Source organism: Haliotis asinina, chromosome 9 (assembly GCF_037392515.1).
Source record: "Haliotis asinina isolate JCU_RB_2024 chromosome 9, JCU_Hal_asi_v2, whole genome shotgun sequence".
Classification (NCBI taxonomy): domain Eukaryota; kingdom Metazoa; phylum Mollusca; class Gastropoda; order Lepetellida; family Haliotidae; genus Haliotis; species Haliotis asinina.
This window is the reverse complement of record NC_090288.1, coordinates 57,779,182-57,903,292: the sequence shown is the minus strand read 5'-3', so window position 1 is coordinate 57,903,292 and position 124,111 is coordinate 57,779,182. Positions and strand designations below refer to the sequence as shown.

General features: G+C 38.6%; 6 protein-coding genes across 16 annotated transcripts; 2 read left to right on the top strand and 4 right to left on the bottom strand.

The window, feature by feature from the left end:
* Nucleotides 1-3,128: 3,128 nt before the first annotated feature.
* On the bottom strand, nt 3,129-22,661 carry LOC137296033 (histone-lysine N-methyltransferase EHMT1-like). 2 transcript variants are annotated; one of them, XR_010957619.1, is made up of 10 exons: nt 22,537-22,638; nt 20,738-20,892; nt 15,481-15,558; nt 15,018-15,105; nt 12,744-12,863; nt 10,912-11,025; nt 10,677-10,836; nt 9,991-10,140; nt 7,208-7,288; nt 3,129-5,309 (listed from the first exon to the last, which is right to left on the bottom strand). XR_010957619.1 is itself a non-coding variant. In XM_067827674.1 (10 exons), exons 2-10 carry the CDS (start codon nt 20,879-20,881, stop codon nt 5,170-5,172), a joined length of 1,053 nt encoding a protein of 350 aa, XP_067683775.1. In that variant the 5' UTR covers nt 20,882-20,892; nt 22,537-22,661; the 3' UTR covers nt 3,129-5,169. The 2 variants fall into 2 exon arrangements, 1 of the variants encoding a protein (XP_067683775.1); XM_067827674.1 differs by having other exon boundaries at nt 10,677-10,814; nt 22,537-22,661.
* A 17,998-nt stretch (nt 22,662-40,659) lies between these two features.
* On the top strand, nt 40,660-45,371 carry LOC137296342 (uncharacterized). The gene is made up of 4 exons (XM_067828117.1): nt 40,660-40,795; nt 42,063-42,162; nt 42,725-42,888; nt 44,208-45,371. The coding sequence occupies exons 1-4, from the start codon at nt 40,711-40,713 to the stop codon at nt 44,216-44,218; spliced, it is 360 nt and encodes a 119-aa protein (XP_067684218.1). The 5' UTR covers nt 40,660-40,710; the 3' UTR covers nt 44,219-45,371.
* Nucleotides 45,372-45,644: 273 nt separating this feature from the next.
* On the bottom strand, nt 45,645-54,384 carry LOC137296094 (mesoderm-specific transcript homolog protein-like). 8 transcript variants are annotated; one of them, XM_067827768.1, is made up of 12 exons: nt 54,322-54,384; nt 53,718-53,886; nt 52,751-52,824; nt 51,867-51,944; nt 51,129-51,259; nt 50,466-50,527; nt 49,508-49,548; nt 48,985-49,052; nt 48,300-48,398; nt 47,920-47,999; nt 47,663-47,726; nt 45,645-46,983 (listed from the first exon to the last, which is right to left on the bottom strand). In XM_067827768.1, exons 2-12 carry the CDS (start codon nt 53,869-53,871, stop codon nt 46,866-46,868), a joined length of 969 nt encoding a protein of 322 aa, XP_067683869.1. In that variant the 5' UTR covers nt 53,872-53,886; nt 54,322-54,384; the 3' UTR covers nt 45,645-46,865. The 8 variants fall into 8 exon arrangements, with proteins under 8 accessions (XP_067683869.1, XP_067683871.1, XP_067683870.1 ...); XM_067827770.1 differs by having other exon boundaries at nt 53,718-53,883; nt 54,322-54,370; XM_067827769.1 differs by having other exon boundaries at nt 53,718-53,883; nt 54,285-54,359.
* A 2,516-nt stretch (nt 54,385-56,900) lies between these two features.
* On the bottom strand, nt 56,901-70,470 carry LOC137296093 (mesoderm-specific transcript homolog protein-like). 2 transcript variants are annotated; one of them, XM_067827761.1, is made up of 13 exons: nt 70,247-70,451; nt 67,807-68,000; nt 67,421-67,589; nt 67,054-67,127; nt 65,492-65,569; nt 65,068-65,198; nt 63,859-63,920; nt 61,895-61,935; nt 60,967-61,037; nt 60,098-60,193; nt 59,194-59,273; nt 58,797-58,860; nt 56,901-58,347 (listed from the first exon to the last, which is right to left on the bottom strand). In XM_067827761.1, the coding sequence occupies exons 3-13, from the start codon at nt 67,572-67,574 to the stop codon at nt 58,209-58,211; spliced, it is 990 nt and encodes a 329-aa protein (XP_067683862.1). In that variant the 5' UTR covers nt 67,575-67,589; nt 67,807-68,000; nt 70,247-70,451; the 3' UTR covers nt 56,901-58,208. The 2 variants fall into 2 exon arrangements, with proteins under 2 accessions (XP_067683862.1, XP_067683861.1); XM_067827760.1 differs by lacking the exon at nt 67,807-68,000 and having other exon boundaries at nt 70,247-70,470.
* A 9,278-nt stretch (nt 70,471-79,748) lies between these two features.
* Nucleotides 79,749-101,838, top strand: LOC137295890 (centrosomal protein of 41 kDa-like). The gene is made up of 12 exons (XM_067827455.1): nt 79,749-79,838; nt 79,955-80,018; nt 83,232-83,279; nt 91,331-91,392; nt 92,057-92,105; nt 92,358-92,487; nt 92,898-93,037; nt 94,124-94,191; nt 95,008-95,122; nt 96,141-96,311; nt 98,121-98,234; nt 98,842-101,838. Exons 1-11 carry the CDS (start codon nt 79,758-79,760, stop codon nt 98,228-98,230), a joined length of 1,038 nt encoding a protein of 345 aa, XP_067683556.1. The 5' UTR covers nt 79,749-79,757; the 3' UTR covers nt 98,231-98,234; nt 98,842-101,838.
* Nucleotides 101,839-106,555: 4,717 nt separating this feature from the next.
* Nucleotides 106,556-122,305, bottom strand: LOC137296509 (LHFPL tetraspan subfamily member 3 protein-like). Of its 2 annotated transcripts, none has more exons than XM_067828312.1 (4): nt 121,352-122,305; nt 115,123-115,356; nt 114,289-114,310; nt 106,556-108,620 (listed from the first exon to the last, which is right to left on the bottom strand). In XM_067828312.1, the coding sequence occupies exons 1-3, from the start codon at nt 121,764-121,766 to the stop codon at nt 114,300-114,302; spliced, it is 660 nt and encodes a 219-aa protein (XP_067684413.1). In that variant the 5' UTR covers nt 121,767-122,305; the 3' UTR covers nt 106,556-108,620; nt 114,289-114,299. The 2 variants fall into 2 exon arrangements, with proteins under 2 accessions (XP_067684413.1, XP_067684412.1); XM_067828311.1 differs by having other exon boundaries at nt 114,293-114,310.
* Between the last annotated feature and the right edge of the window lie 1,806 nt (nt 122,306-124,111).

Here is a 124,111-nt window from a genome sequence, read left to right as displayed (position 1 = left end):
ATCGGGTGGTCAGACTCGCTGACTTGGTTAACACATGACATCGGTTCCCAATTATGCAGATCGATGCTCATGCTGTTAGTCACTGGATTGTCTGGTACAGACTCGATTATTTACAGACCACCGCCATATAGCTGGAATATTGCTGAGTGCGGCGCAAAACTAAACTCACTAACTTTGTCAGGCGCTTGCTGACATTAGCAATATTCCCGAGGGCAAGAAAGCAGGTTTTGGTAAGATTGTTGACATGAGAGTCAAGTGGAAGTTCCGAGTCAAGAGTGACCCTAAGATTCTTGACCACTGGCCTAGTGGAGGGACCCAGAAACTACTGTGAGGAGCCATGCAAGAAGCCAAGACAATGACGGAAGATGTTTCACGATTCATTTGAAAGTGAATTAAATAATTCCCTAATTCTTGCTAAATATATGTTATTTGAACTGAAAGTTGACATGATATTCTTCATTATAATATTGTTTTGCCCACCATATTTTGAATCTGATTCATCTCTGTAACAGTCATAGATCAAGTGCTAAACCCTTGGTTATCCACAAGGTTGGGTCTTCATTCCATCGGTTAGTAATGCCCTTGTCAAACTCTACACCTTCAGTTTCAACATTTTGTGCCAATGTCATGGCCTGTTCCCAAGCAATCTGGTGCTGTCCTACCTAGAGAGTTGGAGGAAAATACTGTACAGATACATGGGGCGTAACATAGTTGTGGGTCTGTATATTTCAAGAGATATCATTTACAACAGCTTACTTTCAATGCACAACTAGAACAGTGAAGTCAAAGGAAGTTAAACTGTCTCATATTGCTACTGCAAATCTGCCAAGCAATGTGAGTGAATTTACTTGTATAGCCGCACCCAGTAATATTTCAGTTATATAGCAGCGGTCTGTAAATGATCTAATCTGGACCCAACCGCCCAGTGATCATCATGATGATCATCGATCTACTATTGGGATACGATGAATAATACCTAGCAACCAAGTCAGTGAGTCTCACCATCCAATATCAAGCCATGAAAATTAACTGCAAATAAACAATGCGTATGCTCTATAATATTTTGAAAAACCTTTTTTTTAATGGATGCCCTGGTTAGATCAATAGGTCATTGGTTTTTTTAAACATGTTTTACAGCAGAAGATGATGACAATCATTTTAAGAGAGTAACAATATATTCTCTACATCTGAAACTGTTACCTCAGACAATGATTTATTTATGAGATATACGATTTGTTTTTTGACAGTTACATCTATAAGAATAAATTATTTCACATTCTCGCACATAGTGGAGTTTTCTGTTGACCATGTGTAGATTCCATGCAGACGACTTCCTATGTTGTACCACTTCTTTCTGGGATCTGAGTTGGTGTGTGTGTGTGTGTGTGGGGGGGGGGGGGGGGGGGGGGAGGAGGAGGAAAGGAGAGAGAGAAGTGAGAAAAGTTAGCCTAATGGTTAAAGCATCTGCTCATCCCTTGAGTGCTATATGTGGAGCCCATTTCTGGTGTAACCAGCCATGATATGAATGGAATATTGCTGAAAATTATGTAAAATATCTCACACACCCAGTGTATGGGTAAAGAATCGCAGATGTCTCACTCACTATCCTTGTATATGAAGGGCCACAGGAGGCCAGGTTGTTTAAATTGCTGTAATCCACTTTAAAGGGTTGCTTCCCTTGGCTACTCTAGATCAGTTGAATGGTAGTGGGTTTCCTGGCTTGCTCTGATCTTGTTTTTAAGTTTGTCAGCATTTGTGCTCTTTGCTTTCATGAAAAGGCTTGACATCAAAATTGGCATCACTGAGCTTTCTCCAATGTGCTGATGCTGTGACCTAATGCTGTTCCTACCAACATTATACACAACCTTACACAATATGAGAGGAAGTGACATATGTAGTTTAATATGGCTCTCAAGGTTAATGCAGTGAATCCATGTGTGCTTGCTTGTACACTAACTCACGAGTGAAGTGAAGTGAAATGTGTTCAATGTTGCTTTCAAGATTACTGCAGTGAGACTGGTGAAGGTCCCCGGGTAGAACAGGCCTTCAGCAAACCATGCTTGCTATAAAGGGCGACTATGCTTGTCGTAAGAGGCAACTAACAGGATCAGGTGGTCAGACTCGCTGACTTGGTTGACACATGTCATCGGTTCCCAATTACGCAGATCCACGCTCATGTTGTTGATCACTGGATTGTCTGGTCCAGACTCGATTATTTGCAGAAAGGCACCATACAGCTGGAATATTGCTGAGTGTGGCATAAAACTAAACTCACTCACTCACTCACTCACTCACTCACTGCAGTGAATGAGTATGTGCTTGCTTGTACTGATGCTGGATTTAACACTTAATGCTTGGCACCAGTCAGGGAAACACTAAAACCTTTGAATGTCATGTGGTATGGTGCAGCCAGGGATCAAAGTTCATCAAACACCCAATTTTCTGCTCCATTGGCAAATACTGCATCCACTGGGCCATGTAGACAGTCCATCAAGACTAATACTTTGTCTCTGAAAACATATATTTTTGTTTAAACAAATAAATTTGCTTAAACTGAAATGGAACCCCATGTCAGATGGAAACTAAACCCGAGATAAAATCTGGACTTGCTTCATATAGAGCTCTTGCATTATAGATGGGGTAGAAGTGAAAATGACATTGTAAAGAGCCTGTGAGACTAGTATATCATTTTGCAAAATGTCAGAAAAACTGTTCTTGTTTTCTTCCACAGATAGCAATATGCCAGCACCATGGTGCCTGTGTTTGAATAATTAAATCTGAATCAAACAAACCAGTGCTTGACATTCAGATATTACTAAACCCTTGGGTACAAAGACACACAATCACTTAAATCATTGAGCCAACCTAGTTGATCCATTCAGAAACAGAAAATCTACCCTAATGGCTATGTTAGTATATATCCAATGTTGTTTTATTCTGCACATGGTCCTGGCTATGCCCATATCTAGATCTTCTTCCTCTTGTAGTTGTGCTATGCCATCATTACCTCATCTATAGGGGGATGATGATATACTGCTCAACGTTTACTATGGATCATAAGTAATCCTCATTCAATAAATCCCTTACCAAATGTTGAGTGTTTATATTGAATACACAAAGAGGAAAACTAGAAATTTGTACATTTTTAATTTTGTTGTAACAACAACATATCATTATCTAAGTAAATATTGGAAAATAATCAGATCAGCAATACATATTTCCATCTATCACACATCAATGAGATTCAGACAAGAAGAAATGAAAGCTGTTCATAAAAAATCACTGTAATCCTACTTTACAAACATCTTCCAGTTCTTTGTAATAAAACAATCTCAAATGATAAAAATGAAAAAGATACATATTCAGAAACCTAAAATACAGAACTGAAACAGATAACTATATTGTATATCTAATAATCACACCTTAAATAACTGTCAGTAATTTCAAACTCCACTTTCATCCTGAGATAGAACACAAGGCAGTGAGTGAGTGAGGCAATTGGGTTTCGTGCTGCAGTTTTGCAGTAACAAATCATCACAAAGAGCACCAAGAATATTTACACAGATCTTTTGTCTGGCTGTATACAATGTTATACTGAGACATATTACGAATCAAGGCCAGACCAGTTTTATTTCTTGTTTTAAAGATCCACCAGATCCATCCATATTTTTTAAATAAGAACAAAAAATTAATGAATTTTCACTGCTCGAAGAATAGAATCCTGATGTTTATAATTTCCAAGAAAGTAAATGTACAAAAACCAATTTTTGGATTGATTTTTAGCAAAAATTCATTTTTTAGCATGTGAAAGGAATACTAGTTTGACTGGTGATTCCCTCCCTTCCCCCATTCGAAGTTTTCAGGACAAGATGAAAAAACATTGGGATGAAATAGGCGAACAACTATGAGGGTCACTATATGCTGAACAATCAAATAAGGCATGAAATACGAGTATCAATATCATTTTTCCCTTCAACAAAATTTATTTTACATGGTTTATATTACATGCAGATTTTGCACACAAAACCAACAACCAAGTGTAGCTTCACAAAGGACGGATCAAACTAACTGAACAAACTTCACCCTGAGATTCACTGTCATACAAAGTCTCATTTGCACAGGCACATTAACGGTAATTCAAATCAGGGAAACATATTTGTTACTTTTAACATGCCGACTTCACAGTTTGTGGTGGGTCCACTCTGGACAATAAGTCACTGTATTAATGTAAAAAATGTTGTAGTTCCCATGGCTAAATCCTCATCATTATTGTTTCGACGTTCATGTTAACATAGCCATCTGAGTGAGTGAGTGAGTTTATTTTTATGCCACACTCAGCAATATTCCAGCTAAATGGTGGTGGTCTGTAAATAATCGCGTCCGGACCAGACAATCCAGTGACCAATAACATGAGCATCGATCTGCGCAATTGGGAACCGATGACATGTGTCAACCAAGTCAGCAAGTCTGACCACCCGATCCCGATAGTCGCCTCTTACGACAAGCATAGTCACCTTTTATGGCAAGCATGGGTCGGTGAAGGCCGATTTTACCCCGGGATCTTCACGGGTCATATAGCCATCTGATATGAACACCATACCATCCTTTCTTTAGTGAGTGACCCCTGAAGATCAGGGTTGGGATTGATTTTCAGTAACCCATGCTTGTCGTGAGAGGATCGGGTGGTCAGGCTTGCCAACACATGCCATTGTAGTCCAGTTGTAGAAATCCATGCTCATATGCATGCTGCTGATCAAAGGATTGTCTGGTCCAGACTTGAATATTTACAGACCACCATCATATAACTAGAATAGTGCTGAGTGGAACATAAAACTAAACTCACTCCTTGGTGAGTGAATGTGTTTGGGTTTTTTTATGTTCTTTTCTCTACATCAGGGTTTTTAAGGAGGAGTACACAAGAAATCTCTCTCCCTACACAATTACATGTTTCAACAAACATACATTCTTTTGATATGGGTGAACATGCACAAAATGCCCAGAAAGGGTTAAGCAAGTAAGTCTTGTTTGATCCAAAATGTTCATGTGAATAACATTTCAGCTCTGTTTGAGATCAAATTTGTATTTCTAAATTTAAAAAAAAAAAAAAAAATTCAACTAATAATATAACAGAAACCATAACACATATATTGTCATGTTCAGATAAGCAGATCACCATTCCTGGAAAGGTGCACATTTACTGTGGTAAACTTTGACCTTGAGTTCGGGATCATTGACAAGCTCTGCCCAAAAGAAAGCCTTCAGTCCCATGAATCCATCACTTTTGATTTTCCGTGCCATGTAACGAAATGCTGGAAAACACATAGGTACTCATATAAGGGAGCATTGACTATAAACAAGAATAACCAACTTGAAATCTGTGACCTTGAAGATAATACGTATAGTATTCCCAGAAATTATTGAGAATCATGTTGCGTCATGTAACTCATTACGTTTATTAACTTCTGGCGTTTTACTTACATAAACATGTTAAAACATCATCCTTTTACAGTCTCAGTCTTGTTTTAGTCCTTCGTTAGACCTCCTCGCTCAGCAATGCATGCCTGAATACGCCTAGGCACACTACCCATCAAAGTTTGTACGTAATCGTGTGACAGGGTATCCCAATATTGGACCACCTCGGCCTTCATACCTTCAATATTTCTCAGTCCCTTTTGGTTTATTCTGTCCTTCATGACTCCCCACACATTCTCAATTGGGTTTAGGTCTGGGCTGTAACTGGGCCAGTCTAAAACTTGAACATTTTCGCCCGACAACCACTGTTTTGTGTAGCGCGCAGTGTGTTTTGGGTCATTATCATGCCGGAAAATCCAATCATCTTCATACAATGTTTGTGCTGTCGGAAGAAGGTGACCATTTAGAATGTCAACGTATCTTTCTTTTGTCAAGCTTCCCGTGAAAACACACAATGGCGTCACTCCGCGAGCCGATATGCCACCCCACATGTGAAACTTTGGGCTATGTTTTGGTCACTGGTAGATAGGTCCAAATTTTCACACAATTAGGGAAAAGCCAAACAGAACTTTCATCCGAAAAGAAAACATTATCCCAATCTTGATTTTCATGAGCCCGACACCAGTTTAAACGTTTTTCCTTTTGTGCATCTTTCATCAACGGCGAGGGAATTCCACGTTTCTTCACCCAATTAAGTCTCTGTAATTCCTGCCTAACTGTTTCATTGCATACCTGAGGACTTCCTCTGCTAATCATTTCATTTCTGATGTTCTCAACACTTTTCAATTTGCCCCTACTCACAATCTGCCCAAGTCTTCGGCGATCCACAACACTAAATTTCCTAGGCCGACCTGCCCCTGCTCTGTGCTCTATCCCGGTTCCTGTTTGAATATTCTTCAAAGTTCTATATACTGTAGACAGAGGAATACCATGTCTACAAGCTAACACTTTAGCATCAGCCTCACCCCTTTCAAAATCATCTAGAATGAGCTTTCTTTTCTCTCTTGCTGTAAATTCTGCCATGTCAACACAGGAAGCCGTCTGCTCAGACAAGGGGGATAACTCTTGACATAATGAGCTGCCTTCTAAGCCTTCAAGAGTTGTCTCCCTTATTTAGTATGCTTAGTGCATAGTGAAAGCCCTTTTTCCAATCTTAGCATCATTAGAAAAAAAACAAAGATTTTCTCAATAATTTCTGGGAACACTGTACAAACAGTCAGCTTTAGAAACTAAAAAGTGAGTTGGAATGTGGATTAAATGCGCTCTCAGCAATATTCCAGTCACATGGCACCGGTCTTAAATATTTGGGTCTGGGTCAGACAATCCAGATCAACAGCATGAGCATTGATCTATGCGACTGGGATATGACGACATGTGTCAACCAAATTAGCAAGTCTGACCATCTAATCCCATTAATAGCCTCTTACAACAAGCATGGGTTACTGAAGACTTATTTATCCTGGGTCTTCATGGATCCAAACTTTATAGCTAAAAAACCCAAAATTTCAAGACACCTTTCATGAATGAGAAATGCACAAACGTAATGAGCAAAAACAGCCTTTTTACTCTTGTTACCATGGAGACTGAAATAAGATCAGAAATCTCATGGTTTCTCAGATGTTCAAAGTAAAGAAAAAACCAAACAGATGTCCAGAAAATGAGCCCTCACATAAGCACAGTTGACTCATTCACCTGATGTAATGTGAACAGTTTGTTGTGACAATTGGAGGCTTACCTTTCTGTTGATGATCAGGGCTGATGAGGAGTGTGAGGGAGCGATCTTTGTTGTAAACCATCATATCCTCATTGTTATAGCCTACAACACATCAACATCATATCATCATTGTCATAGCCTACAACACATCAAGTCATATCCTCATTATCATAGCCAAAAACATGTCAACATCATATTGTAATTGTCATCGGCTACAACACATCAAGTCATATCCTCATTGTCACAGCCTACAACACATCAAGTCATATCCTCATTGTCATAGGCTACAACATATCAAGTCATATCCTCATTGTCATAGTCTACAACATATCAAGTCATATCCTCATTGTCATAGTCTACAACATATCAAGTCATATCCTCATTGTCATAGTCTACAACATATCAAGTCATATCATCATTGTCATAGGCTACAACACATCAAGTCATATCATCATTGTCATAGTCTACAACATATCAAGTCATATCATCATTGTCATAGCCTACAACATATCAAGTCATATCATCATTGCCACAGCCTACAACATATCAAGTCATATCATCATTGTCATAGTCTACAACACATCAAGTCATATCCTCATTGCTATAGCCTACAACATATCAAGTCATATCGTCATTGTCATAGCCTACAACACAACAAGTCATGTCCTCATTGTCATAGTCTACAACACATCAATTCATATCATCATTGTCATAGCAAAAAACATGTCAACATCATATCCTCATTGTCACAGCCTACAACACATCAAGTCATATCCTCATTGTCATAGTCTACAACATATCAAGTCATATCATCATTATCATAGTGTACAACATATCAAGTCATATCCTCATTGTCATAGTCTACAACATATCAAGGCATATCCTCATTGTCATAGCCTACAACACATCAAGTCATGTCCTCATTGTCATAGCCTACAACATATCAAGTCATATCCTCATTGTCATAGGCTACAACATATCAAGTCATATCATCATTGTCATAGCCTACAACATATCAAGTCATATCATTCTCATAGCCTACAACACATCAAGTCATATCATCATTGTCATAGCCTACAACATATCAAGTCACATCATCATTGCCATAGCCTACAACACATCAAGTCATATCATCACTGTCATAGTCTACAACACATCAATTCATATCCTCATTGTTATAGCCTACAACATATCACGTCATATCGTCATTGTCATAGCCTACAACACAACAAGTCATATCCTCATTGTCACAGCCTACAATATATCAAATCATATCATCATTGTCATAGCCAAAAACATGTCAACATCATATCCTCATTGTCATAGCCTACAACACGTCAAGTCATATCCTCACTGTCATAGTCTACAACACATCAAGTCATATCCTCATGGTCATAGTCTGCAACACATCAAGTCACATCGGCATTGTCACAGCCTACAATATATCAAGTCATATTCTCATTGTCATAGCCAAAAAACATGTCAACATCATATTGTCATAGGCTACAACACATCAAGTCATATCGTCATTGTCATAGCCTACAACACATCAAGTCATATCGTCATTGTCATAGCCTACAACACATCAAGTCATATCGTCATTGTCATAGCCTACAACACATCAAGTCATATCGTCATTGTCATAGCCTACAACACATCAAGTCATATCGTCACTGTCAAAGCCTACAACATATCAACATCACAGCTTCATTGTCATTTGAAATTCTTGAGAGGCATTTAGAAGTTAGTGAATATATAACATGAGTACACGGATGACAATTTCTTCTTTATTGCATAAAATGACATTGCTGGGTTACTGCTTGCCCCTTTTCCAGGTGACTGACCCGACCTGAAAATGACTTGAAGAGTTGGGTGAGGTGAGATGAGGTGAAGTAAGGTGAAATAGTTTTTAATTTGTTTTTAATTTCTAGCACATTTATAACGTGTGTGCATGTACATGTACTTGTACTAAAATAACTGCCATGAACACCGACAAGGACGGCGTTTATTAATAACTATAACTTCTAGAATTCAAACTAAAAACATCTCACAGTATTACTGCAGCTACATGATGCCAGTCTGTAGAGAAGTCAGTCCAACAACTGATATCTGGGGCATCAATTAAGGCATTTGGAATACAACAAGCATTGTCACTAAGGCGACATCATCCACCACCAGACTATTTATCAAATCTTAAAATCTTGATATCTTGCTCTGTAGTTGTTCAGACACACAAACATTAAAGAGAAGTCTTGAAAGTCTATGATGAAAACCCAGTGAACCATTCTTGAGATAACTGGCTGACAATCTTAACGTGCAGGGTAGTATACTGAAATCTTTAATGTGTGGACATGACCCTACATGCAGCACGGTGTCAAATATGAAGAAAATCCAGTGAACAGTTCTTGAGATATCTTGCTGACAAGGGTAAAATGATACAGTCCCCTTGTGACCTTTAGATGAAGGTCAAGGTCACAAAGCCTAACTGGGTTCGTCACAGTATGCAAAATGTCCCAGGTAGGTTTTATGACCTTAACCTTCATCTAAAGGTCACAAGGGGACTTTAATGTTTTGAAAAGAATCTAATAAAAAAGTTCTTAAGGTCTTCTAAGACGGAGACTAATACTTTATAACATGCGGCTGGTGATAACAAGTATCAGCTTAGTCAGAGAGCCAGAGCATCAGATTCTGTTATCTACCTCTTACGATATGCATGAATTGCCAGAGACCCATTCTAACCGCTGCTTTCACTGGGGCTTATAAATAAATACTTATATATGTTACATCAGCACGACCCGACATACCCAGAGGGAGCTGAACCTTGACAATGAAGCGTTCCTTGGTGATGTTCTTCTTGGAGAGCTTCATGTGTGATGCTGAAGTTGTAGATACTGATAAGCTGTGAAGGGAGATGGTGGATACCCATCCTGGTTTGGGCAGTGCCCACACAAACCCTGAAACAAGGAGCACATAGGATTCAGAAATGGGTGGGTGGGTGAGTGAGTGAGTGGATGGCAAAGTGACAAAGTGAGGGGATGGTAAAGGGATGGTAAAGTGACATAGTGAGTGAATGGTAAAGTGTCATAGTGAGTGGATGGTAAAGTGACAAAGTGAGGGGATGGTAAAGGGATGGTAAAGTGACAAAGTGAGGGAATGGTAAAGTGACAAAGTGAGGGGATGGTAAAGGGATGGTAAAGTGACAAAGTGAGGGGATGGTAAAGTGACAAAGTGAGTGGATGGTAAAGTGACAAAGTGAGGGGATGGTAAAGGGATGGTAAAGTGACAAAGTGAGGGGATGGTAAAGTGACAAAGTGAGGGGATGGTAAAGTGACAAAGTGAGTGGATGGTGTGCCTTTGAACACAATTAGGTCATATCTGTGTCCATGATCATAAGTATCTGGCGACACTGAATGAACACATCTTGGCTTCAAAGAGTTGTGTATTTGACAAAAACGAGTGGATTTATTCAAGAATATTCCCTTGTACCCACCCCGACACTCCTTCTTGTGGCCACCTTCCTTCCAGTGTTTCCGCTGACATTCCTTGCTGCAGTAAAGTGGCCCCTGGCACTGCCCACATGTCTTTAGGCCTGTGATTGGTTGATCCCCACACTCCACACACCGAGTGGCTGCAACAAGCAGCTTGATTGGCTTCAAAACAATCACAAGCAATGTCATGGCATTTAATTTGACAGCAAGAGAATGAAAGAGTGACAGGAAACTTACTCTTGAGAGCAGCTATGGTGTCCATGTCATCTCCAGACAGATCTAGTGGAGAGGCGCCATCCTTGGACTTGGCAGTGGTACAGGCGCCATGTCGTATCAACAGGCGCACACAATCTGGATGTCATGAAAATATGAATGTTGTTTTATGGATCAGCAGTGTTGCAGCTCTATATCACTGCTGCATAAAATCAAATCTGAATTAGAAAAAACATGTTTGACATAATAGAGCCGGTCAATCTGACACGTCATACCTTGAAAGAACCAAATTCTCATATGAATATACCCTTACAATTTTAGGGACCCATGCTTATTCCAAGAGGCAACTATCAGGAGTGAGAGAGAGTGAGTGAGTGAGTGAGTGAGTTTAGTTTTACGCCGCACTCAACAATATTCCAGCCATATGGCGGCGGTCTGTAAATATTCTGGCCTGGACCAGACAATCCAGTGATCTACAGCATGAGCATAGATCTGCACAATTGGGAACCAATGACACATGTCAACCAAGTCAGAGAGTCTGACCACCCAATCCTGTTAGTCGCCTTTTATGGACAAGCACAGTCGCCTTTCATGGCAAGAATGGGTTGCTGAAGGCCTGTTCTACCCCAAACCTTCAAGGCTTGCGACTATCAGCATCAGCTGGTCTGGCTTGCTGACTTGGCTGACACATGTCACAAACTGCCAATGTTGCTGAAGTGTGGTCAGTCCAGTCATATCTTCCCATCACATCTGAGAACAAGAATGTGATAAGCAGCTGCATAACTCTTAGTGAAGATCACATCCTACAGATAAGGGAATCAACTTTGTAAAGCGTGCCCTAGACACACAGCCTGTCTCAGTCAAGCAGAACCACAACCATCAGAAGCAGGAGTAACCACAGAATTATATCCATAGTGGCACCAGTCTAGCACATAATGGAAACCTTAACATTTGTTCAACCCAGTTTAGTTCTAGCTGCTCAAAGAGCAACTATTCAATACCATTCCATCCTTGTAGTCATGTAATATCAGTACTCCCTGGACACCCACAACTTACTGCATAAGGCAAAACTTTACTTAGAGTGTATTTTGAGCATTTTGTTGAACATAATATTGTAAAACTAAGTAATTTTAAACTGTTATCAGTAACTGAAAATTTATAGTAAACCCTATATGTTTAATCAACAAGAAGACACAGTCATCAACCTCATTACCTCCAATTTCAGTGTAAGTCAAACTTGTTGCCATGGAAACGCCAAAAATATTTTATTCAGAATTCCAAAACAAATGAAAGGCACCAGTACACCACTGGACCAATCTATGTGTCAAGTTTGGTGAAGAAATAGTCAATGGTTTTAGAGTTCTGCTCCTCAAAAGATAAATATGCATGGGCGGGGTGCATTTTAATACCCCCCACAAAATGTGTTGCGGGGGATAATAACTAGCCCTATCTAACAGCTGCATACGCAGCTAGAGCTGTAGCACTGATAGGAGATGGTAGTGGTAACAGCAGGGTGTGTTTCTAGAAGGTGTTTCCAAACTGGCATCATTTTACAGATACCTACCATGTGTCCACTCATGACTGAGAGAGAAGGGAAGAGATAGTGTAATGTTAGACAATATAATTCACCACTCCAAAGCCATAACATTTGCCATATCAATCACAGTTTAAAATGAAAGATTTGACTCAAACCTCCAAATCTGCATCATAAGGATGATTATCTAAATGCAGGTCCATATAAATACCTGGACTCAAAATCTGACTAAGAAATTATGTAGTATTAGTGGAATGAGCAAAATGAAGATGAGGTCAGTTATCTGAGCATTATCAACAATCCTATTGCTTGGATATCGTACCTGGATTCTGTGCATGGGCAGCACCGTGTAGAGGTGTTGCACCATTGTAGTTGACGCAGTTAACAGCGATGCCAGATTTCTGGAGTAGAGTTAGTGCCACATCATAGTCAGCATAACGACCTGCATTAAAGACACAAATCTTGTCATATTTATTTTGCAGTCATGTAGCCTTGTGGGCAAAGCATTTGCTTGCCATATTGAAGAGCTAAGTCTGGTCCCACAAGGTTACTATGTATGAAGGTTATTTCTGATTTTCCCAAGATGACATTGATGGAATATTGCTCAAGTTGCATTATCTCCCACAGGCTGAAATATGTAATTTTTTTAGTAAAATTGATATTTCATCCTTATTCTGACTCAAGATTATTTTGCTTCTCTCCTTCCTCAATGCAAAGATAGTGGAACACTTGAAATCCCTTGAAGATCGCTTCTAACTGAAGTGGACATACAAACCCATAGGTAGCCTCCCTTTCCCGCCAATACGGTCATACGACCAGCCATGCTTGCCACCCTCTCCAGATCTCAAAAGACAGACACGGGAGTTACAGTAAATTCAGCATGCCTGTCAGTGTTAGTTGGGAGGGCTTGATGTCATAAGTCTGGACAAGTATAAAATATCAATTGTTTTAAAAAATTGCATATTTTTCCTTATCCTGACACATATGCTGATTATGCTTACACAATCTGACGGAAATGTGGTGGGTCAGGCCACGCTGGATTCTGATGACTGCCATATAAGTATGTCCAGTACTTCCCCACTTTTGGGAAGAGTAACTTTGATAGTTCGGTTCTGTTCTTCCAGTATTCATCTGTGAGATAGTGGGGATCACATTCAGTCGACTGGCTGATGCATCAGCTAGCGTCCTGCTAATGTCTAATGCAGATTTCCTAATCAAGACCAGTCACACACTTCTTCATGTACGAGCACAGGGTCAAAGTCACTCATGCTAGCCTGTTCAAGATGTGGGCATGGACTCTCAAGTACTATACTCGATACAGCGTCTTGGTCTCGACAAGTCACACAAGTGGTTGTGTCTAGCTGAACCAGTGGCTTATCATCCACTTTGTAGAATCTATTGCGAGTCTCATTGATGAGTTTATATGATTTGTCTAGTCTGGGTGCTTTCATAAAGTGCTGAAGGCCAGCATGTGTTGTTGCTGATACAATGTCCCTGCCTGAAAGGCTGTTGACAAAGTTTCTGGGACGGTGGATATCAGCACAATGGGCGGAAACATCAGAGTATCGATGTCTTCACTACTCATCATATAGGTGTGACCCTCACTGGAGTCCCTTGATGGTGAGAGCAAGTCCAAACCATTCGTGTTCCACGATGTAATCTAAGAGTCTGAACAGAAGGCTTCTTCCGGTGTTGGAGATCGACAATGTCCAAAACACAAGAAAATTTATAAATTTTACACAGAGATGATACTAATTACAATACAAAATCTGAACACAAGATAATATAGATTATAGGACCGATTAAAGCAAAATTTTATCAATATATTATCAATATATTATATTTATCGCTTCGTTGGGTGATGAAGGAGAGGTCATGTGACCGTATTGGCGGGAAAGAGAGGATCCCTATGCGTGTGTGTATAGCACGTCCGTTTCGAAAAATTTGCATTTTGGAATGTTTACAAAGTCGTTGAAATAGAAAGCATGTATTATGCTTGCTAATGGCACCTGCTGACATCAAGAAAGAGATTGGCTTCAGCTGAAGTCAGCAGAGGGCAAGACGAACACATTGCATGCTCCTCCATTGACACAACACAGAGAGCAGAGTTGTGTTCTGGTGTGGTGTTACAACAGGTTGGAAAATTTGTTTCAGGTCATTTCTGCTCCATGGTTCAAAGGACAAAAGAAAGTGCTTAGCATGAGGCAAGATAAGTTTTAATTTGTGCACTGTCCTGGCAAAAGACTATTATTCCTAACATGTAGTTGCCTGCACACAGTCTACTTAAAATCTCTATCTAATACATACAAACATACTTAATGAATACACTCTTCAACACACAATATGTATTGCTTTGAGGTAGCCTCAAAACCTGGGTTTGAATCAACACATGGGTACAATGTGTGAGCCAAATTTCTGGTGCTCCTTACCGAGATATTTATGGAATATTGCTAAAAGTGTTGCAAAAATATAGTCATTCAAAATACATGTCCTTTCATGAGGATAACTATCAAAGTTGGTGAGCACTTCATATGCTGTGACATAACTGAAACACAGTTCAAACCGATGTTAAATTCAACAGCTGTAAGTGCTTCACCTGTTGCCAGGAAGAGAGGAGTGAAGCCATGATCATCTGCTGCATTGACATCTGCTCCATGGTCGAGCAGCAGGTTGATCGCCTCCACCTGAGTGACAAGGAGTCAATCAGTTAGTGAAGAAAGGTGGGTTGAATTCCTCATGTCATGTCATGACAAAATGTGACTACACGGGTCTCTCATTTGCATAACTGTACATATTGTATATGACTAGTATAGCTTGACCTTGGCAATGTGTACAAGTGCACTGTGTCCAGATCGAAAGACAGCATCATTGGCAGAAGAGATACAATGAGTGATTATCATGTTGTTCTTAAAATGCAGTACACACTGCACTTTACAACAATGAAAGTTACCAAATGTGGGGTATTCAAATATTGCTAAATTCAATGGCACACTGCTCCATTACCTTGTCCGGCATCACATGACTGTCTTGTCTGATATTATTTCAAACTAATCAGTCACCTTCTTATGTGCAACAGCAAAATGCAGAGCCGTCATCCCCGCTGTATCTTGAAGGTTAATGTCACTCTTCGATATACCCTGAAACATAAATCAGTTATTGATTACAGGATATTTCCATAACAAAGTTGCCTTATTCAATCACATCAAGTTTGACTGAGGTTGTGTCTATCTAAGGAAAGATCTCAAAGATCTGTCATTCCTTCAATTAATGTACATATGATGATGAGAAGGAGATCACGCTGTGCTGGATACCATCTCACGTTGGTATACCTGGCAATGAGAGAGCTGACAAACTAGCCAGACATTAAATGTGTCACTGGAACATATCATATCATATCTCATATCATGCTGGACTACCAACGATTTGACACAATCCGGCAGACACTCAAAGAAGAAACCAAGCTAGATACATGGACAGCAAAGCAGTTGCTGGCTCCCACAGAGCACCACACAATGTATAAGCTGCTAGCCAACTTTCCTCTGGACAGTGAACTATGTCGGTATATATAAAGAAATTATATCAATCAACCAGTCCTCTGGTTTGTTACACACACACAGAGAATATTACGCCCAAGCTCCCCACCACAAGCTCTCTCAAGCCCAGCCACACCAAGGTTGGAAATCTCCCCTACCCACATTCTGGGACCATTGCACGTGTGCAACATAACCAACTCCAACTGCCGGTAGTAAACTTACACAAGGTAAGCATAAGTAGCAGCAAATGGAAAGGCCGTGTCCACTCCAGCAGCGAGTATGGGAGAGTAGTCGTGTCTACTGCCCCATGGAGAAAGAGGGGAGTGGCTGTGTCCACTCTCAGGGTGAAGTTTGGGGAGAGGCCGTGTCTACTCTCCTATAGAAAGCGAAGGGAGTGGCCGTGTCCTCTCCCTGGGTGAAGTTTGGGGAGAGACCATGCCTGCTCCTATAGAGAGCGAAGGTGTGTACCCAACGCCCCCATGAGTCCCAAGGAGGGACACGTCACTAGCGGCCAAAGCGGCCCAAGGGACACAGCCAGCCCTCGGCAGCCACCATGCGTGCCAAGGAGGGATAGGTCTGCCTACATGCCTGCCGGCGAAAGCGATCTTAAAAGCACCTAACCGAACGAACGAACATTCCTTAAACATCATGAATGATGTACAACACTAAGTTATTGAGATGCACTTTGGTTAGAAAGTCAAGACTGTGAACTGCTACCTTTGTTTTGCATCAGTTAAGATGAACTTAAGCTTGTAAGGGTTGAAGATTCAATGCAGATAGTGCTTCAAAACCAAAGATACCATATTACAAACCTGAAGCACATGTGATTCTGAATTTTTTCACTGAAAAAAAATGAAATGGGAGTTAGCATAAATGTTAATGAAACAGAACAAATCTGGACAAATCATGAAGCATAGCATTCCTTCAGTATGCGCTTTGCAGAAGTTATCAGACAACCAAACCACACTCATTAAGGTTTAATTCTACCATTTAACAGTAAAATATAAACAAATCATGTATAGAAAACTGCTTTTAATTCACTATATTCATTATCATGACAAGAAACAAACAAAATCTCACAAAATATTAGTGTAAACATGTAATGAAGAAACAATCATCTAATTAGTTACAATCATGCAAATTACAGCAATGCAGATCACGGTCATGCAGATCACAGTCATGATTTATGACTGGTTGATGATCTGTGTTGAACTCCAGGCAGAAGCTGCAACTGTCTGTAAGTGATAAGACTGTTCATGTACTGGTGTGTAACTGATGCTGAACAATCACTCCGAACGTACCAAAGATTTTCAAGTCTAAATATAAATAGTCTTATCACTTCATAATACAGCAATGATGGGAATGATACCTCAGCTGCCATGATCTCCAGGTCACCCTCTCATAATCACTGCAGAGTTCATACATATACAGGTTTGAATCACCGTCATACTGAATATTGTACCATGATGAGTGGCCAGGTACACATGTGAGCACAGTTCCAGCATATACTCCATCATCAAACATATGACGGACTTTCTTTCCAAATAGCAGTGGAGACCCATGTTATGTCTGTTATTTTGGTTGGCTCACTAAATGAGGCATAAACAATGTTTCATGACCTTTTTCTTCAGGTCTGCCACAGTTGGATTCTTCTTCCCTTCTTTAAAAACAAAAACTTTCTTGTCATGATGTGTCTGTCCTTGAACATTCTTTCTTAACAATAACTGAGGCTTCAGAGCTTCCCTTTTTTCTGTGAGAGATCAGATTTCAGACAGTTTGGTCTCAACTTGTATGTTTGACTGCCATACAGCATAGTAGAGGATTTTTGTTGTCAGCTTCTCTTTGTATTGACATTTCCAGTCATGTCACTTTTGCCAGCAAGTCTTTTTTGTTACAGAGCAATTTTCTTTTTTAAAGCCATGTCAGAAAGGCATTTGTGGAGTTTCTCCACAGCACAGGGCCTCTTCGCTTGCAGTCAGTGACAAGAGAGTCTCTCTCCTTTGTAAAGGAATCAAGCCATTCTCTTGTTTAGGGGAAGGAATACAGTACTGTGGCTTCAGTTGCCAGTGTTGTAGCTGCTGGTCTGTACTTCATTAGTTGGTCCAGAACATCAAACACAAACTCTGTGAGTTTGTTTATGAGCTGGGATGGATCCACTTTGTGAACAGATTTCTTCATTTGGCTGCCAGAATCTTCCCCCTTCTAGATGATCACCTACCATTCTAGCCAACAATGTTTTGATTGCCCTGCATAGATATTGGCAATTTGTATTGCCAATTTGTATTGACATCTTTGAGTAGAGAGTCCTATATCCTATCTCAATCAACAAGTTTATTATCAAATGGACTTCTGCCATTCAACTCCTCCACACCATCATGCATACCATCCTGTTTTGTCCTTTCAACTGAACGCCAGAATGGTGATGTGAGTACTTTGGACAAACTACGCATAACCCTATATCCAGTAGTGTAAACTTTGTTACTTAGTAGCCGCCATAGAGCTCGGAGATGTCCATTGGTAATACCATGCACATTATCAAAGAAGTCAAGCATTTTCCTTGTGATACCAGACATACTGGCAAACAACAAATATCATGTTGAATCTGTTACCATGTAATCATGGAAACAGGACCTTTTCTTCTTTCTCATGACTGTATGCCTCCCAATCTGAATGGCAGCCATTCTCTCATCCATTCCTCTGGAGAGAGAGGTGCAGCATTGTCTTGCTAATTCACATGTACCACTTTCTCCAACCTCTCTGAAATTTATTTCTCTGACATTAAAGGATGGAGGTGAAGTTCCAGGTACAGGCTCTGCATCATCATCCATGACTTGGGTTGTCAGCTGGATCTCCCCAGCAGATGAGTCGTCTTCCTCCTCTCTGAAAGTCAAGTCTTTAAAGTTGCAAAGAGATGCATTACACACATCTGCCATACCAACAAGTTGATGAAGGGAGCAGGAAAAATTGTGCATTTTGCTGCACTGTTCCTATTCACTGGCTGACAAATCTTGCTAGGAGCTGAGAATTGTTGGCAGCATGTCTGCTCTATTCTGTTCCAGAAGTTGATTGAAGGCTTTTTTGTGCGGATGCTCTGCCTGACATGGTAACTCTTATACTGACAAGTATGTGATAACCAACATTTGATTGCACAATGCCCCTTCATTCATACACTGCACAGGTTTCAGATATGTCAGACAGGATGTCTCTAAATGTATCCCACGTTGTCTCTGCACTTTTGTCAAACATATCTTTAAGTCCTACACAGTATGTGCTTTCTTCATCTCCAATAATGTATGTGCAGTATTTGACCCCATACTTTGAGCTTTCATCTGACATAAGTGTTGTTGCTTTGGCTGACCTCAAAACTCAACCAACAAGTGACTGTGTTAAGGCCAGCCTGCCCTCTGCACACTTACTGGCCATGCTTTTTGATGGCAATCTGTTAACCTGTTTTCCAACCAGAAACAAAATTTCTTTTATCACAAGTCCCATCTTTTTCACTGGCACTCTCAGATCAGTTAGGTTATTAATACAGTGAACTGTCTCAGCTGTGTGGTATTCTTGCACACTGTCATAAAGAAATACTTCAGACAGATGAAGTATTTGGTTTTCTAAGAATGAACACACAGTCTGACCAATTCCTTGAGTCTCTGGGTTTTCTTTCGGTCTCCTCAGCTTCCTCTTCAGCATTTGTTGTCAATTCATTCATACAAGTTTACATTTGCTTACATGCTTTTAATGAAAATAAGACACAAATGAATTTCACAAGGTATTTGGATCACAAATATTGCTTTCCTACCTGTTTCATTAATTCTCAAAGTAAACACACTTGGAACACATTAAAATATTGAACATGTTAAATAAAGTTACTCGATGAATGAGTCAATGACACAATAATGACACAATCTCGTTGATCATTGTCTGCTGGAGTCACACATGGAGTTATCTGCCCTTGGCAACACACACCACCTTCACTATCTGAAAATTGCATCCATGGTTGTATTAAGTTAAAATTTATTTTATTATGGAGATGATTGATGTGTTCATAGAATAAAATTAATCTGAAGCGTGCCATTGAATGATAAAACAAATTTCAAAGTTCGGCAATATTTTAAAGGGATGGAAAACTACGAAAGAACAGAGCAAACCAACCATTTTTTGGAAACTCACTCGGGGTGGAATTGCTACTTAAGGCGAGACAATATGCATACTTCTTAAATGTTGGGTGGAACAAAAGTCTTGGAAACTCTCAATATCAGTACTATTTTTCATTGTTAGCTTTCTGAATGGTTAGTGTCAGTAGTTCATACAATGTGAAAACATAGGTAACATTTGGTCTACAGCAAGTCATGTTTGTCATATTAGGGGCAAATGATGCCATTGGGTGGCCAGATCTGCTGAGTTAAATGAGGCATGTCACTGCAGTCTGATGCTCATGATGTCTGTCACCAGATTGCCTGGTCCTGACTTGATAATTTTCAGACAGCTGGATACTTTCTGGGGTGCAACACAAAACAACAAACAATAAGGCACAGCACGGCACGGCACGGCACACTGGTTCATGTAATTGTTGAACTGGCAATGAAATGGTAGATAAACGAAATAACACACATAGCAATTACACACCATCAGCAATAGGTAAAACGCCTATGGGTGGGGGTGGGGGTGGGGGGTGTTCTTGTTCCATTCACATTGTACATTTCTCCAAAAGTGTCATATCACACACCCTTGGCCAAAATTTATGAAGAGTCCCTACCTGCAAACATAACTTATTGAACCTCACCTGGAGTCTTGCCTTTAGGACGTCATAGCGGTCGGTGAGACAGGACATTGTTACAATTTCACTCAGGTCAGTTCCCGGTTTGTGAACAGAATTTCCACATTTGTTCCTCCGCAAATAATTCTGGTTACTGTCCATTGTCTCCATTCTGGCATAAGCTGGAATATTATCATTCAATCATATCATTCCACAAATAAGCAAGAACAAGCTAGTAGATCAAAGAAATTATCAGATTGCTTAAATTGTACAATCTGCACATGCAACCTTTTTAAACATTACAAAGGATTTACAGGTGAACTAATTTTTTTTAAGAATAGTTACAGTTTAACTGAACATCCCAACAAAGTAATGATTGTTTGTTTGTTTGTTTGTTTAAAATCTGCACTCAGCAATATCCCAGCTATAGGAAGTTAAAGGAAACTATATTGTCTCATATTGCTGTTCCGTCAAGTCATGTGAGTGTACGCATGAATTTAGTTTCATGCCGTAAAATGGTGGCGGTCTGTAAATAATCGAGGCTGCACCAGACAATCCAGTGATCTGCATAACGAACATTCAATCTATGCAGTTGGGATTCAATGACAAGTATCAGCGAAGTCTGTGAGCCAGACCACCTGATCTATTAGCTCTAATGATAAGCATAGGTTGCTGAAGGCCAGTTCTTACCCCCAATTTTAACTTGTTGCAACTTCTGTGCAACATGAATAAAGCATTAGTCTGTCTCATTAAAACTGACTTCAGAACTGACTCTCTTCATGAAACAACCCCTCTGGTTCAGAGTTGTAAATTTCTGTACCTCTACACTGAACAATAGGCCAGTTCCACATGTACAGATAACAGGCACTAGTGGTGTTCTGATATAACTGAAATAATTGAAGACTGGTCACAATGACAAAACAACCAAGCAATCAGTCATGTTTTCTCATAATTGAACACTTGTTAGCAATAACAGTATTTTTCAAAAGTTTACTTTGCAGTTTGTGCAATTTGCAAAAAAAAACCCAAAAGAACAAGTTTCTTCTTTATTTATTCTGCATTAACAAACATAACCATGAAAATTTGATAAATGACCCTAACCAATAATTATTATTTACGATGACCAATCCCAACACTATCAGGCACTGCATGACATTGTTATGGATATTCAATACATCTAGTCTTTTAGAGAGGAATGCCAGTTTTGGGTACCATCAAGAATTATTGCATTTTGGGTGTGATTACTTTGTCAGTGGAACTTATTTGACTCAAGATGTAAAAGAAATTACTTTAAAGATACCCGTGCTCAGCATTCCTTGAGATTACCAAAATATTGTTTGTTCCTCCAAATCCTGAGATCTGTGTCATTTTGTCACCTCCTCCAAAATGTAGTTGGTACAGTCAGCATTATGTCCAAAGTGGCATTAAAATTTGATTTGACTGCTGCACTTTCGCAAATATCACGACGTAAAAATCAGAATATCAGTTTGGTACATTTGTTTTCTTTAAAAAAAACACGACATTCATCCCAATTTTGAAACGATTATGGAGTTAATAAGGGCAGTATAGTACCAAGCCGTCATTCGATTTGAGTAGCGCGATTTTATTTTATTGTATTTATTTATTTATTTTTTCTGCATGTAAAGATCTAAATAAACTGGGAAGCTTTGCCATATCAACATTCCTTGTGGCGTCTGTTGTAGATCTACGAGATTCAATATCAAACTACTCTTATCGTTAAGAAAGTTAGCACTTTCGCGATGCCCACTCAATCTGAAAAATGTACACTCGAGTTCACTCGTGTTTAGCTGTTATCAGTGACTAACTTTTATCTGTGAGTCAAACCCGTTGCGTAAACACTTCGAGTGCAGGAAAACCAGCGTCACGTGCTGTGTATCAGACGATCCCACGATGTTTACGCAAGCAACAAAGCTCCTTGCAGAGAACTGGGGCGATGATTAAGTATTGTTCTACATGTATTGTTGAATGTGGAGTTTAAATCGTGGGATAACAACTGATAAATTTTCAAAATCTAATATGCTATAACGAAGTCAGTCTCATAAAATACTGGTATATTTTTTGTCACACTTGCTTTGATAAAATGTAGTTATTCATAACAATATAACGGATACCTCATGATGATAGGGAACTGACAATATTTATCGTCTATAGATCTATTTTGGTGTAATGTAAAATGTTAACGATGTTTTTAACTGAAATTGGACGGAATCTCGGTGTAAAACATTTCCACGTCAAAAACAAATTTATAGAAACAAACACACACTTTCAAAAGTAACTGTGCATAATATGAAATAGGAGAAACCATATAATATAATTATATGGTCTCTGGAAATAGCATGACATAAAAGTCATCTGAAAACGTGTAAAATAACCCTTAATAAACATCGAGCAAAGCTCTTTGCATGAAATTTTAACTAATTTAATGCCAAATATCGCCCACTACGCGTGCACTCTATGCACAATGAACTTACTCTTTGCATGAGTTTTCATACCTGAAGTTCATTCGCCTGTTTTTGAATCTTAAAAGCTGTTGATTGTTCTCTTGCCGCTGAATATTGAGGAAACACATTAATGTTAACCTTGACACGTACGCGTACATACGTCATGCCACTGCATACAGAAAATCAACGACTCCGTGACTGTTCTGGAGACTGGAAAGGCCCAAAGGTTTTTCATGAAGTGGCCAGATATTTTTGATGTCCATCGAAACTCGACCTAGAGGTTTCTGTATGGAGACGTTCTCAATGGAGACGTTCTCAACATAATGGGAACAAAAGAGATGTGCCTCGAACGGGTCCACGCGTGAGTCAAGTCAACCACATTCGGATAACCCATCAAAGGATAAAATCAATTCCAGACTGCCAGTTTGGTATCTTCCCATTATGACTACTCCCAGTTTGACTACTCCTGACCATAGACATAAAATGGAGCACCCCTACATTTAGTTATGTACTGTACCTGTACAGATGATTACTCGATCCCAGTTTGTCTACTCTTGGAACATATCAGAGAAGAAGGTTAGACATTTCATGGTCTAAGGCTCAGCGATGTCTTTCTAATCAAGCAGAAAAAAAGCTTGTGTGTCATTGTATAATTATGAAATATACATTTGGAGCAATTTCGTGTCTAGGTATATCTGAATTTTTTTATGCAGTTGCTTGTTCTCTCTTTTCTTATGGGATAGACATTTGGGGCACTTCATACTGTAGGCAGATAGAAAGTTTGCAAACACTTCTGTAAAATGTTGTTTGAAGTTAGTAAATATACTAGCAATGTTACGACTAGGTGAATGTGGCAGAGTTCCATTGCAATATTAGTTTATATCTAGATGTGCCAAATATTGATATATAAATAATTGTAGATTACTACAATTAAATACTCATCTCAATGTTATCAAATGTCTATGCTATTGGATGAAGTTGGAAGAAATACTTGGGTTACATCTATCATAGTTGAAACACATTTTGTATCAGTTTGGTTTTGGCATTGTATAGTTATCCCGAGATATAGGTCGTGTAAATTCATTTACAATAACTTTCAAACAAAGATTGCATGATAGTTTATGTCAAGACTGACATTCCATACTTCCATACTCTAATTCATCAAAATACAATATTGGGTTGGATAGCCTTAAAATGCTGATAAGATTGGTTCTTATTGTTGGTTTACATTTGGTCGATGGTGATTTCCATGTTCTACAAATATATTCTGAGGGAAAGAAATAAGGGATCACTGGAAAGGACACATGGTCCTTTATTTTCTTTCCAGGTTTCTTCACGAGCCCTGTATCGTCTGTATCGCAAGGCTTGTGAAGAAAACTGAAAAAATAAGCAAACACTTGTGCTTTCATGTCATCCCTTATTTTCTCCTTCTGTACATAAAAGATTTAGAGATATCATACAAGAATACCTCCATTCTAGTGCACTTGTTAAGTGCAATTTTGATAACATTTTAGGCTAATAATGCATTAAATATGCAACAACGTAAACACATTAATTTGTCTTGGGTGTTTTCTCTCTCACATAAAGAAAGTAAGAAGCAAATCTGATATTACAGTGTTCTATTCATTATATTTACAGAAGTAATTCCTATGCATGTACAATATGATGTATACCAGTGTGACTGCACATAATTGCTAAAGTGTTGGTGGAACAGTCTACCTGATGGAGGGGAGAGAGCTAGTAATTAAAACACCCGACTGAAACAAGTTTGTACTGGACGGGTAGTCAAACTGGGAGTAGTGATAATGGGAATGAACCGCCATTTTGACTGCTTAAACCATTCTTGGCTTACGTAAGATCTTTGTGCTTTTAAGGGTACAACATGTACTGCTCCAATCAGTTCCAGGGCCTAGATTTTCGAAACTCTTTTAGCGCTAAGATAGTCGTAAGTGCCATACATTAACATTAACTCACGACTATTTTAGCGCTAAATTAGGTTTCGAAAATCTAGGCTCCGGACTGTACGGTGCCGACTGGTAACATAACGACGGCATGCACCTCCAGTTTTGCACCAATGTCACCAACAGGCACGTCTTGCATGGTGCAGACAACATCGTTCACCGATAGTCAATATTTCATTTGGACAGCTCAGATGGCAGGGCAAGGGTGTGCAGACGGCAAAGTGAAAGGTATTATGCTCACACATGCGTTGTGGTACAGTGTGGTAGTGCTTGCGTTATGTTATGGGAAGACATCACATCTCAGCGTCGGACACAACTTGTCTTTGTCAGTGGCAATCTAACAGGTCTGCGATACATGGATGGGGTCATCGGGCCTCATCTGCAGTCGTTGATTCAAGGACACAAACGTTTAAGCAAGATAACGCCCCTCCACGTGTCGCTTGTGTTGTGACAGATTTCTTGACACGGTACTCCCCAGACCAGTTGTTTCTCCTGCGCCCCGAATATTGCTAAAATCGCTGCAAAACCATACTCGCTACTCTTTGTCCCGACCTGTCATCTATAACGTTAATAACATTGTATGTCTTTACTTTTTTGCGAGATGTGGGCAGTATGACCTAACTAAGACGTCACAGACGGCCCCTGTTTGATGAGGTCGTAAAATGATTCACAATGCATCTGGCTCGCTGGTTACACCTGTTATGTGTCTTTTTGCGCTTATTCAGTTTAGTTCTGTAATGCACAATGAGATGAGATTCTGTAGCAGACCGACAAATGTATCTAGCGGCAGAGCCTCTTTTTTATATTTCCACGATTTCCAGGATTCCGTTTGTCAGACTTCGCTGTACGACGTGTTTCCAAGGATTAGAAGTCCTGAGCTTACTCTTGCAATATAAAAGTGCTTAGATGAATCAAGTTATACTGATTAATATTTGTGCATCCAGTTATATGAATTGGACTAAAAAGTCTGCAATGGCTATTGCACAAAGTTGCGTAACAGGACGGAACCCAGTCAACAGGAAACGGTACTTTTGTTAAACGAATGTTTTGACTTGGTCATGGTTAAGCTTGCATCAACGCCAATGGAGGCTTGCCTGGAGATAAAGTGTGGTTCCTCGGTTAATACCTAGTCTCTGAATATTTATAACTTTGAAAGAAACGACAAACCCATATTAACTGAAAAGGAGCCTAGGGGAGAACAGAGATTTACAACTTGTGGAAATTTAGACTTGCTTCGTTTAAGATCTTATAACTTCAGAGAGGGCTATGCAGTAGGAAAAATATTGTGGTTCAGGGACTGTGAGGCCGACTGTGTGGCGCCAGGAAAATGTGGAAAATGTGCGTAGGAAAATGTGGAAAGCTAGGGCAGATTTTCCATGTACCTTTCTTCATATCTGATTAATTGCCTCACTTTACATACAAGGTACGTCGCTGTGATAATCATAGATTGCGTAAGGTGCCTGTCCACGCAAGCCGACAGAACTGATTTGTCAACCCTTCATCCCTTTCCCTCGTACTGACACTTCCCTCACTCAGTCTCAACTCGATGTACGAGGGTTGGCTGAAAGGTTCTAAGCCTCACTGTGAAAAAAAGTTACAAAGTCCACGTTTGTAATTTATTTTTCTACATAGTCCCCTTCCAAGTTCACACACTTTTGCCAGCGATGCTGCAAGGCCCGAATCCCGGTCAGGAAGAAATCTTCTTCAGCTACCCTAAAAAAATCAGTCACAGCGGAAATGACGTCATCATTACTTGCAAAGGCGACCGGCGAGTTCCTTTTTCATTTTGGGGAACAGGTGGAAGTCAGAAGGAGCCACATCAGGTGAATAAGGACGATGGTCAATGAGTTCAAAGCCACAATCGCGGATTGTTGACATGCCCACCACCGATTTGTGAACAGGTGCATTGTCTTGGTGGAAGAGGACACCTTTAGCGATCATCCCTCGTCATTTGGCTTTGATTGCTTCTCGCAACTGGTTCAGTAGATCAGCATAGTATCTGCCGTTGATAGTTTGACCTTTTTCAAGATAATCAGTGAGCAATACCCCTGGAATCCCAAAAGACTGATGCCATCACCTTTCCAGCTGAAGAAACAGACTTGGCTTTCTTCGGAGCTGGTGAATCAGGATGCTTCCACTGTTTGTAGTTTTGTTTCTGGTTGAAAGTGATGTATCCAGGTCTCATCCATGGTTACAAATCGTGCCACAAAATCATCGGGATCTGCTTCAAAACGACGCAAATTGTCAAGGGACGTCTGGAACCTGACACGTTTCTGTTCTGCTGTCAAGAGCTTTGGCACCCATCTTGCAGAAACTTTCGTCATTCCTAATTCGTTGGTGATAATATGCTCAACCCTCTCATGAGAGATGCCCACTACACTAGCAATATGTCGAGTAGTCAATCGTCGATCATCCATCAACATATCGAGCACTCGCGTGATGTTTTCTGGAGTGGTTGCTGTTGAAGGCCTTCCTGAGCGTGGGTCATCATCAAGGCTTTGTCTGCCACGCTTAAATTCTGCAGCCCACTTCTTTACTGTGGAAAATGAAGGAGCATCATCCCCTAGAGTGGAGACCATGTCAGCATGTATCTGTGTTGGGGACATCCCTTTCTTTTGCAAGTACTTGATGACTGCCCTGTATTCAGTTTTGTCCATTTCTGATGATTTAAGAGGGTAGGTTTACCAGAAGAGTTGTAGTTGAGATAAAACTATTAGTACGTTTGTAGTTCTTGTGTCCTTGATTCACTAAATGATTGTCCTCATTGGTGGCAAACACCTGTCTCTACCTGGTGGGGGAAAACCACTCAGGTTGAGAACTTTTCAGCCAACCCTCGTATCTGCATGATTTGGACACAGGCGATTTGGAAAAGGTCTCCTACACGGGAACCTGAATCCAGTTCCTCATTATACAGCTTACTGATTTACATATTATTTCAGAGCGTATTAAAAAGTCACAACATGTTTCCAATAATTTAATTCTCTCCCAGCTTCCGCTTTGGGTGTTGCCTTTACAAACCCTAAGGTATTGCCGCTGGTTTATCTCTCTTTTTCTTGATTGTAGTTCTTTACTTATGGCTTTGACGATTAGTTTTCGTGTTAATTTTGCTTTCCAAAGGTTCCCAAAGAAACCGTTTGACGGTTTGGTGACCTTTTCAAACTACAGTAATTAAATACTGGTGTCCCCAATTGTTTCATATTAGACTGCTAATTATAATAGACTGCCAAATTCCTTAAAAGATGCTGGCCGTAATACATGGGAACTTGTGTCAGAGACGTTTTATGTAAGTATTGTTTGGGCCATGCATGGATCAGTCAGGATGTTGGCAATGTTGATTATTTCAAATCTCTGTTTAAGCAGGCACGTTCAGATAATCTTAAGTAATGTTGTTTCACTCCACTTCAAAATTCTAATAAATGTTTTATTCAGTATTTTGATATTTATATTCTGATGTTCCTTTACATTTCAGATATGCACCGTCGAAATTTAGATGTGATCATTCCTTTAGCACTTCAAACTCGAAGATACAATAAAGTTAATTACAATGTGAGCTTTAGTTTATTTTGTAAACTGAAAGACCAAAGTTATTGAAGATGAATCTCGTGTATTCCCAAGGTGTGAACGTTTTTCTGATTTAAGGTTAAGGTATATTCAGAAATCTTTCACTAACTCTGATCCAAATTCCAATTTTATTAACGTTATGAAAACAAGCAATGGCTGTATTATAAAAAGATTTTAAAAGGTTTTCTGTATTGTGTACTTCAGCGCACTAGAAATGTCCCTTTTTAACAGCATGTGCACTAAACTAACAATACCCATATGCGGCCTTTAACTGAATAAACTTGTCAGTCTCTGTCTGTCAAATTTCACCACCTCCCAGTTATCCGTCACCATCCAATACGTCCTTGATTAAATCAACTATTTCAGTGGGTGTGTTTTTCATCGTCTTCACGGTATTTCTGTTTATCTTGCATTTTCGGAAAACATTTAAAGGTAAAGCGACCAGTGACGTCACTGGTTCTCCATTTGACTAATCCTTGTTCTTGTCATGAAACTGTTCTTTCGCTATTTCAACTTTGCCCCTGAGACTTTATCAACTATCGAAATCCTCTCACTAATTTTCGCATTCAACGGAATTCCTTTCTTACTGCTTACTGTTTGACTCGGGCAGTTTGCACATTCATACACCGACACAATCCATGTATGTATATTGCTGACAAGATTGATATTAGAGATTTAAAAGCTTTTCAATTGTACAGCCATATCTTTCCATCACGACGGACGTACTTCTCGCCCTGCAGCTTTCTCCCCACCTGGGACACCTATGTTCCCCCTACTACTTAACGTTTGGTCGGAGATTAATAATGTTCTGACGTTTTGAACATGCATATAAAGTCGCCACGTCTCCTCATGCTGCCACACGCTTGCAGACTTCCTGGTCACTCGGTGAGATACTTTTCTGAGATATATTTCTGAGGTTCATTTGCCACTTCGTATGAAATATTCTGCGACACTCTGTACTTTCTGTGAGTTCAGATCCTGTACCCAAATCTACCGTATCTTAATAATCTTCCTCTTTTGCTTCACTGTATTTTTAATATCTTTATGTCTTTAATTTTATAGATTACTAATATTTACAGATAGTAATAATCTTATAGAGTAATTCATCATTGATAAATGATGACATTCATGCTTGACAACGGTATAACAATCCATACTGAAACGTCATATTGTTATAAAGAAGTTGTCATCAATAGAACTGTACTTAATTATTGCTCACCAACTTCTATAATGTCAGTCAAACAGATCTGAAATAGCTAAGTAATCAGGTAAATTTTTAACCTGAATGAATGCGTACTTGATTGATTTATATGTAAACCAAACGAATTAATTCGATATACATAAAAAAGAGTGGCTCTTAATCTTCGTCGTTTTGCTAGGAACGACAAGTGAAATTAAGACAAAATGTGAAATATTTCTCACAGAATTCGTTTATGAGATCCATTTTTGAAATTCATTTTGGAAATTCATTTCCTACTTCTGACTCATCTTTTAAAACAAAATAACGTTTGCAATATTTTGTGAGTTTGATTCCTGTATACTGTATTTCAGTGACCGTCCTATCCTACTTTTTCGGGTTGTTTACCCTTCCTTAAACGGTCGTTACTATGACGGTACTTCAAAATCAAACTTACTTTTGGTGGATCAGTGATATGGACTTATTAGTCCTAAACGGGGAAATCTTAGCTGCATTACGTCGGCAGTAACAGGTTGCGCACACCTATCATAAACTGTCCATCTCATTATAGAGCGCTGCCGATTTGGCTCGTTGTCATAGTTTTGGAGGGACTGTTGCCGGTGTTGTCTCACCTGGACCAAATGGACACTGTCACTTTAGAACAGTTGACAGTCCTTGCGGAGTATCTCCGTGAGCCCTACTTGTTTGTGGCATGTGCACGGACCGTGTTTTCAAAACAGGATCCGTTTTCGATTATGCATTCAGGGGTCATACGGGCCGCGGTTACCTTGTATTCAAATCGCCCGCGTCATTACTGTCTATTTTGGATTTTCTGAAGCGGGAATTTGCTTTCCCGACATGCCATTTCCGCTGAATAACATTTTCATCGGCCATTTGGTTAATCAGACTTGCCGTCGGTATTAACCATGGTTCCGTCAGCACTTCTTCCTATTTTGTAAAAGGTCTGTCTCTTTCCAGACAGGACTGAACTCTATGATTCTACCGCTACCCTGTTGTCATGCATTTGCTGATGGGTTTAGGTCGTTATCTCAGTGCAAGGGGTAATCCCAGCGATTTATTGTCCCGACTGTGATACCCCGTACCTTCATGGGCGCGCGGTCTTTACATATATAATACCACAGTACCTTCACCTTCCCCCCTTCAACGTAATACTATCAATCCATCGAGGTCCCTATGTAATCCCGAGGCTGTCTTGGATGGTGGGCGGATATCTAGTGATTCGGACATGCTCTTCCTAGAACCCATTGCCCCCGCATCTCCAGACTCATCACCATTCTCATCATCGTCATTAGAAACATTTTTGACTCCCCACGTGTTTCCAGGGCATACTAAATCATCTTACTGCGTGGTTTATATTTTCAATACACTGTACAACATGATAGGTAGTAACGCTAACGCCCCCGTTTATACGGCACTTTGAGGTGTTGATTTGCGAACGCCTCAACGTCAATAATATGACAAAGGTCTATGCCAATTTAACGTTAGATATATTGTGCTTCTATATTCTACTTATTGAAACACGTGAAAATGGGTTGATTTATCGTATTATCGATGATTATGTTACGAATACACTTCTTATTACATCAAACTTGTATGATTGTTGTGTAGATATCACAATTGTATTGTCTTCACAACTTGTAACCGTATAGTCTGCAGAGATGCTACAAATGTACCTTTCCTGTGTTAAGCTTTAATGGTGCTAAGCACTGATAGTGTTCATTCGTCAGCACAGACTAAACTCGACTTTCCTCAATGTTTCACTGTTTCTATATTCCCTCAAACATTTGTATATGTTGAACGTTGTCGTCTCATCTGCCACAAAGCATCTACTGAATGTTGTACCTTAATTGTGTATAGTCATATCCACACTAACAGACCATGTATGACTTAGATCTTGCATCTCTTTAATATGTCAATTCCACATTATGAATAAGACAAGTATGAATTTTATAATGAGACGCCCTACAATTCGCACTGATAGGTCAATATGGTACTTCGTCTTAATAAGCTTATAGTCTTTTGATATTTATACCTAGAGGGCCAGGGGTTCACAACCTCTCGTTAACCTTATGATGATACATATGTCCACGTTTACAATATTATGTCCATTCACTTCTTGTCACAACTATGATTTGCTGTGGCTTAACACTTTTTCTGAAGAGTTGCAGCGCTTTCGCCGGCCACACTTTTGTTGTGACGGAAGTCACGTACGTGCTTCCTGCACTGTCGTCGGATCCCCGCCCACATCACTCACCTGGCTCCACACGTTATTTGGTGACACCCACCCTAGTCGTGACACGGTCGTTCCTCATGTCACACGCCACACGTCACACACCATGTACATCGCTGAGGCAGCTGCTTTGTCACCACCTTCTGACAACATCGTTCGACAACATATTGTTCGACATGGTCTGTTGATTATCCAAACAAACTATGTGTTTGCCCATGCCAATCTACTTATGAGTGGACAATCTTCACCTAACTACGAGACTCCATCACTAGATCATCCTGTTGGGCCTTGTCAGACTGTGTGTTACATCTGATATTTCGTTGTGGAGCTCGGCACCAATACCGGACAGCTCCTGTTGTGACCAATATTGTGACAGTGAATTCATTGGGGACCGATGACAAGTGAACTTTGGTGAATGAACACATCATGTATGGTCATACACAGTGCTTTTAATTGTCGTTATTACTTTTAAGAACTTAAAAGTAAACCCGGACTCGGGTTGTGGTGTGTACATGCTTTGTGGTCTTACGAAGTAACATAGGAGCCATGTATTTGCTCTTTTGGAACGTACCTTAATATACCTCTGGCATGTTGGCCGGTTTCGCGTTTTGTATTGAATTCTGTCGAAATGATTCACATATCCAATTCGAGTTACGTGCTCCTGTATTGCTTCTGGTGTACATTTTGTAGCGTTTCTCAGCATCGCCTCCATGTTCTCATGTTTCAGGTGAAAATTGCATCCGTTATACAAGAAACATATTACAAATATATTATTGAGATTCACCGTTATTTTGTCATAGAATCAGTGATATTACTGCTGTGAAACAAACTAAGGAGTAAACTATAAAGAACAGAATAAAGGCATGTAACATACAAGATTCTTAAAGTAGTAATTAAATGTATTTCCGATCACGAGCCACGACATGCGACCATGGAATGATGTGACCTTTAAAGATTCGGATGGATTTTATAGGGCCATGTGACGAGGGTGGAGCAGACTCGAACTACTGAAAAAGATACTGTCAGCACTAGAAAGTGGTGAAGGTTAGCAGAACGTTCGCATCGCGATCGATTAGTTAGTTCCACATATGGTTGCGAGCTTGCCCCTTCCTGTCCAGGTCACGTCAGCATGTAAATAGGCAAAGGAATCGAGTAAACCTATATGTGACTATAGAACCTTGTGTTGGGTTATTCATTGAATGCCATACTGCCAATACATGAATGCAATGTGGAGTCCCGGTCGTCAGACCCTCACACCTAGACGCAGCCGCCAGCGGACCAAGCGAGTGTAACTTGAGCTTACAATGCGGAACAGCCATCGTAATTGGTAACTGGTAAGACGGTTTACTAATACCTAAACCCCAGTTACGACAGTCCTGCAAAACAAGTGCCTACTCTGTGACACTTCCGATTCCGATGGTTTTACAACACGTACGCACGTACGCACGCACGCTCCCACGAAACGCACGCACGCACGAACACACGCACGCACACGCACACGCACACGCACACGCACACGCACACGCACACCATTCTTGCGCCACCATTCATACGGTGTGCTTGCGAACGTTTTTTCCAGTGCCCGGGGTTATTCTGGTAATATACTGTCCGCACACCGGTACCTTTGATCTGGTTGGGCGTGTAGTCATTCACTACCCCGTCACAACTCTGCGGGCTCGAATTTCAGCCAACATCATGCAGTTGAGCCCTCGTCCGTCTAGGGCACCTCATTTGACCAACCCTTCTTCGCTGTGTTCTTCCACCCAACCCGAACACACACACACACACACACACACACACACACACACACACACACACACACACACACACACACACACACACACACACACACACACACACACGAATGTTGCATTTTACGTCTTGATACTGTCAGACTGAATTATTTCAAGAAGTTTCTTTACAACTTCATTTATTCAAACGATCCATTTGTTTCAATATATGTCCAAAGATCACTGTAATTCTGTCCCCTTTGTCTATGTAATGTAATCAGGAAACGTTCGGTGTATCCCCTCCTGTCATAAACCCCCTCCGGACAGGACCCTTAATTCTCAATCGCTATTAATTACATGTCAATTAACACCTCCCTATGTCGGCGAATCTTACGTATGTACATGTGCATGGGCCATTATCTTACCTCACACATAAATGTCGCTGTCGATGTGCGCTCTGTCACGTGATCACCTCTCTGTCACGTGATCACCACTGTATGCACCATTTCGACCATTATACCTCAGCCATTACTAACATATCGTGAAATCATGAACATGAAAACTGCTTTGTGCATGAGTTATCTCCCTTTTGTGGAATGACGTAGGTAAATCTGAAATTACACCAACCTTTGGAAGAAATAAATAAATTTAGCTCCTGTTTTGACAGGACTAGGTCACACTGCATGAAATATGTTAATAAATTATGTTATTTGGTGAAAACAAAATGTACACGGTACATTTTAACATAATCGTTCTACCGTCTATTTTGTTAAAATAGATTTACTTGTAAGAGACCTATTGCCTTAAGACTTAGGTTTTATTGAATATCAGTCATTAGAAAACAATTTTCTTGGTTATATCAATGCAGATTCAGCTTATTGCATTCGGCTGTAGTTAGAAAAATGGTTTTGTCAGTCGGAAAATATGCACCTTGAATGTTTTGGTCACTAGTAATTGCCGTCTTTTTTATAGAAAGCGTCAAGGTCTGAAAACCGGTGTTACCACAACCTGTAGCCCATCACGAATCCCTACACACATTGTAATTTGTGTACATAAATGCGTGTACTGTGTTTTCCAGTCGAATTTTGTGTTTGTTCTGTCGTGGGTAAATAAGCAAATAGCTGCAATATGTTTAATGGACTATTTACGTAAATATATCAACAAGTATTTTTAGGACTATTTAAACGGTTTCAGATAGAGTTACCTTGAGCCAAAACGCTATGTCATCTACAGTACACCTAGTAGGAAGCGCAAGTACTCTCTCAACAGGAAGCTTTTGTTTTATACTTTTCAGGAATTTCCCCCTGCTGTACAGTGATTGTGTTGATAGATGTTGGTAATGTAAAGTATGTACATTTTTGTCAGGATCTTTTAGTCATCCTGGTGATTAATGAAAGGAAACGAAACAAAATGTTCACTTTGTATTCACATAATTAAGAAACTAAATGCATGGTTGTATTCAAAACAAAGCCTGCCATCTAACTGATAATAAAGAAAACATTCGTCACTTGATGATCATGTCACTGACATGTGAAATGATATTCTGATAGGATGAATTCATTCATCATGAAACTACCACTCTTTGTTAAAATGGTCCAATTATCTATCATTTATGATAGGACAGAGGTGTTCCAACTTTCCCGATGATCCGATAGAAACCTTCAGTAAAACACAAACTTCCACTTTTCAACTACAAATAAAATAATTGTTATAGTCGGTACATTGGTCATACCCTTTCAAACAAAGCACACACCACATAACACCTTATGTGACTACTAAAGTAAGGAAACGAGACTCCTGAAGTCTTCGTACTTGAATGACTAGAGGTTTAGGTGAAAAGATTTAACCAAAAATAAAACCAATCAACAGTTTCTTATACGTCTCTTGGTTTAAACGGTATATTGTTCTCGGTCTACATATATTGTTTCAGTTATTGAATAACATCAGTTCAGGCTAGTTCAGATATCATTCTGTAGAACATTTGTTTTTTCTGTGTCCTTTTGTGTGACAATGTCCACACGTTACGACCTTTTCCTTAGGACGTTTGTATTTCTCAAGCAGCGTGATGCGATTCTGTTTCTGAAGCACTTGTTTCAGGGCATTCCTCCCATGATTACTAGCTCTGAAATACTGCTTGGTGAGGATGTCATTTTGCTTTTCTAATCCTTGCTGCGTAAACTTCACAACATTCTCATGAATTTGAATGAGCTCAGGAACATGGTGACAGAGGATGTGGATGTATGGCGTTATGTCACAACTCTGGTACGCACCAACGTATATTGAATGCCACGATTTAACCTTATCTGTTAAATCTTTTACATCAGGTGATGCACTTTGCAACATGTCATTAAGTGACGAGAATCCATCCCATATGGACTGAACAGTTGATGCTCTTTCCTGACTGTTGAATAACTCAGCAGCGTTAAAGTGTTTGAAAAACCTTAGTTTTTCAGGTCCTTGTAAGTCTCGATATTCGAGTTTGTTTGTCTCACTGCTGACGTTTAGCTCGAATTTTATTCCAACATCTTCCAGCTGTTTTTCGAGTTTAGCTATGTGGCTTACCATGTCTGTAGGTAGATGGCCTCTAGACCTTGTCTGATCACAAATGTTGTCCAGCAGCCGAAGTTCACCCACCAGTAAGTTGAACAGTTTATCACTAATCCTCAAGAAGAGGTGTAAGATGTCTATCACGACATTTCGAAGGGGAATACTTGGAAATAAAGGCTCATTTGAAATTGAAAAGGCCTTTGATTTTCCTTTCTTTGCTGGCGTTTCATACATTTGTCTTGCTCCATGTGCTTGATCTGTCATCGACCACGCTCTGTTTACCTGATGCCTTTCTGTTCTGGAATATTTACAGTAAATGCAACTGTGCTGTACTCGCACTGAACTTATTCCTACAGCAAGCAATAAAAACTTATAGTCACCTCCCAAATATAGTTCAATGTCAAATTCAGTTCCTGCAAATATCATCTTTGCTCCCTGCAGATGTTCTGTTTCTTCCCTCAGTGTCTGCAGTGCTATGCTGAGTTCATTATATTTCTCTTTAGTGTAAATGATTGCAAGGGTGTAGTTCCCCTGTGCTGAGCCACACCTCTTTTCATTCAAAATGGTAAAGGTTACATTTACAACCTGTATTCGCTTACCAATACGGGTTCCATCTGCAGCAATCTTCACTTGAAGGGTTCTTGTATCTTCAAATTCCTCGGGTTTCGCATTTATTAAAGCAGGAACAACCTGGTTAAGTCTCTCACGGAGGGACTCTTGGACGCCTAGCCCACCAGGAATGTCCATTATATGGAAATCCTCATTCAGTCTGGAATAAACTCGTCTAACAGAGTATGAACGAGGAAGGGATTTATACAGCATTGTCAGTTCGTGATATGCTTCATGGCTAATGTTAAAAATATCAAGTATATACATAAGCTTTAGTAAATTGTCATTCTCTGTTTCATTATCGCCATGAAACTTTATCACTTCTCTTTTGCCTTCCCTTTCCGTTATGACAGAAATTAGTTTTGTGTTATCTTCTTCAAAAAACGACAAAGCGGCTTCACATCGTTCTTGTACATCTCTCCTTCGTTTACATTTTCCAGTGTTAGAACAATCAGCAAATGGTTTCCTTTTACGGGTATTGCCTTTCGGACATGGTGTCTTTTCATGTGTATGGTTCGCGGAATAGTTTTCCATGCTTTTGGAATCGGTCAATAATCTCAGCCTTTCTTCGAGGTCCTTATTCTTCTGTTTCACTTCGGTTAATTGACATTTAAGGCGCTGACTGTGTTGTTCACACATGTCTTTGTGAACACAAAGATCCCAAGTAAACAAAGATGCTGCAAGTCCGTCCTTAAATGCCTTGAATTGCCTCCCACCCTTTGCCTTACATTTAGATCCTCTCCTTCTAAGTCTGAAAAGCTCCGATCTGAGCCTTTCCTCGTCGCTACTGCAGGTGTCGAAGGATATACCTAAAGCATTCTCCAAACTAGTTATGTAGTCTTTAACTGTGTTTGTACTTAATGCTTTGTCCCAATACTGTTCATGCAGTATGCAAAACAACGTTTGTTTAGAAATTAGGACCATAGCGACTGCTAACAATATAAATGTCACGATCTTCATGATAATGTTATAACCATGATGCATTAAGGAGACTATCTGTGAGAGAGGCGTTTCCTGGGGCTCTGACGAACGAAAACGAAACCTGGTGGCCTCGATCTAGATAGCTTTCTCCAATGTGATCAGGAAACAAGGTGAAGTCTAGAAGAGGTCTTCTCTTACTTAGCCAGTACTTAACAGTCTGTGTCTTCACATAGAAACAGTCGCCTGATTCATTGAGAATTCTATAGTCCCATCCAACTCCTAGTAGATTTTCAAGGTTCTGCCTTGACTGTATTGCGTATATAGTCCGATCCTTCCTTATCTTGTAAACTTCGCCAGCAGATTTTATCTGCTCAAAATCTTGCTCTGTCATGGGGACATGAAGTGTCACTCGACTGTCTGAATTAGTATTGACCAAATGCTCCTTTATTTGGATCTGGAGTTGACGCAGGGGTAATCTAGCTGGTGGGGTCGTTTCTACAATGTCCTCTAACTTCAATAACTGGTCATAGGTGCTACTCCAACCTGAAATACAATATCTCGAATATACTCAAACGGTGTCTGACTTGCTGACAAACTGAGTATTGAATTCGTTTTAAAGGTTATGAACACCATGTACCTGAAGTTACAAAGGCAATTTTATATGCAGTTGCAGTATAGGCACACCTGATTAAAGTGGCATTACTTGTATACTTGACACACACATAATATGATTAAAGGCAACATAAATCTAGGAACACGAGACACCTAGATAGGTTGGATTCTTATGAAAAACACATGTAATATGAAATTGGTTCAACCTATTTTAAAATTGAATGACTCTATCATTTGCCTATTTCATGTATGAACTGGACACACTGCAAATCTGAACAGTGGATGTGGCGGCTTATTGTTGACAAAGTCCATGTATGGGAAATAATGTTGATTTGAGGGGTTGTGGAAAGGATCGTGTTAGTGTCGGAGATATTGGTGGTGGCTGGGTACTCTGAACTAGAAAGTGATATGACCAGTTCTTTTGTTTCACTGAAAATTGCAGTGTCCCTCTAAGACATAGATTTCAATTGTACAATCAAAATTACGAAATAATGTCTTTGGCATATTAGTGTAGGTTGTACTCACATAATGTAATGTGTTCATATAAATCATGTTTACCTTTATTATTGATAATCTATACTATATGGTACAGTACAATAAGTACATTATATATGTCTCTCCATATGTTCCTAAAATCTTAGCAGCCGGAAATTGGTAACCCTGACATATTATTACTTATTTTGAAAACACGATTTTCACAACCCACATGGTATATATTACGTAAGTACCGATGTAATGCACGCGGCAATACCCGTCTCTGGTCCTGTTTATTATATTTATCGGATAAAGTCCAGGAGTCCAAGTGTTTTGATTTGAGGTTGGTCTGGTTCGGGGAAGCCGGACGTCAGCCAAATCTCTGAAACATAAAAATGCAGTCGTTTGCTGTCCATATATAACATGTGTAGGCCATTCCCCTTTGTATGTTTCCTGTGTTTGGATATTGTGTTAATGAACGATGTGAACAATATTTCATATGGAACATACTCCCTTAACACCGTTTTATACTGTAACTTCAAATCTGTACCTTCGAATTTTAACTTGTGGGAACCTTTGAGTCCCGAGAGCGCTATCGTATACACGAACAGTTTATTGTGTTGAAAGTGATGTGAATTACCCTACTTACGCGTAAGAAGTGGCTGGGCTGCCATCTATGTGCGATATTTGCCGCCTCTGACGTAGCCGCCATCTTATAGCCTGTTGCGCCATGCTTTGGGAAAGGTCATATACGGGAGATAACTCTATTCGACTAATTCTACAACTTAACTTATTTCACGATATGACATGGCTGCTGATGTCTTCAGCTCAACCACTGACTCTTGTATTCCCTTCATGTCAGTACCACAGTGGGAATATGGTTTCAGTTGTACATGAACCTTCGTTGTAGCCGACTCAGATATCCTAGTATCTGCTTGAAAATTGCTGAATACGTTCACTTAGAACTGAACAGTACACTAGTGAAAACGTCTGTTATTATCTACCCTCTTTGTACAGCCTAATTGTGAGTTGTTACATTTCAAGTATAAATCATCAGTCGATTTGTTAACAAACAGTCGTGTGGAAATATTGCTGATCGGGATTTCTATCAATGAACACCCAGGGCATTTCGGAATTTACGAACTGTTCGGTATTAATCAGTGTGCTCTTATTCCACAACCAATGTGTACGAACTGTTTAACTCCACTCCCGTGATGTATATGCGGGCGAATCGCCACAAGGACGATCCTGTCTGAACTGGTCTATCAGCGGCACACAAACAAGACTAATAATAACGAAACAGTTATCAGTGGTATGTTTAACATTGTTTCCGAAACCCATGACATTTATGAAATACCCTCTACAGAAAAAAGAGGCAAACGGGGAAACTAACTCTTCGGATCCTGACGCAGTTAAGGGAGGTAGCTATGCACTGCGACTGCGCACATGGCTAATTAGCGTCTGAAGCCTTTATTTACGTCTTAATGACAACACTTTTTCGCAACACAACAACATGAACACAATCTGATTCAGCCCAGCACATAAGAACAACATGGACAAGCGTACAAGCGTCGCTTAGCTTCTGAGAGCTGCCTCTGTACGGGTTCAATGCGTAATATACGCATTGAAGCGGCGCGCGTCATAAGGTGCTGATCAATCCATATCCAGAAATATCAACTACAGATCAACGATTGTATGGACCAGCTGCGACGACCAGCCATGGCTGTGAAACTGTGCACGTCGGTACTGCTCCTCATGTTCATCTTTGAACCAATGTCAAGTAAGTTCGCTTTCCTTATCCCCTTGTTCACATGCAATATGATAAAGTATATTGCATCATTAACAAGTCATTGAATCGTTGACGGTTATAGAATATCAAGTCTAGATTCAGGTCAATATCCCCATTGATCGTGCACGTATTCATCGTCCGACACATATTCCACACTATTTAATTTTATTTATGCCAGAGTGATTAGTATCCTACGTTCATTAGGTTACACTGGGTAGTTTATTATGTCAAGACTGGAACAGTTTAACTGCCTGAGCTGCATCGTCCTTGGCTCTACATGTCACACTGTCAAATTTAAATCACTCGGTTACCATGGTTTTCAGTTCATGTTTGACCAATGTATGATGCAGAAGTTGCATTGGAATTGTGTGTGTAGTATGCATTACAATGTAACAGTCGATAGTTGGGCAGCCGGAAGGGCATGGCTGCCACCACAGCAAGCATGAACAAGAACAACCTGCTGTACAGTGGCATTGTCAACATTGAAAGCAACCCAATGCGAGTCAGACTGTTGCTATTCATGTGTAATGAGGTAGGACGTTTCAAAAGACTCTGAAATGAAACGCTCGGAGTGATCTTATGTTTGCATATGAAAAGCAAAGTTATGAGGCATGACGTACAATGTGTGTGCACACACTCATATATATATGTGCTGTTCCTCTCTCTCTCTCTCTCTCTCTCTCTCTCTCTCTCTGTGTGTGTGTGTGTGTGTGTGTGTGTGTGTGTGTGTGTGTGTGTAGTAACCCTGTATCAAAAATATCAAACGTAAATGACGCAAACTCTTATTTCCTGGGCGGTGGGATGGCCAGCTCGTCACGCTAAAGGTCCGGGTTCGATTTCCGACTCTAGTGTCCAAGTTATGTTTCAGTGGCTGCTACAGAGACGTGTGGAGATGAGAAGGTGCTGTGTAACCATGGATACTGTATGTTTCAGTGGCTGCTACAGAGACGTGTGGAGATGAGAAGGTGCTGTGTAACCATGGATACTGTATGTTTCAGTGGCTGCTACAGAGACGTGTGGAGATGAGAAGGTGCAGTGTAACCATGGATACTGTATGTTTCAGTGGCTGCTACAGAGACGTGTGGAGATGAGAAGGTGCAGTGTAACCATGGATACTGTATGTTTCAGTGGCTGCTACAGAGACGTGTGGAGATGAGAAGGTGCAGTGTAACCATGGATACTGTATGTTTCAGTGGCTGCTACAGAGACGTGTGGAGATGAGAAGGTGCAGTGTAACCATGGATACTGTATGTTTCAGTGGCTGGCGCACAGACGTGTGGGGATGAGAAGGACCAGTGTAACCATGGATGTTGTATGTTTAACACCAGGTGTTGTACACAGCTTGAATGGAAGTTATGGTAAGAAGGCATCTTTTATATCCAAAAGGGAAGCGTCTTATAAAATCACATTTTAACACCTTTCGACAACTAATCAATATTTGGGCACTGCCACCTTCAGGCTTCTGACATTATGACTGACAAATTATTTTCTTTTGTACATTTAAACTGCATGTAAGCGCTACCATTGCAGAATATTAGGAACCAAGTCTGGTGTTTCAAGCGTTCGTTCGTCACGCTGAAGACCCTGACGTGATATTCCTGAAATATTGCTAAAAGCAGCATAAACCTAAAACTCACTCACTCACACTCTTCTTCAAGGGTGAAAGCTCAAAGTGTTGCAGGAAATACGAACACTTGAGCGCAAGTGTGAGTCAATAAACATTACCTGTGATTTGCGCGCACGGCATAGGCTACTGACAGGTCCAAGGGAGGCAACTCTGCATACAGGTAACGCAACTCTATAGATGATCAGTTTCTTTATTTGAACAGTTTCGACATTTCGGTATTGGTACTGATACCATTTTCAAGCATATGGGGAATGATGGTTTACGAGGCATAATGCTGGTTCTGTATGATTCAGGGTACACGGTATAGTTCCGCTTGTCATACTGGGTGTGGTCCTTCTCATTACCGCTGCTTGTATAGTCATAGCATTCCTGACGCCAGCTCCCCATGGACGTGTGACCGGGTTTTCCAGGTTCGTCACTCAGGGCCCTCCAGCACGGAAATCAGTGGGCACAACAGGTTTGTACACTTCCATTGAAATGTGTAGCAGTTTGGAATCCATGCAGTTCAATCCTTCTTTAAAAATTCATGTTTTGAGATTATAAATACCATAATACAATAATTCAATAATACAATATGTTATAGCATTTGGTTAATTTATGTAAATGAGCACGTTTGAACGCGCTTTCGTGATCGTGTGTGTGGCTGTATGTGCATGTTTTCTTAGGTGATTAATTGTATTAACAGGGCATATCTTTTGCTAAGAAATGGTGTTATAATCGCATGTTTAGGTGTTTTCCCTTATCTACTTCTGTATGAAGTGAATCTCTATGCTTCGGATAGTTTCATTGTCGTGCAAAATACGGTTCGATCCAAGAAACTGAAAGACGATGTCTGCTGATGGTTGGGTCACACCAGTCAGTGGCAGACTGCCGAGTCACTATGCAGATAAAATGTTGTCACTGGATGTCTACGAGGGGTCTCGGAAAAATCTTATCAGTTCAGTTACATTGGCACAAGTGCAACCACATTTTGACTAGTAGAAGATATCTACTATATATATTTATTACTCACTCGTTGAAGATATCACTGTTTTATAATTTTACAAAGTTATTACACATTGTGTAATACCATGGCGAAATGCCGTATGTATGACATCAAAGTTATGACGTCACAATGCTAATAAATCTGTCACAATAGTATTATACGTTGCTTGACTCCACACTCGTTGAATTCTTATTAGGAAAGAAGTACTTTGCTCGAAATGATTGTGCTAATGTTGGGTGAGTAATAAATAAAATCCTAAACTGTCCCGTGTAATACCATATTTATGGAACGAGTGAATGGTTTGGTATTATTAACGAGCAAAAGCGAGTTAAATACCGATACCATTCACGAGTGTAGTTTAGTATTCTCTATATATCTGATGTCTACTGGACAGTGAAACAGTACTTTAGACCAGATCAAAATCAATTATATTGAGTGAGTGATCGATCGACTGATTGATTGATTGGTTATTGTTACTTACGAGAAACATGGTTTGCAGAAAGCGAAACCGAACCCGGATGGTTTACTCACAGGTTTACTCATGGGTTTACTCACGGGTTTACTCAATGAAATACACGCTTCATACAGACCTGAAGTAACCATAGCTTACGAAGATGCTTTATCGGAGAGATTTAATTTCTGATTCAGACTAAATCTAAAGATGTGCCGTTGTCTTAAGTCTATCACATTGTTTAGGATTCACACTCATACGAAATAACAGACATGCCACCCTTTCAGAGAACATATGCTTGTATTGTCTGTATAGTAGTTTACTGTTTGTCATGTTTCAGATTACTGGTAGGGACAATCGTCATGACATCAGGCAGCCTATATACTATATATATATACTATATATCTATATACGTGCCATATACTGAGGAGGAAAATAGGGAATCACATGAAAGGACAAGGGTTCCTTTATTTTTTCCAAGGTTTCCTCAGAAGCTATTTATCGCGTATCTTTTGAAGAAACCTGGAAAGAAATAAGAGAACACTTGTGCTTTCATGTGATCCCATATTTTCCCACAGTTCGTGTTCATCATCATGGACCCCACGTGGTTTTCTTTCAAGCATCACCGACTGATGAAGGACAGATGAAGTATTTCATTACATCACAGCACTGAGCATGATGAACAGATATTAGAAATAACTCATTTATGAACACAACTGCTTCCTGAGTTACATGTTGAACATGTAAGGTGCTCGTGGTACATGTAAGGTGCTCGTGGTATATGTAAGTGCCCATATGGTCGGAAGCTGTTTTTAGTTTTATTCCGTTTTTTATCAGCATTCAAATTTTCTGGCAGCAGGTTGGTAGAGTTTGGACCAGATAAGTCTGTGATTAGTAGTACGTGCATACACCAGAGGAATGGGATGGCGGGACTAAACACCCAGTACATTATGTCGCATTTTACAACGAGCAAGTTACTTGGGAACGTGATTAGTAGCATATGCAGCAACCAAGGGGAGAGGATGATGCGCGTTCATCCCATCCACAAATCCAATCCATTCAGTCACGCACAATGAACACAGGTTGCTAGGGTCAATACTAACACGGAATCCTGGGTGGTGTGGGGTGAGCGGCAGTAGTGACAGTGTTGAACGTCATCTCCGGCACAGCGACTGGATTACCCTGTAACGCCGGGAGGGTCTTCCTTTCTCTGTCGACGCTGTTGACAGTGTTGAACGTCATCTCCGGGACAGCGGCTGGATTACCCTGTAACGCCGGGAGGGTCTTCCTTTCTGTGTCGACGTTGTTAACGCCATCGCTGCATATATTTTGTATTTTGAATTTTTTTAAAGTTTTTGTCACTCACACAGTAGATTGCATCATCAGCTTATTGTACAAGTTTGCGTCAATTATGTTGAGAAACAATACAAACTTGGGCCTTTACGCCTTTCTAGAGGAATTGTGTATTATTTGTGAATTATATTTTATATAAATTTGTTATATATATCTTCGTTCATGTTATTTATCAGTTAAATTTCTGAAAATATTTGTACAAAATGTGAAGCCTCCTGGGAGGAAAGTTCAGTGATGTCGATCTTGGTGTCAGCGGTTTTGGTGAAAGTCGCGAGCAAAGGTCTGGTGCACCATCAGGACAACCCGCAACCAAAGGATCATCTGCAATTCTTTGGCCACACACTGGCTCACGATCATGAACAGAACCCTTGCAACAATATGGAATCTGCTTATGATCAACAGAAAACAAAACATAACCCCAGTATGGCAAATATATGAAATAATTTATTCTTGTATATGTGATTGTCAAAAGCTTTTTACTGTAAATCTCATAAATGAATAATTGAGCAGTTTAAAATCATTCATAAATATATCACACATGTGCATCACTCCCAAACAAATGACCCTGTAACTCATTACAGATAACTAACTGAAAACTGGAAGATATCTTCTAATACAGTTTACAAACCTCATTATCTGAGGTAACAAAGATTCAGATGTAGACCATTTATTGTTACTTTCTTGTAAGGATTGTGAAGCATTTCAAGACAACAACTGTCCACTGACTTAACTAGGGCATCCATGAATATTAAACTATTCAAAACATTACAGAGCACACAAATTATTTATTTGACTATACTTAATTTCACACCGTTTAATCAATTTACAATACTAATATCAGAGAATTTCTCTCCTTAAACTTCATCATCATCAAGGTATGTATTGGAAGTAAGCCACTATAAATTATACAGTATAGAACCTGGATCCTATTACGTCCTATTTACCTGTACAATTGTTTCTCTAACTCCCTGGGTCGGAAAACACAGGAATGTTCAAGAACAGGCCAGGACATTTGCACAGTCTTGAAACCAAAGGTGTGGATTTGTCCAGTGTATTACTAACGATGGAATGAAGACCCAACCTCGTGGATAACGAAAGGTTTAGCACTTGCTCTATGACTGCTAGGGACCATTTATACCATGTAGCTAGAACGGTGATGATGATTTTATGGAGAAGCACGTACATTGTGAATGATCCCCTCCCTAAAACATGTACAAAGTAAGTGATTCCCCTGCACATCATGTACAAAACCAAAAAGATCAATCCTTTTGTTCACACACTCTCTACATAAATGCAGTTTCACAACATAAAATATCTTTACAAACGTGTCATCCGGTGAAAATAATGCTAATAGGAACATCACTGCCTGATACTGCAAACACCTGATAATGGTTTGGAAGATATATCAAACAGAATGGTGACTCCTGTAATCAACGTTAAGGGTTCACAGAGATCCTCTGTATTTGTTCTTTTCAAAATATGATCTTGTACTCCATTTCAACACATCTCAGATCTTGACTTAGGGTAATTTTAAAATATCTGAATTCACTTGTAGTGTTATAACTTTAACACAAATTGAGGGATCATTTAATTCACTGTCAGTTGAAGCTTTAGTCATCTTCCCTCAATGTTTCGCAATCTTGGACTATAGCCCTGTTATAAAGTCAATATAGCTTCTTCCAGTCTTCTCTGGGTCCTCCCACTGTGGGTAATGGCCAATACTTTTGTCCAGGACAACCAGCTTGTGTTGAGGAGCGACTTTCCTGGAACAAATACATGAACGGAGGAAATTAGTAGGTGGTCATCAAAAGATTGCTTTTCAGGTGACAACTTCTTGGACATAACACTCAACACAAGATAAAGAAAACCATACTATATTTAATCCACTACAACCACAACCACGATAGATATGCATGTCATATACTCATTCTTGATCATATTGTGAATAGTATATATAAGACGTACATGTGTACAGTGAAAACTGTTTGTTATCACTTGTATGGCACAAGGGTCAGTATTATAGCTACTTCATGTCAGCCTCTAAACAGTTCATCTTGGGCCAGACATGAATTATGAAAAGTTGTCATAGAAAGGAATGTTACAGTTTTGTGTGTTGTCAAATGCAGCACTGCAATACAGCAGCTATGTCATGGCAGTCAATAAATAATCAAGTCTGGAACAGCCAATCCAGTGATCAATACCATGAGCAACAACCTAAACAATTGTGATATGAAGGCATGAGCCACATCAGCAAGACTGACCACCTGATCCCGTCAGACACTTCTTGCAAGCATGGTTTCCTGAAGATGAATTTGAACCCGAATTTATTGGATCATTTCCAATGGGAACAAAGCATTCCATTATGCTTGAGCATGTTCGACTTTACTTTTGTGAACAGAATATAACTTTGACAAATGAGAGTGATATATTTCTTTGTCTGACCTGAAATGATCTGGAAATACCGGGGAAGGATTAACAGGGTCAGCGGGTCCATACACCATCAGCACTGAAACATCATCAAGTCTTTATAGTGTGACGCCAAACAAAAATGAACAAACTTCAGAGATTAAATTTATCATGAAGTGAGTCTATTTAATAGAGGCAATGTTCTCACTGTGCAAAATGTTTTGTCATTCAAGTGAGTTTGATACACCTTAATTTTCACAGAATCATTTTACACAATTTTTTTCTCATAATACCTGGAATGGGTGATGTTTTCAGTGTGCCGTTCACCCATCTGTCTTCATTGTCAGATCTCTCCTTTATATAGTTCAGAAGCCTGAAACACCAATATTTAGTTATCTCCCTTGGCTCTGTCAGTTGTCTGTTTAACATCTACGCTCCATCTTACAATGTTCCTGTACTGAAGCAAAACTGTCGGGAGGAGCAGACTTGGAATATGAAATACTACCCAAACAGAACATTCCTATACCTCACTGGAATATTTTCAAAGGTACACACAAAATTGATGAACATGTTTTGTGGATGTTTGAATAGATTGGCATCTTTCATTATCCCTTTAATAATTTGTGTAGTTTATCATGATTGGCATCACTGGGTTTCCATGGATACTACATACCCTGGCAGAACAGTGTTACCATCTCTGTATCTGATGGCGGCATAGAAATCCTCAAAATCACCATACGAAGGCTTGCTGGTACCAAAAACTTCTCCAAACCTAGATATCAAAATATACCTTGTGGTAATCAATACTTAAATAATCTGTTTTTATTTCACTTTGGGGAAAAGAAGTACAAATTCCCCAAAGTGTGAATCAAACAGTCTCACTGTACATTCCAACTCTTTATACCTAAATCCTAAAATGATTGAATCATGATTATATCTCTGTAGTTTAATGGCACATTCATCTATTTGGTCACATTCAACCATGTCACCAAAACATGCCCCTTATCCTCAAAACATTGTTTGTAGCCCTACAAACGTCCTAAGCCCATTCTTCACACACCGGTTACGATCACGGTTAAGAATTCTTAGGGCTTTGAATGTTTCAAGCATTGAGGCCTGACCTGACCTGCTGATGTACATGACCAACAGGCTGCATAGTTTGATGCAGACCCATTGCTATGCAGATTTCCCATGGAATAACCATAGCAAGTTTCATGTATAAAGAGCACCTACATGATGATAAGTTCATCACACAGTTTTTCATGTTTTAGGGATAACTAGCTGTTGCTGTTGCTGTGACATTGCTGTAATGTTGCTGACAAGAGCAGAACAAACAAAACATACACTGAATAACTTACCTTGTTCGGAACAGTTGGAAAAATATCAATCTTGATGCAATCTTGCCAAGGACTGGCATCAGCATAATCTACAAATAAAATAAGTCATTCACTACAGCTACTAACAACAGGAACATCATCATCAACAACAACATCTTCATCAACAACAACATCTTCATCAACAACATATGACATTTATGTTACTTGATTTTTCCATACCCTGTCTCTCTCTCTCTCTCTCTCTCACATTTCTTGGGTTGTCAAATTTCCCAAGTTGGAAATGTCAGGTAAGGTGAAATTGGGTTGTACCAGAGACCAAAACTGTATACCAGAGACCAGAACTGTATAGGGTCTCTGGCCGTACCAAAATCCAGGAATGTTTGTACCATTGCATTATAATGTCTATACGGTGACAGGTACGGTATCATGATCGTGTTAGTGAGATACGTACTATATCATGCCATCCTTGCACAGTATTTCAACCTCATCACCGAGATGTGCATTATTTTAGATTTTAGAGCTAAGTCAGCTGCCACATACAAACCTTTTGCAGCAATCTTGGATAATATTTCCCTGGGAAGAGTCCTAAAGCATAACATGTTGATATTCAGATGAACTGTCAACAACATGTTCACATGTCACTGTTGTCAGTGTGACAGACAGGGATCAACAGCACAAATACAATACACATAGATGATAAACAACTGAGACACTACAGGTGCTCGCGAACAAAAATAACAACAATATGAGTTGCATTCACATGTCAGTGTGACAGACAGGGATCAACAGCACAAATACAATACACATAGATGATAAACAACTGAGACACTACAGGTGCTCGCAAACAAAAATAACAACAATATGAGTTACATTCACATGTCAGTGTGACAGACAGGGATCAACAGCACAAATACAATACACATAGATGATAAGCAACTGAGACACTACAGGTGCTCGCAAACAAAAATAACAACAATATGAGTTACATTCACATGTCAGTGTGACAGACAGGGATCAACAGCACAAATACAATACACATAGATGATAAACAACTGAGACACTACAGGTGCTCGCAAACAAAAATAACAACAATATGAGTTACATTCACATGTCAGTGTGACAGACAGGGATCAACAGCACAAATACAATACACATAGATGATAAGCAACTGAGACTCTACAGGAGCTCACAAACAAAAATACAACAGTATGAGATAACTATGAGGTGAAATCATATTTCCGAAATTTCTGTCACAAGCAAATGCATGTTACCTAAGCGTAACCCGCCCAGCCCTTTTAACAATATTCCAGTAACACCACAGCAGAGGCTCTAGAAACAGGCTTCACACATTGCTCTGGTTCATGAGACCAACCAACCAAACAACAAGCTATAAGAATGATGAATATTTACTTGTCACTTCAGTTTCTAAATTGGTTGAAGGATGTTACTCAACACTGACACTTAAGAACCCAACATTGTTGACCCTGCCACATCCCTCTTACCACCATTGAGCAGACACAGAGATGTCAGGACCAGACCTGTGTTCTTTGACCTCTCCTTGAATCTGAAGAAACAGGAAAACACACTGACACATGTAAGACAAATTCATCAATGCCTAATATCTCAAACACTTTGGAGAAAATTGTTCTACATATAAATGAAAACAGAAAAATTGTTTCAGATAACCTAGCTGTCCCTCAATAACACCATCAATGCACAAGTTTTCATCTTAAAAGTCGTTAAGCTGAGATAATATTTCTGAGCTGTGGTCAGGGCACTGGATTATTTTTTATGAACCCCAAACCTTCTGAATTTCCACAGTGAGCTTAGTTTTACGCCACACTCGGCAACATTCCAACCATATGGCAGCTTTCTGTAAATAATTGAGTCCGGACCAGACAATCCAGGACACAGTGGTGGTGATGATGTAATATTTACCTGGCAACAATCTCCAGTGCTAGTGTGTCTCCCATGTCATGTGTCAGGATGTGTGTGGAGGGTATTGACAGAGAGTCTGCCAGGACACAGTGATGGTGATGATGTAATATGTACTTGGCAACAAGCTAAAGTGCTACTGTGTCTCCCATGTCATGAGCTAGGAGATGGGTGGAGGATATTGACAGAGAGTCTGCCATGACACATGGTGGTGATGATATAATATTTACCTGGCAACAAGCTCCAGTGCTACTGTGTCTCCCATGTCATGAGCTAGGAGATGGGTGGAGGATATTGACAGGGACTCTGCCAGGTTTTCTATCATGTCTGCTTGGTCAAATACAGAATAATTGTAGTCTTCCTGTGAAAAGACACATGGGCCAGTCATATCACCCATTAGGGTAACTGAGGGTTATCATCATGACTTGAAATTTGCATCTGCGATAAGCAGATGTTCATTTAGTAATAGTAACATCAGTACTTGACTACACAAGTTTCACTGCGCTATTAGCAACATTATATTGCGAGTCTCGTTAGGCCATTTTTCAGTTGGTTCGTACATGTGTGAGTTTTAGTTTTATGCTGCTTTTAACAATATTCCAGTCATACCACAGCAGAGGCTCTAGAAACAGGCTTCACACATTGCTCTGGTTCATGAGACCACCCAACCAAACAACAAGCTATAAGAATGATGAATATTTACTTGTCACTTCTGTTTTTAAATTGGTTGAAGTGAATAAGCACTTAAAAACTTATCATCACTGTCCATAAAATGAGAAATAATACAAATACAAATCTCTAGATCAAATCAAAAGAAATTATGTTCCATGATGGTTTGGCCCAAAAGAACTTTTTCCATTCACTACCACCTTATCTGGAAGCAGAAACCTTTCTAACGTATTTTCAGAGGCCACTTCTATACAATTTCTGGCCAAACATTTTGTCAACACCAAACTGCCTTGACTCACAGGTTTGTCACTGAAGCCCATACCGACGAAGTCCACCAGCACAATACGGGCAAACTGATTCTTCAAGTAGGGCATAATCTGAAAGCAGATTTACAGAAGTGGGAGTAGTTCATATATTGTATGCTAATCCTGATACAAAAGTGTGCAGCACAAGAAATGGGCTTTACACATTGTAGCCATGTGAGGAATCAAACCCTGGTGTTCAGCAAGACAAGCCAATGCTTTAACCACAAGACTACCCCACCACCCCTTGAAGAGAAGGAAGAGTAAGCGAGTGAGTGAGTGAGTACTCAGCAATGTTCCAGCTATATGGCAGTCTGTACATAATCGAGTCTGGACAAGACAATCAAGTGATCAACAGCATGAGTATTGATCTGCACAATTGAGAACCAATGACAAATCTCCAGTGTCAGCAAGTCTAATCATCCAATCTTGTTAGTCACCACTTACAACAAGCCTAGTCACCTGTTACGGCAAGCATGGGTTGCTGAAGACCTACATGTATTTTACCCAAGACCTTCTCAGGTCAGGAGAATGAAGAAGGTTGTGTCTGTACGAACAGCAAGAGAGAAAACCCACTACTACCAGACAGTAAACTACGCTGATTTGAACTGATTGTCATATCAGATTTATTTCAGCACACAGGAGACATGTATCATGAATGTTTAGGATGATGTGAAGACTATAAACACACTATAGTAATTTCACCATCATTTCACAACAAACATGCTGATCTCATTTCACCAGTACTACTTACTACTTTCCAACAAGACCAACTTACAACAGTGTCTCCCCAAATGTGTTTTTGACATTTCTTAAACTCCCAACCTACGATCAAAAAGCAGATTTTTCACTACACTTGTTTCTTGAGTATATTCGTTTACCTTGATCCAGTCGTAGCTGGAAGTTGGGAAACCATGGAGACAGACCACAGTCCCTGTTCCACTACCTGCCTCATCTGGGGAGGAAAACAGAATGTCTACATTCTACACACTTGGACTAAAACAGGAGGACTGCTAACTTCATCATGGGAGTTACAGGAGTAAAAGAATATTATAACTTTACAAACCAAAGAGAGTGATATATTTACAAAATGGCCTCATGAAAATTCACTTGCCAGTCAGGCCAGTGACCGAGGAGATTTACTGGCCCGGCTGGATTTTTATTAGCTTTGGGCTAGCAGGCTGGCAGGCCAATGGCTGTTTCACACACTGCTGTAGATACCTTGGGACATACATGAGGCTGCCCGTGAGGGGTCTAGTTAGAGTGTTTCCAGGACAAAGTGTCGTAGATACCTTGGGACATACATGAGGCTGCCCGTGAGGGGTCTAGTTAGAGTGTTTCCAGGACAAAGTGTCGTAGATACCTTGGGACATACATGAGGCTGCCCGTGAGGGGTCTAGTTAGAGTGTTTCCAGGACAAATTGTGGTAGATACCTCGGGACATACATGAGGCTGCCAGTGAAGGGTCTAGTTAGAGTGTTTCCACAACAAAGTGTGGTAGAGATAACACCAATATATCAGTAATATATCATCACCATGATGAGCACATGCACAAACCACCTGGCTACACAAGTATCTCATCTAAATGGTAACATACTGTACATATGTAGCCGGGCGTGAAGTCATCCCAAAGATGTCATCCTTACCTTGTCAGCTTGCTGACGGGGTCTTTGGTCATGTGGACAAGGCGTCCAACTTCAGATCAGAAGGTCTATCGTTCGAATCCCAGTATGGGACTCGGAAATTTTGTGGCCGCTACACATAGATACCCTGTATCTAATGGCAGAGATAACAAGATTCCAGGATAGTTTTATTGTATCGTTAATTGTAATATCATAACATCATTACCAACATAGAATACCTCCACGTCATTATATGGGTAAACTTTGCCTCTCTGTTTCCATGACAACAACCTTTGAGACAAGGGAGGGGGAGGGTAGAGGAGAAACCCAGCAATGGCCACACCCAGCACCACCACAGCAACTTGAGACACCGACACCATCGTTCACAGCTCCTGCTGCAACAGACACAGTGAATTATGGAAAGTTAACTGCTAAAGTACCTGGCGCCTCAGAAGGTCCTGGTCAGTAATACGTAGCTGAGACACATAGCAGCGTTCACTAACATGAACACGTATCTTAGCTAGTACCATGGACACTATCAAATATTGTCTGTAAGTGACACAACTGACAGTTTACAGAGACGTAGTAGTAAGATGCGTCCCTGTCCTGAGATAAATCTTCAACACGTGACATGCCGGTTAGTTCTACTACCAAATGGAAACTGTGAAGTTGTCGTAGGTTGCACTGACCGAGCAGACTCGAACAGTGTTTACGATAATATCGATTGTTGATAACAGAACAGGTTGGTGGTATCTAATTGTGTGTTTCGTTGATCACAAATGAAATGACACACAAGCAATATCCCCTCTCATCCAGTCGTGTTTATAGACCTTTGAACCCATCTCGCCGAGTGATCTTTGCCCCACTTCCGGCTCCATTAGCTGGGTGTATGCAAATTGAATGATAAAACGGAATCTGAGAATATTAATATAAAATGAATCAACATTACTTGTTAGTGTAAAGTGGTATTTTGAGACACGATGTATTACTATAAGCACAACAGCAACTAAAAGAAATGTATGATTCTCATTCATAGAGTGTTTTGCGTCAAAATGATATCAACTGTTGCTTAAAAACAGAGACCATGTAATAAAATATCAACCGTATTTCTTTTGACTCCGAGGAAGGTATATACCCTCTTGCATAGGTCAGAAGCGGGAAATATGTGTGTTTATTACGAGGGCGAAAACATTTTTCGAATTTTTCATACGAAGCCCTAGGGCAATATATATCTTTTTGTCATCTATTCTCTGTATAACTGTGTGATATATAGTTTATCTGATAATATAGACTATAAGCTCCAGAAGTCTAGTTTGAACTACGTCATAAAGAATGGATTAAGTCCTCTTTAATTATGACTCAGGACATCATGTTAATATTGTAACAAAATTGCTACAAACCGGATTTTGCGTTTGTGTTTGGTGTTATAACATTACACTTCATTGCAACCAAAATTCCCGCGTAGTTCAATTTATTGCAAATATTACTTGAGCACTTAAAGAAGTTGTGTAATACCACCCGATCCTCAAAACGCATTAGACTATTTGACCTCTGTAATGGCGGTTTGAAAAGATACAAGGTTGGCTTCTATATGAATTCATCCTTGTTACATCACATCCGGTGCTTAACATTCAGTCCAAAGGAGACAAGTGGTTGTCCCAAATACCTGTCCCATGGTTTGTCTCTCCCCTCTGTACAACAGGATTTCAGCAAGTTTAATCACGTTGTCTGGATCTGCCAGTCTGTCAGTACTCTTCCCGTTGTCTGTCGGCTCACTCTTTGCTTGCCCATCTTGCCCGTGACACATCTCTGCTAAGTGTCGGATATTTTCGTGGATATAATTTCTTTAGCTGGTCACACATTTGACCAGTTTCACATATCCCTGACCAGATCGCATTGAGGTGTATATTAACATCACATTATTGCAATAAACACTGTTCTTGTAGTCTACTACCTTTGACTTTGAACTGCCAGTGTTAAACCCATATATTTGGTTGTAAAAATTGTTGTTTCTAAAATATATCCTCTTGATAACCATGACCCACTGAACAGGCTTGTGTGACGTGTAGTGTGATGTCCTTTGTCATGGTATTGCTGGAATATTGCTAAAAACACCTCACTCACTCTTCCAACAGAGATACAGGTCATTCACTGAACGATTTTCATTTTTCATTAATATCACATAATAGAAATACAGCTTTTATAATAAAAGTATTTTGTGACTAACATGTGTCTGTATGGGAACACAGAAGGGTTGTAAAGGCTTTGATGAGTTGCCAAATGATCTGCAGCCTTTCCACACTAATAGATAAAAGCCTCAAAGAAGGTTATCAGAATGACAAATGTTTTCTCAATATGACTGATGGTAGACAGTATAAGCAATGCCAAACGGGGAGAAAGCCTTTTAATGAACTTATCGAGGCTGGGAGTCGAGTCAAAGTGCTCACCAAGATTTCTCGCATCTGAACTGGGAATGGTGATGCTGTCGCCGGCAAGTCTATATGCAGTTCAGGTTATATGCAGCTGATGGTGGGTACATAATCAAGAGTTCTGGTTTGTCGTCTGATAACTTTAAATACAGTTTTCGCCCATCCCCGTTCGAATGTTGCTGATGCAGCTGAACAACACTAAGAGTGCACAGTTGTGTGAGGTATTTAGGGGGAGCTGGAAGATCATGTATAACTGCCATTAAAAAGGAAGGCAAGTTCGTGTTATCTCTCGATGTAAACATGGGAGGATTGTAGATCCTAAAGAGCAATGGCCCTAGAACCGATCCCTGGGTACACCGTACTTGAGCTCGACTTTCCGTTGTGACCATCAATAGAGGCTTGTTGATATCTTTCTGGTAGCTGTGATGCGATCCACTTCAGAACATTGCCAGTGAGTTCAGTGTTCAAGAATTGAAAGATGCGTTTCTTGATGGGTATACTTTGCCCTTTTCCTTGAAGGGAAGTTGGTTAGAGATTTGGAGGACTTCCTTCTGTCCTGCAGCATTTATACCTTCTTTGAACTGCTGTGTAAATATCCATGGTGCTTATAGTATGGTGGTTAACTTTCAGCTGTTGGCAATATATAGCCTGCTTTTATATTGTGTTGTCCTCTATAGTTAACATGTTTCAGGTTTGATTACTGGTTTTGCGTTTCTATCTTTGATAATCTAGTTATTTTACTCTAGTGGTAATTTAATTCCATTTATTACCAATTTATAACATAACTCTTTAAGTCACGATATTTCTGAAGTATTGCCGATGTGACTATAAATCCTAACTCACTCACTCACCCACTCACTGACTCAGTGCAGTGCTTTTGCTTGTTTATAAACCCAAAACGTTTATATCTGGTCTAATGTATTTTCTGTATTGAATCAGCACAGTAAGAACACACACCAAAAACAAGAACAAATAATATGTTCAATCTTTGAACAATCTATTCGTGAATATGTCAACAACAAAATATGATCATTGTATATATCCTATGATAAAATAAAGGAGCAAACATTAATATATCACACTTGTAGGGGATCACACCCAAATGAATCAACTCGTTACAAATAACAAACTGGATAGCATGAAATTCATTAAACACAATTTAAAAATGTAATTATCTGAGATAACAAAGTTCAGGGCAACACACTCTTATCTCCAGTCAACGATTGTCATCATTCGTAACCATAACAAATGGATGATCACAAAGTGGTACTGAAGATACCAGTAAATATGTATGAATCAACAGGAAAACGAAAGCAGAGCCCTTCCCCTGAGCAAATAAAACACTCATCACTCAGCAACTACGCATCTATACAATGATTCAGCACCATTTCACAATATATCTCCATTTTCAAACAAGACGTAATCCATTCGTTCACTAATTTGCATACTTGTGAAACTCAAAACGATTGTCTAATGACTTTCAGTAACAGAGGCAACAGCTGTCTGACCAATACTCAAACGTTTCATTCTGCTGCTCTGATGAAACAACCAACGCTTATAAAAATGCTAGTGATAAGTCACGGACTAATTTAAACATCAAAGCACAATAATAAATTACAACATCAGTGACGTCATTCAGCGAAATAATGAAAGCTGGAGTGAGTGAGGTTTCTTAGTTAATGGAAGTTCAGTCAGTCTCACACCACAGAATCACTTACAATATATTCCTGTACAGGAAAATGTACGGCTATGGCAGTGAGGTTGAAAACCATCGTGGAACAGTAACCAGTCCATGATTTCAATTATTAAAACGATTTTACAGGGAGTCAACACTCAGGGTGAAAGAAGATGTGTTTGGATTTATACATATTTTAAATGTGTTTTGTATGTTTTAAATATGAAATATCTTTCACATGAATTGTTAGTCATATCTGAAAATAATACCTAATAATGCCGACCAAATAAGAGCTACCAGTGGCTTAAGGAACAGGGTGAATTATATGAGATCATAAGAGCTGTATGTTTATCTCTGTAAAATAAGACCTTCCATTCCACATGTTGACACAGAGAGATATCAATAATGAATCATTTTAAAAGATCCACATTGACATATGTTGCAAGAATTTGGAAATCGTTTCAATATCTGTCAAATAAATCATGAACTACATGTATTATGAAAGAGGAAAGATATACTCCGAAACATTGTGGTCATCTTAATAAAGACGTTGACATCAATAAAACTCTCTTCCTTATGTACATCACTTCAAAATGCCACACGAACTGACCCTTCACTGTTTAGACTTGCCGGACCTAAGCCCCTTAATAAACTCTACATAACTTTGCCCGGTAGTTTCTGGGTCTTCCCATTGTGGAAAATGACCAATGTTTTTGTCCAAAACAACCAGCTTGTGTTGAGGGGCGATTTTCCTGGAACAAATAAAACCATTACCATGTAGCAGTGTTGGTATCTCTTTATAAAATGTTCCATGTGTAATCCATTGTACCTGATCAAATAGCGTTGAATGATTCCAAATCAGCTCTAAACCTCAACATAACACTGAATTACCAAGTCACAAAAAATAGTTTACCCATTCCTGCACAAAGAGCACAAGGTAAAGGACACAATTTTGTTTCTATATTAATCTTTATGGTAGCATCTAAAACGTTAGCTTGGGCCAAGCATACAAGTTGTTGATAGATACAATGGTCAACGTAAGTCTGCGTTATTCAAAAAGGAATGTATGTGTTTTCTTCTGTGGTAGCAAAGATTTCTAATAAACAGGATTATGACTATATAGAGTTCAGTGATCTATCAAAATTAATCTCTATCTACTCTGACACATTTCGTGAGAAAATGTAAAGATTTCGTATCTGACCTGAATTGATTTGGAAACGTTGGGGAAGGATTGACGGGATCAGCAGGCCCATACACCATCAGCACTAAAACATCATCGAATCTTTATGTGCAATATACATTTTTGTCTTGTCATCAAGTCTGTTTCAAATAATTTCGGTCATGAAATATTTTATTAGTGGGTCCGAATAGAAGTAACCATTTCACTTTGCAATTAAAATCCATGCTTTTCCAATCAACTAAACCCTATTTTCTTGAGATCACTTTTAAAAGATGGTCTTTTTATAGATTCCGAAATAAGTGTTTCAAAAAAGGATTACAGAATATATTTTGATAAACCTCATTTTGAAAGAATCCAGCTTTACATTTTGTATCTGACAGTACCTGGTGACATCTATATCAATACGGAATATCTATACCTGGAATGGGTGATGTTTTCAGGCTGCCATGAACCCATCGGTCTTCATTATCATGTCTCTCCTTGATGAAGCGAAGAACACTGAAAAATAACAGTATTCTCCCTGCATCTTTCTCTTTTAACTCAAATAAAGCTATTGAGATGCAAGATTGTAACGCGCAATACAGACTCTCCCTGGAATGAAAACACTTGAAAGTAGTACCCCGATTTTTCACGCAAAATTATTGTATTTTAACATAGTTTATAGATCCATTGTGAAAACAGTCTCTGTTATGTCAGCTTCCGCCGTTGTGCATATTCCCCCAGCAAGTCCATGAACTCACCTGCTCCTTTTTCTATCTTTTTGGTAATAACAATTTGGTAAGATTTGGACAGTATCATTTTAACATTGAGGATGTTTTTAAGACACAATTCAAAGATTACGCTTACGTATTCTGGGAAGTGTTTCGCTTGATAATATGATACTGAAACAGTTTCATTATTGGCAATCACATGTTCCTCGCATCACACAGAAATGTCATTTTCTAACGGGCAAGGCGCTCTTCTGTAATTGTCAATGTACCACGCCTACAAGAGAGTATTTTTTGCGTGTGATTGGCTGATAGAAATGTAACCTGATATTAACAATTGTGAATACAGACCTTATTTCATATGGAACTCCACCAACACGACACAGAGAAAGAAATCAAAGAATTCATGTCATTGCGTAACTGTGCTTCAGAATTTGATTATCAATATGTTAATTACAATAAAAATCATAATATACAACTCAGATTATGATAGTTTCAGCAGTATGTGAGTATGTAAAATGTTCTGTGGGTGATTGAACAGAATCCATTATCCCTGTAATAATTTGTGTAGTATATCACTTTTTGCATCAATAACTTTCGATGGATGCTACATACCCTGGCAGAGCAATATTACCATCATTGTATCTGATGGCGGCATAGAAATCCTCAAACTCTTCATACGTCGGCTTTTTCCCAAATACTTCTCCAAATCTGGAAATTATAATGTATCAATGAATTCTGTATTTATGTAAGTTTGGGCATCATACCTAAAACGTGTCACAACGAATCTCAGTATACATTCGAGTTGTTTAAACCCCAACCCAAATCTGAAATGGTTATTTATCGTTATAACAAGCAATATTCCAACTATATGACATCAGGCCTTCAAAAGTCAAAACAAGACATTTCAATGATCAGCTTTACAGACAAAGATGTATTTTACGCACAATGTTATCAGCGAACGTAAGAGTCTGACCTGGTCTATCTGGTTGCCTTTAATGACCGACACCAGTAAATGAGGACCTATTTCACCTTGGAATTTCCATGGCACGAGCAGCACACGTTGATGGGGAAATGTTAACTACAAATTCCCATGGTACTACAAGCACACGTTGATAGGGAAATATTCTAAACCTGGAATCCCATGGTACAACCAGCACACGCTGATGGGGAAATATTCTAAACCTGGAATCCCATGGTACTACAAGCACACGTTGATAAGGAAATATTCTAAACCTGGAATCCAATGGTACTGCTTTTGTCGATGGGAAACATTCGAGGCCTGAAATTCCATGGCACTACCATGGTTGATGGGGAGATATTCTAAACATGGAATTCTCCTGGCACGACCAGGACAGGTTGATGAAAAACTATTCTAAACCTGGGATTCCATTTCCACATTTTCTTATTATCAGAAAGGCGTTCATGTTTTAGATAGACCCAGTTATCAGGTTGCTGTAATGTTGTGACACTCAATGACTTACCCTCCTCTTCTGAAACCCTCAAAAAACGAAAGTCTTGCAGCGATTTTCCCTAGAACCGGAATCAGTAAAACCTGCAAACACCATACACCAAGTCATGCATTTCGTAAACATACATTTCTCAAACTGGATGAGAAAATGTGTCCCTCGTTACAAACGTACTAATGTTTCAGGAATACATTCAAACAGTTGATGCGCATCACTGGTTAATGAACACGTATACATATGGGGCATTGACGATGTGATCACAGGTAGTTAATAGTTTTCAATGATGAGGTTTCAAAAAGTAGGTTTTTACAACAATGTGGCAGACAGCACGAGGGCTGAATGTGAAAGAGAAGTGAAACATGGTTCATGGGTTTGAGATATGTTTCGTTTTCATATCATAACTTGCTATCGAGATACTGTCAACATATGGAATATGTTGCAACCTTACTGTCAACATATGGGATATGTTGCAACCTTACTGTCAACATATGGGATATGTTGCAACCTTACTGTCGACATATGGGATATGTTGCAACCTTACTGTCAACATATGGGATATGTTGCAACCTTACTGTCAACATATGGGATATGTTGCAACCTTACTGTCAACATATGGAATATGTTGCAACCTTACTGTCAACATATGGGATATGTTGCAACCTTACTGTCAACATATAGAACATATTGCAGCCTTCCTACTTAGACATGCAGTTTATTGCAATCGTGATAACGAGAAGTTTGTCATAATGCAACCTTAATAGACATGTACCATGTTGCAGTATTTCTATTGGGTCTTGTATTATACTGCAACCTAGCTATTAAGACATGAATTCTCTTACTGTTCAGATATGTAAAGTATGCACCATAATGAGCACTACTAAAGAGATTATAATTTACAAGCATGTGGCATGCAAAACTACTGGCGGAATCGGAACATACAGACCCTTTGTACTAATCGTGGGAAAAATTTGCCTGGGAAGAGTCCTGAAACAAGAAGCATTAACATTCAGGTTAACAGCAGGCTAACATGCCAGACATTATTGTAGCTTTGATATAACTTTGTTATATTTAACGTTCATGAACACATCGATGTCACCGAATACTTAAGTCAAAATAACACACATTCTGGGTTTGGTTCCCCACATGGGCAGATTGTGTGACTTGTCATATTTTAACCTGTGACATAGAATATTTGAACAATGGGTTCGGTAGGGATAGTCTAGGTGTTAAAGTGTTCGCTTGAAATACCGAAGACCTGGATTCGATTCCGCGAAGTCCATTTCTGGTGTCCCCTCCGCCGTGATATTGCTGGCAAACGCGATCATCTCACTTGCTCACTCTTTCAGTTCATGACGATAAGCACACTCACCACCAATCATTCAACCTTAGACATTCAGAACTAATACAGGTGACCGGGTAAAGGAACAGTGAAAACATAGGAGTATTTCAGTTGCTGGATATATTATAAACAAGACCATAAGATTATTGAACAACATAAACATGAAGGGTTCTTCTCACTATGTATACCGAGAACAAACAGTTAAGCGCCAACCTACTTCAAAACTGAGATGTGAAGCTGTGGAAATGCTAGGCCGAACTAACTTAAAGATCAATCCATATTTAGAGAAGGTTCATCTGGAAACTGTTTTAGGGGTGTCATTATCATCTGTATGTTCAATTAAAGGAAACGTTGTTACATATATTATGACACTGCCTTTCAAACCAAAATAACAATTCCTGTAAGCTATACAAGACTGTCAAACTTAGGTTTCAGTTTTTAAGTGACCATCATGTAACCATGTAACAGTCATTTCTGATTTTCACTTTTCAAAAGTAGGATAACCGTTTTGAGGAAAACAAAATGCATGTTTTCCAAAAGCCCATGCATTCTGTTGAAAGTAAAAGATAATTTCCATTATGAGTTTGTTTTTAAACTAAAAGTAAAATTATGACAGCTCGTTTTTTCTGAAAGATTTCCTAAGGGCCAACCTATATTTTTTGCAAAATATACTGGGTGGGGCTTAACTTATAACTTATTCCCAGTATATTAGACATGACTTCTTTTCCCGGAATTACCACACCTGAGGTCTTTGTTTGCTCCCAGGTTTTACTTTTTATAAGTGAGACCTATGTCCCAGTTTTACTTTTTATAAGCGAGACTTTTTGCCGGTTTTACTTGTCATATGTGAGACCTATTTCCCGGTTATACTTTTTATAAGTGAGACCTACTTCCCGGTTTTACTTTTTATAAGAGAGACATATTTTCAAGGTTTTACTTTTTATAAGTGAGACCTATTTCCCAGTTTTACTTTTTATAAGCGAGACCTTTTTGCCGGTTTTACTTGTTATATGTGAGACCTATTTCCAGGTTTTACTTTTTATAAGTGAGACCTACTTCCCGGTTTTACTTTTTATAAGAGAGACATATTTTCAAGGTTTTACTTTTTATAAGTGAGACCTATTTCCCAGTTTTACGTTTTATAAGTGAGACCTATTTCCAAGGTGTAATTGTCCTTTAACTCTATATCAGCATCAACATTCAAATTCAGATCTGTAAGTGTTTGAAATCACCTGAGAAATATCATCAAAGATCAAGTTTAAAGAACACATGTTTTCCCTAGCCGGAATAGAATCGCATTTCCCAGGATCATAAATGGACGCTCTACCTCGGGTGGAGCGAAGTAAGACGAAGAGAGAAGCTACGCGATCTCGGTTTTACTTCTTTTGACCCTCCGGTCTCCGATCTTACTTTCCCAACCATAACCTCAGAGTCGTGCTTTATTCTACACTTAATTGCAAACTCACAAAATGTATCGTCAACCCTTCTCCTAAAGTTGTGTGCTTGTTTGAACCCTGACTCAAGCTAGAAGTTATCAGAATCATGATGTGGACATGAACCCTTCTTACCGGCATTGAGCAAACACATGGACTGCAGGACCAACCCTTTCTTCCCGGATCTCCCCTTGAATCTGACCGCCAACAAACACACATTGAAACGTGCTAGGCACATTAGTCAAGACCGTGATAGTTAGAGAGTCAGTGGAGAAAAATGTTCTACAGATGATGATGTGATGAGGTGATGTTGTCTCATTAGTGTGCTCTGCCGCTTCCTCAACTCACAATATGTTTTACATCTTTATTATCTTTCTTCAGGAGTGAATGAGTGAATTTAGTTTTACGTCGCACTCAGCAATATTCCAGCTCTATGGCGGCGGTCTGAAAATAACGGACTCTGGACCAGACAATGCAGTGATCAACAACATGAGCATCAATCTGCGTAGCTGGGAACCGATGACATGTGTCAACCAAGTCAGCGAGTCAGACCACCCGATCCCGTTAGTGGCCTCTTACGACAAGCATAGTCGCCTCTATAGCATTCTTCAGGAACGCATGTTTGTCGAAAGAGGCAATCAACGGGATCGACGTATTGATGCCTGTATAATGAGATGAGAACATGTGCGCGCGTGTCTGAGTGAGAGAGTGTATGTGTGTGTATATATATATATGTGTGTGTGTCAGTGTGTTTGTGTGTGTGTGTGTACCTGTGTGTTAATGTCTGCATTAGGAGATGAGAACTTGTGCGTGTGTCTGCGTGAGTGCGCGCCCGCGCGCGTGTGTTGATGTCTTGTATCATGAGATGAGAACATGTGTGCGTGTCTGAGTGAGTGTGTGTGTGTGTGTGCGCGCGCGCGCACGCGCGCGTTGATGTCTTGTATCATAAGATAAGAATGAGTGTGCGTGTGTCTGAGTCAGTGTGTGTATGTGAATGTGCACGCATATATGTGTATTGATGGCTGTATTAGCTCAGTCCTGCCAAATCGCAGTGCTGTTTACCATCGCATCTTAACAGGATACCTCCGGGATGCCTTGAATGACTCTCACAGGGCCTTTGATTTACTCTCCCAAGAGAACATAAACAAATATTATTGGGCAGAATATGGTTAGTGATTGAACCAAAAACCCTCTACTACCTGGGTCAGAACAGTGATGATGTAATATTTACCTGGCAACAAGCTCCAATGCTACTGTGTCTCCCATGTCATGTGCCAGGATGTGTGTGGAGGGTATTGACAGAGACTCTGTCAGGACATATGGTGATGATGATGTAATATTTACCTGGCAACAAGCTCCAGTGCTACTGTGTCGCCCATGTCATGTGCCAGGATGTGTGTGGAGGATATAGACAAGGACTCTGCCAGGTTTTCTACGACGTCCGCATTATCAAATACAGAATACATGTAGCCTTCCTGTAGGTATACAAATAATCAACTCAAGTGCTCCACAAGGTTATATGATCATGGCATGTCTAGTTCTGACTTTCATTGCTTAAATAACTTTAATAAATAAATGATTTAGCAAGAAAACATTCCAGAATTAACACCAGCAAGTAAAAAAGGTTAACAGTGTTAATCACTGGACGGTCTGTCCCAGACTCTAGATATAGCTAGGTGCGGCGTAAACTGACTCACTCATAGTGAAAGCACAACAGTAGATTTCTATGATGAGTCATAACAAGCAGCTGGACAGGGTGTCAACTCACAGGTTTCCCGCTGAAGCCGTATCCTGGGAAATCGACCAACACAATACGGGCAAACAACGTCTTCAGGTACGGCATAACCTGGAAAGCACATTACCAAGCAGCACGTATCGTATACTAATCTTCACATGACAGAATAGAGCACGATCACTACAATTTTCGATAGTCAAAACTCAAAGTGGAAACTCCATGCATGAAGAAAAACTGAACCACGGTCACTCCATTCCATTGTCTTTGTGTCTGTATACAATTCCCACCTTTAATGTTCATGAGGGGACTAAAGTTACATCATTTGTTCGTCACCCGAGAGATCTCCTTGATTTTGACATTGGTACAATGTTTGACTGCTGGGACAACTAAAAGTCAAGTGAAACCATACACTGAGTATTCATAACACAGACAGAGTTACGAAGCTTTAATTAACCTCTGGCTTCTAAAGAACAAGTAAGGAGACACATGATGTCTGTGGACTAATTCAGAATTCAAAATAACATAAAACGCTTCTGTTTTATGATTTGAGACATTCCTTTCCTATTGCATTGGAAGGGATACCTGGCCACCAGTCCATCCACCGCTAAACTTGAGGAATTAAGACTTTTTTCACATACACTGGTCCATTAGAAATGAAAAGAAGAGAGCAGGGCATGTATGTCAATTATTGCAGTCTGAGGCTGGATAGGGATCTATTCTGAACCTGTATAGGGAACAAATGTGCATGAACATCTTCAAAATGATTGACCTTAACCAGCGACCTGCTCAAACAAGTTTGAGGTTACACTGATCAGGTTTCCAAGCAATGCCGAATTGCCAAAACCTGGGGACCTAGTTAAAGTAGACGCTCTACTCAAAGACCTCATGGACATACGTTTGGCGCGTGATCCTGTGCATACAGCTCAGGTCACAACTGAAGTAAAGCAGCATTGAGCGATGACAGTCGTTGTATGGGTGAGCAGTTGAACCTGTTGGTTCCTGGATGGGAGGTACTGCATCAGACCAAGGTATGTGTGTCTGTATTAACCTGCTGCAGCTGCACTGAGTAGCATACATTGTCTGGATTGGTACAATCCTTGCAGCTGATGCAAGGCTTGTGAGGAAAACTGAACTTTGAGGCAGGTGTGCAAGGCAATTAACCCTGATCTGTTTATCCCTATTCTAGATTGAATATGTACAAAGTTCTTTTTTCAAACATGAGAATATAACAGCGTCATAAAGTAATTGTCGAACAGCTGCCAAATAGATCGTAAAGAAATTTCTTGAGTACAAATTTAAGCACTGTCACTCTTTCAAATCAGAATCTGAATAATCAAAGTTTACGAGAAAATAAAAAGAATCATTGATCAGACTTAAGCAAGTCTTCTTTTCTCATTATATTCACTCCAAAGAAGTACAGCTTTAACACAGCCATGGTGGCGTCAAGACATTCCGTTCGAACTTGAATATCCTTTTCAAGTGATCATACACAGCTGAAATTTCAGAATACTAATGTAAGACTCTTAAAGAATCATAAAGCACCCATTAATTGTAGCCTTTCCTCACTGTTCCCTCACCCATGTTTGTTGTCTTACCTTGATCCAGTCGTAGCTGAAAGTTGGGAAACCATGGAGACAGAACACAGTCCCTGTTCCACTACCTGCCTCATCTGGGGAGCAAAACAGAATGTCTGTATTATACACACTGGGCAGATGGACTGACTGATTGTTTTACCTGGGGAGGGAAACAGAATGGCATATTGTATACACGGAGATCTATTCATGAGAGCAGAACGTTTATATCGTCGCAAATACCATATAATAAATATTATATGGTCTCTGATCGTCAACATAACTGACAACCAATGAAGCATCAGATCTTATTAAATTACAAGTACAACGGCATCATTACATTAGTAATATAAGGTGGTTTAAGTCACTTATAGCATAATACTATAATTACCAATATAAAAAACCTCCAGGCCATTGTGTTTGTACACTTTGCCTCTCCGTTTCCATGACGACAGTCTGTCAGATAATGGAGGGGGAGGGTAGAATAAGAACACTGCAATGGCGACACTCAACACCACCACGGAAACTTGTACCACCGACGGCATCGTTCACAGCTCTTGCTGCAACATGCAACAAACACAGTTAATAAGGCACAGTGGCATCGTTAAACACACTGACTGGGGCACCACTACTAACACGCATACAAACGTGTACAAAGATATAATTCTAAGCAGCGTGCGAACAATTTGAATGAAGAAACTGAACAAAAAATTACGAAAATTACGATTAAGTTTCATCACTTAGCTACTGATATGACCGCCGTGAAGATTTACCGACCCGAAAGGATTTTTACTGGTGTCGGCTCACGAAGTCGACCTTTGGATTTTTTATTAGGCTCAAGACGTCGACCTGTGCAGGTCCGCTTTGAAGTTTGGGTGTTATTTTAGCACATGACTAATTTCCTGTGACGTCTTATTTCGGAGCTGTTGGTTGATGGATGTGACCACATCGCACACGGAAGCCGACCATGTCTAAACACGATCAAAACAATCAAAATGATGAACACGTTTAACGACATGGGAATATATAATAAGAAGAAACAAGACACTGAACATTCGATTTCGAAATGGCTAATGCTCAACTTGAACACAAGTTTATTCCGACATCTCGTGGTGGCCGTTATTTATGTGTCGCTGACAGCTACAAGACCAGGTGTTCCTTTTCTATACCATTCATGCCTTGCTTGGCGGGAATGTGCAGGTTGTTGTCCAATACAGCTGCCGTCAGAAGTGTATTAATCTTTTGTATCCACATGACGATTATCAAAATCATAAATAATAAGATTACGTATAACAGTTTGACCGTTAAACATTCCCCTGTGTAACTTTTCATGTATTCGTATCTCACACATCCCATGGTATTTGTTACAGATGGACTTTGAAAGCGCCTCAAGGAACGCTGTCGTCTTCCCGCGAGTCGAGTGGAAGGGTTGCTTCTTTCATTATACTCAGTGTGTCTGGAGGAGAACTCAGCATGATCATCTTCAGAAAGCCTCCTATGATAACGAGGAGATCCGTAATTCTGTCAGGAGATGTGCTGTCTTGCCTTTGGTGCCTGTTCAAGAGGTACATACAGTGTTTTCCTTGTTCCGTTATGTTTCAGCCATTATTCAATAATATGTATAACAAATACTATCAAATATTCTAAATGATATACATTTCATCGATATTGTCATATTTGCCAAACCATTCATTGCATCAATATATCTTTTATTTTAAGGTTGAGGACCTATGGCTGAACACAATTGAAAGGGACCTCCACGTATCACAGTGGAACCACCATGAGGATGAGGGTCCACCAACAAATAACCACCTTGAAGGTTGGCATTCCCGCCTTAAACGCACCATCGGCAAGGATCAACCCAACGTATTTGAAATCATCACGTTCCTCTCCAGAGAGCAAGCCAACACGGAACACAAGTTGACACAATATGCCAGGGGGCAAAGGCAACCAATCAAAAAGAAGAAATACAGAGACACACCATTTCCAAAATCGAATATTGAGTGTTAGGCAATTTGCTGATTCAGAGTGTCATCTTTCATAAACATTAATAATATGTATTTTGTATTTTGTAAATGCATTTTGTACAGCTATGTATTTCGTGTTATGTTATATTTATTAATGTACATATATTCTGTGAAATAAGATTGAAATACAACACAGTCTTTCATACATATATTTGGCTTGTGTTCTTATTAGGTGCGGTCTCATACGCACAATCCGGATTATAGTCTTCCAACAACACATAGATGGTCTGTATAATCCAGGGATAATTGCTAAAGTGTCGAAACGCCCAGGACGTACACCTTTTCTCTTCACTCATCCGTGATGATTTGGCCATAGGTCGACGTCCTAAGCCCTAACCTTTTTACTAGCCACAGGCTACAGGGTGAGTGGCTTTTCGCCCACTGATCCTAAAAAACATATTTGTTCTACAAAACTACATACATGACCAGACCCGTGAAGGTCCCGGGGTAAAATAGGCCTTCAGCAACCCATGCTTGCCATAAAAGGCGACTATGCTTGTCGTAAGAGGCCACTAACAGGATCGGGTGGTCAGGCTCGCTGACTTGGTTGACGCGTGTCATCGGTTCCCAATTGCACAGATCGATGCTCATGTTGTTGATCACTGGATTGTCTGGTCCAGACTCGATTATTTACAGACCGCCGCCATATAGCTGGAATATTGCTGAGTGCGGCGTAAAACTAAACTCACTCACTCACTCACATACATGACCACAGACTACTAAATATCATAATTATCCATAAACGTGTCATGTATATATTTATAACGGGTCTTTACTATGACAAGAAGAATTAACTCACTAAAGCACAATCATTTTGTGTCAGTGGAATACGGATGCCCTGAATCGAGTTTACCAGACATGTCAATGCATACAGATCCGAGAACTGTTTAGTCAGATAAGTTATTTATAATTTTGGGTGTCTAACTTGATGAAGACGACATTGTGGACAGACTGTCACATCCACCACTACACATAAAGCCCTTACTTGTACATATATTTGGCAATGACAGAGAATATTTTTGAAAAATAGTGACATCGGTACCTGTGAATACTGACTGTTTTTTCAGTATGTTGAAATGTAACACGTCAGTAAGAACCGGTAAAATCGACCCAAATTGCGTATACCTCAGTACGAGAAAACGACAAAATTGACCTTAGCACGCTGTGATACGACTCACGCAACGACTCACGCAATCAATGTCCCTGCTCGTCCTCTGCGGATGTGAACAGAACTTGGAGCTCGTGCAGACATGCACACTATCGTGCATTCACCATTCAGCTTTATCCGGCGCAGACATGACTTGCATAAAATTGTCACAAGCTGACCTCCTTATCACGTGACCAAATTTCCCCCCTCGTTAGAAACAACTGAGGTGGCCGAGGTTCTTGGAGGACAAATAAATCACGTAGATAACAAGATTGAAAAAGTTGAAGTGTTTGTGCAGGCGAATCAGCATTCTTTGCCCGTCAGTCTCCATGATACAGCGCTCCAGATAAGATTCAGCCTATACGGGTTATGTATAATGACATCAGTCGTTGAGGTGTTCAGCAAGATAAATGTGTGGGTTGATGTGCCCTCAATTTCTATGAACATAAACAAACATAACGGGTACATCAACTCATGTCCCCTTCGTGGCCAGTGAATAACTTATTGCACCCACGTGGGAAATCGAACCAGGGTCTTCGGCGTGACGAGCGTGTGCTAAAAGAAGGAAGGAAATTGTACGAGTACATTCCAAAGAGATCACTTGCAGCTGTACCATCCATTAAACAGACATCTATACTCATCAGTATGTGACTGTAAGCTTTACGCCACTTTTAGCAATATTAAAGCAATATTACCAGGGACACCAGAAATGGTCTTCACACATTCAGGGTCTTGGACCGTCCCCACTAGGATACTCCATCGGTCTTATTATAGTCATAAAGTCACCTTAGCCAGAAATACATATCTACCGCAAGAACATCCTAATGAATCCCTGAACAAACTTTCATTTCATGAGGCAATTCTCCAGCATGCTGTTAGCTTCAAATGTGGGAAATAAGATGCAACTTCAATACATATTCATATGTATACAGATGTGCATCACATATTTAATGTCATTTTAAAAGAAAATTTGTTGTTCACAAAATTACAGAAAAATACTATTTAATACTATTTACGAGAAATGACCAGAGTGAGGCCACCTCGCGGGCAACTTCCTCAGACTTGTGATTTCACGCCTCTAAGCAAGTGTTAGGGAACGCTAACCATTTGTTGATGATATTTACGAGAAACGACCAAAGCGAGACCACCTTGCAGGCGATCGACGACTATGTCAAGTACGTGTCACACAGGGCACAACCATGGATAATGTTGTACTTCAACCTCATAGACCTCATAAATAAACAGAAAACTCAAGCAGTTAGTTACATATATTTACAATTTACCATACAGACCAAGAAATTATTTCTTCCAAGTAGCGTACGAAGAGTGCCATGAAGCTTTCGGAAAGTGGATACGGTACGGGAGGTCCATCCCTTTCTGGTTTAAGCAGATATACCAACTCAGTACACCAACTCAACGTGTCTTAACTAACAATCAAAATAGAGATGGCTTAAAATGTATCTCAGTTTGAAGTATGTGTGGAGAGCCTTATCCTGAATTGTGTCCACCAGTTGTCTGAATACGCATGGAACGTTACTGACAGAATCCTGGGAAATTTGAAATGAATACGTTGAACCACTATGTTGGACACTAGAAACGTCAGACTGAAATATCGGTAGTAAAGTGCACTGTCATCACTGTGTTTATGATTATATTTGATTACTTATACATAAATATTACTTTACCCAAAAATACCGGAAAGCGCACGTAAAATCCGTAATGCAAGTTCGCAAAATTTATTCATCAAAAGAAGACGAGTCTTCTCAAGAGGTTGTTTCAACTTGCATTCTGCTATAGAGCTAGATGTATCAATGCAGTCAGCATCCAACGCAAAATCCTATGTTCAACATCGATATCTGATTCAGCGTCGTCTATGTCTGTTCAACTCAATGTGAATATCATTTGAGAATTGTTCAATTTTATATCTAAAGCCGCTTCAACATCGATATTTCAAAATTACTTCAATTTCGTAGCCCGACAATGACTCAAAATGAATAGATTAGGGTAATGGTATGCACCAAGAGGACAGGCTAGAAAGATCAATAATCGGAAACATCGTCGATAGGACATATTATTAAAGATTATCGATATGAAAATTGTGCCATCCATAATATCGTACATGAGGTTAATGAGAGAACTCGGGGTTAATATACTCACACAATACACAGACTTAAGTGGACTGCTTCTACACTGACCCAAAAAAGAAACGCATAGCTGAAATCTCATTTTTAAAGTAGATTTTTTCGGAAAATATGGAATGGAATGACAATTAATGTAAATATTAAGTGTTTTTATAGTCAATACAACCAAAACAGACAAACAAACACAACCTCTGGTGATTATTCGCCACACCACAGCACCTTGAAAACGCTTTGTATAATCTGCACGTGGGAAAATCTGAAAGCATTATGCACGTGCAAATGCAGGATCTCAATCTTGATTATGATGGCTATAAAAGGGGACAGGTCCTGTTGCGATTCATTCTTCGAATTTCTTTCTATGCGACGCGAAAAATGCCAAGGTTAAAAGAAGAAAACAGAAATAGAGCCATTGGACGTCTGGAAGCTGGGGAAAGTCAGTCATCAGTTGCCAGACGTCTGAATGTGAGGCAGAGCACGATTTCCCGTCTCTGGCAACGATACACGCAACACAACTCGACCAGAGACCGTCCAAGGAGTGGGAGACCAAGGGTGACAACTCCAGCACAAGACCGCTACATCCGGGTGCTTCATCTGCGTAATCGGGCCGTCACTGCTACGTATACCGCTGATCACGTTCCTGGGCTGCGTAGAGTCTCTCCACAAACCATCAGGAATCGCCTAAGAGAGCATGGAATTCGACCTATGCGACCTCATGCAGGACCTGTTCTGCATCCCCATCACCGTCGTGCACGTCTTCAGTGGTGCAGGAACGTTCGGGCATGGAACCTCTTGAATTGGAGGAGGATCTGGTTCAGCGATGAGTCACGTTTTCTGCTGTACAGACATGGTGGAAGGATGCGTGTTTACAGACGTCGAAATGAGAGATATGCTCGACAGTGCGTTCGTGAGGTCAACAGACACGGTGGTGGAGGTGTAATGATGTGGGGAAGCATATCTATGAACGGCAGGACACAGTTGGTGCATGTGCAAGGGAATCTCAATGCTGTACGCTACCGGGATGAAATTCTGAACCGTCATGTTGTTCCTACAATTGACGCTAGAAGGGAAATTTTCCAGCACGACAATGCAAGACCGCACACAGCACGCATTACCACGGATTTCCTTGCCAACAACAACATTACAGTTCTTCCATGGCCCTCAAAATCGCCGGATTTGAACCCAATTGAACATTTATGGGACCAATTGGGTAAACGGTTACGACGTCGACAGACGCAGCCACAGACACGTCTACAGTTGGTGAATGCGTTGCGAGATGAGTGGAGAAGAATCCCACAAAGGCGGATACGACGTCTTATACAGTCAATGCCCAGGCGATGCAGAGCAGTGATTGATGCCCGTGGTGGTCACACCAGATACTGACTTTCTCACTATGCCATGGAAAATAGAGACGCTTAATACCACTGTGAATGATTGTATATGTCTTGACACACATTTGTTAATACCCGTGTGAATTATCATTGCTCAAGTTCCATTACTTTTTGTGCAATTTAAGTTAATAAATCATCTCTCATAACATTGGATTTTCACCTATGCGTTTCTTTTTTGGGCCAGTGTACATTATCATCCATGCAAAAACATGTCACCGCTCGCCAGTGGTGTGAAATGTATTCATTTCTTTATAACATTGTTTGGCATTTTAGCTCAGACTTTTTCACCGATATTCATCGATGATCGATCGAGATTTAGTTAATGGTTATCGATCTCTATGATCTATATCGACAATCACCAGTGACGATGAATGTCTTTTAATGTGTGAATGCGTGTATCTTACAATAGGGATACAACAATTTAATACAGCATTTCTCGCTGCAATAACAAACAGGAAAACATTTCTACAGGATACACGCACTGTTTCACGAAAACCTGGTACTATCGAGTTGATGGTCATATTGATACGCAGTTTACAAATATCGGAATCGTATCACCGATTCTCCATTTATCAGATATGTCCCATAAAGGTAGAAATGGTTCTGCGACCTTACTTACTGGTGGTTGCAACTTGTATGAAAGTTGCAGTGTATATTTTGCATAGGCTTTAGTGTGTTGAGAGTGAGGTAGCAAGCGATTTCGATGTTTTTCAGTTTTCCAATGGGGTTTAAACGGTACACTCTCACATGGAATGGTACGTATTGCGGTACAAAGCCTTCAGCTCGGTCCGTTTCTGTTAGGTATATATGAGATATGATCATAATGCACAAAACGGACAACAAGAGCCAATCCTACATAAATTACAAACCTACAAAAAATATTCGATTTCTAAGCTTTGTAGAAAAGGATTTAAAAGGTTCATAAAATAACGGATTGAATTAGGGTATATCGACCTAATGGCAAAATACTACAGTTCTATTAATACCGCGGTATACCGTTTCACGAAGAGTTCCAGTAATATCAGTATGTGTAAACCCAAAGTAATGTACGTTTAGGTGTCTGAATGACAGATAGATAGATCCTGGCGTTCCCAAGGGACGCAACTCAACAAAGCGGCTAGGTCCCATTCAGTGATATTCCCTGAACTACGGTGTCGTCTCTGTATACATTTCCCTTTCAGCTGGTTAGTTGGTGAAACATTATTGCTGATACATGTCATACACCATTTAGAAGTTTTAGGTCTAATCCAACCGTTGATGAATACGAAAGGAATTTTTATCATGTTTTTAAGGAATACAACTTTAACTTAAATAAGTTATTTCTGATAAAAATGCAAGTTTACACACTTAAACATTTTAAAAATCGAGCAAAGATGTCTGCAAGTCATTATTCTCTAACATATAGACATTTATAAGCAAAATCAGTGCATCCAATGTATTTGCACCATCAAGGTTTATCAGTGTGCTAAATACTTTTGAATGTATGCATGTGGAAGAATGCTAATTCGATGGAAATAATCGCCAAGCGATCTACCCGCCGCCATGTTGGGATGCTAGTAACCCACGTTGCCAGCATCACGTTAGGTACAGTGCTTATGGAAACACTATCTACGAAGTCACCTCGGCAGACCATCCGATCCACATGGTCGGCTCTCACTTATCGTGCTGGGGGCTGTATTAACTCGTGATCAACACAGGAATACCACAAGCATGCTGCAGTTGCTATCGTCTTTATTGTATTTATACACCATGTTTGTGAAGACTGATCTGTTAGTTGAACACCACCCGGCAACTGCACAATGAGTCCATTTTCTATTATTCACTCCTGTGAGATACATTTTTCAGATGTAAACGTGAGCTTTTGATGTTGACCTATTTTGACGGATAGGCCTATATGATCATGAACGATGCCGATGTTAATGTACATTTGCCGGGAAAGTATTGGACAGGGTCTTCGATCATTGTTCTTCCGAACACTAATGCTGCGCAAAGAATCTATTTAAAGAGCCCAGCATAGACAGTGGAAATAAGTACATCACACGGCGGTAAAAGGCCACAATCAGTCAATATTGTCTGCCAAAGTCGGATTCCCCTGTGGTTATGTGTGTTGGCGTAAACAAAGACCCGTTTGTTCTTCAAACGTTATCTATAAGACAATAGTATTGAATGGCGTCGGTGGTGTGAAACAAATGGCCAGTGTTTCACCCAGAAACCAAAATGATCTGAAACAGTTTCTTTCACAACATTCATTAACAGTGGATATGTTTCCGCTTACATGTTTAAAATAAAAACACTAGACAGATCAATTACATAAAGTCTAGCCGCAGATTATGATAATGTTAGGTTGTCAAGTTGCTACGTGACTAATCCTAGCCAAGGACAATGCAATCAAAGAAACCTTGACACCAAAGCTTCAAATACATTCGTCTGGACAAAGAGGACTAATTAGTGTAATCTAGACCTCCATCAAACACGGGCGTTGCTACAGAGACACAGACTTAAGGGCAAAAAATTAATTCACAAAAATTGAAAAATAGTCGCACACCAGGAATAAATATTTATACTGCGAGCATAATTGATAATTAAATTCATTCATTTCATTTTTATACACATGTAAAATACAAGTGTATCTGTTTAGTATAACTTTAGGTAATAAACTAACTAATTCAAAGAAATATTTCTGTAAAGTAACTTCAGGTTTGAAACTGCTAGTGGTACGCGACACTGCGCAATGCAAACGAGTTAGTCCATAAATACATCTTATTTTTTAATGAACTGCTCGGTAACATGAAGTGTTTTTATATATGTTACAGTCAGATTGTGAAACCAGTCATTTCGTGAAATGACTAAAAATGTCAGTAATTTCGTGACATGACTAAGAGGGTCATCCGTTTCAGTCATTTGGTGTAACAACGATCAATATACTTCAGTCATTTCGTACAGACAAGTGTAAATGCTTCAAAGCCAAGAAGAAAGGCAACACAATTGTTTAACGGTTATATTTAGTGACAGTAAGTGATGTTGAAACTGTGATCCACTTTTGTAGATTACGTTTTTAAGTGAAATTTCATGAAATGACTGAAGTATATTGAGTGTTGTTACATAAAATGACGTGAAATGAATGACCCTCTTAGTCATTTCACGAAATGAATGAAATATTTGGTCACGAAACGAATTCACAATCTATACCACTATACAGGACATGGTACAGGGAACAAGGGCAACATTTTTTTTGGTATTTCTTTGGGGCATGTTGGACGAGCTGGCTATAAGCGCCAGGCTAGTGAACCAGTGAGCAAGACGTGACGGGATCGAACCCACCTGAACTGATATGAATACCTTGGAGTCAACCTTTGTGTGTACAGTACACAACCATGTGCACTTAAAAGAACCCACGAATCCGTTGGTAGATGACCAGATGGTGGCACATAAATGCCTGCAAATACCAAAGTCAGCGTAAACAACCTCTGGTGACATGACTCTCTTGAAATTGCTTGTACAGCAACGTGCGGTAAACTTGGACAAAGTACTGTGACTATGTGTCCCAGTCTACCCAGCTGTGAATGGGTACCTCGCAAGGATGGGAAAGCCCCTTTAATTCAATGCTTCTAGTGGCTGCAAGAGTTGTATGGTCCCCATGGAGTTGAGATTGATTGTTGTGCCGTTTGATACTGACACCCAATGATCGAGGGAAAACAAAGCGCCTTTGGGTACATTATCTGGATAAATAAACAAATAAACAGACAAATACACAAATAAATATACTTTGGATTGATTAGTACCAGCGACAGTGGCTAGTGAGTGCCAGTATTTTTCTTGTTAAGTCAATGTACATACATTTAGTACATCAGGACTGATACAGAGATGTTGGTCACAGTGGTCTATTGGTCTGCCCTGAGAGTGGAAGATGAGTGGTCCAATCGAGTCAGGCAGATAATACCGTCACAGACATCATCGATCTACGATACCTTGGATACGGTCACATACATCAACAAAGTCACTGAATGTGACCCCACGATCCTTCAAGTTGCTTCTTACGATGATGAAGATCAGTTCACGCCAGGATCTTCACACACGTGTACAAGTAGATCCTTATACACGCATCACCATTGAACAAACCTTTTCACACTTTGCCCTACTTCGTATTTACAACCCAGATTGTCGATACCTAACTGTCGACTGATGCAACCTAGGCTAAATCAGTATTCCAATCTCTAAGGCACTGGTAACCACCCATACGGGAAATGACAAGCAAAGTTTCGGCACGATCTCTCGTCGATACAAACAATACTTTGAACATCGCAAATCGTTAAGTTTTCTCAAGACCCGTTCGCTAAAGACAGACATACATGAATTTAAGTCACTTCTGAAGCACGGGAGTGCTCCACTTAATGCCTTTTGAATGAACATTGTCAAAATTAACCCGTAACTTTCAAGCATGCATGGCAGTTATAGTTCAGGTGTGAAGCACTTTAGGTTCAAAGTGTGAACGGCGCACTTAACCAGATTGAGTTGTATTGATTGTATCTTGGCCGTTGCTTGTCGATGTGTGTTGTGTTTTGTCACCATGTTTCTGAGGCCTTGAATCGATGAGGATTCAAATGTGACAATGACTAAACATAAACGTATGAGGAAAGAGTAAACACAGACTGTTAATTGAATGTAAACAATGATCTAGTCGAGTCTGTAATGTGGCTGTTGTAAGTCCACCGACATCTCGACAACTGGCAGTTCTGAGCATGATAAACAGTCGGGTTATCCGAAAGTCGGTGCTTTGATTTAAATACAATTTACACCGTCTTAAACTAAAATCAAGGTCTACGAATTAAGTGGGTGAAGGTGTTAATCTATATATTACCAAGGTGATATGTGTTTGTTGTTTACTGACTCACTCAGGTGTTCCAGCTATTTGTATGCGGTAATAACTGCGTCTGTGCCGGCCATTCTAGTGATTGACAACATGAGCATCGATCTACGCAATGAGAGTGAGATGCATGCATGAACCAGTTTAAGTCAGGGGGCTCGGAAACGTGATTCCTTTTGTCGAGACAATAATGGAACGCACTGGAGACCAATTCCAACTCAGAATCACAACATTTGTGCAGTCCAGACTGTAGATTTTAACGCAGTGGAGTCGTTGCATTATTGATGCACGCCATCAACAGTATTTCCGAATTTGTCCATAGAGATAAATAAAAGCTCTGCAGTTGGGCGATCATTTAATTATTCATACCTAGCAGTAAGCGATGTTGGTCAGGGAAGGGGATGTGTCGAACTGTCACATCAAAGACATTACGTCTAACATGGGCATAGAAACATCGTCAGTTCACCGTGGCCGCTTCATGGTTTGATTCTAAGCAAGTTGAATCACAACCACTCATTTCACTACATGTTGTATAGCCATGCATCTTCAGCTCTGAGATGTATAAAGAACTATAGCGCAAGGAGTGCCTGAATTTCTTGATCTTGAATCGACCTAGTCAGAAGTATAATTTGACACACTTCTAACCCGGGAAACTCTTGACTTCTCATATTGGAAAGTATTTAGGATTCATAATTTATGGCTGTCGGTGACGATGATTTTTATGGAGTTGCATGTAGAATGTGAATGACTCCCCGAAAAATTAATGTGCAAAGTAATGGGTACCCCCTTAAAATCATCACACCAACCCCTCCTCCAACTTCCACCTCCACCCGCAGCCCCCTGCCCCCTCCCTTATATGGACTATTTTCCAAATTGTGAAACTGCCTCCATGCAGATGCCTTGACAATATTATACATCTGACGTCATTAGTCTATTTAGACTTATAGCATATTAGCTATATTCGACATTATTTTATTTGTAAAACATAACTAGGAAAATGAGACAACCAGTGCATGATTTGTGTCATTTTTCCCCTTTTGTTATTTATTTCGTACTTTTCGATAGGCATTGTTTTCTATTTATTCTTTCCGCATTTTCTAAGAATGCACAGATTTGTAACCAACTGTCCGGAAATCAATACTCGCCGTTTCACTACATCGCATGCGTATAAGGGTATCGCGCCGGGTTACGAACCATAACAAGATGTCGGCGGTCAGCTCAGCACGTCCCAAAAAAATTGATGTAGGTTTGATGCCTTTGAGTTTTGGATTGTTTTTGACTCTGTTATCGTCGTTTGTCTTTTTTGTTGCTTTATCTCACAATAGATCATTGTTCAATATTTTATATTTTTCTTACAGCCACTGTCCAAAAAGATACATGAGAATCCCAAGTACAAACATGTCAAACCGGTGGTGGACACAGGTGAGTTTGACAAGTCATGTTTCGTCCGCGCTCGTGTCAACACCTGAACATGGAGCCAGAATAGAGAATGATTTTATTACTCAGTTTAATAGTTGCGTTCAGTATTGGATCATGTTCAACTGATCCCACAGGAAACTTATTCTAAACAGTATAGATTGTTATCTTTAGAGAATGGCATACAGAAGAACAGCTTGGTACTCGATCTCTCCATTTATAAAATACGTTATTATGTTATTTGGTTTGAAAACTAATTGAATTATCTAGTGACAGCAGGGATTTCGAAAGGACACAAACTGCACGATATTCACAGACTTTGTATGTTTATTATTGTAAAGCTGTTGGCTCCGTAAATACATTCGGAAGATAAAAGACCACTTACTACATACTTTGTGCCACATACTTAGCACCAGTTATCTTAGTATTTAGAGCAATTCAGCTGCCATGTTGAGCAGTCTTGCTAATATGTCATGAGTCCTTGCTATTAAAGCTCTCATAAGCTAAAATTAATGACAAATACTGCTGGCTAGCAACCAGTTATCCCCATGTACCAATTATCGTTAACACATGGCTGTAGCACTTGCGCAGACAGCTTTACTTGTACTTCTGTAATATTACCCACATTATCACATCCCAAAACCAATAGGTTACAAGAGTTAAAAGTACTGTGGGTATTTTACGTTGTAAACATTACCAATATGAATCCCTTGGAAGATAAGACCCACACACTTGGGTGTGTGTCACGTGACCATTAGTTTGTTGAAATGAAATTTCATAAACAATGAGAATTGAATTAAAATCATTCTGGCTGTGTTGTGAATCTATGACTTGATAATTCAGTCCACAAAAAGTGCAGATTTTAATTTGTCTGAACATACCCATAATGCCAACGCACAATCACTTAACTTGGAATTGACCCAAATTTCAATCTCTGTTTTGTGGACCCGACAGATACCATGCAGGCAATACTGACAAAATATAACTGTCAATTTTCACCTTTATCTTTACTCAAAATATCTTTACACAACTTTGAGTTCAACTCCGTGGTTTCATCTCCGTATTCCTGTCAGCTTATATCAGCATCCATCAACTCTCACAATGAGAGCGAGTTTTGTTTTTTTTAATTTCTTTGTTTAAAAAAAATTAAACAAATTCCAATTATGAAATTTCTTTAATATGTCAAGGTTTGAAACACAATAATTTTTCTTACCAATTTTATGTCAAATTAGGTTAATAACACAGAAAATTCAGAAATGGCAATAATTGGTCTTGTTAGTTGTTGGAAAAGCACAATCTACAGTACTCTACCACACTTCCTGTTGATGGGTTTCAGAGAAACATGTTTGGTAACTGTAAACAGGCAGATTTTATTTCAATAATGGAGAAAATTGTTAAAAAACCCGTAAAAATGGCAATAACTGGTCAGTATGTTTCATTAAAGGTGGCCCAGATGCCAGAAAGACATGTCCAGTCATTAAAGCAAAAAAGGATATTATCAGTTGCTATAAATCAAACTGACAAGTAAAGTAGATCCACATTTGTGAGAGAATTAATATTGACTTGTTTTCAAATTAACTATCAAATTGATATGCTGCAAGTTCACAATTGAAGGCTGAAAGTGAAATATTTAGATGTTTGATAAATAATTCTAAGATGCTTTGGTGAAAGATCAAAGGCGCCGACAATCCTTTATCAGATGATAATAATCACTTTTCGCATTACGTCACAATGTGTTGACGTCACTGCTCCATTCCAGTCTGCCACCTTGTAATTGAACTTTTTTGCATTGCACCACAATGTAACCAACGTCGTAATGGATGTCAGTTGCCATCGCCTCGTACAGCCTCCCACAGTAAACTGCTTCGTCGCATCCCGTTTCTCAGTTTGCAGTTGCATCAAACAGCTAACATCAGTAGTGGAAACATTATGTTTATGTTTTCCGAAGGATAAAATTCCTCATAGTTCGACTCAAAACTTTACAGAAACACTGTCATGTTTGCAATGTTTACTTTCCCACAATGCAATCGTGGAATGTCGCATGACTAGTTGACTAATCAGCTTCAGCTGAATGTAGTGATCTAAACTTTCATTGGTAGTAGAAATGAGATGGTTTTGCCTTTTATGGTTTAAGAGAATGACAGATGTAATTAAAATGATCTAGACAAGATATTTAACCCAAACATAAACCTTCACCAAACTGTTCATCATTTGTTTTTCTACTAACGTTTGTCTTACCGAAGGGGGCTGACACGTCAGAAGAACAGCGCATCAGTTAGCCCTGTGCAAGGATTTTTAATTTAAGTCAGAGACACCGTTGTTTGTTTTCTGCGATAGATTAATTGAAATTAAGCCTAGAAATTATTAAATACGGCATCTTAGAAAAGAAATACAGTTCGTTCTACCACCATGTATAGTGTAATAAAGCACATGGTTCTTTAATGATATAATAGTTCAGGGCGAAAGTGTGCTTTATTACACTATACATGGTGGTAGAACGAACTGTATTTCTTGAATCTTGTTGCCCTCAGGAATGAGCATATCACTATCAGGTAATGAAGTAATATTTGCAGGGGTGGAAATAACTTAAGATTGATAGTGTACTCTGGTACAGTGGCATGTGTAGAATCACTTTCACTGATAATTTTTCCATTATAAAGGGCGATTTCCTTGTTGACTGTTTTTAATACACATGATTAACACTGGGAAGTTATCTTAACACTGATACAGCATCATATACAAATTTGTTTACCTGACAGAAATAAACACTGGACTGGAACATTGGGCAGTGGGTTATTTCCATCCCTGATTTTGAGTATTTTAGACCAGCTAGAACCTCATGGAATGTTGCTAATACCACAGTTTGTAAATAGCGGAACAGTGACGATGCCAAGCAATGCAGGTCTCAGACATTAGCACTGTGAAACCTCCAGGCACAAGTACTGTGCTGGCAAACCTAAAAACATAAACATGTGGAACAGGGATTTCAACCCATGATCAAAACGTCAAGTGTGAAGAGGGGACATAACTCTGCACTGTGAATTGTGGTGTCAAAGATAAGTGACCTCCTTTCCTTGTAATCACTGCCAACATTGTGGGTTTGTAGACAATTGTTTTGTAAACTTTAGCTGTTGTTAAACAGTATTTCAGAACACAGTAAGTGTTAGAATATTGATTAAAGAGGATGTTGAGCATTTACAGCCATGTTTGTATTTGCAGGGTCCAGTGTTTCAAAATACCTGGCAAGAATCGAGGAAATGAAGACAGGTAGGTCTCTGAAATTGTAGCTAACAGTAGTCATATCACTAGGTTATTGTCAGTGAAAGGTACTGCACATTGCACCCAAACAGGGTTCACATGGTGTCACAGATGTCATTAGTACACATAATACTGCTGTTATTCTACAATGGGTGTCTTCATACTACAAAATCTATCAACAGTCTGCCAGGGCATCAAAAGGGCATCAAAATCATGAAGATAGGACCAAGTCCTATTATGAACACTTCAAAGACTTTGTAAGCGAAAAGCATTTTTTTTTAGTTGAAATTGAAAATCCGTATTTCTAAGAGGCTCCTGTGACTGTTACACTTTCAAATTTTGGCCCCAAAACGTTTTGAATGCAAGTAGTACCAAGAATTCATGACCCAGGTAAAATGCTGCAATAATGCTCTCATGCTACTGGGAATGTATATGAGAGAGTGGTTTTATGCTGCATGTTAGGGACACCTGAAATGGGCTTCACACATTGTATCCATGCTTCTCAATGTGCCTAGCCAATGTTTTACCTACAAGGCTATACACTGCCTATCTCAAGGAGGAAAATAGATTAAGCTGTATTCCTTTAGGCCTATTGAAACTTCTAATGAGCAGACCATGACACTCTAATTGTCGAATGCAGATAACTTCAGGAAAGCACAATTGCCCAATCTGAGAACAATAGTTTCAGTGTTCTCTGGTAGTTTGTCATGTACACAGATATTGAAGTCACTTAACCAGTCACTGCATGTCCAGAACATAAGATGGTAGAAAAGACTGGATTGACTCAAGGGACATGATAGTTTCAGTGGTGATGAATTGTTGATATTCATATCAACATGACAGCTATATCCAAAATATATCATGAATGTTATCACAGCTGTTATTAGTGTTAAGACCGATAACCATGATGACAGTTACTCCATTGTCTGATGCAGAGCTGGCTGTTCGTAGACTCAAGCAGTTGGCAACTCATTATTACCTGGAAGTCTTCTGGCATTTGATCTTCAAGACAAGCTTTATATAGGTTGTGTAGATATATTGAAGGGTCATGACAGGACCCTGTTTATGCCTGTTATGTCTTTTCTAGATTCCTTTCTGCATGTTAGGTCTGATTGCTTAAGCCGAACACTGTAAGTTATTTATCTTCATGTTTGGATAGTTAATGATACACCCACCACCTGTTCCATGGATTATCAAATGATCAAAAATGGAGGTTAGTTTAATAAGCATTATAAGCTTGTATCAGGGAGATTTAGAGGGGAGTGTCTTATGGTGAATTAGCACTCGAAGTGTTTGTAATTGTACACAGATTACTGACACAGGTGTGTCTTTATAGCTGGGCATATGTATCTCTGTATTAGAGTGTTAGGTTAGAATTGACCCACACCAATCTTTGCTGGTTAGAAGACTGTCTGTGTGACTGAATGCATGATCACACATGGGGTGTCATTCATAATAGTGATCATTTTCATAAAAAATGTAGAATTATATTGATAATCAACAGTAGAGTTAATCATGGTTGCTGGACTGTACATAATCTTACTTAACGCAGGTTGTATAGAGGTGAGTTAGGGTACAGACATGTGATGGTTTGATGGCATGAACGTGTGACAGCATAGGTTTTCAATCTGTGCTTTGTCTATTTTGTTGACGTATTCTATCCTAAAGTTTGTTGCCAACAACCTACTCATTCAGTGCCATTTTTGCTTTCTTCTGATCTGCAGTAACTGTATTGAGGGAGTTGCATTCATGTTTCACTGAAGAGTATAGGAATATTTTGAACAGCTACATACCCTTTTTTATTCCCAGCATGTTGAAATGTTGCTGAATGGTGTCAATATTTTTGTCACTGTACATGAATAATCAGTAACAATACTGGAACCAGTTGATGTAGCCAGAGGTGATACCTGAATATGTAGATAAGAATTCCACTGCTTTACTTTTAAGCTGTATGATAGTTTAACAGACGTGAGAATAAGAAGAGCAAGATTTATGGATGTCAGCTTCTTTGTTGTGAATAACACCTGATGAATTAGCAAGCATATTCTCTGAAACATTGTGTTATTCACAGTAAAGAAGTTGACATCCATAAATCTTGCTTTTCTCACACATTCCACTTCTATATGCCCTTCATAGATCAGACCGGGGAATACATGGTTGCTTGATATTTTCTGTATATTTTGACTAAAGCATACATAAAATCTGCCTGATTACTCCTGATTTAGACTGTTGTTGACAGTAGCTCTCCGCTTTCACTTATTTTCCTTCTAGTGCAGAGGTTAAGTAGTGGATGATGGATTTCCCCTTGAGTTATGTCCCTTCCCTGTTCTAGGACACATTAATGATTGGTTGTAGCATCTCATCCAGCATGAAGTTGGTATTTCCAGTTCCACATATTAGGATGACGGAATGTTGATGGAGTACTGTTCAAAACAGCATCACAACCAACTCAAAGAAATGCCTGCACATTTTGCAGGAGAGTTTTCAGTACATCTGGCACTATTAGAGCCCATGACAGACAATGCATCATGTTCATGGCGACGTGAAAACAGTGCTGCTTCAGTAGATGCCGTACACATGGTTATCTAGGTAAGTGTTCAGTTCATTCAGGCAAATAATGGTCTGTGAATTGGGCATACAAACTTTCTACCAGTTCAACAAGGAGCAAGTTAGTGGATTTTATGCCCCTATTAGCAATGTTCCAGAAATATGACTGCAGACAACACTTGTTATGACAATCACATGTAATTGTATGCATGGGTTTTGGAACTACCCAGGTAACATCCTTAGGGACCTTGGTTAGAATATATCTCTACCACTCTGTTGGCTTGTGACTTGGTTGATATGGTATCCTTGTACCCCTACCATTCGGTGGACATTGGTTGTTATATTAAGCACTTGTTTCCTCAGGTGGGTTATGGTCAGCTGAACTTAGTAGACTGAAGAGAATTTTACTTGTCTCATCCATCAGATTAGTAGTGGATTTCTCAAACTGCTGTATGTATAGAACCATGATGTAAGTTGCAGAGGCCGATTATGTGTGATCAAATCCCAACAAGAGAGGACACTGCTATGTATATTTGTTATTATTAAATGGTGGTGATGGTGCAGACTCAATTATTTACAGGATAGTATAGAAGTGATGTTGGTGGCTGTAGCTTGAAACAACAAACAATTTAAACTCCTGTTCACTTGTATCCATAGGAACACTGTTCAATAATTAATTACAATCAATAAATATTTATCTACTGAATCAAATATTCAACATGCTGAAACTACCATGAAGCATAATCATTCTATTCTTTGCTAATGATCTTGCAAGTCATCATTCAGAAGAATATCCAGTGTTATTTCACTATTACAAAGCTACTTACACAATACAACTCTATACCATTGCCTGCCACTCAGGAAGTAAATGCAATTGTTTTCTCTGAACCATTGTACAAGGTTCCGATATCCAGATGTAACCAAGGCAAGGCTTATCACTTATGTGCTTATTCAGATAAGCCGAGTTCAAGGTGCAGTCAGCCTGAATCAATTATGGATCTGAAGTAATGTTAAAAACTTAAACAGTATACTTTTTGTCGAGCACTTTCTCTGTAACTCCTTGACGTGGTATTATGTGTAAATCTCTAGGGTGTAAGTACCTGAGTTAACGCAAGCGTGTATCCAGCTGGGGCTACAGCTATCACTGAAATAAATAGGTATAGGATTAATCTGGCAGTTGAACCTGATACACTTGTATTGTAGTCCCACCATAGTGATCACTGATCTGCTGCTGACTGAAGACTTGTTGTTTCTGAGGACTGTGTTTGAATACAAATTACAATGTAGATTGAACAAGATATGTTCGTGGTGTGATGATGCAAGATGCCCAAGAAAAGTGTTCCGCCATTCCATAACTTCAGTCCATGTTACTCGCCCCGTCCTGCTCCACCAAGACCTAAGTTGTTCAAGGAAAACCGTCTGGAGTTGTCGGATATCATTAATGCTGGAAAACGAGGTATTATGTCAGCTTACTCCATTTGGCAGTCTTTCATATTTTTTAAATTCTTGACTGTTTATTGTGTACTATTCAAAAGAAATCAAAGAACACCTATTTTTCATATTACTACAGTTAATCTATCCCACTTTGACTTAATTACTATAGTGTAGTGACATTTTCCGATATTTTTTAACTTGGATTAACATATACAGACCAAAACTTGGCTTCAGTCATCTATTTTTTCAGGAGATCATTGTTGTTATGTAAACTTTTACCAAACAAAACAGAATTTTACAACGTTAATGCTAACTGCTAATGTTACCAAATTCTGCATGGTTAGTACAATGCTATCAGTATTTTCACATGATGTGTTTTTAGTGTGGGCTTTTATCAAAGACTTAGATCCTTTGTTGTGTTTCAATCACTGGGTAACCAGGATCACCAGCCCTTGCTATATCATATGGATGACACAGTTGCAGTTATGTCAGTATCTTTGAAACAATGTTTTGCATCATAATGATTATATATGAAATGTTGTGACAAACATTATGAATATCTTTATATTTTTATAGAATATCATCAAATGATTGTTGAGTTGAGATACATATCCGTGAATGGCTTTTATTTTGAGAGAAGGCAAATTCTGAAGAAGGTTTTGAAGTTTGTTTAATCTAATATTAGTGTGTTGTGGTAATATACTGTCATTTTTTTCAGGATTGGATTTCTCTATAATTTAACACATATACTGTTGCTATCGTTTACTAATATTCACATTGTTCAGTAATGTGTTGTTACTGTCATCAAGTAATAATTGGTCGCTATCATTCAGTAATCATTTGTCACTGTCATATTTATTGCTCATGATTTTTACTTGGTGTCACAGATGATTATTTAACCATGGCAAGCAGGAATTTATTACAGTACATGTAGACCATTACACATGACTTCATAGCTGTGGATACTCTACCCCTTGACCTGACATGCTATACCACGCTCTGATCATGCAATGTGGGCCCTTCACACAGAGAGTTTCATGTGAACTCATTACTCAGGCCATGTAAAAGTGGTGATAGTGGAGAATGTTTTATAATGTATTGTTTTCACAGAAATATGCCCCAAATAAATTGTTTGTTGGCAGTAGTGAAACTTACAAATATGGAAAACACCTAGTTGTCAGTGATGTAATGTTAGAACTTATATCGACCATGGATAGATTGGTTAGAGGGGCTCAGTCAATACTGTGATGGGGAGTACAATAAATTGTTCTCACAATAATTACCCCCTTCTTATAAATTAATTGGATTGTGGAAAATGTGAGTTAATCTGGCAATGTCCTAGAAATGATCTGCTGACCATCAATATCACACCGACCTATGTCAGCTGTTAACAGCTTTGTGGTAGACACGGATCAAATTATGCAAGAAATCTGGGAATTTATTATTTTCACCTTAATTGTCATTACATGTTAGACAACTCCATCACTGAAGACAGTCATCAACGTATGCAATTTTTTCTACAATAATTTTGATTATATTCGAATCCACCTGAGTCCATGTCCAGCCATACACGAAAGGATCCCAGAGCATTTGTATATTAATTCCAGGCAAGAACTGGAGGCAATCTTGTCATACTTAGTTGGACACTGGATAATGTAATGGGTCTCTTGGATCATTGAGACTGAAGTGATTGATTATCATGATCATTGTGAAACTTGCAGTTTAAAGAGCTGGTAATAATCATAAGCTGACAAGACTTGGATGTTGTGTATTGATGTTTGAAGCAGGATGCTGGAACCAGGAATGTGGTGTGTCACGGTCTCCTGAATTATTGAGAGTTGGGAGTTATCTGTTGTCCGTGGAGATGCAAATCTATTATTTATCAGGCTTTTAACAAACGTCACAACTACACGTGATCTTGTGTTTACTTATCTCTGTCAAGATCATCCAGTAACACACCCAATGATCATAAATGTCTGCAGCAAGTAATTACAGCTACATGTATAGTATTCTTCAACACTTGTGGATTAGGGGAAAGGACACCTTCTGCTGTTAGCATATATCACCTGAAGGCTTATTGAGTCTCACCATCCAACGAATGTACCGTGGTGGCAGTAAACGTTGATGTCCAATGTTTGATCTAATCAAACCATACTAATGCTATGTGTAAATGATTTAATATATCAGTCATGGGATTAACATAGACTTGTGACAAACCACCTGAGATGAGGATGATACCATCATGGACTAAAACCTGACAGGACCATACGACACAGGTGTTTTATGTGTAGTATCATTTTTATATTGTATGTGACTTTTGACATGTAGAAAACAATCCACTTACCAGTTAATGTTAAGGTGAGTGTTATATTCAAGTGAGCAATATGACATTACATGTGGTAAGGTAAGGCAACATAAGGTCCTAACCTGGGGCTCCTGTCACAAAGCAAGCTTTACTAAGGTTAACTTAAACTCCCATTCTTTAACGTTGCACTAAGGTTACCTTTGACTAAGGTTAGGACTTAGAACTGTTAGTGCTTAGATGGTTTACTTACTTTCAAGTTTCTGTTTTAACAATAATGAAATAATCTCTGCTGAATAGTCATCTGGGCTATAGACAGCTCTGGCAGACTAGGTACTCATGGTCAAATAAACAGGAACATGGGGTCAACCAGTATGAACCAGATATGAATAGACATCTGTCTTTGATTTTTCCCCTTTAACCCAGTGGCTAATATTCCTTGCATTAGTGACAAGCTGAACAAAACATTTGCAACTACATGCTAAGTAAGACCATTCACTCCAATGTTTCATTCATACATCTTGCACATGGTTTCTTACGTTGCTATGGTCAGTAGTAGTGTTTTTAAGCAGTTAGTAAAGGAATTATGTGTCAAAGAATGTATTTTCCACTAGTGAATAATGAATATCAATCAATATGATCACTGGGAAAAGTGTATTGTCATGATTGTACTTGCTTTATCATGGACAAATGCTCACTTAATGCATTTTCTCTATGGAACACTTCTGACTGCTAATTTTTTTAGATCCAACAAAACTTCAGGCAGGTGCATGCTACTTCAGGGAGCCATGAGATTATTCAAATGTATGCAGTGAGACCATAAATACAAATTATGAATTCAGTACAGACGTTTGATAACCTATCACTTGCCTTTCAATTTCTACTACAATGTCGTATGTCAGTTACGTGAATATATGTCACATGTGAAGATCATTGATAGCTTTCGATATCAGTCAATCTAGAAGGATTGTGGATTCCATTCTGTGTCAGTGCTGACTCTGACTTCTTCTGGGAATATGGAGAGGTCAACCAATGAAGGGTGCAGTAGTATATAGGTAGAGAGAGTTGTTCATCTGAATGTCTCCATTGATCCGTGACGCTGGGTAGTGAAAGTGACATGTTACGAGTATTCCCTTAGAATGGTTGTTAGGGGGTGGGTAATCACTTTGTAAATCTTTACCACAACCACTTGTCAATTACAGACATATACATGAGGCCCTGTTCAGGTTTAACTTTTTCCTGTACTTCTATAGATTTGAGAGTAATCAAAGGAGGTTTTTTTGTTTAATGTAAAAGTAGTTCTGTATGAGGTGACAGTATCCATGCCTTTGAGATTACTATCAATGCTGGAAATAAGTGAAATCAACTTCGACAACTTTTCACTACCTTTATTATGCCTCATGATGAAATTGAATGGTAATGTGATATATGTAAATTTTGTGTGTGCATGGACACCACAGTGAAATTGCTTGTGTCACAGAGGATGACTGGATTTTCTCCCTCTTTGGGTTTATGAATTTGATTTAAATACTTTGTATGTGTGAATATTGAAGCAAAATGATTCGGAGACGCTTTAATTTGGAGTTTTCTGAAGAAAGGCAACATTACACTGTGGTAATTTTGCGCATGAGTGGAAAACCTGTTCATTTAGGTAAGGATCATTAGGGTTTATGTTTTACTGAAAATTGTTGAATTTATGTGTAGCAGAGGTACATTTATACAAATATATTTTTGACATTATGCTTCTTGTTTTCACATAGTTCCTGCCTTCTTTCAGATTACAAATTCAAGAAGGATGAGATCTTCAAACGGATGAAAATCTCGACCCTGATACAGCTGGTGAGTTTCCCTTGTATATGACTCTACCTTGAAGAATAAAGGGGAATTACCACCACTTTTTGCACCTGCCAGCCATAATTAGGGTACCTGTTTCGTGCCAGATTTCAAGTTGCTGTCAAACTTTTTGCTGAAATATTGTGACAAAATTACCAGTTGTATTTATAGTCCTGTAGTCTGTTATGTGTGTTTGAAACATAATTGTTACGTTTCCATGTAGTATTAGTACTCAGAACAAACAAAGCTCCACTTACTCACTCAGAACCCATTTCACCTCACTGTTCAAGAATCGAATCTTTCATTCATGAAGTGACATTGTTTTATGCCTTGATCATTTTCATGCATCTATATGTGAGTCTGAGGGTGTCAGTAGATATGTTTATTTGTGTGACTATCTTACGAGGTATACCTGTTGTTGCCATGTAACGGTGTGTGTGCATGCATGCATGCATGCATGGGTGCATGTGTGCGTGTGTGTCACAGTTCATTTTCACCTGTTTCATGAGAGTTTCAATGGTCATGTAATAAACTCGCTGGGCAAAATGGGGAGTGTACACCCCATTCTGGATTCACCCATGTGGCCCATCTGTTGTACACAGCACTGTAATACATGAAGTGTCATGTGGTTGATGGTTTGAAAATTTGTTGCTTTTGTTTTCTTTTTCAGATTATACAAATATCAAAGCTAGAAACTGCTGAAACCAGCAGGTCTTTCGGTAAGTATTGGGTATAGGCTGTACAGCATAGCCAAGTGGTTATGTAGTATTTGTCATGTTGTACTCACAACTTATTCATGTTATATTGCGAGTGGGATTAATTCTTTGTAAAATTATTGCTTGTTAATTCAGTTTTTGCCAAAGGCTCATATTTCACAGATGAGACCTCATTGACATTGCTGTCAAAATGCCAATTTTTTAATCTGTAAATCTTATTGAAGCTGCCATTAAACAATGTGTGTATTTTCACAGATGGTGACCTTGGAGATGGTGATCGGCCAAGTACGGCTGATCAAGAGGTACAGAAGATCTGCGATGGTGAGGAATCTCCTCCTACTTCACCTAGAGAAGGAGCAGAGACTAACAGATCTACTTTACAACAGTGAGTTCTAGTTGTCTCCCTTGCTATAAGATAATCCCTTTTGCAACAATGTGTTCAGCTTATCTTCCTCAGTATACTGGTCTGTCTTACAACAGTGTTAGTTATCTCCCTTGGTATACTGACCACAGAAAGTGCTAGTTATCGCCCTTGTAATATCCATGTCTACCTTACAATAGAAAGTGTTACATTGTGATGTCACAACTAGATCATCTTGTGCAAACAAGCCGTATCCATATTTGATAGGCAACTCAGGTTGGAACACCAAATCTCATGCTACATTACTTTGTTTCTTGTGATTTGTGTCAGTGTTCCAGTAGGAACAGTGAGTTTTCTGTGACTGTGAACTTCATCATTCTTGCAATGGACACAAGTGACATGCTCAGTTGGTCACATATATTTGTGTGTTTCAGCGTGATACGAGGAGTAGGGGAGATTGATATGGACAAACCCCCTCCCCCACCACAAAAACTGTTTGTAGATGACATGTGTCCATATTTGTTGTTGGATATCAGAGATGAAGACGCATACCATAAGTGTCACATCATTACAGGTAAATATTTTCCCACTTTGTTACAGGTAAACAGTCACATGCTTCATACATGTAAACAATATTCCAAATGTTTTTTTAGTAAACAGTTAGGATAGAGAGTTTCTAATCATTACAAGGCAACAATCTTGCACACAAACTGTTACATACTTTATACATAAACAATCTGTCAAATCGTTACAGGTAGTTATGTCCATGATTACAGGTACATGGCTTCTCACATGTCATATCATATCTAACTCTCTATAAGGAAACATCACATGTGTTAATGTTGAGATTTGTCAATATACTTTGTCGTTAAATTGTGTTATTCATGTGAAAGTATATTTATTTGACTTGTATGTTTGTGAAATTGTTGACATGTTAAGGCAAATGCTTACACTTGCAATAAAACCTGTTACTAATTCAGCCATTCTCTAATGGGGAGAGGAAATACTTAATATGACAACGATAACATCAATATTTCATCCAATTTCAATTGTGAAGGTCCAGGGTAGAATAGGCCTCCGGCAGCCCATGCTTGCCATGAAAGGCGACTAATGGGATTGGGTGGTCAGGCTTGCTGACTTGGTTGGCACATGTCATCGCTTCCCAATTGCACAGGTCAATGCTCATGCTGTTGATAACTGGATTGTCTGTTCCAGACTCGAGCATTTACAGACAGCCGCAATATAACTAGCATATTGCTGAGTGCGGTGTAAAACTAAACTCACTTGCTCATCCAGTTTCATTTCAAGAATGAGGAGTGAGTGAGTGAGTGAGTTTAGTTTAGTGAGTTTAGTGAGTTTAGACAATCCAGTGATCAACAACATGAGCATCGATCTGCGCAATTGGGAACCGATGACATGCGTCAACCAAGTCAGCGAGCCTGACCACCCGATCCCGTTAGTCGCCTCTTACGACAAGCATAGTCGCCTTTTATGGCAAGCATGGGTTGCTGAAGGCCTATTCTACCCCGGGACCTTCACGGGTCTCAAGAATGAGGAGGCAATGGAGCCTAATAAGGCAGAATTACTGCAGTAATCAAATATTTGGAAGTGCTTTTTGTACATGTATCACATTTGTTTATTTTTCTTTTTCCCTTTGCAGCAAAGAATTTTCCTCGTGCAAGGTTGTCTCGATCAGTGAACTATGAAAGTAATGATCTTCTATCTTATGTATCCTTTTCTGTAGTTCATGTGTTGAATCTTCCTGTTTGGCACAGGTTGTCATGATGTCATTATTGTAGTCTCTATGGAGTTGAGCGTCTTCTACTAGCTTTAAGTTGTAACTGGTCATGCTTGGAGACTTGGTTATTGTAACACATGGAGAATTGCTGATTGTCATGATTATGTCAGTCACTGCATAGTGTGATTGTTACACAGATGGAGTTCTGTGTTGAGCAAACCATTATTTGTAATTGTCCTTACTTCATGTTATATATTTGCCAGAGACGATTTCTGCTGTTTACTAATCTTGGTGTCATGTGCTATTTACCATGGTTACTATTGGAGTAGGATGTTGATGCTGATGTTAAACCTGTCCTCATTCTTTACACCATTGGTAACATCATTACCAGTGGAACAGCTTTTCATTGGGACCCCATAAACCTAAACTCACTATTTTCATTGGATCCATATTTTGTAGCAAACTTTGCTATTCATATCAGCTTTTCAGTTAGAACAAGACAAGTCATTTTGTCGTTTTGGTCTAATTATTTCTTAGATTAATGTTTAAGTTAAGTCAGAATCATAGATGTTTCCAACATACAAGAAATTGTTTTATGTGCAGCTGTTTTGCTTTATTATCAACAAAAAATCTACCCAGAAATATAACACCTGTCTTAACACAGGGAGAGTGAAAAAGGAAGATAACTCTGTTTGGGGTCATCCCATTCTATAAATGCTGATTCTGTATAAGGGCAGGAAGCTATTTCAGCATGAAAATACCTGAATGCAAAATTTGGTACAATATCTCCTTAACCTGCTTCTCAGCGGAACCAGACAGGGAAGATCATTATAATATACGATGAAGATGAGAGAATTGCCCACGACGCAGCAACAACTCTAGTGCAGAGGGGCTATGACAACCTCTTTCTGTTGTCTGGAGGTGAGGCATTTGTTCAGTAACAAAGAAGACTGCAGTTGAGAAATGATACCTATGGTATTAAATCACTGACAGTAGTTCCAAGATGTGGGATTTAATAAATTTGTCAGTACTCCACAGGATTTTTAACACAGCTACAAACCATGACCTTTCTGTATGTTCATTTGTTATGTTATGTAGTGCTGGTGAAATATCATGTCTATCCAGTTAGACAATGACATGAGATCTCCAATGACATGAGGTCTAAGCCTGTGGTCTAGTGGACAGAGCATCTGCTCTAAAAGTCTTGTAGTTCCAGCCATGGCAAGCTTAAAGACAGGAAGTAGTGTACTTGTTGTCTCCATGCCAGCTGGTCCGGTGGGGTAGCCAAGTGGTTAAAGCGTTTGCTTTTGGAGTTAAGGAGTGTCCAGTTGCTAATAGTGGTCATGAAAGTTAGGCTTATTGGGGTGAGGAAATATTTAACAACACAATGACATCTATAGTTCAACCAGTTTCAGACCATGGAAGATCCGGGATAGAAGAATAGAATAGGCCTTTGGCAACCCATGCTTGCCATAAAAGGTGACTGTGCTTGTCGAAAGATGCGACGGGATCGGGTGGTCAGGCTCGCTGACTTGGTTGGCACATGTCATCAGTTCCCAATTGCGAAAAGCCACTCACCCATGTCCAGTTTTGGGAGTAGAGTGTCCAGTTGCTAATAGTGGTCATGAAAACCAGACTTTTTTCGAAAACCTTTTATTATTGTATATTGTCATGCTATTTTACATGTTTGTGCATTATTAAATACTGATACTTTACCCAGAGAAACATACCTAAATCATGAAGGTTTGAAAATCATGTCATCCCTTTTTTCCAGCACCCCACTTACTTAATGGAAACCATGTCTCGGTCGATGGGTTAGCAATAGCTGTGCTTGCAGTACAGTATCACAGGTGATTGAGGAACATGGATAAGTACTGATGACGATGAATTCTGTCCTATGTTCTAGCAATTTTATTGCAATTCTCTCTACTCATTTCAGGGCTCAATGTTGCTTACAAGAAGTGCCCTGAGGGTTTGATCACAGGGATGCTGACAACAGAAAAGAAACCCAAGAAGATAGAGCCAGCAGATCAGAAACACTTTAGTAGTGACGATATCGACAAATTGTCAATATACTTGGATAGTGCCCTCAAGGACCAAAGTGTAGGAAGTGAGTATATAAACTCTTTTACATCCTTCTAAGGAATACAAGAGACATTAACTCCAGTTCCCCATCCTTGTGTAGCTGATTTTAATTTATATTCCACAGCCACAATATTGCAGGTGGCTCCACAAGATCTCATCACCTTCAACAGAGACACAAAGTAGTTTTGCCTAAGGACATACTTTATATATAGTATCATATTTATTTTTCATTTATCTGAGGGGTACTTCTGTTAACAATTTTTTGTTTCCATTATTTCCAGGGAAAGGTAAAGATGATGATGCATCAAGTAAACCAATATGACTTTACTGTTTAGAGTTGCATGCTAATTGTATGTCTAGTATTTACTACTGCATGACTTCAGAGCCTACACAGAGGAGCTGGTATATATTCCTGTATATTTGCATGAATTTAGTTATATTTACGGTAACTAAATTATTGGTAATTATATCTATTATCAGTCTGAGATGCAACATGTACGTGAGATGGACCGTTTTACCCCAATTAATTCAATCACTGTGGAACCAACTCGATTGGGTTTGAACATGGCATTGGGTAATTAAAGAGTCCCATAAAATCCCCAAGCATGGTGGTTATATGACAGTCATAAATAAAGAGGTGTCTCGATCATCATTTCTCTGAATAGATTATCATGCATGAACCTTGTATTCTGCAGGTTGTAAAAGTTTCTTTTTCCCAAAGCCAGACACACTGGTCAGCTGACTTTGTGTGCTGGCGAGTAGATGCCTGGCTCTCAGGGTATGGGTTCGAATCCCAGATTGGGGGACCAACCTAAAATAGAATCAGTTGATCAGTAGAAAGTGTATTACTAATTATAACATATCTTACACTGATAAGGCCAGTTAAATCCTCTTATATATACATAATCCTCTTTCTCATGGCTTTCAAGAAAAAGTATTTCATATTGTTGTTGTGCTCTTTAGTTGGTTACAAATCCTCAAAAAGCATGTAATTGCTTACTTGCCATCTCATAACTTTTGACCACTGCCTTAAGTTTGAATGTAAGTTTTGACCCAGCTAATCAGACAAACAATTAATTACAGTTTGTGCATGAGGTTGGCATCTTTGTGAAATTTGAGTGGAAAAGTTAATTCTTTTATACTTTATACGCCATGGTCTTAAGAATCCAAGGATGTGTTGTAGAAGCTCAATGTCTCTTCAGTCGTTCAGAATGATGGACACAGACAGTTAAAGATGGACTGAAACCAATATGGTGGTCTCACCTCATTGTTAATGTATGTAATACTTCTAATATCTGAAGGTAGCAAATTATCCTCAAACTTGTTCTGTATGTATATTTATTGTGGAAGTATATGAGCATGTCCAAGTAGAGGCTTGGTATCAGCATCCCTGCATGTGAACAAAGATCCTCTCAATCTTCATCTTGCCTTTTAGGGGATTTGGTTTAGCCAGTGGTTTAATAAACCATGAATTGGTTTAGCCAGTGGTTTAATAAACGATGATTTGGTTTAGCCATTTTTGTCCTATCCTAGCCATTTGTGTTTTTGGGGTAGTTTCATGGTTTGAGTCTTTCACTATAAGCAAGTAGAGCAAAACACTGTTGAATCTGAATTAATTGTCATGAACCTACAGATTTCCCTTGGTAAAACTTGGCCTAATATTTAGCTCTTTAAGCTGTTCACCAACTTTCATTTCAGGTTGTAATCATTCTCAGACAGGAAGTGTACTGTCCATAATGATTCTTTTATGTTTAAGTTAACATGTAAAGAAGATATATAAGACATACTGTTTTCATTTTATGTCATTGATGTAACTGTTAATGCTGTCTTCCAGGTCGGCTCTCCCGCGCCAGTACGACTGCACGGACAATGTCCCAACAATCCACAAAGTCCAACCTCACATCTCGTTCCAACTTGGACCACAGACCAACCTTCAAGCCATAATAAGGTATTGATCACACTACTGTTCTTAGTGGTAAGGTAGCTTCATGGTTAAGGTGCTGGCCTGTCTTTAGGAAGACGGAGGTTAAATTCCCAGTTTGGCTAAATGTATGAAGCCCATTTCTGGTGTTTCAAACTACAGTATGACTGAAATATCGATGGCATATGAAACCATATTCGCTTCACAGTAGATCTTGTTAAAGATTAGGAAAGTGTTAAATACTTATTGTCACTGCCGAGATTATGGGTTTGAATTGGTGTCTGCCCCAATGATTATACATTTTACCTTTTAAAGCAAGGAAATCTGTCCATCCATCTATGTGAAGACATTTTTGTTCTACTAATACTTTGAAAACTATTGGTTGTATTGTTTTCAAATTTGAGGACCACCTCTTTTGTCTAAAGGGGAGGCCCTATGCCTATCTGCCATGGTTGACACTGGTAACTGGCAGGCTGACAGACGTCATGAAATTCATGTCAGCAGACACTATGACATTTTAAACAGCTTGTGTTTAAATTGTCCTTTGCTAACTGGTGCAAGTTTAGTCTCTTTTAGTCCTGACCATTAATTTTAAATATTATGGGAACTATACTTGACCTCATTGTCTTTCCAGAAATCTCACTTAAAGGAATTGCATTACATCCGTCCAATGACATTCAGTCTCACTCTCGTCATCTCTGTGGTCAAGGAGACGTCTGTGGTGAGCAACATTGACTTGTTGCCCATCACAATACCCATCATACCTATCCTACACATCCTACCCATCCAGGTCTGAGATGCCGTGGGAATCAAAGAGACTGGTCTGATAGTATCACTGTGGTGCATGGCCTGGTTGCCATGATAGTCAATTGTATAATAATCATATTGAGATTGTTTAAGGACAATGTGTCAGTTCAAGCTTGTATATTAATGGTCATGTACTTAAAGAAATTTAGTTAAGCTTTCATTTGATTGTTTCTTGATGGGAATCCCATAATAACTTGTATATATTTTGACACAACACAACTGACCCAACTGACTGTACTATGTTGTATGGTATGTAACTTTACCAAGTAGAACTTTGGGTGCCATAGTTATCTCCCTTTGTGAATGCACAGCAACATCTGTCACCCAGTGTATTTTTTACATTTTGTTGAGCATTGGTGATCAGTGAATAAGTGAGTTAGTTTCATCAAATGTCTAACATGTTTTTACAACAACAACAACAACATCTATGTTGTCTGTCATTACCCATTTCATCAAAGAGCAAATGTAAGGCCATCAATGTTAAATACATCAATCAGAATGACCAGAGACCATATAATATTATATGGTCTCTAGAATGACATTCACATTTACCTCTATAGGCATCATGTTTCTACAATATTTTTCAGCTCTGAAGCTTATCATATGGCTTTCATTTCTAAGGTGATGGTATTCTGTCCAAATTACATAGCAACGAGAATGATAGTCATGCTGAACCTAGCCTGGCCATGGATATGTCAATGCTCGTCCATAATTGTCATTCTCTCTCTGTTAATTTGTTGTGGATGTACACATAAACCAGACATAAAGGAACAAATGTACAAACTCAGTATAAGTGAAATAACAATATATTTTTGGACATTTTTATCTTACTTGTAAATCAAAACATCCCATTGAAAGAAAGTGGGACTTACTGTTGGCTTTGTTTTTCATTGATACCAAGGTTTCTATAATCCTGCTTAAAATAGATATATTAATTTCTTCAACTTGATGATTTTAACATGAATATATTTGGCCATACAACTTGTTTGATCACTTTGTGATGATTTCTGTGCTTCTCTTTTACATTGAAGGTGAATGTATTAATGGTTTGCAGCATTGTGTGAATGTATGAGTGAATGTTTATTTATTGAATATTGTTTGAAAGACATGTAATTCGGATTGATTTTCATTTGTTCTCAGATTGAGCATTTATGAATATTTAGTCAATCTAGTTCTGAATAATTCAGGTATGGTTTATTTATGACACTGATTCCAGTATTGTTTATTTTAGAATAACAGATATGGTTACTGAACATTTCTGAAGGTATTTGTGTCATTTGTTTGATATTGTGACATTACAAAACACCTTCGTGTAAAAGTTAAAGAAAATATTACCCTTTAATAATCACGGTCTAGGGCTAATAGAATGCAGCTAGAAACTCTGATAACTTAACCTCTTTTTTACCTTTTAGTATATTTCTTTAAGTTTTACTTCAGTGTGAAATTTATTGAGTGTTTTTCAAAGGATTTTCAATGGGATATAGCATTTTATGATTTTGTTAGAAGTGGTAGATTCAATACACGTTGTGTCATTGCTGGAAGTATGTTTATTATGGAAAAAGTTTTTGTATGTATTTTAACACCTTGAAGTAAATTCTTCATTCACATTTATTGAACGGTTATTAAATGGTGATCTTGGGGTAAGTTCCTGTGTGAGGGCAAGTTTACCTGCATCATTGTTCCTTGTCATTAATGGAACCATAGTTCCGCCGAAACCATGGGCAAGTACCGGGTCCTCACTATCTTCTATGTATATAGCAATGCCCAGTGTAACAGGAAAAGTTTCTGGAATAGTGAATCATAATGACAAGTGGAATAGGCATGCATGTACTGTTTGTGGAATATGTGTTTTTGTCAATGACCATGAAATTCTCTTTACAGTCAAACCAGAAGTACCCAGGTGTTGAAAAAGATCACAGATACATGCTTATCATTGTGAAATTTGGAGGTTGTTCTGAGAACAGATACACAAGATGATCTTGTTTCTGCAGCTTTATAGTGGTTTATCCAAAAGATATATCCATATGATTTAGATCAAGAAAAGATATGGTCTGTTGAAGATGTTTTTTTGTGGACAGTGTGAATTTATGTAGTGTTACATTTCCATTGTTTCTTGTCATTTTGTGATATTTTTATCGATTCATGAAATACGGCAAATGGAGACTTATTATCCCAGCACAAACTCCTCTTCTTCAAACTGGAAACATCACTCAAGAAAACATGTCGTACTAAATATAATACAAAAAATTTGAATATGTGATATGAAATATGTAAACAATAGGGGTGGTGAGGGTAGCCTAGGAATTAAGGTGTTCTTTTGACAGGCTGATGACCGTGTTCAATTCACTGAAAAATGTGTGAAGTCCATTTCTAGTACCCACTCTTTCATTTAAACAATATGACTTTTTAAGTGTGGCTTAAGATTTGAAATACCAGTATTCTGTTTATTTACCTTGCATTGTTTTCAGTGTTTTTGTTTGGATTCTTTAATTTTAATTGGTACAATGTCTGTTGATTTAATGATCTCAAGTCACATTGAGCACCATGTATGTCAATGCATCAAACATGCCTCATCTGTATAAAATATTTAAAAGTATGTTCATTTTATGTAGATGTTCCACTAGTGGGTGTTTTGAAATGGAATCAGAACATCAGCTGGTATCTTTTTCACCTTCTGTGTTAGCTTTTGGCAAAATGGCTGTTCTGTTTCACCCAGTCATCTGTGATATATGAACATCTACCAAGAATTTGTGTTTTCACCAGCAATTAATGTCAACTAACAACTATGGTCACTAATGGTTAAATAAAACGTTATCTCAAAATATTCAAACCCTTGTTGTGTGTTTGGTCATATGCTTGTTGGTTGTCTTGGGTCAGTTGGAAGGTGCTCTGAAGGGTAGCTGTAGTGTTTGATATGAGTATGACCACAAGCCTGATCACCCAAGTCTGCTAGTCACTTCTTAGGACAAGCATTAGTTGCAGGAGACCAGTCCAGATGGTCACAGGTCTTTTGTCTGACTGTAATTATTACCATATTCTGAATGCTGTAATGTATGTTTGGCACTAGAATTGTCCATAAGCATTAACTACTTTGAGAGGCATTTAGAAGTTGGGGCAGAAAGGTAGGCTAACAATATACAGATGAACAACTTCTGCATTGCTGTGGGAGGAGGTGTTGGTGTAGGGTCTAACAAACTTGATCATGCCTGCTTGATAGCATTGTTAGAACCTTCATGAAATCATCCTGCTCAAGGACATAAAGAAGTTGTTCATCCATGTATTGTTATCTCTCCTTCCATTGACATAGCTTTGCAGACTTGCATATTTGTAAATGATAAGCTAACCAGCTTCGGCGGCAGATAACAATGTGGTGTCCTTTGACTGATGTCATGGGGACAATGACTTGTGTAAAGCATTGTGATACAGCTTCGTTGTAGCAGTATCTAAGTATCTCCAGTGGAAGCTTCTTCTAATGTTTATATTATTACATTGTGATATTTTAGTAAGGTACACCAACAGAATACCAGAAACCTACCTGCCATGTTGTTTAGTGTCATGCCACGCTAACCCTTTCCCTTACCCTTACCCTTACCCTTACCCTTACCCTTACCCTTACCCTAAACCTAAACCTAATCCTAATCCTAATCCTAATCCTAATCCTAACCCTAGCCAAAATTAAACTCGCTTGCTTTCCAAGATGGCAGAAGGTATCCAGTATTCTGTAGTCTTACCTTTCAGTAAAGTCACTTATCATTTCAGATGGACTTTGTAGTACGCAGAATTCACATCAGTAATGCCTTGTTGCTTTCCTCCCAAAACAAGCAGGTAATAAGAAACTGAAATAGCTTGCTGGCTGAAACTGTGTCTCATGTTTGCTTAGTGGAATTAGAAGGTCAGCCTTGAGTTACATTGACATTTCCTGCAGTTGTGTGCCCTCCATGTGTTAGACAAGGCCCTCAATTACAGTACTGACTGCCAGTGTGATGAAACTGAAGGCACATCAGTCTTCAGACATTTTCTATTTCTACAGAAACATCCATATAGATTCACAACTGAGGAATTCTGCAGTTTATCATAGTAATATATCAATTTCATCATAGGATGGTAGCTTCCTTTCACACATTTTAAACATACTGAGACCAAGTGTTTTCATGTTTTACAGACAGCTTTCCCTAAAGATTGTATGGAGGTGAAAAAGAAATATGATTTAAATCAGAAAGGATTTCAACTGTATGTTGGCAGTCTGTAAATAAATGTCTGGATCAGACAATCACATGATCAACAGCATCAGCACTGATCTATGAACAGGATACAATGATATGTCAACGAAGTCAGAGAATCTGACCATCCAAGCTTGTTACCCACTTCTTACAAGAAGCAGGGATTACTATAGATGAATTATAATGCATATCTTCATGGGTGTATATCTGGTATTCTGCCCATGGTTGCTATAAACATAGGTGAGTTGGTGCACTACTGACAACTTCAAACATGGTTTCCAAGAATTTGTTATGAATTTTGAAATGTTTAATAAGGGTAATAATAAACACAGAAAATCACTATCATGTGTCCTGTGCTCCCCACCATTTAATCATTAAATGTTTTTTTTTCTTTTTTTTCTTTTTTGTGTGCGTGCGTGCATGCGTGGGTGTGAATTTGTGGGTGTGTGTAAAACATGCACTTTACTAAGAAAACATGGTATTTCAAAAACATTTGTGTGATTGAAACAGTTTCGTCAGAATCAGGACTCTACATTTGAGAGAAAGTGTACTTTGCAGGTCACAGGTTAAAGGTGAAAGGTGATGGTGGGAGGATGGGCAGACGCCGTCTTCCTCCATTCCGAGAATCACATCAGTTAGACAAACATCTCACCGACACACCAAGCCTGTCTTCGCATCTCCTTCGCATCTGCTGTCGTTCTTCTTCCCACCTCTCATGGCCGAATATTGCCAGGATGTTTATATGGCTCACAAATCTATGCCCTAAACAAGTTCCTTTCCTTTTTTCATTCTTTTTTCAACAGGAATTTGATTTATCAGGTTAATGAATCTTTGTGTAATTTTGTCTCTGCCCATTGATTTAAGAGAGTCTCATCAAACATAATGAGTCTTCTGGGGGTTGAAATAGCCACAGCTATTGGGTCAGCTGAGAGCCATGATTTTTCAAAAAGTGAAAAAAACTTTCAAATTTCAAAAACTTGAAAATGGAGTTATTTCTTTACTAATTTTTACAACAAGCTAGATAGATGTTAGCTTCATTAGTGTGTAAGTGATCGAGTATAGTTTTATGCTGCATTTGACATTATTTTAGTTACATCACATGTTACTTGATGTTGAGGTAAATCTCCACATGAAACAGGTCCGATGTTATCACTGTAGTGAAAGAAATGAACTTTGATATTGGATGCTTGAAAATTAATCGTGCTGTTCAGGGATTTGAACTCACATAAAATGTTTCTAGAATGCCCAAGGGAGACAACTCTACAGAGGAGTTCCTCTGATGACTGGGTCAGCTCCCCACTACATAATAATAGGGCCATAAGTGATAGTTAAGTACTTGTTAAATGTGCAGCTAATGCTAGAGATAAATATTATTGAATTCTTCTCAAGAACAAAGTATTTTATAACCAAAGCTTCCTCACTGCCATGTGTTCAAGCAGCACAGCAATGGCTACATATTTCATGTGCATCACATGAGGACCATGTACAAAGAATCTTCATAGCTGAGAATACAGATCTTGAGTATCTTTTAAAAATGGTCTTCATTAATCGTTAAAATTGTTTGCAATTTGAATTGTAAACCAAAAGTCACTGTGTTCTTTAATCCGATGGTTAGACCTGGAAATTGGCCAACACATGATGTTCATCTCCTAATCCTAGCTCATTATACTTGAGTATAATTACTGATGGTTGAAGGTTCAGCAACCTGAAAGGAAAACCTTTTGTCATGTCTCAAATCTTTTCTATAAATATTTGTTTAAACCATAGATCATGCTAAATGAGATGAGAAAGAGTATAGAAATTCTTGAAAAGTAGACATTCTAAACAGAGGTTACTGAATAAATTTGTCAGTGTCTTCTTGCATTCCAGTGAGATAAAAAAAATCATTTACCACTGAACAAAACAGATATTTCATCTCAATTCTGTTAATATCTCAGAATAATATTTGCCATTTTTGGGCCATAAGGCACTAGTTATTACACTGTACTTGTGAATGAAAGATGTGATACATGTATGATAAATTCGTTTCATGTCATAATTTGACCTGTCTTTTACAGCATTTCCCACTGCAAAGTGTTTTCAATGACTGTCCTGACAGAAGGTCATGTAGTAATCCCAGGATATGTAGTTGCTGCACCCTGCCCCTGCCTTGCTGTGACTCACACCGAGGGAGGGACGACTCACGTAGCAGGGGAGACGTGACTAGGTTCATCACTAGAATGCTCAGAATCTACTGTTTCACGAATACCATTAAAAAACTTGTGTGGCTGCTGAGAGAGTGAAACTTGACAAAGACGTTGGTGAGTCATCAAGTCTGGAGCCTGACCACTTTCTGTCCTCATCTGACAATATGTATTACAAATCTTTTTCTATAAAAGCAGGTCAACTGTTGTGTTTTTATTACCGTCGCAACATGTTTCCTTGATTCTCATGCTATAGTGTCTGTGATTTGGACAAAGAGACTTGTGTATGCCAGTTTTTTGGTTGGGTTGTTTAACACCACACTCAGCAATATTGCAGTGATCTGCAAGTATGTGTAATCGATTTTTGACCAGTCAATCCAGTGATAAACATCATGAGCACCTACACAACTGGAATACCATGACATGTCTACAAAGTCAGCAAGACTGACCTTTGACCTGATCCCCTCAGTCACCTGCTATGATAAGCATAGCTTGCTGAAGACGAATTCTAACGTGATATTTTCAAGGGTGTGTATGTCAATACATGTGTTACACCGGCATGCACAATACACTTTGTTGTGATGAGATACGTAAACTATGTCATGAAATGATACATGACACAGTAAATGACAGGTTCACAAGAGCCTTGTGTGGAAACACATTCTAGTAACAAAGAATCAAATGAAACCAAACTAACAGATCTCCTTAGTCTCCCATTTCACTACATCTCCTTATCAGGAAATTATTTGTCTCTCTCAAAATTATATATATTCAGAGACAAAGTGTTAGTCTAACAATACTCCAGCTGTATCATGATCTGAGCTCCTGTACCCATGTAGGGCATTGAACTCAAAGTCCAAGAAACAAACTAAATACTCTACTAAATTATCTCTCACATGACATGCAGTTTACACACACGAGTGGCTTTCATTTTACACTGCTTTTTAGTAACATTACAGGAACATGATGGTGTGTAACACAAGAAAAGGGTTAACACACTGTACCCTTGAGAAGAATCAATCCTGCATTTTCAGTATCACAAGCAAATGCTTTAACCACTGTGCTATCATACAGTCACAGTCACAGTTCAGTAAGTAAGTAAATATCTTAATCACACACAAAGACAAAACAAAATATAGATAATTTTGATATTTATTTCGAGCATTTCATTAATTTACAAATATTTCAAGGGAGACATACTTAGTTTGATGATAACTATGTTCGTATCAGTTGTATTATAGCATACACAGATTTTGGCAAATTTGATGACATGAATATGTTGAGAACATCACACACTTTGCAAGAGATGCTGACTTGGAATGAGACAGTATGACATATGCTGGCACCTGTCTCTACGTCCCAACACACATCAACTAAGCTTGTTTGAGTATGTACATGTAATTAAATCATATTAAAACATGCTTAAAAGAACTCATTTACAGATGAATATTTTTTCACAATATCTCACTTAAACACTTAGAAACAACATAAAGAATAAATTGAAATCTTTTTTAATTGTTATTCCCCAAACTCTATATGAAATTGGAATGGTATACTGAGATGGGAATTTCTTCATCAGACCAGCAAGGGAATAACTGAACAGCCAATTGTAGCTTTACTTGTAAAAATATAACAAGCATAAAAAACTTTCTTACCCTGGGACAAGCACAGATCAAAGACTTTGATTTAAAAAATTATTGCCATTAAGATGTAAATCTGATGTACATAAATGTGAATATCTATATACAGTGTATATCTACAGTGATGTTTACACAAACGCTATACAAATAATGTACAAAATCGTCAGAAGCTAGTAAACACAGGTAGTGTGAAATTAATCATCACATTTTCAATGATCTGGAAACAAATGGTTCAACTACTGCTACTGACTCACTAAGCAGAAGGATACTTACTTGTCATGACACATCAAAGCAACGCACAGAGAGAAATTCTCAAAAATTCTGAAAAATAGTAGCCAGATAAAAAAAAAACCTACATATTCAGCAGTATATGGTTGTCTTATGAACATTTTGTCCAGCATGAAATAAAATTCATAAACTTTGCTCTATTCAAAAAACATTAAGTTTAATTATTTCTACAATTTTATTACAGAAAACAACAGATTCCAATTATTTCACTAATTTTATGCTTATCTCAGAGATTATCAGCATGGTCATGTTTACATGAACATAAGCTCTTAGATGCCATGGTTAGTCTCAGTTCACATCATCTGTGGATAAAATATAACATTCTCTCATTAGTCTCAAGTTCATATATATGTAAAAGCATAAATAATTTCACAGCAAATATAGGTCCAGTTGTAAAAAAATATTTGATAACACAAATATTGACAGATCACACAATAACAATCCCATTATTGTAACATTACACACATATACAGCAGTCTACTGCTATAGATAGTTGGTAAGCACTAGAGTCTAGTGGGAGGATATTGGTATGTGTAATGAGTTGCATGTCTACACAGGTTGTGACTTACCCGAGACTTAAATATAATACAGTGAATTAGTCAATCTGGACATTTTTTATTCTCATGAAATCATCTGGAATAAAGCATATCCAGATTAACAAATATATATACACTTTCTGTGAGTCATGTCTATTTCCATTTGAAGTAAGATGTAGCACAAATAGTTCAGATTTTCAGGTCTCAGAATTTTAAGCAACAAAGAGGGCAACCATCCTTGGAATTTTGTGCTGAGAACAGTTTAGAAGTTTCAAATTAGCAGACTAAAGTGAATTTTGAGTCTATGTAGTTGAAAATGTTTGAAACAGGCAAAGTATCCACATTGAAAAGATTATACTTTACTGAAACTTGAAACAGTCTGTGTTGGTTTAAAATTATTACAAAAAAATCAGGTCCTCAAAAATATCACATCAGTCAAACTGATATTTTTCATGATTCACATGTATTAGTTTAGTCAAGTACAATGTTGCATGCTGGGAGTTTAACTGAAGCTCCTGTTTCATTGCAGGTCACAAGGCAGAGAGTCACAGTGCAGTATCTAGCCCAGTGATATATCATCTATACACTCTGATATATACACTTTACACAATTCTGCTGGAATGGTTGGAACGCTTGGACTTCTCCGAGCGATGAGAATATTCTGAATATCTGTCCTCAGACAAGGGAGGGAATCCAGATCTCTTAGAGAGAGTGTCGCTTGCAAATCCATTCAGCTCAGCTGCAAGTAAGCACAAATGAACATCATTATAATTCTATATGAAATATCATTTTAAAATAGGCTTGGGAATAGTAATGGTAGTCTCAGCATTTCACTTTTTGCATCAGATTCTTGACAGTGAGTAAATCTTGTTTAAGACAGTTGTCAGAAATAATCCAGCTGTATCACAGACCCCTGAAACAACAGAATCCAGGCAGAGCCAACAGTAGCTGACTGCAAGCGCAACAAACCACACCCATGGGTAAGATAACACACGTATATCCCAGGTCATACTCAAGGGAGTCTCTTTGTCAGCCATCATGATTAGCATGATCAGTCTATACAACCTTTCAAATCCTTAAGTTTCATTCAATCTATTCAACCTCCACAGGGTTCATGCCATCTATTCAGTGCCACAGGATTGATATGATCTACTCAACCCCTACATGATTCATGCAGTCTATTCAACCCCAAACTGGGTCTATAAAATCTATTCAACTCCCATAGGGTTGATATGATCTACTCAACCCCTACATGATTCATGCAGTCTATTCAACCCCAAACTGGGTCTATAAAATCTATTCAACTCCCATAGGGTTGATATGATCTACTCAACCCCCACTGAGTTCATACATTCTATTCAACCCCAAACACGATCTTTTCGATCACTTCAACCTCACAGGGTTTATTTAATTTATTCAAACCTAATTGGTTTTATTACAATTAAGCTTTTCAACGTCACAAATACACTCTCATATTTAGAGACTATTAATGAACAAGGCATGGCTGGTTATCTCTGTTGGGAAGTCCTGGTCAGTACGTGAGATTGAGCCTAACATTCACAAGAGATGACAATTTATCAATTAGTAGTAAGCATGCTATATACTATTGTCATATCTAAAAGAATGTTATGAAAAACATGAAATGTCAAAACTGTTAAAAACTGCACTTAATTCTGGTAACATAATAAAAATGGTGATGTAATAAACAGTACATGATAAACAATATCGATGGTGCCATTTTAGAAGTTAAGGTGATGAAGAATGATGACAATATTTTAATGGATATACAGCGTCTTTATTGTGTAAAAGGTGACATTTTGCCAGTGATTCTGATGTTGTCAAGCAATCTATGCTTAAACGTCGCCTTTCACAGAGAAAACAAGTTGTATAGCCATAAAATTATCAGTATTTTTGCCATATAATTCAAAAAAGGCAGTCAGCAGTTAGAAAGGCTATTCATAGTTTGAACAAGAACTATTTTCAATACAAATTCATGTGTTTCTGAAAGCTCTGCAGAAGCTACCTCAATACAAGATGACAACACTAACAGTCAAACTGATGGCATGAACTTACTGAACACTATCAGCTTGTCAGACCAACCTCCCTTTGGTACTGTTGCTCACTTACATTACTTTCATTGGTTGAGTTAAAAGATTAATGGATGAAGGTATTATAAAAACCATCAACACCAGAACAGCCAGCACCCATTATCCATCCAAACAGGTGTTGTTGGGCACAAATTACAAAACAGAGGCAAAACTATCTGATCAGGGAAATCAGTGACAACACCAGGTGTTTACAAAAAGTGCCAGGATGTCCTGCCTCACTGGTAGCATCTGGATTCCTACAGCAAAAAGTATTTGTTATATTATGATGCACACCTAAAACAATGTCTTTACTTGTAGAATATTTTCTGCTGTCAACATTTCTCCTAGACAGCTGCTATTTGATCTATCTGGTCAAGTATAGATGACACTCATTTATTTATTTACTTACTTACTTACTTACTTACTTACTTACTTACTTACTTACTTACTTACTTTGCATACACACACATGCATGCACAAACAGACTAAAATTTTCCTCAGAATTCTGTTGGCTACCACACTGACATTGCTACGATCATACTTCCTCCAAGTGAGTACTATTGTATATAATATTGAACTTGAAGGAAATACTGCAGTTTATTGCACCAACCACCATTAATATGTTTTGACAGAAAAAAAATAGAAAGACATGTTGCTAAAAAAATAACCCCAAAATCAACTAAAAATGTCCATAAATGTAAACAAGAAGACAAAAGGTCTCCTTGTCTTTCTGTACATTGTACCCAAATCTAAGCCAGAATACAGAGAAATTTGCTAGACAATTAACATTCTTGAATTGCGCCAGTTTGTTTTGAAGTCTGGTCACATCAATAGCAAAAGAGTCACTGGAGAAAATGGCTGACACCCCAGCATTCCAGATAACCTTCCAGTGTTTGCTCAGACTGAGTGACGAGATTTGCACACCAATGTGATCCAGCTTCCTCAAACACAGAAGCAACGCTAACTTAGGGCCACGGATTTCGGGGGAAATTGACGCTCTAATAGCATGCAATGTATCACTTAAGCAGGCGACTGTGTTTTAAACGACATGCTTGTTTCACGCAGACATCAAGCTCTGAAAACACCTTTGCAATGTTTCACAATTTGTCAGAGGTAACCATGGTGACCTATTTCTGAATGACAGTAAACTTTATTAATGTATACTATGGTATTTGCCATAAAGCAGATTTGAAAGGTTTTATCAGGGGCAGGTATATTAGGAAAACAATCATTTTTGTGCAAAATTGGAATGTTCTTTTTCCTACATTCCAAGGTATGTCAGTCATGAAAAAATAAGTGTTCAAGTCTCTTCCTCTTTGTTAGACCCATTTTCAGTGTAGTTAGCTCTCCCAGTCAGCCGTACATAGACAAAAGTATAGACCAGTTATAATTATACTATTCAATGTATGGTAAGAAACACATTTCCCTCTGCAGATGACTATTTGATCATTAGGAAATGTTGAGTATTGTAGTGATTACTAGTGTTATTATAGTTCTAATTGGTGGCTTCAGTCTTATGACTTTCTTTAGCATGCATTAAGCCATTTGTAGTTCCAGTTCTGGAATTTTGACTGACATCACCTGCACACTCAGGACCAGATACTGAAACAGGTTTAGATAAACCCTTGTACCAGAATTATAAATGGCAATATCTTCCTCCCCAGAGTCTCTGGTGATCCCTTTCATAGTCTTGAGCACCTATACTGGGTTTGAATCCCACACTGTCACAGATGGGATTTTCAGATTGTTAGCACCATATCAGAACTAACATGTCCAATATATATCATGTTTACTTAATCAATAAGCTATAATGCTTTGATACAAGTGAATTACGGATTAAACAGCAATAACTCCTATCATTCAGTAATTCTGTAAAATCATAATAACAATCATTCCTTTCAGTTACAGTGTCAGATCACAGATAAATACAGGTTTCCTTAAACTGTTGCTCATGTAGCTGGGGCAACAGAAGAGAAAGAAATTGTGCAGAAAATATGGTAAATTATTAGATACTATTGTTAATTCTGCAACAATATTTACAGTACAGGATGAGTTAGGTGCAGTCAGTGCAGGTTCTCTATTGGTATGGTATTCAAATAATGACATCACAATCAGACCTCTCATTAGCGTCACAACAGTTTACACAATAGTTTACACAGTATCAGCTGGCTATGTCCTGACAGAGATGGGAACAGCTCCTGAATTAAGGATAGGCCTGCTTGGCCCTGTAGTCGAGACTAAATCATACGGATGTACATTGTACTGGTTGGTTATAATACATGGCAATCCCACTGGCTTCTCCATTACTGCTATTTTTATGCGTTAATCTTGTGTGAGTATACACTAGCTCCATATTAACCTGGTACAAGAACCACAAGTAGTTGAAAGTTTGTTACAAACACTAAAGAAGCTGTTTTCCATTAAAAAAAGATTGTTCCTTCATTATCTTCAAATCATCACATTTAATATCAAATTTATTGAAAACATATTTTCTAAGGTTTGGGGGGCAGATTATTTTGAGTACTGGAAATATTCAATAAAAAAATACTATTGGTCTGGTGCATAAAGTAATAGTACTAATGTATAAAACATACAAAAAACAATACAAAAAGAATACAAAAATGTGAATTCTAATCATTACTTTATCCTAAACAGACAATACAAAATAAGCCTACAATATAACACACTGAGAAAACGCATTTCCTAATTACTAATTAGGCGTTCTAACAGCAAATCAAACAGGAAAATTCACTTCAGAAATTATTCAGCTATTTCCTCCCTAGAACCACTCATTATGTTTTGCATTCTCTCAATAACATTGTACCACACCCACTATTACTATCACTATGAACTGTGAACTGAATTACCAATTCATGTTACATGTGCAGTTTTCTAGTCAATATTATAACATGTTTATGTTTTAAAAAGATCCAGCAATGTTGAATTGTCCATATTATCTACACCATGAGCATCACATGATGAATAACAAGACGCCTCAAAACAATAAATGCAGTACTGTTATTACCTCAGAGGTTTTATATTAGAGATATTCAAGAATGATAGCCTATTGTTACTGACCTACATCCACGCATAGTTTAGGTGATTTAGTTCAGTTAGTTGATACTACTGTGATACAATGACGTCATTAAGTTGTCAGCGTGGATTTAGCTCAAAATAAATGATCTAATTGCTATTATTACTGTTAGTTAGATATTATGTTGTTAGAGGTGAAACAGGATTTCATGTCACATTCAAGATTATTGTGTGCACACATGTGCATGTGTGAGTGTGGTGTATGTGTATGTGTCTAGTTCAGACTAACTCGTGTTATAGAACTGTTTCACTGTGACAACAACCACAGTTTAACACCAGTGCACCTCTCTGACACATGATACTGTCTTTGATCCAACAAAGCCTGGGATATCGCTGTTTCATTTCATAAATCAATGTTACTGATTTCATATGCTGACTTATGTTTTTGGAAATAATGGTGGAATACTACTGCTGACATATGTATTTACAAGAAATGACATCAATACAACTTTCTTATACATGGTCAACATGAAGGGTCTGCGCAACATACGTACTGAATCATATCTATAAACACAAACTACACTGAAGTCAAGTGTTAATCAAGGCACTGCCATATGGAGTTAAACATTAGTATCAAAATATTGAATGATATACTAGTAGTATTTGCTTGTTTATGTTATGATTAGTTTGTCAAAACTGTTAATTACATAAAACTGAAAAGGTTCAACTGTTATAAAGTTGAAATGATAATCATTCATGTCAGCCATAGTAATGATCTATTCTTGATCTATCTCATCTCATGTAGATAATCAAACAAATCTAAAAGAGACAGTGTTCAAACTAGTGCTTCATGAAGGAGAGCTCATTTCTGTCATTGTTTAGAATCAAGTAGGTACAAGTACAAACAATAATCTGGGAACAATAAATTTCAAAACACACAATCAGCAAAATGTATCATTACAAAACCCATTTACGAGTTAGTTCTACTGACAAAAGACTTTCACCAAAAAAATGTCACACAGCATATCTCCAATTGGAGTTTCTTCTTTAAGAGATCTGAATGTTGTTTCCAGCAATAGGTAACTATGGCAACATGAATAATTTAATTTCATAAACAATATACAAGCTACAAACAGGAACAAAGAAGAAAAGAAAAACAACATGTTGCATTATTGTGAATCTGAAACGGTATTAGGAAATTAAAACTATGAACGTATGTCATTCATGACGTGTTAGGAGTCACGTTGTTACAAAGAAACTCAAGATGGTGTTACAACAGATATATACCTACTGAGATTCTATTTTCCAGCTGAAACAGGAGTTTAAGGAATTATTTCAATGCCTCATATCACTGGCGACTGAACAACAATGTTAGGGATCATTAATGTTTCGGGGAATACATATGTGGAGTTGTGCTTGTAAATCTTTAAGATGAAAACTATCCCCCCTAAACAATTATCCAGAACCTTTTTTGTTCAATATATACCCAGAAAAAGACATAATGTTGTAATAAAAATTCTTTAAACCTCAGGGGAGAAGGAAAGATATTAGAGTTTTTAAAATATCAAATTACAAGTCTAAGTTTAGGAAAAGTTAAAGTAATTTTTACATGATGACATCATAGACATGAATAACAACAAGCAATATTAATTGCTTTCACATTTTTTACATTAAATAGATAAATGCTGATCTACATGGTTCAAAAAGAATATATACTTCAACAGTGAATAGATGTTTTGAGATCTTCCAACTAATTTTTAACATCTGAGAAACTTATCTTGGGTCAGACACTTGCTCATAAACAACATGAAGAATAATGCTTCTTGTTTGGGGGTGATTTTTTCAGCATTATGTCTAAATTTTGTGTTGTTGCAGACCACATTAGGCCATACAAAAAAATTAGCAAAGTCAAGTTCTCATTCATGTGAACAAATCAGACAAATATTTTCTTCAGTTCACTTTTGCCAGATCTCTAAACTAGCAAATGGTCGACAAGAATGTTCCATACCTAATCCACAGATTGAGACTAATCAGTTAATACAACTTGTCTCAGAATTGATTCCAGGAAACATGATACTATTAATGATAAATTCTGCTGACCCAACAAATAAATCCACTTACATTTTTCCTTCTTCCCATATACCTCAGGTAACAGCTTAGCTTGTTTGGCTGCCAGAACAAACGCTAATGTAGCCAGAATCACAGCATCAAAGATGAGCACTATGGCTAGAATATATGCCCATCGCATGCCACAGGTGCCAATGTTGTAACTTCCACTGTTGGAGCAGATGTCCTGGACGAGGCGGGAGTCAAAGCCGTTGGGGTAGACAATGCAGCCAAGAATGAGAAAGAGAGCTGCAAAAACAATTTGAGAATGAAAATTTACTTGATGGGCTAAGAACTTGTAAAAAAATAAAATACTTGGTAGATTATCAGAAAGTTCATTTATTTTGCTAGCTGAGTGAAAAGGGGATCTTTGCCTGGTTTGAATCTCAAATCTTATTCCACCACTTTATTCTAATGGATCTACTGATCTGACAGTTTATTAGGGTTTTAAATGCATATTTCACTTTTAATGATAGTATTTATTTTTAAAAGATTTCTTTCATCATATTGATTGTTTTACTGTCAAGGCTATCTTCATCATTAGTGCTGTAGAAAGAAACCCTTTTCCCTTGTGGTTCTTTTGTTTTTAGGATTTTCAGTTTTTAAGTTTGGCAGATAAATAAAGCAAACAAAATACACTGAATTACTCAATCAAACTACTATGACTAACACTGTACGTCCAACTGATCCATGGATCTTGAAGAGGCCTCTGTCAAGGCATTCAAGGCAAGAGGGTGTCAGGCATTCAAGGCAAGAGGGTGTCAGGCATTCAAGGCAAGAGGGTGTCAGGCATTCAAGGCAAGAGGGTGTCAGGCATTCAAGGCAAGAGGGTGTCAGGCATTCAAGTAAGATGACTGTACCAAAACAAACAAGCTTTGGGCAACGCCTTCCAGGACACTAAATATGCACGAGAATACCTTCTCCCTAACTAAATTTAGTGGCTGAGGGATAAAATCAGACACAGACAAAATATACATTCATGACATGAAAGCTAACTTGGTACTGGTTGTAATGATAGAAGTAGCGATGCCTATTAGTATCCCTAGGGATTATGGAAATTGTTTGAGTCAATACTCAGCCTGTATGTGTACAGAAGATGTTTTTTCTCTTCAATACACAATGTTATTTAGCATAGTTACTAATGGAGACATAGACTACCTCAGGGTCCCTGAAACACATTATTTCACCTTCCAACTAGCCGATTCTGCAATGCTGAAGCCCTCTATGACGCAAGTCTTCAGATTCAAAGCCTCCCATCTCTGTGGGGTCCCTTTACAATCTATATGAATTTATGTGTTTCCATCAAATTTATATATTTTCAGAGACGTAGTGTTCATCAAGGGAAATAAATGATCATGATGATGATGATGAGGCTGGACGATACTATTTCCTGAAACGTGACCTATTCCTTCACATCTCCCGATGAGGACAACGTCCAGGCCCAACCCAACAGTCTACCCAGATTAAGGTCAGTTACAGCTCTCGTAACAGGCAATAGGACAACAGTCACTGAATCACAATACTAACTTACATGGATATTCCACATAGACACAGTACAACTACAAGTCTAAACTAGTCTAAACCAAGCAGTCCTTGTACACTCTCCATTATGCCAAGCACCAGACAGGGCTACACCAGGTACCATCTTTGAATGTATTTGGTAAGACCTGTCCAGAGGATATGCTGGCAGAAGTTCTGTCTACTACTAGTACAATACCACTCTCGCATTCTTTTTCATAAGCATCAGTCAGATCACATCATTCATTTGGATACTGCTATTTTCATCTTTCAAAGCATTGTTACACAATAAAACAATAATTCAAATAAAATTCAAACATGATTAAGATATCAAAATGAATATGCAGAAATTACTGTACGCTCAGTATTAATAATGTCAGCAATAATATGAATAAGCACCCCTGACCATCATCATGCAAGTTTTCTTGTTCTTTGTACACTCAAGTTGAACAGTCACTCACCTACCATGCATGAACATATGATCACCAAAGTTTAAGTTTCTTCAGTGCTGTAACTAACACTATTTAGCATCAAATTTAACATGTGAATGGTTTTTAGGGTTTTATGTGAATGGTTTGTCTGGGAAACTCACAAAAGGGATACCAGAGGTAAAAACAGTAATACGCTTTAGACTCTGTTCCAATATATATCATCACAATTGATGAGGACAGAATGTACATCTTTCACTGTTGAATTAATGAATGTCCTGTCAAGGAGATACAAGTCCCTATGGCACTCTAAATATTTACTGGCCCTACCCTTGTCATGTATGCACTGTATCTTGAGATGCTTTAAACCGTAAATACACATAATTAGTGCAAAAGTTAAGGTTTCAATTAAGTCCCTTAGATACACAAGTTGTCAATACTATAGTTTTACCTAATATGACCTTCAACATGTTCAACACACAAAATAAACACTGTGTAGATCTCACGGTAAAAATGCTAAATTTTAAATGATTTTTGACATGTTTTGAATAAGGGATTCCTAGAAGGAGGGTGTATAAAAAGATATTTTGTGTTGACATTGTTAGTTTCCCGACATAAGGAGTCACAAGACACACAAATCCAAGCTTTCTCAAAGGAATTATGACAAACTAACTGTTTTTCCTGGACAAAGACACCTCTATATGAGCCAGTGATATGCAGCTAATCCCTCAAGGTAGGTCGTTTACACTAGAAGATTCCTGCAAATAGGGCTGTGAAAAAAAACGGCCTCAGGTGATATATTTTTGGTTTTTTTTGTTTGATTTGAAAATTCCCTGTCAATACTCTGTAGATTTGATATGAGAACACAAGGCCAAACTTCAAAGGAAATAAAATTATCCTAATAAATATGTCATTTAAAAGCAGCTTTGATTTTTTGATGGTTTGTTATGTGGGCTGAATTGTGTAAAGCATTACATGAAATGTATGTGCAGGTTTTTGTTTAAGATGAAAATATGGCAATTGTTGAGACAACATAATAATTTTGTTTGCCTGTTTCACTACCAGATCATTGCAATCACAAATGTTCACATAATCTACATCAGAGAAAACACAGTAACACATTAAACATACTACGGAAATCAAAAAAAAATACACAATGACAACATATTTGATATTTGTTTATTGATATGAATAAACAGGCATTGATTTAAATCCATTTTTATCCTTTTGTTACATCATTCATGAATGTTTATTTACAAATAAATTTGAACAATGAACTACAAAATGCTGATTAAAAAGTTTTGGGTGTAACCAATTCAAAGGATATTTGTTTTACATGTTTTACAGGGTTTTTCTATGGTTATCCTATGTGAAGTATGGGATAACAAAATCATTACCACTAATTTGATGCTACAAAGAATTAGCCAGGGTAGTTAAACATTGAGTTGTCTTGAGACAGACGGTGGTCTTTCTCTACCCACTTTGCTACTCTGCTTCCTGATGTGGAGTATGTGAAAAGATTTCCTTTGTAACACAGTCTCACTTTCACACTCACTGGTCCTTCTTAGAATTTAGTTATGCCACCTAATTTTTGGTTTGAAATTCAATGTTTCAAGGTTTGTTGGTCGTTTAATGCCATATTCAGCAACATCCCAACCCAAAGGTGGCCGTTTTTAAACAAGCAAGTCTGGACCAGACAATCCAGTGATCAACAGCATGAGCATCAATCTATGCAACTGAGATATGATGATATGTGGTGACCAAGTCTGCAAGCCTGACCACCCAATCAGGTTAGTTGACTCTAACAACAAGAACATATTGCTGATTCTAACCCAGATTTTCACAGGTTCAATGCAGGCGATCAAAAATAGAGAAAAAGAACAGGAATTTTCAAGTTTCACACAGGTATCATTACAAATGAGTGAATATAAAAATAATAAAAACAGTCTATTTTACAATTTACAAATAATTTCAAGAACAATCATTTTTAAAAAAAATATGTATCACCTTTCTTTGGGAATAAATTGTCAAAATACTTTTTCAAAAATTGGACAAAATCATTCGTTTTTCAGTCAGACTTTTGTAGAAGATTATTCAGATTGACTAATAAACATGACATAAAACTACTATTTGGAACAGTGAGCATTAACGTTATAGCTCCCATGACTCTACATACACTCTATCCTAAAACATCTATTTTCAAAACTGACAATATAGTACTGCAATAGCACCTGTATACATGGCAAAGGATTAAAGGTAAAAAATATATTTGGAATTTCCAACAAATATTTCCTGAGAAAATTTACGGAACAACAAATTGAGACAATACAAACTCACAAAAATAATGCCATTTCCTGATTTTTTAAATACAGTGTAAAGATAAGGGCACTGTGTGAGACAAACACCGCTTGTGCCAAGTATAACAGCTTGTGTGTTGGATGGTGATGTACAGCTCTGACTTTAAAGCCCGGAGAGAAGAATGGGGGCAGATTACCTGTAATCTACACAAAGCCTGTCACTGAACCTAAACACATATAAACACTAACAGACACTTCGTCAAGGTTACAAGTGATATTCTTTAATCTCATTGATCAATTACATCGTGTTCAATTACTTTTAGTATTTTGATGATGCCACCTATTTCAGCAATTTTTACAATCAATAAGTTACAACAATTAAAAATGTTATATTAATGGGAATATTATGTCATAAAGATACAATATTTTAGATATTACATTTTATTTAAAGATTCATTTTGAGAACAAGCTGTGCAAGACATCTGTTTTTGTTAAACATTTATTTGGTTATTTTTTTTCCAGGCTTTACTTTGAAAATAAATGTTTTCATGTGTAATGATTTCATGTATAATATGATTTCATGCTTTCAAGGTATTTTGATGTAGACATCACTGTTATTTGAGATTTGGTTACATTACAGTATATCATGAGGTGTTGAGGTGTGGAGAGATGAAATGAAGTTCCCAATTATTGCAGTTCTAGTAATCTAGACAAGGGCCCTTTTAGGGAATGTGTCATGGGTGGGTGGGTGAGTGGGTGAGTGGGTGAGTGAGTGAATGAAAGGGTTTGGTGGCTGGGTGTGAGTGAGTGACATGGTGTTTGGGTGTGTGTGTGAATCAGTGAGTGAGTGAGTGAGTGAGTGTGTATCAGTACTGCTGACAGTGAGGAGGCAGCTTTGTATGGCATCACATGTATGGAAAATCACTTGATAACAAGCAGCATCAGTAACAACGCATATGTAGGTTTAATTTTATTATGTAATTGTTATATACTACTCAAAAGAACTTAAAAAAACAAATTGTTTCATATGTTATGCTGCATCTTGTTTAAGTTCTTTTTAGTTGTTACAATCATTCATTGTATCTATCTGATATATGTCACATATAAGCGAGGTTAACCAGCTTAATGTGTTTGAAAAATGTCACTGTTAAGAGAAAGATCAGGCAAAAACTAAATGTCATAAATCAGGATTTGGACTTATAACCAGACATATGACATATCCTGTCACTGTCAAGGTGTGCAACTCTGCAGAGTATGGTGCTACATATTTGTGGACATATGCCCCTCAAAGAATATGTATAAGTATGCACTTCTATGATTAATTTTTATGAAGTGCTTAACAAAGCTGTTAATTTATATCATTAATTAGAAAACAAAACATGTTTTGTTGCATTATGTCATACAAAGCCTGGCATAGTAGTATTGAAAGTTTTATAATTCATAACTACATTTTGCTTTCTTTAATTGTTTTTAAATACATACTTAAATTATTTTACTCATACAAAACTATATAATTTGGTGTGTAACACAAGAGGGTTTGTTGTATGTGGCTATATATACACATTTTCCTTTTTACTTTAATTACTCATTTCAACAGCCTGCTATAACACTATTTAATTCAGTGTTTTCAGTTGATCTTAATTATATAAAATAACAGTAAATATATCAATTATTTATTATAAGAATATTCCTCATTAAACTGTCAGTGTAGGTGTTTAATTAACAGATCCAACAAATATATCATGGCTGTATATATGAGATGAATACGTACAAAACTATCTCATTAATGCTACTAACAGTCCAGTAAGTGAACCTTGTTTGTCCAAATCCTATTACACCTTAAGCATCTGAATCTAACGGCTCATCACTATCATTATACCAGTTCCCAACGTAAGCGACAACTAAGTAATGTAACTAATTAATCAGCTGATGTTCATACCCCCAAATGGCAGTAAAGGTGAACATCAAAGATGCCGCCGACTGGTATGCCGTTATACTTACCGCCGATCACCTGAAGCCAGCCACAGATTCTCAGAACGGTAGCGGTGTTCAAGAACAGGAACAGAATCAGACACAGGCAGCAGATGAGGAACAGAAGCGCCGAGGCACCAACGAAGAAGGCAGCAGCGCGGAATGAACCGTTGAGAATCGTATCAAACTGGATAAAGTCTCCGGTACACTCGAAATCATTAGCTCCAGTGTTCTCTTCGCAAGCTTGGTACAGCCCAAAGAACCCTGCCTTGTTGCTTTCCCCCGTGTCCCCGATCCACTGGGGTTGAATAAATGCCACGATATTCAGAATGGCAAAACAAATGGTAAATATAGCCCATAACACTGCTACCGCACGTGAATTTCGAACATAGTTTGTATGGTAAATTTTCGTCACCTCGGTCGAATACTCTATTTCTCTATCCATTTCGGCAACTTTGCTGTTTCGTCGCCAAAAAACTTCAAATAAAACTCACAAGTTTTCGGCAGCTATTCCAATAACGTTTCCACCGAATCCAATCCAGGTGAACGGGGTGGCGGTGGGTGAGGCAAGTTGTATTTCAACCACAATTCCAGTGTTTTGCCCACCTTGCTTGAATGAAATCCAGTGTAGTATTATTAGCTTCGCGAGACCGGTCTGACAGGTTTCAGAATAGCAGACAAGCCAGGTGAAAATTCTGTTTACCTACAACTGATGTTCTTGCTGTTGACTTCGCCCGCGCCCGTCTGCTGTCCACCATGCATTTAGCAAAGAAAAAAGATTTAAATCATCAATAAATTTGCACTAAATCTTCCACCAAGAAATCAAAACCGTCAAATAAATTACAGTAACTCATAGGAATAATTAATAGCTTAAGGTTATTAAGTCACCTTCTTTCAGAGTTTAGAGGTGTGTGGAGTTTTGTCATCTGGACTTACTTTATAAAATCCGAGTGAATGTACCCAGTGTGCTAACGAAACGTAACTAGGTAATATCGCTCAAGGAATATGAAACCATATTATTTTAGATTGAGCATATGCATAGTATCAATTAGCTACTTTAAGTTTCCAAATATAAGTTAATTACATTCCTAATTCCAATACATCATAATTCCGTGTGAATTATTATAAGATCTCATACTAAATCTGTTCAATACATTCAATAAGCCACTGCAACATATTTTGCGTATAACATACTTTCTTTTGAATGTAAATCTGATTAATTTCCTTCATTACATGGCCGTATACATGTGTACATATGATAGACTTAAATCACATCAAAACTCGAGCTGTTGTTTCTATAAAGTTTATACTTCCAAACTGTCAGTTTGTAAGGAAGAGCGGAATGCATTCACGCCTTTTCCGAATGCGGTCAGCATCATCCTCGTGAATCAGAGCAATTTCTTCCCACCGCTACTTTGATTGTATCTCCCTTTAAAACAAGGGGAGTTGATACTATCGACGCTGAGTTTTGATGAATCGAAAGTAAAGTTTATAGGCGGGGTGGTTTATTGAAGGCATGGCATAATGGTATGTCGAAAGCGAACATGTAATATACATGGATGTACTTCACAGTGTGTTGAAAATAATCACTGGAAGTTGTTCTTCAAACACGTAGAGTGGCACACGTTTTGAAGTTCATATGTTTTCCAGATAATATATTTGTGTTACTATATCTTCTCATAAATACTCGATATTCCGTTCAAACACAGCTCAACTTATTGTCATACGCGAACGATCCACTTGAAGTTCATACTTGAAACATAACTAGTTGTCCTCCTACTATGATGAAAACGTCGTCTACCTGTGACATTTGCAGCGAGTGTACGGAGCGGTACCGTCACGCTCAATTCAGGACCGTAGGTTACACGCCTCACGTTTCGACACTACTTAAATACAGCAGTTCAGCTTCACGGCACACCTTTCCCAAGTTTTAAGCAACAAAAATAAAGTTGGCATTTATTTTTTATAATGCTGAACATTTGTGGCCATGTTCAGACTATTTCTTTGCCGGGACACATACTTGGAAAGAAAATAACCGTCAACATTGCGCGACTACAATTTTTGTTTTCTCGCGATAGTTATAGAAGGCAAATAAACATAGATACAATATATTCACGACATGAACTTTCAAACTGTGTTATAGTGAGTGAGTGGGTTTTAGGGCGCTTTTGGCAATACCACGAGGGACACATTGCACCCATGAACGGGATCGAACCCCAGTCTCCGGCATGACGAGCTAACGCTTTAGAACAACCACCAGGCTACCCCACAGGTCTATAAGGTAAGACGTTTTGTTATTATCATCTAGATACACAAGTAGATACACAAGGACCACAGACCCTCTCTTTCACCGCTTTTTGTGAAACGGTTAATAACGTTTTAGCAACAATCAAACAAACGTGGGTGTATGCTTTCTTTTGTCCGTCAGTTTACAAACATGTACGCACACCCAAAGGCCACTACAAGATTCCGGACTAACGTAATGTAGGTCCAATTGGGGGAGTTAGTTTAGTTTCAAGCCGCACAGTCCATCCTGACCACCCGACCCCGTTGGTCGCCTTTTCCGAAAAGCATGGGCTACTGAAGATCAGTTCTAACTCAACCCCGGATCTTCACGTGTTTCGGTCCAAACGGCTTCATGACTTCGTGCGTCTGTATCATTAAGAGCAAGTGGTTAAACCCTCACTCAAAACGCCAAAACATGTCCTCGAGTCCCACCAAGTCTCAACCCTATTTTCGTGCCCCCTGCCGTAGTATTGCTAAAAGCTGGCTATGAAGAATTCTGTTAAA

Bases quoted from the DNA above. Each gene is read 5' to 3' on its own strand.
- LOC137296033 (XM_067827674.1), bottom strand. From the start codon at position 20,881: ATGGAGACAATGGACAGTAACCAGAATTATTTGCGGAGGAACAAATGT. The intron at 12,864-15,017 runs GTGAAGCACTTA...TCTTTAATGCAG, and splicing joins TCCTCTCTTCCTGGCAACAG to GTCGTTATGCTGACTATGAT. The intron at 7,289-9,990 runs GTATGTCGGGTC...GATGTGTTGTAG, and splicing joins CAAGGTTCAGCTCCCTCTGG to GCTATAACAATGAGGATATG.
- LOC137296342 (XM_067828117.1), top strand. From the start codon at position 40,711: ATGGACCAGCTGCGACGACCAGCCATGGCTGTGAAACTGTGCACGTCG. The intron at 40,796-42,062 runs GTAAGTTCGCTT...TGTATGTTTCAG, and splicing joins CATCTTTGAACCAATGTCAA to TGGCTGGCGCACAGACGTGT. The intron at 42,163-42,724 runs GTAAGAAGGCAT...TGTATGATTCAG, and splicing joins CAGCTTGAATGGAAGTTATG to GGTACACGGTATAGTTCCGC.
- LOC137296094 (XM_067827768.1), bottom strand. From the start codon at position 53,871: ATGGTGTCGGTGTCTCAAGTTGCTGTGGTGGTGCTGGGTGTGGCCATT. The intron at 52,825-53,717 runs GTAATGATGTTA...TTTCCTCCCCAG, and splicing joins CGTGGAGGTATTCTATGTTG to ATGAGGCAGGTAGTGGAACA. The intron at 46,984-47,662 runs GTCAGACAAAGA...TATTTGTTCCAG, and splicing joins GTATTTCCAGATCATTTCAG to GAAAGTCGCTCCTCAACACA.
- LOC137296093 (XM_067827760.1), bottom strand. From the start codon at position 67,574: ATGCCGTCGGTGGTACAAGTTTCCGTGGTGGTGTTGAGTGTCGCCATT. The intron at 65,570-67,053 runs GTAAGACAACAA...TGTGCTTTCCAG, and splicing joins TCAGCTACGACTGGATCAAG to GTTATGCCGTACCTGAAGAC. The intron at 60,194-60,966 runs GTAAGTCATTGA...TATAATTTCCAG, and splicing joins GAGGGTTTCAGAAGAGGAGG to ATTTGGAGAAGTATTTGGGA.
- LOC137295890 (XM_067827455.1), top strand. From the start codon at position 79,758: ATGCGTATAAGGGTATCGCGCCGGGTTACGAACCATAACAAGATGTCG. The intron at 79,839-79,954 runs GTAGGTTTGATG...TTTTTCTTACAG, and splicing joins CACGTCCCAAAAAAATTGAT to CCACTGTCCAAAAAGATACA. The intron at 92,106-92,357 runs GTAAGTATTGGG...GTATTTTCACAG, and splicing joins TGAAACCAGCAGGTCTTTCG to ATGGTGACCTTGGAGATGGT.
- LOC137296509 (XM_067828312.1), bottom strand. From the start codon at position 121,766: ATGGATAGAGAAATAGAGTATTCGACCGAGGTGACGAAAATTTACCAT. The intron at 115,357-121,351 runs GTAAGTATAACG...TTGTTTTTGCAG, and splicing joins CTGGCTTCAGGTGATCGGCG to CTCTCTTTCTCATTCTTGGC.